At 33.2% G+C, this 109,276-nt stretch overlaps 2 protein-coding genes across 8 annotated transcripts; one reads left to right on the forward strand and one right to left on the reverse strand.

Annotated features, from left to right (window-relative positions):
* The first annotated feature begins 14,700 nt into the window (after positions 1-14,700).
* LOC143226313 (dynamin-1-like) lies at positions 14,701-63,140 on the forward strand. 4 transcript variants are annotated; one of them, XM_076457133.1, is made up of 22 exons: positions 14,701-14,915; positions 16,212-16,330; positions 23,372-23,583; positions 26,919-26,995; positions 27,795-27,944; positions 30,331-30,534; positions 35,891-35,989; positions 36,752-36,860; positions 40,177-40,374; positions 41,119-41,254; positions 43,110-43,168; positions 45,091-45,229; positions 46,868-46,948; positions 48,176-48,249; positions 49,504-49,576; positions 49,992-50,105; positions 51,584-51,711; positions 53,980-54,112; positions 54,954-55,043; positions 56,363-56,494; positions 60,111-60,167; positions 63,020-63,140. In XM_076457133.1, exons 3-22 carry the CDS (start codon positions 23,420-23,422, stop codon positions 63,122-63,124), a joined length of 2,322 nt encoding a protein of 773 aa, XP_076313248.1. In that variant the 5' UTR covers positions 14,701-14,915; positions 16,212-16,330; positions 23,372-23,419; the 3' UTR covers positions 63,125-63,140. The 4 variants fall into 4 exon arrangements, with proteins under 4 accessions (XP_076313248.1, XP_076313238.1, XP_076313229.1 ...); XM_076457123.1 differs by having other exon boundaries at positions 16,212-16,292; XM_076457114.1 differs by lacking the exon at positions 16,212-16,330.
* Positions 63,141-69,159: 6,019 nt separating this feature from the next.
* LOC143226330 (uncharacterized) lies at positions 69,160-101,364 on the reverse strand. Of its 4 annotated transcripts, none has more exons than XM_076457159.1 (12): positions 101,165-101,364; positions 89,308-89,384; positions 86,247-86,338; positions 85,747-85,800; positions 85,269-85,347; positions 82,654-82,738; positions 80,064-80,214; positions 79,369-79,432; positions 78,566-78,656; positions 78,226-78,349; positions 72,095-72,178; positions 69,160-70,873 (listed from the first exon to the last, which is right to left on the reverse strand). In XM_076457159.1, exons 1-12 carry the CDS (start codon positions 101,251-101,253, stop codon positions 70,748-70,750), a joined length of 1,116 nt encoding a protein of 371 aa, XP_076313274.1. In that variant the 5' UTR covers positions 101,254-101,364; the 3' UTR covers positions 69,160-70,747. The 4 variants fall into 4 exon arrangements, with proteins under 4 accessions (XP_076313274.1, XP_076313267.1, XP_076313285.1 ...); XM_076457152.1 differs by having other exon boundaries at positions 78,226-78,352; positions 101,165-101,361; XM_076457170.1 differs by lacking the exon at positions 101,165-101,364 and adding an exon at positions 92,575-92,813 and having other exon boundaries at positions 78,226-78,352.
* Between the last annotated feature and the right edge of the window lie 7,912 nt (positions 101,365-109,276).

Below are 109,276 nucleotides of genomic sequence, written 5' to 3' on the forward strand. Positions count from 1 at the left end.
TTTTGATTTCAATGGTGACGGCACAGAATATCATTTCGAGAGTTAAGTCAAGTGTTTGACACTAGCGATGGCTCATTCCAAACTGACAAGTAGTAAGAAAGCTTCAGCAGATTAAAAAGTTTAAAAATTTCCATTCATCAAACTGTGACGGACCGGTGAGACGGGGGCGGAACATTCATAAGAGAGATAGCAATCTTCAAAGGCTCTTGATGTAAAGTCGAAATATTTTTGAGATCTTTGATCTAAAAGCCCATCAGGTTAGGACAAAGTACTCACTCTTATTTTGGATTCAAGGTCCTTATTTTTAGTCAATTTGTGATTGTTTTCGCAATACAAAATGGCAGAAATATTGTTGACGCATTGAGTGTGAGGCCTGGTGTCACAAAGAACGTTGGTCATCATGAATTCAACGTTTTCATTTTTAACCAACAAACCAACAGATAACAGTTAATAAGCATCTAGATTAAGAGCACCCAGAGATTATTTGGTTGCTTGTGATACTACAATAACCTCATTATTAGACACCCACAAAATATTTGGTTAACTGTGATACTACAATAACCTCATTACTAAATACCGATAGAATATTTAGTTAACTATGACACTACAATAACCTCTTTACTAAACACCTAGAAAATATTTGGTTATTTGTGATACTATAATAGCCTCTTTACAAGACACTCAGAGAATATCTGGTTAACTAGGAGAGTACTATAGCGTCATTACTAAATTCGCTGTTAAAAATATACGATAATAATTATTCTACTACACGCTACGATTAATTAGTGTTAAAAAGATTTTGTTCAACCTTTTATTTCAGTGTACCGCTGATTTGTTTTCGTTATATTTTCAATAGCTATGCAAATCTAAGGTTTTACATAAAACAAAATTCTAGACCCGTATATCTGTTATTAATAGTTTGTGAATACATCGTGCACCTCTTTCCTTAGTGGCTCGGCATGGCCAAGCGCATTAAGGCGTGCGACTCGTAATCTGAGGGTCTCGGGTTCGCGCCCGAGTCGCGCCAAACATGCTCGCCCTCCCAGCCGTGGGGGCGTTAGAATGTGACAGTAAATCCCACTATTCGTTGGTAAAAGAGTATCCCAAGGGTTGGCAGTGGGTGGTGATGACTAGCTGCCTTCCCTCTAGTCTTACACTGCTAACTTAGGGACGGCTAGCGCAGATAGCCCTCGTGTAGCTTTGTGCGAAATTACAAAAAACAAACAAACAATTCTTTTTTTCTAGTATTCATGTTCACTTCTTAGACTTTTCACAATCGATCTCTGATTAAGAAGTCAGATGTTCATGATAAAAAAATATGGAATCCCCGTCCCTACAAACATGCTCGTCCTTTTATCCGTGGATACGTTATAATGTGACTGTCAATCCCACTATTCGTTGGTTAAAAAGTAGCTCAAGAGTTGGTGGGTGGTGATGACTAGCTGCCTTTCCTCTAGTCTTATGCTGCAAAATTAGGGACGGTTAGCGCAGATATCTCTGGTGTAGCTTTGTGCGAAATTCGAAAACAAACAAACAGGCAAAAACTTTGGGATGAACAATACATTAGCAACCTTTCCCAGGTTAATCCGATGTGTAGTGATTACGTTGACTCTGTACTAACCACATTTTTATAACTCACGGCTATATTTTACGTAGATGATTACTATCTGTCTTAAGTATTTATTGTACTCAACGTATAAATTCGAATGTTGACCAACGGAGGTTTTCGTTGTTTACTTTCACAGGTGTATTAATAATCTTAAGAAAAGCAGTACGATTAATTCATTATTAATATATTTCTCAGGTAAAATTACAGATTTACAAATTATTTGTCAAACAAATCAAACATATTTCTAATTGAGCATAACCCTTAAAGAAAGTCTTTTAACAGTGAATGTGAGGTGATAAGTGACAACATATTTGTTTATTGGAAAGATTTCGTAAAGTTTAATTTTTTTTTTTTAATTTCGCGCAAAGCTACACGAGGGCTATCTGCACTAGCCGTCCCGAATTTAGCAATGTAAGACTAGAGGGAAGGTAGCTAGTCATCACCACCCACCGCCAACTCTAGGGCTACTCTTTTATCAACGACTATTAAGATTGATCGTAACATTATAACGACCCCACTGTTCAAAAGCGCGAGCATGTTTGGTGTAACGGGGATTTGAACCCGCGACCCTCAGATTACGAGTCGAGACCCTTGACTACCTGGCCATGTTTATACGTAGCATAAAGCTTTCATTACAATTATGATTAAAAGAATACGTAGCATAAAGATTTCATTACAATTATGATTGAAAGAATACGTAATATAAAGCTTTCATTACAATTATGATTAAAAGAATACGTAGCATAAAGCTTTCATTACAATTATGTTTAAAAGAATACGTAGCATGAAGCTTTCATTACAATTATGATTAAAAGAATACGTAGCATAAAGCTTTCGTTACAATTATGATTAAAAGATATAAGTTTCAAAGACCCCTCTTCCAATTTAAAATATTAATAACCAAACACAATATAAAAGTTATTCACATAAAATAAAAATAACTAAACCCCATTCTATAATCAAACCCAACAGTTTTATACATGTTTAATTTCTAGTTAACTCGGCAGTTACGAGAGACTTTAATTAAGGTAGTATAGAATATCTTGGGTAGATGTCGCCAGTTTAATAGTTGCAGGTACCTTTGTTGTTGTTTTGAATTATGAATTAACCACAAAGCTGCACAATGGGCTATCTGTGCTCTGCCCACCATGGGTATCGAAACCCTGTTTTTAGCGTTGTAAGTCCGCAGACATACCGCTGAGCCACTTGGTGGCATTACCTTTGTATTTATAGTGAAAATTTCACATCGAGGGTGTGTGTGTTTTCTTACAGCAAAGCCACATCTGGCTATCTGCTGAGTCCACCGAGGGAATCGATCCCCTAAGTTTAGCGTTGTAAATTCGTAGACTTACCGCTGTACCATCGGGGGATCCACAATTAGTGTTGAGCCTTAGATTATAGCTTCTAAGTACGTAAATTTATCGGTTATTGCAAACAGTTATTACAGATTAAAAGTATAATTCAAGTAAAATAAATGCATGAGCTTGAAACTTCTGCTTCACTATTATTTTAAAAAGTCAATATATGTGGATACCATATCATCAAGGAGAGAATTCAAAAGTTGAAAAATTGTTTGATATTTTATAAGGTAAACAGTTTGAATTGGACTCTTTTTGAATAGCAGTCATTCTACGCCTTCTGGCTTGCTTTACTCTTGAGTTAGAAGCTTTTTAAAAAAACAACAACTTAGAATTAAGTTCTTTTGAAAAATGCACTAATAGTACAAAACAGAATGGCATGGCCAAGTGGTTGAGGCACTTGACTTGTAATCCGAAGGTCGCGGGTTTGAATCCCCGTCACTACAAACATACTCGTTCTTTCAGTCGTGGCGGCGTTATAAGTGAAAATCAACTCCATTTTTGTTGGTAAAAGAGTAGCCTAAGAGTTGGCGGTGGGTGGTGATGATTAGCTGCCTTACCCCTAGTCTTACGCTGCTAAATTAGGTATGGTGAACGCAGATAACTATCGAGTAGTTTTGTGTGAAATTAAACAAAAACATACACTACTTTTATATGTAACCCTTAATTTATTGATAGTTATCCTTATTACAATATTTATTAGTCAGATAGTCCATCTTTTTTCAGTCCAAACCGTTTCCGGTTTTTCAAATATGCTATTTGGGTTTTTCTTTCGTATTATACATATTTACCTCTTGAAAGTAATATGGCGTATATCATTTAAAACATAATATTTCTATTATTATCAGTATCACACTTTGAACATAAGAAACAATGTGTCATTATAATGATATACACAATTCATGGACTTTACTAGCACTTTTTGAATTGTTTAACAAACGTATACTTCAAAAATATAATCCCTAAATAGTAATATAGATTTCAATAACTAAATCTGGACCCTCACCCCCGCAGTGGCTCAACGGTATGTCTGCGGATTTACAACGCTAAAACCGGGTTTCGGTACTCCTGGTGGGCAGAGCCCAGATAGCCCATTGTGTAACTTTGTGCTTAATTTAAAACAACAGCGACTACATCTGGACTTTAAACATTATTTTTCCAAAGTTTCGAAACGTATTTAATATTTACCTTTCAGACTTGTAGATATTGTACAATTTAATATAGTTGGAAGACAGACCGTGGAAAAAGTGAGAAACATCTTAAGGAAATATTTAAGTGTTAACATGAAAAACATAGAAAGTTGTCGAAACATTGATGTCGAAAAGCTCAATAAATGGCGCTCACTTTAAGTTCACACTTTTCGATGTTGAGTAACGCTCATATAAGTTCTTTATGTCTCTCATAAATAAATTAATTAAAATTTTCAAACACAAGAAATAATAAGTGATATCGTTTAAACTAAACATAAATATTGTGACTTGTACAAAACAGGTTAAATAACTGAAAGTTGCTTCAGTTACACGAGGCTTTTCAGAATCATAAAATAATTTATGACACCGAGCGAAATAAGGAAATATGAAAATTCTCTTTTTATCGTTTCCTTAAAATGATAGCGAGAATCCAATATTATTATCTACTGATGTGAAAATAAACAAGGGAATATGAACTTCTATGTTGCATAGGTTTTGTGTTATCTGTGTATTTTCCTCTCTAATTAATGAATAAAGATCCCAACAATGGATTTCATCATGTCTCTCTCTTTACTAAGGCCCGGCATGGCCAGGTGGGTCAAAGCGTTCGACTCAGAATCTGAGGGTCGCGGATCTGAATCCCTGTCGCACCAAACATGATCGTTGTTTCAGCTATTGGGCGTTGTAATGTTATGGTCAATTCCACTTTTAGTTGGTAATAGAGTTGCCCAAGAATTGGTGGTGTGTGGTGATGAATAGCTACCTTCCTCTTGTTTTACACTGCAAAATAAGGGACGGCTAGATATATATAGCCCTCGTGCAGCTTTGCGTGATATTATAAAAAGCAAACAAACTCTCTTTAGCAATTCTCTCAGTGCAAGGTTCGGCATAGCCAGGTGGTTAAAGTACCTGACTTAAAGTTGCGATTTTGAATACCTGTTACCCCAGACATGCTTGCTTTTTCAGCCGTGGGGGCGTTATAATGTGACGTCGAATCCCCATATTCGTCAGTAAAAGAGTAGGCCACGAGTTGCCTTCCCTCTAGTCTTGTACTGTTAAAGTAGGGACGGCTAGCGCAGATAGCCCTCGTGTAGCTTTGCACGAAATTGAAAACAAACAAACCCCTCGATGGAAGCAACAACCTATTACATTAAATCAGATTTCTTTAAGTACTTTTATCATCTTAAAGTCTTTTTAAATGCCTTTTTATTAGTCAGTAAGTTTCTAAATGTTATTTATAAACTAAAATAAATTTCGTCAGTTATAATACAAAATGTATTATTGTTTGTTTGTTTTTGGACATAACCACAAGTTTCGAAAAAAATATGGAAACGTGTGTAAAAATAACAAAAACATATCACGTGGAATAGAAACATTATTCAATTTTGTATGGATCCACGCTGGTACAGCGGTAAGTCTACAAATTTACAACGCTAAAATCAGAGACTCGATTTCCCTCGGTGGACTCAGCAGATAGTCCGATGTAGCTTTGCTATAAGAAAAAACACACACACATAATTTTGTATAAATTAGATATAAATAAATATCTAATGATAACAATTAAGAAAGCAAACAATGCATAATGAACAATGTTAGAAAATGTTCGTTTTACTTTTGTTATTAAGTCCTTAGTATCCTCATTATATGCTAATTTCAGAGTGTGCTTTGTGTAAGATAATAATTGACTAATTCAACTGATATTAAGAACTTGTGTGTTTAAATTCAAGGTTAAAGTTTAAAAGAAAATGAAAATGTATCTCAGAATGGCTGGTATGGGTATTAACACTTTTATTGATAAGCAGAGAACAACGTTTCGACCTTCCTACGTCATCTTCAGGCTAACAAAGAGAGTTTGCAACTGATTGTTGCCGGACACATGTCTTCGGGACGAGAGTATGAACGGGTACGGGATTGCAGGAGGCGTTGCAGTTGGACGTTAGGTTATTAATTAGTGTAGGTATAAAGGTGTTCCTTTATTTCAAGTGAGTTTCTCGTCATCAAAAAATGAAAACGCGTCCTATTTCATCGGAATTATCCTTCTTCTTTATTGAAACAAAATAATCCAACAACATCGTCAGACAGTTTATAATTATCATAGAAAAATTTCCGGTAGTCGAACCACCGAACTCTTGGGTGATGCAAAGCAAAGGTTTATTAAAAAAGTGGGAACGTGCCCTATTTCAGAGTATTTTATCTCCCTTCGTGGGCAGAAATCCCGAAAGAAAACAATACTTGTATATCGTCTCATAGTTTCCACTTACTATACAAAACATAAATGTAATCGAGCCAGCCAGCTCTAAATGATGAATGTTAATACACAGATACACACATATCTATAGTAAGATTTAAGCCTTAAGATAATCCTTGAGCTTTATAATTGATGTTTATTAAACGTTAAACCCCAAAACTAATAAATGACAATGTGCCGAGTGCGACGACTGGTCAACATTCTCGACGATTGCGAATCTGAAGTTATGTTGCCAAAGGTGTGTTTGTTTCTTTTTAAATTTCGCGCAAAGCTACACGAGGGCTATCTGCGCTAGCCATCCCTAATTTTGCAGTATAAGACTAGAGGGAAGGTAGCTAGTCATCACCAATGTGTAGCCCTTTTGGGCTACTCTTTTACTAACGAATAGTGGGATTGATCGTCACATTATAACGCCTCCACAACTATTTGGTGCGACGGGAATTCGAACTCGCGACCTTCAGATTACGAGTCGGAAACCATAACCCACCTGGCCATGTTGCCGAAAGACATAATATTGCCCTTCACTTTGAGTGTGTGTGTGTGTTTTCTTATAGAAAAAACTAATTTCTAAAACTATAGAAAAATCTAATTCCAACAAAGTTATAAAAATTTGTGTTGGCCAAAGAGCACTCGTTGCAACTGTACAGATATTATCTGATAATATGTATTATTTAATCATTGAAAATAGAACAAGGTCCAAAAAAGTTAATATGATTCACTATACAAATGGTTTTTAAGTCCAGAAATATACACCTTAATAAAAGTTACTCTTCAGTAATGTAGACAATGATCACAGTTGAAGTTTTAAAGTCTAAGTACCTCATTTTCTAAAGTTTAACAGCAATTGACGAGTTATTTATTCAACATTTCTATTAAATCGCTATTTTACACTAATAATACGAATTTAGTTTTTATTTTTGAGACCATGCTCGACAAACTGTATTAACGCTTCACGTCTCAACAAAACAAAAAGTGAAATCTCCAATTATGTACAATGTTTACAAAAACAACAAGGCTGAAACATAAATAATTTAATTAAAACAAATTAAATTTTGCAAGGCCTAATCAATGGTTTTCTCTTGCCCTGAATAAAAACAAAACTTAAGGGGAACTAAAATTGAAAAACATAATTAATGTTTTGACCAATTGTCGCAAAATAAATGAAACGAGTGTTAAATAGATATGGATTCCTAGCCTATATTTAAACAGATACACTGAAAAGTGTGATTACAAAAATAATTTCAACTGTTTTTCCTTTAAATGACTGTGTCCTAATGGAATATTCAAAAACTCTTCCATACCTCAAAGAATATGCATTCAAGATTCACTGGAATGTAAAGACAGAAAGATATAAAGAACTCGTCAAATGTGATCCTAAAGTGTTTAGTAGGAGATATTTATATTATAATTCATCTTTGTTAGTTGAAGGTCTTAAAATTAAAATAAAAAATATCGATTTATAACAAAGTTTACGAGACTATACATCCTTAGATCAATATTTATCAAACGGAAGGAAATATTATTTTTGTCCAAAACATTTTCGGACATTGGTTTTTCTAAGCGTTATATTACTGACACTTGGAACAAACCAATTCCGATTTCACAATGTATTAGAAAATAAACAAGGTGAAGCATCGCAAAAGTAAAATATGTCTGTTGACGAATACAGAAACATTGTTTGGGGCAACAGAAATTTGTTTTAGCTCAACTAAAGTTATGTTTTCAAGCCTTCGAGCAATGCATTCCTTGTTCTATTTTATCTTTATTTTTTATTTTCTACTCTTCTCCAAAAAACCAGTAAAGAGTTTTTCTTTTACATTTTTTTATTTTATCACTCCACTAATTATTTTCTACCAAACAAAATATAAATTTCAAGTCCATATCATGTTAACAAACTCTGCATTAATGAATCTACTATGATGACCTTTTAATAGTTGGTTTTCATAGTTGCAGCCCGTCCAACTCATCCATCATCAACTGTAACATTTATGACATCTCATGAAAATGACTTTTCTGCCTTCAACAAGTGTACTCGTTATTGTCAACTGGCCCAGCACGGCCAGGTGTTTAGAACGCTCGATTCGTAATCTGGGGATCGTGGGTTCTAATTCCCCGTCACACCAAATATGCTCGCCCTTTCAGTTGTAGGGATATTATAACACCACGGTCAATCCCACTATTTGTTGGTAAAAGAGTATCCCAAGAGTTGGCAGTGAGTGGTGATCTCTCCTGCTAAATTAGGGGTGGCTAGCGCAGATATTATAGCTTGGCGTGAATTTCAAAGACTGATGTATAATGGAAAAGAACAATGCTATAACATACTATAGAACTGATGCACAATGGAAAATAAACAATGTAATGATTAAAACATGCTAAACATTTCTTTAAATATAACTTTCAGATATACATTTCTTTTAACTGCTTAACTATGTGTATAATAAGTGGTGCATGATTTATATCAGTGGTTTTCAGCCTTTTCAACTTGAGTACTACTTGAGTAAACCGAAACTTCCTACGTACCAATTTGTAACACAACTCAGGTCAGAGTACAGGCATCACTGTCTAGATGATAAATAGAAGATTGCTCGCGAGTACACTGTTTTTATAAAGAAAGTAATGAAAAACTGGACGCAAACGATGCATTAAATCATCGTTGTCTCGTGCGGGTATATAAACATTTTGTTGCTGCTGAAAACATTCTATGTACAAGCAATTGATTAAACACATGCCACTGGCTGAACATTATTGATATATTTAATAAATAGATAACTATGTTTTATAAAGAGAACCAGTTTAACAGATTTGTCAACGGTTTATAACAGTAAATACAGACATAACAACTTACAAGTTATGTATTTCGACAAAAGGCTTTATCCTTATTTTCATAAACACTTTTACGAATCCGATTTTTGTTTAAGCCTTGTAACAATAAATGATACTAGCATTATAGAATAATACCTTATGATATTTTTATATTGTGTGTTGTTATGGATAAACTCCAATTAATAATATCATTTTACGGCCCGGCATGGCCAGGTAGTTAAGGCACTCGACTTGTAATCTGAGAGTCGCGGGTTCGAATCCCCTTTACACAAAATAGGCTCGCCAATTCAGCTGTAAGAGCGTTATAATGTAAAGGTCAATCCTACTATTCGCTCATTAAAGAGTAGCCCAAGGGTTGGTGGTGGGTGGTGATGACTAGCTCCCTTCCCTCTAATTTTACACTGCTAAATTAGGGACGGTTAACGCTGATAACCCTCTTGCGCGAAATTAAAAAAACAAACAAACATTATTTATGAATCAGTTGACTGAGTTCTGTCTTCATTACACATCTCGACTTTTGACCTTCAATGAAGTAAATGTTTCTTTGAAAAATATGCTCACATTAAACTTTTGAGCTAAGAAAAACAAGCATTTTTATCAGAAACACTTATAGGTTATAGAAACTCTTTATAAGTGATTGAAGAGTGAATAATATTCTTTGTCACCACCGTGGATATAAAAACATTAGTTTGACGAAATAGAATAATCGTCACTAAATTATTAAAGCAAACTAAAGTTTAAATTAGTAACATTCGTGCAAAGAAAGTGAACAAATAAATGACTAGTGATGGACGGAACATAGCCGATAAGTAATTTTTCTATTAAGCAAAACTACATTTGACTTGTTACACTAGGTAATGTTCTACTCTCAAGTGGACAGATATAAAAGGAAGCATTCTGAGATAATTTATAAAAGAAAATTAACATTAAAATGAGTTGGTAATTGTTCAAAAAATTGTTTTTCATTACTTATAAAACCTATTAAAATGCTTTGATGTGACTTGTTAATTGATACCAGAAAAGGTGACTTTGATTGTGAAAGCAAAAGCAAATGCTAGGAACTCTAAGTGCCTAAAATAACATCTTGTTTTATCATGAGGACTTACGTACTACTAAAATTCATGAACACTGATAATTAGATTCGAATAATGAACAAAAGATTCCATTCTGCTGAATCCTTATCAATTATTATTTGAAAGAAAATGGAAGAATCGTGTTCTACTTTATTAATCACACAAAGAAGATAAAACTAACATAATCATAATAACAGGACGAAACCTGTGATATATAAATACATCAGTGATTATGGTAACAGTCTGTAAGCACAACGATATTGTTAGTCGACTGTTTTAAAGCAAACTTGGTTTTTCTAGAGCTAGATCCTTCAAATTTGTAAAGTTTCTATCAGTTTTTATATCATTCAATAAAAATCTAACAAACAGTCTGAGTAATTCTTATATGATATAAATATAATAATAACAAACAGTGTGAGTAATTCTTATATGATATAAATATAATAATAACAAACAGTGTGAGTAATTCTTATATTTTCCCCACTTAATAATCGTATTGGTAACCAAACAATGCCATCTTAGCAGAATACTAACCTCAACAGTCATGTAAGAAAATAGAAAAAGATTATACAGATGTTGACAACCCATATTCTAAGTCATTTTTAACTATAGTTCAGGGTTATACGTATCTGTTAAGCCTTAGTATCAAGGTCACGTATAATCACCAGCACTGATTCATTTTTAAATATTTACATCTAAGTAAAGAAAAACGTTGATGTTCAGTAGTAACCTTGATAGCAATGATTCGAACCGGATTTTTTTTACTCCCTTTCGATTCAGTTCTAAAACAGAAACACAATTTTTGGCTTCCGTTCATAAATTTCCGAACTTTTTATTTCGTGTTGTTTCAGTTCAAAGAAGTAAAAACAAACAACAAAACAAAACAAGAAACACCATAAACAACAAAAGCAAAAAAAAAACAAAACAAAAACCGGCCAATACAGGTTTGATTTTTTTTTCTAGTCAAACTATGTTGATGTTAATGTCTTTAGTTTTTGGAATAGCACAAATAGTATGAAATATGGTGAAGTCCAGATGATGTCATTACTGAATCCACTTAATTCCTGTTTATAGAAACAGCAACACGTATGTTGCTAGATCAGCCTGCTTCATTTCTGTTTTTCTTTTCTTAATTGAAATTTCTCTTTTGCCTCAGTTCTACTTTATTATTTAAACTAGAAGGCGTCGCTTCTCAACATTATTGCTGAAAATATATTGCAGGAAAAAATCATGTACAGATAATCAGTTACGTGTAAACAATCGTTGTTATCACTGTTAGTCATTCAACAAAAGTATCATGTTCATATTTGTAGCTTCCTACGCGTTAATATTGAATGTAGGACGAAAATAAAGCAGTGTTTACACATTTTTTTCATATCACAGTTTTAATTTTTTTTGCTTAACTTCTAAAACCTCTTTAATAAAAACTTTGTGCTTTGTACCTTATTCTTACTACGCCAACGAATTACAGCGAAAGTTGAAAAATATAAGAAAAAATCGAAGTTATGGTAAATAAAATATTAAATTATATAAATCACGTGGTGCGGCACGGCCAGGTGGGTTAAGACTTTCAACTCCTGATCTGACGGTTACGGATTCGAATCCATAGTTAGTCATCACCACCCACCGCCAACTCTTCGGCTACTACAATCCCAACGAATCGCGGGATTAACCGTAACATTATAACGCAGGTGAAAGAGTGAGCACGGTTGGTGTGATGGGGGTTTGAACCCACGACCTTTAGATTACGAGTCGAGCGCTCTAACCACCTGGCCATGCGCGTTTTACATTTTATGAAAATAAGAAAGACCCTGTGACTCAGCCCTAAAATCCTGAAGACTTATAATTCAAAAAAGTGGACTTAGATACTTGACATTGGTAGAGCCTAGACAGTCCATTGTATAATCATGTGTTTAATAACGAAAAACAAATTATTTTCATGAACAATTCACGTAGCTGTAAATGTGTTTTTAAAAAGTGAAAACAATTTAAACAGCAAAATATATGCATTTAAACGACTGTAATTTGTATGATTTTTAATTAAATAATAAAAAGGTTTAAGAATGTTTCATTCTTTCTAATCTTAATACAGCATATTTGGGAAATTGCGCATTTTACCCTAATAATTTATAATAAAGATGTCACAATCATATAGTTAACAAAATTGTTTATAAACAAGAATCATTGACAACTAAGTGTGGATAAGTAATTTCAAAAGCATGAGAAGTTTCTATAGTGGATGTGACAAATGTATTGATATCTTAGAAATAGGATCTTAAGTTCTAAAAATTTGTATTTCTAGTTTGTAAAAATACTGAAATCTATATAAAACATGAATAAAAATTTACAAAGGAGATTTCAGGACGGAGGTTCAGGTGCATCACGTGACACAGAGTATACACTCAGTATATACATATTAAGAAACTAAAATTTATATAATATTAAAATGTGAATTATAATGTTTACTTAAATTCTGTTCTTAGTAAATAGTTGCTTTTTGTCAAATTTCTGTACATTTGAAAACAATTGAAAAAAAGGGATAATAAGATGAAGGTGAACGAATAGAAGCCATGATTAATCGATAAACAAAATTGTGTCTACACTTTAGTTCAATAACGTAATAAAGTAACTTATTTTTTTATTGTTTTCTGTTCCTTGAATTTCCTTTATCGTTCCTCTTTTGGTTTGAATCTTTGCTTGATAAACATTCTCAAAGGGTTACGAAACACATTCACACTAAAATCTATTTATAAAGAAGAATTTATTGTAAGTTGCTATTATTATAAAATCGTAGTTATTACTGGTAACTCAGTAACAAAACATCATTAAAAGAAAGAAAATTTTAAGTGTTGCAGTCTTATTTTTTTTCTTAGGTAACTGTTGACTTTTGATGTCTTCCGCATTAATTAAGCATTAGTCTACTTATTTAATCAACAACTTCTTTAGGATAATTTAAAACGTAAGCACACACGGGAATACTAAAAGATTTTCCACTGACTCTGCAGTATGCACACAATCCTCTGCAGTAACTGCAATGTTGAATATCTCGCTTTGTGATAACTCAAGCCATGATGTGAATTATATTTCTTCATATGTATCCAGTTGCATTCTAGTTCTCATGAAATGGTGTATGTGTTTGGTAATTGGCGTGATTTTTGTTCATGGGGATTTGATAATGGATATCAACAAACATTCAGAGATACATACTAGTGTTACTCCTTTTACAGACAACTTCATTTGAGAGTTAAACTGGATTAGGTATATGTTAACTAAAATAACATTGAGAATGAGAAAGAAAGTATTTCATCTTTCAACAGCGAATAAAATTGTATAGAATGTTCTTAACTTCATAAAATACAATAGCCGTAGTTAAAAAAAGAGGCACTCAAAAAAAAAAAACTACAGACATGAAACTAAAATAACGATAAAGAGAGGAAAAGAGGTCAAAATGCACCTGATCCTCCTAGATCTACAGAGACTGAAATTCCGATGATGCTCCAAATGATAACACGTGATATGTTTCAGGAACATGAGCTTTATTCGTTTTCGTTGCGCCCTGTGTTCTGCGAAATAGGCTGGCAGACGATAATGTCAGCGACATCTAGCATGGTAAAACCATTCTAAAGTGTAAAGATAGCGATGAAGATTAATTATCTTTAGCCCTTTGTTTTGTATTTCAGGTAGGCTTAAGGAGGAAGGGTGAAATATATTAAACATTTCTTTTTCTTCTTTTTGAGAAAGAAAGAAAGCAGTTATTTGTTAAGCAGAGTAGCTTAAAGAACAACCCCCTACAATACCATATATCACAGTTCTATGATATTATCGTCACATATCACGCATATATTTTACCTGTCATAAGCTTTTGTAACTTTTACGATAACTTGTATCTCTTATCCAAAAGGGATTTGCTCGAAGCGTCGTGAAAAGAAAAAAAATGTCTAATGAGCACTTATTTTTTAAATTTATTGCTCTCCAATAGCAAAGCAGACATACACGTCTAGAAACTGAGTTTCGATACCCGTAGTGGGAAGAGCACGGATAGCTTTCTGAGTGACTACAAACAAACAAACTATCAGAAACCACAAAAGTATCTACTTTACCTTATTTGTATTATAGGCCTGCGGCAATGCTCGGTTTAACGTTTACCTGTGGAATTAGGAATACTTGTTTTAACCTGTAATCAATGTTGATCTATGTATCTAGAGGTCATTCCATTGTTTGTTTTTTTCGACGTTTTCATGCTGTTGTTTAACTTGTTTCAAATGTTTCTAGAAAAGACGTAATATCTGGGAAAATCCCTAATCTTATTATACGGTTCGTGATCGTTGAAGTTGAATAATTACGTGCACCTACAGAGCGTTTGGTGTTGTTTGTAATAAATATGACAGGAAACACGTTCACATCTCCCACCCAGGAAGCCTTTCGTTCATGGGTGTTTGTTGTTCTATAATAAACGACCAACCAGAAATAGGGATAAACAGTGTCACTGTAATTTTAACATTTCGACTGTTCTCATTCTTGTTGCACAACCAACAACAACACTATATAGCATTTCCCGCAATTGTGACAGAAAATATAGTTTAGTTAAACCCGTGACTATCACAAGACCAAATCGTAAGTTTGTTTTATGTGTATTATCTAATGAACTATTTCTCAAACAAGACATTCCCGTATAAATATACTTGCTTTATATGGTATATCTTATTTAGCAAAGTTTTTTTACAGTCATTTAATTTTTTTTTCAATCTCACATGGATATAATCGTATACCTTGTATATTAGTTGTTTTATTACAGGTTAGAAGTTTGTAAGGTATTATGTGACAATTACTGAAATGCTAAGTTACTCAAATGGAAATATTAGAATCTAACATTAGAAAAATGATGCTAATATTAATTTTAGCCTTCGGTTATCAACAACTGTGTGGTAATACCTGAAGTTTAATGTACCCGACTCGCAACCTGCGGGTCTTGGGATCGAAAACCTTCTGTAGAATTATAGACGGACTTTTTTCTATTAAAATAATTTTATTGCGAACGTTCGGCCATCTTACTGGAGTCTTCATCGGGCTAGCTCGTGCTTTCTGGGAAAGATATTCAGTATATTGTTGTAAATTTGTAAAACTTTAGAGCAAATTCGTTAAATTTGTTTGTTGTTGAGAAAAACAACAACACATTGAACTATCTGTGGTATGCCCACCATGGGTATCTAAACCTAAATTTAGCGTTAAAAGCCCCCAAACTTACCACCGATTCACAAGAGGGGTGTTTGTTTGTTAGTTCGTTTTAATTAAAAGCTACATAACGGGCTTATCTGCGTTCAAATTAATATCTTTATCGCTACAGTACATCTTCAAATACTGGATTTCTAGAATAATAATCTGTAACCTGTAATCCACTTTTCTTAGATTTAACATTAGTTGAGTCATTATTAAGTACGGCCTGTATTCGATAAAGAAATAATTTAACACTTAAACGTGTTTACGTTTTTTGCTTTAGTTTAGTTAGGGCTAAATTTTACCGTACTAATATTATCAGTGAATCAAACTTATACTGTTATTCTACGACCTAACGTTATGCCTATTTAAAAACGGGTAATTTTTAGCTTGTTATTGTATAAAATGTCTACTGAAATATACATATGTCTGCTTTGTCTTTACAACCACTGAAGTTGAGGCTTTGCATTTAGATTTAGCACACTGTGAATCACCCACGCAATATGGGCGTATCATATCTATGTCAGAATTATTTTAGTATTCCACTCTCCTTTTATTCTTGTAATATTCTTCCACTTTACCCAGAAAATGTCTTAGTGTTCTACATTTTTTAAATGATCGTTCTTCTTATTACGTTTTTATTCTCCTTTGAGGAACAGTTTAGATAAATCCTTAAGTCATACGTTCTCATTCCAGAAGCACTTCTTTGGATATTTAACAGCATCACCTCCATTGAAGCTTCTCTGACCGCTCTTATGACTGGAATTGTATAATATTGTATGTTTATAGTGTTACATTTTCCCGTGTTCTGATAAGTAAGTTAAAGTAGGGATCAAACATGTAATTCTACTTTTACTGTTTCAGAAGTAACATAATGTTCGGGAAGTACTCTCAGTTTAGGAATTTGATCTTTTTCTTCCTTTAGACAGTTAATTAACATTCATAGTGTTTTGTATGCTGTAACTGATCCATCAGAGAAAGACTCATTCAAAAAGCATGTTTGGTTGTAGAAAGCTACACAAAGTGTATTTGGATATATCAATCCCTGATTGTGAATCGATAGACTAGAGGGAAGAGTGTTTGTCAACACACACACTTCAACTTCTTTTACTAACTACCCTTGAGAGACTGAGCACTTGGATTTAACTTTCAATCTCCTAGCATAACCAGTGATTGAAAGCTGAAATGCGATTTTGCCGTAATGAGGCTAAAACCATGAAATTCGGTTTCACAGTAGGAGCACTCTGGCCACTGGACAACGTCCAGCTCCATTTTCAAAGGAGAATGCAATGAGTTACTGCGCTCGTATTGTCCAAAATTGTTTTAAAAAGCTCAACTGAGATGTTGTTCATCTTTCCTAGCAACCATAGTTACCAGATTTCAATCCAAATGAATGTCTTTAAGAATAATATGAACACCACCTTCACCACTTTCTCTAAGCTAATTCTAAGACATATCATTAGAAACATATTTTGCTATTGAATCGTTGTAAATAAAGTATTAAGTGAGAGGCGAAACGAGGTAGTAATTCAAATTGTGTGAAAGAGCGTGGAATAACCTTTTTGTTTTACATCTGAGAAGAACACAATTTTTTATAATGTATATCAATATAATTATGGCACTTCGTATTGATTCATGGCAATTCGACTTTTTGACAGCACAGTGTCCCTACGGATATATAATACAAGCAGAGACATATGTTACACGCTATTTTTTTACAAAACTGGTCACTCAAACAGCAAAATTTAAAAAAAATTATAAATTATCTGTCGCATACTTATGACATAATTAGATGCGTTCTAACGTAGGCTCGGCATGGCCAAGCGTGTTAAAGCGTTCGACTCGTAATCCGAGAGTCGCGGGTTCGAATACCGGTCGTACCAAACATGCGCGCCCTTTCAGCCGTGGGGGCGTTATAATGTGACGGTCAATCCCACTATTTGTTGGTAAAAGAGTAGCCCAAGAGTTGGTGATGGGTGGTGATGACTAGCTGCTTATCCTCTAGTCTTACATTGCAAAATTAGGGACGGCTAGCACAGATAGCCCTCGAGTAGCTGTATGCGAAATTCAAAACAAACAAACAAAAGCGTTTTAACGTACGCTAGAGAATCAATCAGTGACACTCTTTACTGACTACATTAAACATTTTGATATGTATATATACACACACACACACATCATTTATTTATAGCTATATCCATGACTAAACAACATCAACGAATGGTAAACATCTGTGATGATGAAACTATTTTAAATTACAGGTAGATATGTGTACTAAACGAAAAGTTAACAATTTGTGGCTCTACAAAAGACATAATTCATAAAATAGCTATGATAAATTAACTTGATGAAGTAAGACACAAAATATAATTCTTACGTATTTTAAAAATCACAAATTAAATACCTATCTTTGTTTAGCAGAGATCGCATGTGTTTTTTTTACTATTTTGTTCACTTTCTTCTTGACGAATTACCCTCGAAGGAATTATGAACATGTTATATCCAATTTCGATGAAATATTATCTTTGCAACCTGATTAACAATCTTAAAGATACGTTATTACAATGTTTCTTGGAGTTAGCTTAAATAAGAACTTATTTGCCGGTCGTTAAACTTATATATACCTGTTGCAAATTAAATTCTGCCCTGAAGGCTCTACAAAGAACAAGACAAAACATTGCCAGTCAACATGTTTCGTTCTACATGTTTACAGGTTGTCACACAAACATAAGAAGCCTTTGTCCTTTTCACTTTATTATGTTTTTATTGGTTTATGTTACGTATAATTGAGCAACAGACACGTATTAGAAAACGAAATAATAATACAAGTAGAGTTAACGGTACAATTTTCAGATCGGTTTATTAACATTGCGAAGTTGAATTTCGCTTGATGGTAAACCTATCTACATTTCATTTGTTTTCAAAGTTACATGAAATATGTAATTACCTCCCATCTCCACTATTGTCTGGTGGTTAGGGTGCTCTACACCAAACATCCTCACTCTTTTAGTTTTGAAAGCGTTTTAATGTGACGGTCAAATTCACTATTTGTTTAGATAAGAATTGCCAAAGAGCTGTGAGAAATGTTGCTGAATAGTTATCTCACCTTTAGTTTTCAGTTTTAAACTAGGAACATGTGTGTGGCAAATAACCTTATTATTACCAACTCAACTTAGAGGTACAGCTAAAGAAATTGTTGTTCATTTGGGGCATATTGGGAAGTGATGTAAAATGTAGCTTCATTTGTCTGTTTGTAATCATTCATAGTTATATTCATAAAAAAAACTATATATCGAAAAATGGGGATCATCCAATAAGTTCTTAAAGTGTGCAGTTGGCTCAATAGAGTTGTTTTACTGTTCTTAATTAGCTAGTAATGATTCGTAGAAACTGATTTTAAGCTCCAAATAACGGACTAGTAATTAAAAATACGTTAGGGTCAAGTCTTCTATCGTATGAAGATTGAAATGAAACGCTATATGGGTAAACAAGAGCGAAGAGTACAAGACAGCTGTACGATTACTTAGTGAAACTCAAAATTCGTGTACATTTGTTGTTCCCCTGCTACGTTAATAATATAAGGACAAGATAATAATTATGAATTAAAGGTATTTAAAGTTGCAGACAGCTCCAGTTAACCACACTTTCCTAAAATGTACACGTAAACCCGGATTCGATGAAATGTCTTTATCTGTTTCGTTTGTTATTTTTACCAGAACCAAAGATCCTGTGCACTCTTCTCAAAACTCATCATGTGAGAAGAGGAAATAATACTGCTTTGTTTATTTAATTTCACATTGTTTGTGTATTGAGGTAACTCATAGCAATAATTATTGATAAAAACTCTCCGAGAAAACACATGCTGTCAGTTTAAACACTAAATATATATATATATACCGTATTATTACTTTTGCACTCTGGTGGAAGCTAATGATAAGATATTAAATCGAGTATGTCATACTCGAGTAAATAGCACTTTTAAGTTCAGTGAGTGTGCTACAGTAGTACGAACCTCAACACTGGAGTTACAAAAAAAACCCAGAAAAAAATAGCAAATTTAAGGTGAGAACATAGTTAATTAATATAACATTTAACAAAAGGTTACCCAATAGATAAGTATTCGTCTTTTTGATAACTTAAAATTATGCACCTGAATCCATAAGAGTATCTTTGCATAGGTTTTGGTTTCTTCATTAAACTTCATTGTTTATAATAGAATTTTTACATGTATGTAAAGATATTGAGTAAGTTATATTTAAAACAAAAATGGATCCTAACAACGTCCTTACAGTTCATGTCGCCACGTCTGGTCATGTATTTCTGTTGATCGTGTATCTTGACAATAATCATACAGAATAGTTTCCATTATAAAAGACTCCATTGTAAGGCTGCCATGTCCAAAATACACCATCCTTCCTTGTTTTTCTCCATATTCCATCTCGTTTATGAGAACGATCCTTTCCTAGTTTCTGCTTCAACAGTTTGATCGCATAAAAGACCATAGGTTTGGCATATCTCAGTATGAAATAACATGAATATATCCGTTTCATTGCCCAGCAGTTTGAAATATTGGATGGTTGAAGGATATGTTATGGAAGTATCTTGTACATATGCAACGTGTGTTGCTTTTTCAGATCCTTTCTGAATATGTTGATTATTATTGTCTGGGAGACGTAGAGAACTTTTACCACTGTTTTTTGTCTTTGTAAGTCCTCACTTGTTACAATATTCTATAGTTTGCTTACTATGGTTCAGGTAAAACGTATTGTGTCGTGCTTTCTGGATGAGCCAGAGTTCTATACATGTTTCAAAAGCAGTAAATACTCGGTGGCATCACACTCTCCAAATATTAAAATAATCGCTATACAGTGTTAAAATGTAGTTCTGATACAGATTGTTCCACTTTATTTTTATAATACCAATGTTGTTATTAGTTGGAGATTTTAACTGAGCATTAACTGGCTATTTAGTCGTTTTATAACTTGTTTCACTGGACTATTAATTTTATAAATTCAGCCAGTATTAAATTTGTTTCTTACCATTTGTATTTTAAACATTAAGTTGAAAGGTAACTTTTAGAAATGAGTTATAAAGAGAAACGTGTCCAAAACCAGGAGTTAATATTAGTTGGTAAATAAGGAATTCAATTTTCAACTTAAACAATTTCGTACTTACTCTTCTCAGCGGCAGAAATAACACTACACAACACAACATAGTATGTGTTATTTCTTAACTGCTTATGTTGTAAGAGTACAGAAAATGGCCATTATTCCCTTCAAAGTTTGCTTTTGTGGCCTGGATCATGAAATTTAAAAATTAACCTATTTTCTATGTAAAAACGGGCATTTTTGCACACTTTCATTTACACAAGGTCTGAATAAAACAACATATGAATCAAGATTTATATGTATTTATAGTAAAGTTATACAGAAATGTTTAGAAGTGAATAGTTTTTCGAGATTTGCGACTGTAATGTAAATCACTTTCACGTATCAGTCCCTAAATATAGTCTCTAATCATGTTTTCGTTATACGCTCCTAAATCACAAAAGCAAAGTTTGAAGAGAAAAACATGTCTTTTCCATTTACTTTAGGTATAAGCAATTGGAAATTAACACTTTCTGCTCAGGAACAAGAAAAATTAAAAATTTTGTTACGTACTAAAATGCTTTAAAAATAAGTCTCTTTAGTTAGTTAATTAAACAGAAATTAAATTGAAAACTATTTTATTCTTTTGTGTACTATTTTATACGTTTCATATTGTTACATAGCTTAAGATAAACAAAACCCAGCTAGTGCCGAGAGGTTAAAATTTGCTACAAGATAGAAAAATGTAGTTACTACATTAATCTGTCCAATCTTTCGACACGTCTAAACTAAAATAAGAACAAAGTGTCACTATAAGAACAGCATTTCGTTCTTTTTTTAGTTTAGATATGTCGTATGGTTGGGTTTTGGTTTTATTTGTTTTGAATTTCCCAGAAAGTTGCTCGAGGGCTATCTGCGCTAGCCATCCCTAATTTAGCAGTTTAAGACTAGAGAGAAAGCAGCTAGTTGTCACCACCCACTGCCAACTCTTGAGCTACTCTTTTACCAACGAATAGTAGGATTAACCGTCACGTTATAACTCCCCCACGGCTAAAAGAGGCGAGCATGTTTGGTGTGACAGAGATTCGAACCCGCCACCCTTAGATTACGAGTCGCGAGCCTTAAGCACCTGGCCATGCGGGGCCGTATGATTGGGACTCTGAACTTTTCAGATTAACGTAATAATACATTTTCTTTACCTTATAGCAAAATCTCAAAATTATATTTTATTTTTTCAATCTCTATATTGATATAAACATTAAAAACAATCTAGCATAAGTTTATGTTTCGTTTTTAGTTTTTTTCAATATTAGTATACGTTTATTTGTAATTATTGTTTGATCAATTTATTATTACTCGTCCCACTTGTCTTACCTCATCAATAACATTGATTCATCACACACAAATAGGCAAGAAATTGAGGGAAGCTGATTACTTTATGAAAGGACTGATGTGATACATGTAGCACTAAGACAAAATACTTTATAAATTTGTTTGTTTTACTTTCATTGGTTCTAGTTTTGTGAATGGAACAGAAAGATGAAAATCCTATCCGTCTTTAAATAAAACAAATAGTAAATACAGTTGATAAGATATTGTAACACAATTTCGTCAGCTTTTCATGCTTTTCATAGTAAGTTTTACATTTTAAATTTAGTTTATAAAGATAATAAATAAAACTGGAAAATAACGCTCATTATTTCTCATTTAAGATATTTTATATCTTTTGTCTTACAACCAGCGGTAAGTCTTCGGATTTACAACATTAAAATCAGGTGTTTCATTCCCCTCGGTGGACTCAGCAGATAGCCCGATGTGGCTTTGCTATAAGAATACATACACATCCACCTGTGTGGTTTCCAGTTATTTAGCATACATTATTTTTGACGTGAGTTAACGTTAACTACATTCATTGGTGGCATCACGTTCATACACACAAAGTAAATCTGAAGACCTATAACGTTAAACACCGGGTTTCGATACCATCTGTGAGCATGGTACATTGTTTATGTAGTTTCGTTTTTAACTAAACAAATAACATTTGTGTCTCATTCACAACTTCTGTGATAAGTGTGTACATTTGAGATTTAGTACATGATATCACGGCATATTAATCTTACATTATAATATCCAATGCATTCTCAAAACGAGAAAATGCTTGGAAATCTGCCATTCTGGATAACCTTAATTCAGTATTTTAAAAGTATTTAGGTACATGTGCTATGATATACGGATACTGAATGAATGTCACTGAGACCCTGAAAACAATCTTACTTTTACAACTAAGTAGGGCCCGACATGGCCAGGTGGGTTAAGGCGTGCGTAATCTGAGGGATCGCGGGTTCGCCTCCCCATTGCGATATAATGTGACGGTCAATCCCACTATTCGTTGGTAAAAGAGTAGCCCAAGAGTTGGCGGTGGGTGGTGATGACTACCTGCCTTCCTTCTAGTCTTACACTGCTAAATTAGGGACGGCTAGCACAGATTGCTCTCGTGTAGCTTTGTGAGAAATTCAAAACAAACAACTGACTATTTTATTGTCATTTATTGGCAATTTAACAATAAATTGTATCAAAATTAGTATGTATGGTTTAGTTACTAAAGAGATAAAATTTACTCTTTATGATGTATAATATTATATATGACATAAACTGTGATCTGTATTTGTAACTATAAAGAAACAAAAGGATCGTATTACTTTATTTGGTGTTTTTGACTTCATTATATTCCAAAATAGCAAATAATAGACATTGTTATTATTTGAATAGGTGAACATTCAATCTTTGGTTTATTGATGATCTAAGTAATCCAACAACATGGCAAACGAAGGAATGCAACAGCTCATCCATATGATGAACAAGCTCCAAGATGCCGTTTCACAAGCTGGATCAACAGTTTTCAACATCGACCTACCTCAAATAGTTGTTGTGGGAGGACAAAGTGCCGGTAAAAGCAGTGTATTGGAAAATTTTGTTGGAAAGTGAGAAACGATTTGTTATTATCTTATTTTTTAGGTAAAAGCTATAATATTAATTCGACAAAAAATTTATTTTAATAAAGCAAAAAAAAAAAAAAAAGACAAGAGGGAATCCTCAGCATCCGCGGCACTTGAAATTCTTTAAGGAAGGATTAGAGTAAATTAATGTACGGTATCTTTTTTCTTTCTCTTTTTTTCATTAGCTATACCTGTGTGCGTCAGTGTCCCCCCCCCCGCTAAAATAATGGGTTCGATTCCTCTCGGTAAACACAGCAGATAGTTCGATGTGGCTTTGTTACAAGAGAAAAAACACACACAAAAACACTTGTAAGTCAGCATTAACAAGGGTAAGGCACGTATACTCAATTCAGTTTTATTATTCATTATGATCGCTACCACTCTAGCCTCAAATTGAAATTATTTTAGAACTGTTAGATTAAATTAATCTATGGGCGTGGACAAATAGATCAACCAAAGGGTTTGATCTCCTTAACACAAAATTGTCATGAGATCTCAAGAGATGACGAAGCTATGAGCTAAGAGGTTGTACATGGAAAAAACAAACAACCCAAAGCCATTGTATGAGCCTTTATGTCCTGGCTTAAAATACTCATGACAACTAACAATGAAAGACTTAATTTGTGTTCATTTCTTATGTGCTATAATTTTACATTTGCCTAAATAAAAGAAACACATATATATCATGTCTACACACATTTGTCGCACAAGAGTGTTTTATATTCAGTTTCGTCTCCCTTAATTTTAAAAGCATAGCTGATGAAATATTTATTAAAATCTATGATTTATCACGACAATACAATTAATTCACCTAGGCATTATGGAATCTAATAAATACTTATAACTTACATATAGGTGATTTTCTGTTCGCCAAGTTAAAGCAATGATGCTATTTTTACACGTTAATAGAATAAGTGCACAATGTCACACAACTACCAGATGGATAATAAGAGTAAATGTCATAAAACATATTGTTGTGGAGAATTCGTTTTATACAGTATCTATACATGAATAAAGACGAAATGTTTGTTTGAAGCCCAACTCTTTCGAGCCTATTTGGTCAATTTCAACCAACATTTGTTTGTAAACACTGTGACAATGGGAAATGTCCTAAGGGGGGTCAGAACTGAACTTAACGCTATTCATATTTTGTAAAGCTTGTTAATTAATTATCCCTAACCTATTGAGTCAATCCCAAATAATCTTGGTAGGTTGACGCTTTAGAGTTTAAACAATGTTAAATATTGTGAAAGGATTGTTTCTCAAACAACCACTCTTTTCTCACGGTTAGGGATATACAGGGTGTTCAAGGTTGGGATTGCTTCAGAATCTTTATTTGTTCATAGATGAAATGCAAACTGTTTATGAAGAAGCTATGTTATAATTTAAAGACCCTGAAAGTTTGTGTTCAAGTTGTTACTTTGAAATATATAGATACCGTCAAACTTACATTTGTTAATAGAATTTAAATACTCACCGCCAGTAGACGGGTATTTCAGTTTGTGTTTTATATGGTTGTGAATAGTAGCGAGATAATTTCATCCTTCAACCAAGAGATTTAGATAAAATAAATCGTTTACAATGTGTTTGACGAGAAGAGATGGCGTTAGCTATTTTGATAAGGTTTATAATAATAAGTACCCAATGGGACAAAAATATGCCTTTGCTGTAAGAAAACACACACATACTTATGACAGTAAAATATAATCAAAATAAATATATTTATTATCTTAAAATTTTCACTCTGGCGTTTATTTCTTTGTTTCTTTTAAATTTTGCGCAAAGCGAAACGAAGGCTATCTGCGCTAACCGTCCCTAATTTAGCAGTGTAAGACTAGATGGAAGGCAGCTAGTTATCACCACTCACCCCCAACTCTTGGGCTACTCTTTTACCAACGAATAGTGGAATTAACCGTCACATTATAACGCCCCCACAGCTGAAAGGGCAAGCACGTTTGGTATGACGGGGATTCGATCCCGCAACCATCGGGCCCAGTAAGACTAGAAAGAAGGCAACTAGTCACCACCACCCATTGCCAATTCTTAGGCTACTCTCTTACTAACGAGCAATGGGACTGACCGCACATTATAACGTTCCACGAATTTTTTTATTATTATTTTTCCGTTCTACAAAAAATTTCGTCATATTTTAGAGCTGTGTAGATGAAAAATAAATAACGAAGCTGACATGAATTCTGCTAACTTGTAATGACATCGGCTTCTCCTCGAGTTTCATTTTATTTATTATTTTTTCATCAGATATTTCACCAATGATCAAATGACCTGTGTAGTTATCATTTATTTGTGAAATTTTATATAGATGTTACTAAAGGCAAATCATTGATCTCATCTGTAATACAAATTCATGTAAATGACAGATGAATAATTAAATAACTGTTTGGTAGAAAAATCTGTTTGGCTGCTTCCACTTATAGCTAATCTTTGTACAGACAGGATTATTTCTTCATGATACTTCAAGTCTCACAATATTGTATCTGCGCCATAGCTTCAGCCACAAATGAGATAAATCATAATTCTTTACCAAACGGTATTCAGTTATAGTGGATAATTCTTCCTTGTTCTTGTAGTTTATTAAAGTATTAAACAGTTAGTATAAATTACAAAAACAAGTTCAGTTACAAAAAAACAACAACAAAATGCAATAAAGCTTCGCATGTTTCATTACTAGTTCAACGACTTATTTCATGTTTGTTAACGTTTTCACAGGCTTCGCATGTTTCATTACTAGTTCACCGACTTATTTCATGTTTGTTAACGTTTTCACAGGCGTCGCATGTTTCATTACTAGTTCAACGACTTATTTCATGTTTGTTAACGTTTTCACAGGCTTCGCATGTTTCATTACTAGTTCACCGACTTATCTCATGTTTGTTAATGTTTTCACAGGCTTCGCATGTTTCATTACTAGTTCAACGACTTATTTCATGTTTGTTAATGTTTTCACAGGCTTCGCATGTTTCATTACTAGTTCACCGACTTATCTCGTGTTTGTTAATGTTTTCACAGGCTTCGCATGTTTCATTACTAGTTCACCGACTTATTTCATGTTTGTTAATGTTTTCACAGGCTTCGCATGTTGCATTACTAGCTCAGCGACTAGTCTCGTGTTTGTTAATATTTTCGCAGGCTTCACATGTTTCATTACCTGTTCACAAGTTGTTTTCATGTATTTCAACATTTGCATCCCATTCATCTAGTTTCTTTGTTACTTTTGTAATCTAACAAACTATTTCGTAGTTTAACATGTGGTTGTCTCACACGTTTAAGGTGATTTTTAGCAAATATGTATTGAATTATAGAGAATTCCTGCCTCGAGGATCCGGTATTGTTACAAGACGACCATTGGTTGTCCAGCTGTTTCATCACCCATCTACGGGTAAGTGTAACTAGAGAGAATTCATTGAATTGAAAACATAATTATATGATAACGTAAGAATGTCGAAACATTTCTGTATGGAAGGCGTAACTAGGCCCTGGTTATTTTTAACTTGTCATGTAACTCTTCGAACACGAGGTAGGTACCACAAACACACTCACAGACATATTTTGTACTGTTCACTCACATACTGTATATTAAGTATTGGTAATAAAATAATTAGCACAAACAAAAGGTTGTATAGTCTTGTTCTATAACAAAAACGTCTTGTTCTATATGAAACAATGACCAGCAGCAAAAGTCAGAATCTATACGATTGTTCTATATGAAACAATGACCAATGACCAGCAGCAAGAGCCAGAACCTATACGATATGAAAATATTCTCCATTTACTTAAGGACTAAAACGTTTCATTAAACTAAAATGTTTATAAAAATCCTTAACTAATGTGCACAAAATCACTTTGAGTCAAATCCCAAATAAATATTTATTACGAACAAGACAATTCAACAAAAGTCATAGTAATATGTAAAATCTTATAATTTCCCACAGTAAAACGATAATCTATAGGACTCGATATGTCATTAAAAGTCAAATTAAAATATGTATTTTCTTGAAATAGATAAACATGGATTTATTTCAAATAAGTCATAAAATTTCATGTGTTTTTTTCTGTAATTTTTAACAGAGTATGCTGAATTTTTGATAAAATTTCATGTGTTTTTTTCTGTAATTTTTAACAGAGTATGCTGAATTTTTGATAAAATTTCATGTGTTTTTTTCTGTAATTTTTAACAGAGTATGCTGAATTTTTGCACAATTCTAACAAAATATATAAAGATTTCGAGAAAGTTCGAGATGAAATAGAAGCAGAAACAGATCGGGAGACAGGAACCAATAAGAACGTCTCATCCAAGCCAATCAACCTGCGGATTTACTCTCCTTATGGTATGAGCTAATAAATGTAACTCTTGCATTATCACGTGCTGATTTAAATGATTTTGTACTTGGACAAGTGGGTTGAAATAAGTGGTCTATTAGAAAACTACAAGTTTAAAAAACGCATGCTACACCGATATAAATCAATAATAGTTCGATAATTATGTTTAATGACAGTTTATGGTTATTTTCAAAGTTCTTACGCTGCTTTTTTTTTTCTTTCTTCTTTTACCAAGTGATATGTAGTTAAAAGTATCGTGCATAGTTGTGTAAGTAAAGATAGCTTGAGTGTTGAAATACAACATAATTACTGCTGCTTATTCTAACAAACTATCGAATGTAGGAGAATGATTAGTGTGTCCCGACTAAATCTGGGTATTCCTTGTTCTTTTTCGCAAATAAAAAAAATCTTCCACTTCAAGGCTGTAAGTGCTCTATAATAATGTTGCAGAAATCCTATTATTTATCAGGATAAGAACAGTCTAAGAATAGGTGGTGGAAGTCAAGGTCGGACTAGGAGGTTTATTGGTCCTAGGCTTTTAAACTTATAGACGCTCCCTCGAAGCAGAGCCTCTACGTGCAATACATACATAATCATACTTTGTGGTCCCCTAATTAGTGTGAAAACCTGGGCTTCAGTCTGGTAAGCCCATGCTTTAATCTAAGATTGGTGGTAGTGACGACTTGCTAATGTCCCTTTAGTCTACAATTTAAAATCATGAAGGTTGGAAACTTTGGATGAAATTTTGAAGTTGAGAAACAAACCAACATACCAAACTCAAATCTGAATTCGTAATTTATTACCTATGCTATGTTTATAACAAATGTAACTGTCTGGAAAACTTTTTCATTGTTAAGATTTGTGTTAGGACGAAATTATTTATAAACGAATTAACAACATAATAAAATAAAATTAGAAATTATACAAACACAGACAACTTCTAAACAAAATGTTTTCAGAAAGAAATATTACGTTGTTTCCAAATCTTAGGTTTGTAATATTTTTATTATATCTTAAATATACAGAAAGTAGTTTAAATATTTCGTATTCTTCACTGATGTAATATGTTTAAATGTTCTAGCTGAGTTGATCGGTGGTTTTGAAATGTTCAACCACGTATCTATTTCCTCGCTAACTGAATGGTGGCCACAGCGTGCAGATATAATATATATATGTATAATTTGAACTAAAAACAGTTTTTGTTATTCATCTTCTACTGTCTGTGAAGCCCAAATGTCAGAGGTCGAGAAAGGAGGACGTAATGTAACGCATTGCTAGTCAAAGTGTTGAAGCGTCAGTATTTTGATTGCTTTTACTTTTGGAAACAACTACCAGGAAATTTATTAAAACAGCACTATTTCAATAAAGTGGTTTGACTGACTAAGCGTGTTGTTGTTTTAAATTTCCAGAAGTAGAACAATGGACTTAAAGCTAAGGAACGTTATATACATATGTAACTCAACTTTGTAATCTGGAAGTTGATATCCTTGAAGTGATTCATAGTCTGGGAATTTTACGTTTTCATTTAATTTTGATTCATAGAATTTTGAACGTTTTCTTTGTCATCGCAACCTATTGTAATATCACTTTTCTTCTTTAAGAAAGAGATCACGCATGAGAAGTAATAGACAATTATGAAATGTGTGTTTATGATGTAAACGTATATATGTACATATACTTGTTGTTGGTGTCCCCAACATAGGGGAAATACAGTAACTCAGAAGGAAGAAAAGCCGTGAGAGTAAACTTGGAACAATATAAAAATTACAAACAAAGAAATAACGCGGAAAAAGGCAGAAAAAATTTTATAAAGTAAAGAACGCAAACCATGTATTTATTATTTATATATGTGTGTGTGTGTACCTATGTACAGTGATCTCTGTAATTATAAGTAAACTTACAAACCGACCTGCCTTTGCACTGAAATACAAAAAATTAGAATATTTATCAATGGTTTTAGTATATTGTATTATGTTAATATTATCTAATAAAGTCTTCTATTGACTTCAGTAGTCATAATCTAATTCTAAAAACTTTCTAAAATGGTTACTGTCAATGTGTATTATAAACATTTGTCTACAAAGTGGTTCAGATATTTTGATTTTCACGTTTAAAATGTGGTTTCGATACTTGTGGAGCAGAACACAGATAACCCATTTTATGGTTCTGTATTTTACAACAAATTCATAAACGTCTATATGTTAACATAATTTAATCTAATCATTTTAACAGAAGCTCACATTTAACTAGTTTGGACTAAATATTATTTTTCTTAATTTGATATTTGTGTTAGTTAACTGGCTTTACTTTTGTAAAACTGAAAGTTGAACGAGTCATGGTGAGCTACATATCAGAAATTTTTATGATATAGTAAATCTAATCATTTCATTTTAGTTCTCGATTTAACCCTTGTGGACTTACCGGGCCTGACCAAAGTCCCTGTTGGAGACCAACCACCAGATATTGATGTTCAAATAAGAGATATGGTGTGGGAGTTTATCAGTAAAGAAAATTCCCTTATTTTAGCGGTCAGTCCAGCTAATCAAGACATTGCTAACTCTGATGCCTTAAAAATAGCACGTGAAGCAGACCCTGAAGGTATGTTGTAAAAGATTAACCAGAATTCAGACTTGAATATTAACAAAATACTGCATTTGTTTTTATTTTTTTTTTGGGGGGGTATATTTTTCTTTTAATTAAAAACAGAGTTTGTGATTAAGTTTTGAATTTATTTTCACCATCACTTGCAAATAAATTTTAAAATTGTTTGAGGTCTCAACTTAACTAATAATAAAAAGTTCTTAAAACACATTTTCGTGTTTAAAAGTAATAATAGGGTATTTACTACATTTAAATAGCAACAAGCCATTTCTATTGAAACATGGAAGTAAAAGTAATTTTACCATATATGGTGAAAATTTATACTGAAAACTTTACTGGAGTATCAGTTAGAATGTAAGCCATTATTTAGTTAATAATAAATAATTATTATAATAAAAGTGCTCATCACGATGACACAAAAGTTTTCTGCAATTGATATATTTTTCTTAATATTATTCCATAACTATTTTTATGGTTTATTTATTTATTTGTTTTTACTTTAGTTATTGATATCATTATTTTGTATAACTGGTTATCTCAAAAGTATTGAAATAAATCGAAGGTTTGAGATTTTGGGGCGCGACTTCTGTGACATACATTCATGTAGAGTATTTTTTTTTATCCAAAGACAACTGAACCTACTCGCAATATTTGAAAATATAGAGTTAATGTGTGTTTTTGATTTTCGCGCAAAGTTACTCGAGGGCTATCTGCGCTAGCCATTCCTAATGTAGCAGTGTAAGACTAGAGGGAAGGCCACTTGTCACATTGACCGTCAAATTATAACGCTCCCACGCCTGAAAAGGCGAGCTTTTTTGGCGTGACGGGGATGCAAACCCGCGACCGTCAGACTACGAGTCGCACGCCTCAACCCACATGGCCATGCCAGGCCGTTAGAGTTAATGAAAATTAGAAGTACATTGTGAATGCGAGAAACGAAAATTACTTTTATATGAAATGATAACATTTACATAAAATAAGTACTATTTTAAGCGAAAAAGAACTTACTTTAAATAAAATTACATTTACAGTAAGATAGTGTAAGATGTATTTTTAAAAATCTAGGAAAAAAAGAATTAGCATATCGATATATATTTACTGGTAGAAGAAAAAAGTTAAGTGTTAGGATGTTAGAAAGACAGAGTTCATAAAGTGAAGAACATGTAATTCTAAGAAAATATTTTCTCATACCATATGACTAGAAAAAATACAAATAAGTACGTAGTTTGAGAAGTTAATGTAACCGTTGTTGGTAACTTTGTTTGTGAGTACAAGTGTTAAACTAGTTTTCTGTATGTAAAGTTTTGTAGGCAGATATAAATACCTCCTTAAAAAATGTAACAAATAAGGTTTATTCGAGGCCATTTTGAAGGCCAAGCTAGGTCAGAACGCGAATAAAACTTTTATCTAACTTAAATATTTTTAAACGTTAATAATTATGTTCAAAATATGAGAATTTAATATTTAAAATGCTGTTTACCGCACTTGGCTACTGGAAGACGTGTTGAAAACTCTTATCTCCTTGGAGGGGGTCAGGTACGATGGCTCAATGAGACAAAAGAGTTTATCTGTCAGTTATATATTGGTGCAGATATTGTGAAAGTTGTTGATGAAGCCAAAAATATTATGTTGCGAAGGCGGAAAAGTCTTTGGAATGCTAACCAAACCACAGTTGCTTTACAATCGTATTTAGTATGATCGAATTTTTTTCCAAAAGAAATCGGTGTACTAACTGCAGCTGAAGGATTTGAGAAAGGGCTCAATGGCTGGAAATTGTTTGAATTTATTTCTCATCTGTTACAAACGCGTGTGTAAAGCTGGTGTCTAATTCCTAATACAAATCATCTACAAATGCTATACACTTGGTAATGTTTGCACCTGATCATGTGTCTGCGATTCGGATAACTTTATAATCCAGCTTTTCTGACCTGACCAATAAGGAACTGTTCCACAAGCATAGAATAACTTTAAATCATATAGTAAAAACACATTTCATTAACAATATAATATAAATCTTGTAGTATACTCCATGACTGTTGTATAAATCTTGTAGTATACTCCATGACTGTTGTATAAATCTTGTAGTATACTCCATGACTGTTGTATAAATCTTGTAGTATACTCCATGACAGTTGTTTTTTTCTAAAGTATTCTTTTTAAAACTATATTTCAATTTTCTGGACCTACCCAAAGATGAACTGGTATGAAAAGCGTAAAAATGTTGTTTTTATTGTGAATGAGTACGTGCTGCACTCTATGATGTTACTCTTGGTTTGTTTCTTCCTTTCTTTTTGGAATTTTGCATAAAGATACACGAGGGTTATCTGCGCTAGCCAGCCCTAATTTAGCAGTGTAATACTAGAGGAAAGGCAGCTAATCATTTCTACCCACAACCAACTCTTGAGCTACTCTTTTATCAACGAATGATGGGATTGACTGTCACTTTAAGACGCCTCCGGTGAAAGGGCGAGCATGTTTGGTGGGACCGAAATTCGAACCCGCAAACCTCAGATTATGAGTCAAACGCCTTCACCATTTGGCCATGCCGGGCCTTTACCATTGTAGTAATAAGTGTAAGGATTCGTTTTGTTGAATTTTAATTTATCTGGACATGTTTTGTTTACATAAGAAACTATTTTTCTTTTAAAATAGACAAAAAGGAAGGAGAAATTTGTTGAAGTTCTGATACTGACTTTGGGTCAACCACTTTTCCAAAACTCATTGATAAAAGTAGCTTTTTTTATGTTTGCAGCCTCCTGTGTTTTTTTTTTTTTTTACATGGTAATAAAACCTGAACTAAACAACTTAACTCTGTCGTTAACTGGATATTTGTGATTTTTGAAAATGTTCGTTAAATGGGTGGAATTATCTTAAAAATAATATGTATTCATTTTAATCTCATTTGACCTTGTCCCTCGCTGGGACAGTGATAAGTATTCGAACTTACAACGCTTAAATCAGGGGCTCGATTCCCCTTTGGAGACACAGCAGATAACCTGATGTGGCTTTGTTATACGAAGACACACAGAAACACATATTTGACCTCAACCTGAACTAAACTGGTCAATTCCAGCGAAATATTCTTTTTCCCAGTATAAAGCCTTACTCTTCATATACCTTATTTACTAGAGGTACCCGTTTGTAATAAAAAAATGCCACCAAAACGTGTTTTAAAGGGATTTTGGCAACAATAGTTGGTATTCTATTAAACCTAGACGGAAAAAAATGACTCACCGGACAGTTACTTTTAATAACATAACACAGCTTCACGTGTGTTAAAACCTACCACAGCAACAACTCTTATAAAATAATAAATACAAAGAAGCAACAACCACAAACATGGAATTAAACCAAATGCAAGGCAACACACTAACACACTGATACAACACTTGAGTGGAAACTTATGAGGTGTTACGATACTGAACTATTAAAAATAACATTGCAAAACCGAATACCGAATTATAATGTGAAGATCAAACCTACAAATCATAGTAATAAGTTAATGCCTGTGACTATTAAGATTTTCATTTACAAAACAGTTACAGTTGATGAAATACTGTGTAAATTTACAAGTTAAATATCGTGTAAAAACACAACATAATGATACAAATAAATGTATGGAGAGGCTTTATAGATATCTTTCCAAATAAAGTAGTAAAAACATTATTAGTAACAGCAAACTTCTCAAAATAACTGAAATTAAACCTAGAAAGACTATTCAATACATCGCCAAGAAACTCGAGTATTTACTCTAGCTGTAACAAACAACATTGAACAATAAAGGAGAGATCATGCACACACACACTAACCTATTTCACACTTCTCAACTGCCAGCTCTTTATCACACAGAAAACATGGTTTGTTTGTTTTTGAATTTCGCGCAAAGCTACACGAAGACAATCTGCGATAGCTGTCCCTAATTTAGCAGTGTAAGACCAAAGAAAAGGCAGCTAGTCATTACCACCCACCACCAATTCTTGGACTACTCTTTTACTAACGAAAAGTGCAATTGACTATCATATTATAACGTCTCCACGGCTGAAAGGGCAAGCATGTTTGGTGCGACAGGGATCGAACCCGCGACCCTCAGGTTACGAGTCGAACACCTTAACCCACTTGGCCCTGCCGGGCCAGAAAACATGGTACTATTCTTAAAGTTCACAAATATCTGTGAAATAAAAAAATCAGCTCTTCGTCCGAAACGTCTTTTCCAGAATTAATCAGAAAACATCACCACACAAAACTATCTAACGTGGCAACAAAATGTTTCAAACCTTTCTTTAAAGAAATGCTGCACTGTGCTATGCTGGTGATCCATGTGTTACTTCCGTTAATTTAATCACCAGTTGTGTTTGAACTTTAGTAAAAGTTCTTTAAATTTGTTTACTTATCATACTGTCATCAGGTCTCAACTGTGATCACTGAATAAAAATGTAGTATACGTGCAATCATGTGATGTGTATATACACGACATAACATATTCACGTAATCATGTAGCAAACATTTGGTTCGTATAGAATGCAAAAAAAAAAGCAGGAAGAAACAGTCTTTCCGCTAATGCGCCATCTATAGATGTTAAATAATTCTAGTTGTATGATTAAATATAATAAACCGAATAATCTCTATCAACTTTGCTTTATTAAACAGAAATAAATAGGAGAGGTCAGTACTATTGACGAAATAATATATATTTATAGACATGTTTTTTGGCAAAATATATCTCGTTCTAAGTAATTCTTTGACTTCGGTGTAATGATTTCATTGTTTGTTGTTAAGCGAAAACATACAAAACAGATTGTCTGTACTCCCCCTCTCAGTGTCAGAGCGGTATGTCTGCGGAATCACTTTGCTAGAAACCGGGTTTCGATAGCCGTGGTGAAAAGAATACAGGTAACTCATTGTGTAAATGTGTGCTTCATTCCAAATAAACAAAATTTTATACTCTTTCCACCATGGGTATCGAAACCCAAATTTTAGCGTTATAAGTCCTTAGATTGCCAAGAGCCACGAAGGATGACCAGTGTGATTGCGAGACTTACTCTGGCCGAACTACGATGCTGAGAAACTCTGGGTTTATTCCGAAGTCTTTTGAGATTTGGAAGGCCTCTGAAAGTTATGTGACTTATAAGTTCATATATATAAGGCTATATCTTACGAACTCTGCTTTTGCACGACACTTCTGCATCATTGTAAGTCTAAAATATCCTTTCTCTCCATGTGAAGCTTCAGAGATTCACTTGAACCAGTGTTAAAATTTTCTAACGTTGCACTATAGTTATATTTTAAACATGAATCCTTATTGATTCAAGCTAAAGAACTGTATATCTTTAAACGAAATTATTCCTTGACTTAGGCAAAAGAACAATTGGTGTCCTAACAAAGTTGGACTTGATGGATCAGGGAACTGATGCTCGGGATATTTTAGAAAACAAAGTTTTTCTTCTTCAAAGAGGTATGTTGTTTTGTTTCCAAAAGTTTTTCAATCTGTTTGCCTGTTTTACTCTATCCATATGTATTTCCTTTGTTATTTGTCTACTCATCTTCATATATCTTGTAACGTCTACCTAACTGTTTTTGCAACATCACATGTAAAATGATAAATATATATTGTGTATATATTTATCATTGTGCATGTAATGTTGCAAGTTTCCTGTCTATTTATTATTGTGTATTTTATTGTTGTTTCTCCACCTGTTAATTAAATTTTCTTATTCTTTGATAATAGTACTGTGTATATATATATTTTCATCTAATTGACTATTTGAGTCACATTTTTAATTTTTGCAACTCGATTTGTTCGCTAGTTTGTCTTTGTCCAAATGTTATATTGTTATATATATTTTTGCCTTTTGTCTCTGATAGCGTCGGGTTCGATGACGTAGCTGCATTCAAACACATCTATGTCAACAAATAATATACATTTGTAAAGCAAATACCACCAAAAATAGTTATTTATTACTGTTCTCTTATCCTAATTCATTGCCATGTGTCTTTCGTATTTCAGTTTTTTTAAAACAAGTTTATTTTCAAGCCACAAATTTATGTCAATATAAATGATAGTATATTAAAGATGCATTTTATGAGATATTTCGTGAGGATATAAACTAGATAACTAAAAATTTGAGATTTTTTATTATTAGCGAGAGTCATTTTTAACGTTTCTAGTAACTAGATTCATGTTTTAATAAGAACTTAAAAAAATCGGTTTCTTTAGGTTATATTGGTATTATAAATCGAAGTCAGAAGGATATCGATGAAAAAAAAAGAATCGAAGAAGCTGTAAAGAGAGAACGAGACTTTTTTATGAACCATAGAAGTTATAAGTATGTTACTTTTTAATACTTTAATGTTTGATTGTGATGTTTCAAGCGATGTGTCTTTAATTTTTATAACTGTCTAACAGAGGTTAATGATGCAGCTTGATAAAAAAAATGCGATAAAACAAATAAAGTGAGCATATCCTCTGGTTTATGTTGTTAGTTGTGGATTAAAAATTTAAATATACCAGCGAAAAGTAACATAAGGTTTGAGTAACTAGACTGCTCAATATTAGGCGATTCTTAGTTTTGCCTCTAAAACCACGCTAATGTAATATTCTTCACTAAGTATATTAAAACCGGAGAAAAACAGTTTGAACTTAGAAAAAATAAAAATATGGAAGCATTGAAACTTGTAAGCCTAATTTGATATATTTTTATCAACGCACTTGTTAAAATAAGATAAACTCAATATACTGAGAGGAAAACGTCTAAGTAAAATTAAAACATATTCGGGAGATTTAAGACAAATGTTAGGAAAATAATTTTAAATTGTTATATTCTTTTATCAATTTCCAAAAACAAACAAGTTCCTGCTTAAGATGAAACATAAAAATAATTATTTGTCTACAATACCATCAAAGTTCTCAGGACTGCAAGAATTGAAAACTGCCTTTATCAGGTTTGGTAGAGGGAAGTGAAGTTTTATTTCCTAATTTGTTTGCTTTGTTTTCTTAGCTCAGAATTTATAAACCTAGACTTTTTCCTTCACAAAACTAGTTACTTATTTAGTTACTAAATCATTAATATTTAGTATACCTTCACAAAAGTACTATTGACAACGTAATGTGCAGGCATTGCTTGACAGAATGCGTATGAAGATGTCTTAGTTCCATTTGCATTTGTTAAAGTTGGCTTTGGATCCTCTGTCACTGGTAAGCTTCTTTTACCGCCAAAGAAACAAACACAATAATTTAGGTTTTATTCTGTCTCTATTCGTTCTTTATCCTAATTATATATATAAGCACACACAAGTATGAATAATTAAATCTAAAAATATCAGGATCTTTTGTATTACAGTAATCTGCACACAGACTCTTAAAATGTTATATTATATTTTATTTGTTTTTTTTTAAACTTCATAATATACATATTTATTTCCTTAAACTGTGATTATACGTAAAGAATTGAACGCTGTATCCACCGGTGGAAAGGGCAAAAGAAAATTCATTGAATATAATGATTTTAAATAATTATGCTTGTGAATATCATTTATTTCGAGATAAAATTAGGGTTAAAAACAGGAACTGGGATAAGAATATAAAACGCTATATCAGACTAAATTTGCTAAAGAAAGGAAAATAAGAAGAAATTGATTAAATAAATGTATGATATAATATTAATAGCATAAAGACAAATGACACTACGATATACAAATTATTCCGTAAGAGGTGAAACAACATAGATCTCAACTTTTCTGAGTCTGATGTAGATCTGTTTCTTTCCTTTCGGATCTAAAAATATCTGTTTAATTGAAAATTATCTTAACTTTCAATGTAATAGTCCATCTCAACGTTCAAAAATATTCTATTGTTCAATAAATTATCATATAAAATTTGTAAGTTGTTCAGCTGATATGTTTTGCTTTTCAGAGCAATCAACATGCTTACAAAAAATCCATAGAGGATTATATTTATTAAATAACTCATTTGTTTTGGGAAATTAAAGGTAATACAATGACATGAAATATTTTAGGAAATTACGTAAATTCATCATAACTTTCACTGAGCTGATACATTTGAAGATATTTTCTCTTATTTACCATGAAGATAGATACAAAAACAAAATTTACAAAGTTCAATTAAGAACTTTTGGTGTTTATATTTAGATCATTTGGGTACAATATTTCATTCACAACAGTAGTATGGACATTGCATCAGAAGCTGTTTTGATAACTTTATACATGTTCGATAATTAATTATGTATTTAAAAAAATAAAGTACAGGAACAAACTGGAGATGTCTGTGGGTTTGCCAGCTTTGTTTAATTAACTATTATATCTCTTGTAACTTAATAAGAAACAATTTCATTGTTTTCATATAATACATACAGATCATAAGTTCCGAAAATGCCTTGGGTTTGCTGTAGTATTTAATTAAAAGGTAACAAACTTAACTGGAATATTCTCTACATTTCATTACAAGCGATAGTTATACAGCTATGTCTTCAGGCGACCTCGACCCATTTAAGTCTATGCAAAGCATTTTTATCAGAAATTATAACCTCCAAAAACATTCAATAATCAAACTGTTTGCCATAGATTAAGAAAGACCAGATCGTAATCGTGATATATTAAAAATATAGACTCTCGTTAAGAATAGAAACAAAGACAAAGTCACTAACGCCTAAAATATATTAATACTTTATGTTAGAAAATTTATAAAGTGTAACGCTTTATTGGAATAATACTAAGTTTAACCTAAAACCACAATTCACTTGATTCGATAAAAGCAACAGCTCTGACAACGAAGAAAAATGTTTAAAATAATTCATCAGTACTAAATAAAATAATAATTATTATAATTTTGTTTCAACCTCTGATTTCAGAAATGTATATTTATATATTATATTATATTCAGTTGATTTTTAATAGAACTTGTAGTAAAATAGTATGGATTTCAAACAATTTATTATCTAATATAAGTACATGCGTTTTTAAATTTAAAATAACACTGAATATGAATCTGTTAAAACTTTCATGTATTGACTATAATGTAAGACAAGTTTATAAACACCAGGTAATAAAGATAACTAAAGTTCAATTATTCATAATTTGTTTGTTATTCTACGATTCGCAGAGAGAAATAACTTATTTTGAATTAGGTATACAACTCTAAATTCAGTATAGCATCTAGAAGAGCACAGTTATTACTAATTGTCGCCTAGTTAGACAGTGATAACTTTACGGACTTACAATGCCAAAATACGAGGTTCGATTCCCTTCGGTGTGACTATGTTCAAAAATAATATTTCTTCTTTATGACATTGGTATTTGACGTAGTAAATGTCCCAAAAGCCTTTGGTGTTACTTAAAGTTCACTGTATTGTATTTTCTTAATTCACAGCTATAGGGTGTTTTAAGTGACATTCGAATATTCAAAATAAATATAAAGTCCTACATATAGTTTTATATTCAATATGTTTCTTACTTGTTTTTCTCGTGTCTTACTTCAATATTTTGTCAATTACAGTTTTATGTGTAACGAGGATGCTTTTACGAACTCGATTCAATACATGTCATTTTAAATTTGATTACATACATACTTAATTACATATACCAGAATTTTACAGTTGCTTAGTGACTTAATTTATTTTGTTTTAGACATATGGCCGACAGAATGGGTACAAAATACCTTCAAATAACACTAAATAAACAGTTGAAGTTTCACATCCAGGAGAGACTTCCGGGACTTCGAGCAGCTCTTAAAAAACACCTAATGGACTTAAAGAAAGAATTGACTGAACTAAATGGTATTCTTGGAGAATCTGATAAGCGTGGTCAAGAAAAATACATGCTAAAGTAAGTTTTAGTTTTATAAAGACTAGTGACTAAAAACAACATTAAATTTGTGCATAAAATACAAAATTCAACTACGATTTCTCATGAATCGTAAGGCTTAATATATAAATAACACGACTTAAATTAAGTATATCTGATCTATTTTCTTACGCTGCTCCACAAATGTGTTAAGCGGTAGGCTATTCTGGTATAAGTACATCTAATATTAAAGTTTCTTTTTAGATATTGAGAATGAAGCAAATAGTTTATTTATGTATTAGTTTGTTATGAAGAAAAATATATAATAAACATAAAGATATTTAATGTTTAAGAAGTTGATTACTTACTGATTTGGGCCCGGCATGGCCTAGCGCGTTAAGGCGTGCGCTTCGTAATCTGAGGGTCGCGGGTTCGCGCCCGATTCGCGCTAAACATGCTCGCCCTCCCAGCCGTGGGGGCGTTATAATGTGACGGTCAATCCCACTATTCGTTTGTAAACAAGTAGCCCGAGAGTTAGCGGTGGGTGGTGATGACTGACTGCCTTCCCCCTTGTCTTACACTGCTAAATTAGGGACGGCTAGCACAGATAGCCCTCGAGTAGCTTTGTGCGAAATTCCAAAACAAACAAACAAACTTATTGATTCATCAACAAAAACCATGAGACAAGATTTGTATGAAGGTGTTTATTTAATATACTAACATTTATCCAGGAAAAGAGTAAGTGAGTTTAATTTCACCGACTAACTACGTAGTTTGCTCTTCCAGGTTGATCAACATGTTTATTGAAGACCTGCGTAAAAGGATCATAGGTCAAACCGACGAAATAGGTCTTCATGATGTGCAAGGAGGCGCCCGTATTAACTCCGCTTTCTACAATGAAATAGCAGACTTGCTTACAATGGTAAGCTAAAACTATTTGCATAATTACACTTTCTATCATGCTGTTCTTCACTGACTTATTATACGTAATTTTGAATGCGTTATCTCAAAATGATTTAAGAGCATCACCAACGTATTGTTATAGTTCATACTGCCAAGTTCAATCATGCACTATTTCATCATTCTTCTTCTTAAAAATAAATACGCACCATAGTTTCTATCTATAATGGCTGTCATAAAGCTACCGTGTCCAAAGAACGCCGCTCTCATAATGTGTTCTTCCATAAGCATAATGCAAAACAGTTTCAAGATGTACTTATGATACATATCGTTCCTCTGCAACTTTACATTGGTTATGTTTCCTTACGTGACTTCTGATTTACATAACCAAAATCTTTTGAACAAAAATTACTTTAGTCTTCTAAACTTTACACATTGAAACTGAAAAAAAGAACAATAAAATGTAAGTAAACATAAATAACAAACAATAAGATTGTTTACTGTAATATTACAATAAAATATAACCGTAGAAAACAGTTATTTTTACTGTTATGATATTTCTACGTTAACCAAAACGTTTTAACTTTGTGAAATATGTTAATTTTAAAATAAATTGTCAGTTATATATTAATTAACTGCAAGAACGAATATTGAAAGAAACAAATATTAAACCCCTTAATAACGCAAAATCTCGCAATGCCATTTAGTTTCAAACAAGTCCTCCTCTGAGACAGTGGCTAGTTTACGGACTTTTAATGCTGAAATCCAGGACTCGATTCCCTGCATTTAAGAGTACTCAGATAACTCAGGTGAAGCTCTGTGCCAACCACAGCAACAACAGTTTATAATAATTTATTTGCGATGCAAAAAATATATGTGTGTATATATATTTGGCAAAACGGATTCGTTTCACTGAGTTTTGTTTATGAGATGCAGACTTTAAATTTAAAAAAAAAAGTCTGTAATGACAAACATGCTTATGCTATGTATTTAAAAAAATATATATATATTTTAACTTTCATTTTGTAAGTGCTCAACGTAGAGGCCCTTCTTTAGGACAGCGATAAGTCTATTGATTTAGAAAACTTAAATTAAGGGCTCGATTCTCCTAGGTGGATACAGCAGACAGCCTGATGTGGATTTGCTGTGACACAAACATGTACATTCAAAGCAGAAACTTCTGAGCAAGTTATTTGCAAATCCAGGTCGCACCAACATGCTCGCCCTTTCAGCCGTGGGGGCATCATAATGTACGGTCAATCCCACTATTCATTGGTAAAAGAGTAGCCCAAGAGTTGGCGGTGGGTGTTGATGACTAGCTGTCTTTCCTCTAGTCTTACGCTGCTAAATTAGGGATGGCTAGCGCAGATTGCCCTCGAGTAGTTTTGTGCAAAATTCAAAAACAAACAAACAATTTCAAGTCAATATTTGTTTTCTTCTGCAATGAATTTATTGTAAGTAACTTAAATATATTTAATTCTCGTGCATTATGAAGATAATATATGAAAATGGGCGAATAAGGGTTAGTATCTCAAACGTATAGCCTCTGCTTTTATGTTGTTATTCCACACACACACTAAAATATTTTTGTAAATTCTCTACAGTCACAAATATGTTTTATTAACACAAATATAATTCTACAAATGTTTTCTAAAAGTAGTGAGCATTATTCCAAATATGTTAATAGAATATTTGTCGTATGTCTGTTGAAGACTGGCATTGTACCAAATAACATCTTCCTTTGTATCAAACAGTGTAAAATATCTTTAAATAATTAATTCAGAAAAATAATAGCCAGTAAATTGTTTATATAGTGACCAATCCCCATATGACACAGTATCGTGTACTGAAATATAACTATGATTTTTTCTCCTTAGGACTTAGTCCCATCTGATAATGAGCTAGCCCATGCTATAGTCAATATCCATGGATACAGGTATGTGACATTTGTTAGCTTGCGACATCATTTCATTTCACTTATTTCTTTGAGAACGATGTTTCTATAATTTTATTTATACAAAGTTTTCTAAAGATCTATAATGCACGTAAACTAAAATTTTAATGCCATAAAACGATAAATAGATTTATAAGTTATCATATTTTCCCTCTAAAATTATCTTCTTTAAAATCGTAACTAATGATCCTCAGTGGTTAGTATTCCGAATGCGGGGCTAATTTTTCGTTCCGTTAGGATTGCCGGCCCGGTATGGCCAGGTGGGTTAAGGCGTTCGACTCGTAATCTGAGGGTCGCGAGTTAGAATCCCCGTCGCACCAAACATGCTCCTCCTTTCAGCCGTGGGGGCGTTATAATGTGACGGTAAGTCCCACTATTCGTTAGTAAAAGAGCTGCCTTCACTCTAGTCTTACACTGCTAAATTAGGGACGGTTAGCGCAGATAGCTCTCGTGTAGCTTTGCGCGAAATTAAAAAACAAACAAAACAAACTTTGTAAAAACAGCATTATGGTAAATATCTGAATTGTTTTTGTCAAGTTTGAAAAAACATAAACTATAGCAAGTTGTTAATTGTTGTTTTGAATTAAGCACAAAGCTACAGAATGGGCTATCTGTGCTCTGCCCACCACAGGTATCGAGACCCGGTGTTTAGCGTTGTAAGTCCGCAGACATACCGCTAAGCCACTGGGGCCAAGTTGTTAATAATTCTCTTGTTATTTTAGTTGTGAATTTTTCTGATGACTATGTTGAAAACTTTGAAGTAGAAATTGTGAAGATATTCTAACAATATGCTTTTCTCTCTATTATAACTGGAACTAAATATTTAGCACCTAAAATTAATTAAAACTTGTATTGTATTTGATTATCACTAAAGTCAAACTGGAGTCTCAAATTTATTGTTGTTGTGCAATAGAGCTATTAATAAACAACTGAAGATTAAAATACAACGAAACTAATGATATAGAGAGGTCTCCAAAGTTTTCAAATGTCTTGGAACGTGATAAGTATATAAATTCTTTAAGAATTCAATTAAAAAAATATCTACAACATTCTGAATAGACTCTTCACGAATTCAACCCAAAATACAAATCTACGCAACATTTTGAATAAAATATTACTGAATTCTTCTCAACTCACAATTTCAGGCAATATTTCTAAAAGAATATTTCACTAAGGTAACTTAAAATAAAAATCCATGCAACATTTTCAATAGTTTCACAAGTGTTTGGTGTGACCTAATTATTAAGTAGATTGAAATCAGTCGTTAAACATGCTGCTAGAGCGTGATCAAGTGATAATCAATTTCTATGTTCAGCGGTCAAGGGTAGTAGAAACCTTTGTAGAAAGAGGTGCTGATTAAGTTGTCTTCTTTCCAGATAGCTATAAAATAGATTTTTTGGCAATAATTCAACAAAAACACAATGCACTGATGTTGGTAAGAATTGTTGTTGTTTTTTTAATTAAGCACCAAGCTACACAATGGGTTATCTGTCCTCTGCTCCCCCACAGGTATCGAAACCCAATATTTAGAGTTGTAAGTCCTCAGACATACCGCTGAGCCACTGGGGGGCGTTGGTAAGAATTATAATTCTTACAACCATAACATATGATTTTGATGCAAAGTTTTTGTTTCTATAACACAGACAAAATAACATAATTCCAACAGTTTATTTTAGAAAATGAAGAAAACTAAATGTATAAAAAAAGCAATCTAGAAACAGGGAAATTAACCAATCCTTCACGTCATATAAATTTATTAATATGATTTAAATTCATAATTATATATGATAGAGACTCAATTAATTTGGTGCTCAAGTTTAGATTTATTCTCTCGAAAATATTAAAAAAATTCTCGACTTAAGTTAAGAAATATTTGAATGAAGATTAGATTTTTGTTTCTATAGAACCGGTCTTTTTACGCCGGGTCTGGCATTTGATACAGTGTGCAACAAGCTTATCGAAAATTACAAAGGACCAATAGTCACAGCAGTGGAATTGATTACCTGCATCGTAACAGATGTGGTAGAGAAAAGCGCACAAATGGTAAGTACGAATACCATTTTCTTTAAACATTTATTCTATCGGTGATAACAAACTACCAACAACTTTAAGCAAATAATTTGTCCCTATATTGAGTTGTCAAATGTCCGCACAATGTGTGTTTGTGTTTTGTCTTTTTCGATCCTTTTAAGGTCGTTAACGTTCTATTATTATAACTGGATACATAAAGTATTTAAACGACAAAAACGTTTTATTTTGAATGTCAACTAAGACTTACTGTGTGATTTTGTGATTCTATTTGCACCAAATTGCTACTGTTGGAAATCAATAATATTAAGAGACTTAATTTTCGTTGTTACTTTCGTATGAAACGAATAAGAGTTGACAATAAAAGTTAGGAAAGATCAAGTCATTTTAGTGTACATGATTGCATATTTATTAAAATATGTAAATTACATTCACTATTTTGCTTATACAAGTGGTTTCTGATATGTTAATATCAACTTAGTCCACACAAAAGCAAGAATAAAACAATTAAAGCAATGTTGTTTTTAATGGAAACTTTTGTTTTTCTATACCTTCGTAGGAAGATATCGTTATTTGTATTTTGTTCCTGGAGGTACTTATCTCGATAATCAGTCTTATTTCTAGGCTAAGTTAAATAGTTAGTTGTACTTTATAGTTTTGCATTACAATTATCACTACTTAGCCATTTCAAGGTAATCAAAGTTGATTACACATATTTAACGAGTGTTATAATCAGTTTTTACAAAGGCGCTTGAGTCGTAATCTTAGGTTCGCGGGTCTGAATCCCCGCCACACCAAACAACTCTCCCCTTCAGCCTCTGGGGCGTTATGATGTTACGGTTAATCCCACTACTCGTGGGTAAAAGAGTAGTCCACGAATTGGCTGTGGATGGTGATGAATAACTGCTTTCCCTCTAGTTTTGACCCCACTAGTACACCGGTAAGTCTACGAATTTACAACGTTAAAATCAGGGGTGAGATTCTCCTCGGTGGACTCAGCAGATAACCCGATGTGGCTTTGCTATAAGAAAACACACACTTCCTCTAGTCTTGCACTGCTAAATTAGGGACGGCTAGCGCAGATAGCCCTCGTGTAACTTTGCGCAAAATTTAAAAAAAAACAAACATACGCAAGTAAACTATTTTCTGTATGTTACATTTGCAAAAGCTTTAAATTTTTGGAAATGAAATCAACCCTTAATCTCTCAGTGGTCTTTATTCTATGATACATTTTAAAGAATTATAAATTGTTATGATGGTATTAAAACTAATCATTAGAACAGACCACTCATAGCCATGCTTCACTTATAGAACAGCCACATATAACATTCTCCAAACTATAAAACAAATGGTTAAGTTTATAAATTGGTTCTATACACACTTCTGTAAATATTTTAAAATTATTTCTACGTATTTATTTATATTTATAAATAACAATCCCATTATCTGGAGAAGGAGGTGTAAATTAAAAGAGATGTACGAAAAATATGAGTCAAACTCAAGTATTAAAAATGAAAGCTAACTTTCACGCTATATATCACACAGATATACCTAACTTTTGTCTGTATACCAATAGCAACTGTATTCAAATAATTCTTTTTTTGTAGAATAATTGTTTTTATTATAAATTGTATTCTCCCATTTTTTTTCTAGCTACAACGCTATCCACGTCTGAGAAACGAGGTTGTGTTCCGGGTAAGCACACGTCTAAAGGAACAAGAACAAGAAACTAAGGTAATTATCTGAAAGTGAATGTTAGCACTGTATAAGTTTGGTTAGCCTCATTTGTACTCGTTGTTTATAAAATAATAAATACACACTTATCACCGAAGTATCACCATGTGAAATTTATCTGTTTACAGATATTTTATTTTATTGTGCATATAGCAAGTTTCTGGGTTTTAATATTATTACAACGTATATTATATTGGTTATCACGTTACTCTATATAACTTTTAATTTTACTTAAGTTTTCGACAAAACCGTAAAATCATTCCTACGCAGTTTTCGTTTTAAAGTCTACGAAAACGAACATTATTTGTTTAGTCATTTCCCATCTAAGAAATTCCTATTGTGAAGGGATGATATAATACACGCCTTCTTTATAAAACTGTTGCAGTGGAACACATATTAACAGTTTTAGAGGTGTAAAACTGTTGTGGAAAGAACCTCTAAAACTGCAAGTTCTTAACTCTGGACCTTGTAACTTTACCACAGTCTTGGTCTCCGAGTTCTTTCACGAACCACCTTGTCAACATCGAAGCTTTCACCGCCTTTCAACCCTCCTCTTCTCTGACTTCCTCGTCTCACATCTTTTCCCAAACATCACATGACAATAATATTAATTTCTCACCCTGTTAATAATCTCAAGTGATCCGTTAAGTATCATGCCTGCTCAGTGGTTTAAATATTCATCCCTAGTAGAACCCAAATGTAAGTTTTCAAATGGGGCTGAAGAGAAACAAGTTTAGAACGCCAAGGTAGTTAATTATTTACATATACCAACATAAACTTTTGGCTGAGTACTATATTAATGTATACCTGAATAAATAATTAGTTGCGTAACATGATTTGTGGAAGCACTAAAAGTACAGAAATGTAATTAAACATGGATTTTTTTTGCAGAACAACAGACTAAAACAAAGAGTTCTCCTAAACCTATTAATTTCTTTCATTATATGTTTACTCTCTCTTTACTGTATATTCGTCAGTACTTTTTTACAGACTGTCTTCTTACACTTTGTTTATTTCTAAGTTTTCGACGTTTAAGTTGTATAAGCTGTCTTATACTTACATGATCATGTATAATATATTACATAAGTTTTTATGATTTATTGTAACATTATAAGTCGGTAAACAAAATAAATTATCTGTTTGCTATTATCTATTTCAGTTTTTTTTTTTAGTTTAATGACATATGATTACATTTCATCAAATTAATCAACAATTTTTCTGCTTTAGAATCAGTGTATCAGGCATATAAATGCAGAAATGGCTTTTCATAACGTCAGACATCCAGATTTTGATAGAGACAGGTAATTATTGGTTTTATTATTCTAAATACTTAATTTAAAGTCTGGATGTATTAAGATACGTACTGAAAGTACATAAGAATTTAAGACGGCGCCTGTGCATAAATTAAATATACTGAGAACTCTTCAATGTTAAAAGTGCACATAAACTTATTTTTAAAAATGACACCATGCTCGTTAGAAACCACTACAAGTTTCAGGGCTCTCTTGATGACGGAGAGATAGTGCGTGCGTTTTCTTATAGCAAAGCCATATCGGGCTGTCTGCTGTGTCCACCGAGGAAAATCAAGCCCCTTATTTTAACATTGTAAATCCATATACTTACTGCTGTCTCAGCAGAGAACGAACGAGGTAGTACCGCTAAAATATGTGGAATTTCTTAACAATCCTGGCACCGTTAATACGTCTTTAGTTAACATATTCTACACGGATCTTCATTGATAGGTTCAGATATCATAGGGATGTTGGTTTCTCTAACAATTGCTTATTTATTGTATTTTAAAGCCAGTTTTTAACCTCAATGTTTATAGAATATGTAAGTATATAAAAGAGTTCCGTCACATTTGTTATTGTTGCTTTGTTTGTCAGTTACTGGATAAGTAAGTTAAGCCGGTCAAATGTCTATGTCTTTCTGACCTATGACTTCATGATGAAAAGCGCTGCCATATAAAGTTCCATCACGTTATGATGTTGCTGAGGTTAGTTAGTACCCTTAAAGGGTGAAATAAAGTAAGATCCTGATTTTTTATTATAAGACAAATATTTACGTTTATCAAGATAATATATATTTTGATAAAAATGTTTGGACCGCAAATGAGTCTTCTGACTGTTGTAGTAATGGATATATGTGTACAAGTAAAAATATGATTTTGAGTGCATTTGTTGTTGAATGAAGACATGAATTCCAAAAATGGTTTACTTAACTACTTATCCTCAACACAACAAATAGCCTAGTGTAACTTAATTGTTTCTCTACTCAGAGTTTTTGTCAGTTTTCCTAGTAGATTATGAAGCACAGACAAATCTTTCTTTTTTTTGAGTCATTTGACAGGTTGATAAGAGAGTAGAATGATTACCAAGTATATCCTTTCATTTTTAATTTTAAATCAAACAAAATGCTCTCCTTAAAACAGTATTCTTAGGATAAGGGTTTATAATTTTTATTATCTATTCTTATGACATAGAATAGATCAAGTGTGTTTTTGCGACAATTTCCTGGATTTTTCTACCCACAAACATATATATACAAACTTATAGGCCCAGAAGCAAGCTAAGGAGTAAAGAAACTACTCTGAATTCAGTTGAAGAAATACCTGAACCACAAATGAAGGTATGTATTAAGACTTAACAAAAAAAAAAAATCGTGATCATTTATATCTTATGAAAAGGATAAAAGAAAAGATTTTCAACTGTCTTTTATAGCAACTAGATCTACATACGTAAACACATAAAACAGCTGTAATCTATATTGTTTTAAAAATATTGTAGAGTCTGTCTTTAAAACCCAAATAATTGGTAGGAAAGTGGTAAACATTTTAAAATAACACGATATAAAATTTCTTTCCTGTTAGAAGACAGAGCTGATATTAAGTATACGGTTTGTTGTCATTAGTTTTCCTAACTGAGTGAATCCTATTAACATAAAAAAACATTACTATGGTGTTCCTACTTTGTTATATCGATCAATGTTCAGTATAGATATCCAGCATTTCGCCAATGAAAATTTTCTATCATGATGTTTCCAGGACATATGTGAAGGTAGCTTGCTGTTAACAGTGAAGGGTGGCCTGAGAAATTCTCACAAAGATTCCTGGTGTAAACTTTCTTCTAATTATTTCTCTTGGCAAAAAAAAGAAGACGTAAGTTGTTTTATTTTTTTGGAATTTCGCGCAAAGCTACTCGAGGGCTATCTGCGCTAGTCGTCCCTAAGTTAGCAGTGTAAGACTAGAGGGAAGGCAGCTAGTCATCACCACCAACTCTTGGGATACTCTTTTACCAACAAATAGTGGGATTGACCACCACATTATAACGCTCCCATGGCTGAAAGGGCGAGCATGTTTGGTTGAAGGGGATTCGAACCCGGAAAAGACGTAAATTAACAAAGATGAACTTGTTTAATGATTGTGCTGATGAATATAATGTTTTTTATGTTTTCCTACTTTTACGTAAAATTTATAATAAGTAAAAATAGAAGTGGAGTATTGAAACTCGTGTCTTCATAAAAACAAAATTTTATTTATAATTGTGGATTTCACAGCAGTTTAAGATGCAGGCGGGTTATAAGATTGGCAGTTAATCCCTTAGTGTGAATAGTGGTTGATAAAGTGCTGTTGATTAGTTGCGTTATCTCTGGTCAGTAGTTAAAAATTTGAATCGTTAGCATTTAGCCTTAGTAACTTTGCCATAAGTAAGAAATACAAATATAGATTCAGTTATAATTTAGATACCGTATATTCTAAAACCTATTAGATATTTCATTTGATACTTGAATTATTTTCGAAATTTTGAAAACAATCATAACTATTAAGAAATGTATATATGTTTCAATTTGAAGTATGCTTAAAATTCTATGGTGAAAAGAAGTAAAAACATGGAGAATAGCTGGGGAAAAACTACGATGATTTCTAAGCTATCAAGGTCAAAGAACTACACTGAAATTATGAAAGTATATGACCAGGTGTGTGTTAGGGATTAGCATGCTTTGACTGTGAGCTCAAAGGCTCACGAACCATGTCCTTTCCGTAAAAAAATTCGTTCTGCACTTTGAAGCTATCAGTGCCCTGCTAGAGGTAGGTCAAATTCCACTCTTTGGTCAGAAAAGAGTTGGAAGTAGATGCTTTTCGACTAGTTTCAGTTCCTCTAATCATTTACTTCAAAATCACTGAAAGCTATGCGCAGATATCACCTGTGTATCTTTGCCCGAAAATGAGCAGCAAAGTTTATGAAACTAATTTTATATTCTGTAGTGAAAGTGGTTAGACAGCATAACAACATATAATGACACTTTTTTAATAATTTCATGGAACGACATTATTATACGAATAACTAACTATTGTAAACCTAATTTTAAAGATTCAAAACAAACGTGTTGTCATTATATACGAGCGAGTAAATATCATTAAGAAACGGAATATAATCAATTAACCAGAGTTGAATACCTGCGTGTGTAATGTTTTTTAAGAGTACATTTAATTTATTAAGAATTTTGCTGATAAGAAAATATTTTTTGGAATATTCTTCTGAAATTTTCCATTTTTTTATTTTATTATCTTATTTTTTGAGTGACGTTAATAAGATATTAAAAAAAAGAGTTGTAAATCATGTTGATTACTTTCAGACTAACGACAAACGAAATATGATTCCACTTACTGAATTAAGGATGCAGCCGAAAAAAAGTAAAAGTGATTCAAAGAACAAGAACGATAACAAAGCACAAAAGTTTATATTGTTTCGTGCAGACGGGAGGTGAGATATTTCCTGCTAAGCCTTTTGAGATAATCAAAACGATCAAAGAATAAAGTATTAATATGTTTAAAATTATTTGAAATAAAAGTAATATCACTTATGTATATGGTGTAAATAGATAAAATGTTTAGTTATTGTTAATATTGGTGAGAGTACGACAGTACATTAGTTGGAATAAAAATGGAGTCTTTATAAAAACGACATACTGATACTGCTTATGTTGCTATTTGCTACTCATATTATTAGCCTAGTTTTTGGTTTTGTTGTCTGAATAGCTATATTCAAATGTCATAAAAATAAATGGACGCTCTTTGTAAGATTTTGTTTTGATAAAATTAGCATATCCAGATGATCCTCATAAACTTGGTCTTTGAGAACAGAAATGGTTATTTTTGTTGTTGATTGTTATGACGTACTAGTCAATTTCAAAGTAATTACCAATACTATTAATAACACCTTGAGTACTTATGTAGAAAACAATCTGAAATATTTATCTAAATGTTTAATTAGTTGACAGACTGTCCTTGATACAGTGAAAAGTTTTCATATTTATTTTCATTATAAAACTGGATTGTAGTTTTTTCTATCACCTGTTTTAGCCAATCGAATCACTATACATCAGAGTGTTGTCTCTCAATCAGTTAGTAGACACTAAATGAAGTCACATAGAAACGTTCAACTTTGCAATTTGTACTCTTATGACATCAGTAAAACGTGCGTATGCCACGAGTAACGAGAAGAATTATGCACTTTGTAAGCTATGGCATAGTAACATGACATATGAACATTAACAGCAACAAATAAAAATACTTGTTACTCTTAATTTCGGTTTCATTTACTCCTGATACATAACACTTTCGGAGGCCCTGCAGACGTATATATTGTATATATAACATAAAACCAAAACAGTACAAGTTTCTACCTGCAAATACAAATAACAAAATATTACAATCCCAAAACTTTATTATTTTCTTATATCAGGTTTGTGACTTCAAAGCTCACTTTTCAGGATGTAATTTTACAGATAATCTATAATTTCAAAAAGTTCACAACCCACTTTACAACTAAACTGTTAAAGCTATTACTTGGAATCCCAGAAACGATAGTAAAGTAAGTAAGATGTATGTTCTACATTACATCATTAAAGGTTATGGAAATAAATTGTTGTTCTATAATAACAAAATAAACTATAGTTAAAATAAAATGTTATTTTAAAGAAAAATCATAAAGAAATGAAAAAAATTATATCTTATCAGTTTGAATTAGTTTATTTTGAGCATCTGTTGATCCATTTAATTTATAGAAAAGTTGTGTTTTATGTTTGTATATTCTTAAAAACATTTAAGTTTAGTTGAAAATGGATGTTTGAGAGTTTCATAATATATTATCCTTAAAATTACATCAAGAAAAAATGACCCTTTTAGTCACATCTATAAAAAAAAATAAAGAAAAAATAAAAAAGTTTAAGGATTATTTGAAAAATTGTTAAACAAAGTACTTACTAAACAAAGTACTTACGAGTATTTATCGAGTTTAAGGATTTTATCTTATTGCTGTATATATATTTCTATAGTATATTTATAAATATTTTCGTTTAATGTATTGAACCGTACATATAAACAGTCTGGACAAAAGTATGGGATAACAAGTTTATTTAACTACTTTCAAAGTTTAAAGAATGTATTCTTTACAGTTACGTATATCTACTATATATCATATTAAAGTTATATTAAATAAAATTGTCACATCTATGCGAAAGTAAAGTTTTAAACGGTGGCAACGCTTCCTATTCATCATAGCTCTTCTGATTATAATAATAATAATAATAATAAAAGGAAAATTCATCGGAGTAATTCTATAGTAACAGAATGGTACATCACCCTAAAATTTCAGTAACGAAAGAGTCATATCAGTTATGAATGGTTAATAGATTTTATATCAGTTGTAAAAAGGAAGCAAACACTGCTGTTAAAAATCTCATGAATTAAAGTAGAACTTTGCAGGGAACGACGAATGAGTTGTAACAATTATTTGAAAATAACGGGAAAATTTGGCTTAACCTTCAACTGTTAAAATGTTAAACCATCAAGTGAAAGTCTTGGAATAAAATGTTGGTTTAGAACCTGATAAAAAAAACATTTCATAGAAAAGAAGATAACTTTATAATAGTAAACACTAACTGAATAAAGCATCAAGTAATAATATTCTTCCTCGTTTTACTTGGCTTTTGTATGTTTCTGTTATCGAAGTAATCGCCTTATTTTCCAGGTCGGTTTTCCGAGACTTAAAACAATTAGAATTCGTTTGCATGGATATGACTGATTTAGAAAAGTGGACAGATGCTTTTAAACAAGTTAATGTACCTGTTACATTATCAAAGAGCTGTTCTATGGAATCTTTGGTATGTTTGTTTTCTGCTTTAATTTTTTTTTGCGAAAGTTTATGAAAAACATCATATATGAAATTTTCTTTAACAAACATAACAATTGTGTACGTTAGCTTGTCACTATCACACATTGTTTAATTTCAAAGTTTTATTATTCAGAACTTTTAAAGTTTAGATAAATATTTTGTTGTATGATTATAATAATTTTTTTAGGTTTGGGTTACGGTACGTTTGTCTGGTTTTTTATTTTGTTTGGTTTACAGCATCATATTTCACATTTTCACTCTAAGTGCGCCTTGTTCCCAAACTGGATTCAATTTTTTAAGGGGTTTTACGGCATTTCTTTCATAATTTAAGGAGAAATTTCTTCATAGTTTAAGCTGTAAAGACAAAATCAAGGACACTTAATATATTGTTTCATTAGGTTTGAATTATAAGTAAGCTCCTTTTCACTTTATGCATAGACCTGCCATAGTCAGGTAGTTAGGGCGCTTTACTCTCAATCTGAGGACGGCAGGTTCGAATACCCATCCCACTAAACATGCTCGTCCTTTCAGCAGTGTGGGCATTATAATTTGACGGTCAGTTGCACTATTCGTTGGTAAAAGAGTAGCGTAAAGGTTGGCGTTTGGTGTTGATGAATAGCTTCCTTCTTTTCTAGTCTTTCACTGCTAAATTAGAGATGGCTCGGACTAGTAACCCACGAGTATGCTTGCACAAAATTCAAATATACCTTTCGACTCTGTCTATTTGTTGGTATCACCTGAAACTAAGAACTTCAAGGTTATTTTAACTGTCTTTATGTTATATTAAATGTAATATTAAATCTAATTCCATTTTTTATCTGTTTATTTAGTGTCAGGTGGATTCCAATTCAACCAAAAATGTTTACACTTCTCAAGCTACGCGAATGATCTTAGAGAAGGGAAGAGAAAAGGTAGAGCAGGTATGAAAACTTAAGCCATTCACTTCGTTTGTAAATTATTTTTAACTGATTTAGCTAATTAAGAAATACCTATACTTTAATACTTTACTTATGGTTTTCAAAATGAGAGAGTTCTTACAAGTAGAGAAAGGGGCTCATGTAGGTGTTATTATCAGTAACAAGAGGATTAAAAAATTTTCATATTCGAAGAAGAATCTTAATTAAGACAGAGCATATATCCAGTAGCTATATATTCTTAATGGCTAAACTTCTGTTACCAGCAATAGCTTTTGAACGGATTTTATCTTAATAAAGGTGCTTGTTTTTTGTAGTTTTTTTTGGATGTAAAACAGAACGTTATCCAGAACAACATTACTTGAAAAATAGGTATATTATTTGTAAAATTAAAGATTTAACGTTTTTCGTTTTCACAAATAAAATGGGACAGTCTTCTTACTTTAATTTTCACATTTGATTTGATTTTTCTTCAATAAGCCTGTCCAATATACTTTATGGTTAATGACCCCCAATGGCACAGCGACACGTCTGCGGACTTACAACGCTAAAAACCGGGTTTGATACCCCTCGTGGATAGGGCAGAGATAACACTTTGAATATCTTTGTACTTAATTACAAACAACAACAATCATGTTGTCAATTTTTTGCTTCGTCGCTCACACATTTCAAAATGGAAATCTTACATTTTATTACCTACATTTGTGAAAAGCCAATATCGTTTTAGGATGTAGTTTTCAATAGTCAGTAAATCTCGGAACGAAAGTAGCTAAATTCATTCAAACGATTTGGGAAAAGATCGCATTGATACCATGTCGTAAAATCTTATAACATTCGCCTTAGCTGTTACAAATCACACTACTAAACTACCTTGTTTATTCAAAGAGTAACAGCTACAGAACAGTCTATTCTGTTTTGTAATAACTATTGTTTCTAATATAAATGCTTCTTAAGCCCTTAATATATTGTTGTATTAAGTTTTGTTGAACAAATAGTTAACAAAGCGACAGATCAAGGCCAAGCCAATTTCAAGTAATTTCCGTGTGTAAATTCTGTGTTTTTACAGAAAAGACAACAATAACAACATCAAAATAAAATGCAAGGCCAAATTTCGATTATAATACTAATAAATTATATCAAAAACTGGTGTAATAGCTCATTTTCTTTGCCGTGGAATTATTATCTTGTTATATAATATTTAAAAAGCTATCCTTTTGGTTTTATTATAGTATTTGTTTCAAAAAGCTCCTGAAATAAAAGTGTTAAGAAACGTCTAATTATTAATCTCAGTAGCTTTGTATTCGAATTGATTGTTGGAATCCTAGATTTTCCAAGACCCTTATATGGAGAAACAAGTGGACGAACTGGCAGGAATGGTTGAGTCATACATGGAAATTGTAGAAAAGAACATACAAGATACAACCCCAAAGTACATCATGTTGCTTTTAGTACAGGAAGTAAGTGCTGGTGTCTGTTTCCTTACCTACACTATTATAGTTATATTAAAGTATGATACTTGTGTTCAAAAAGTCCCTATTTATATAGACACAATATTTGCGTGTCATATTTTTGTGCTTAGTTTTTTGTGATTTTGTATCACTTTTACTACCACAGTTGTAAAAAACAAAACTAACGATAAAATCGAAAATAGCAAAAGTTAGTTTGTCAGTAAAACAACTCATTATTTATTACAAAGTATGTCACTGTTGAAGGAGTAGGTAGCAGTTTCGATATTAAATTCATTATTCTATGGTATGAATTTAAGTTTAAAACTAGGGGTGTTCAGAGATCATTTGATTCCTCTTGGCCCCGTTCATGAATTATGGTTCATGGAATATATGCCTAAAAAAGTAATGATAATAAAAACTATATTCTAAAACAACTAAAACTCGCCTTATTTTGGTACAAAATTCAGTACTTATTTATAAATAAACTGAGCTGAAAATTATGATGAAATATAAACACAATTAACTCGATGATCATGCCCCGTCAGACCAACTAAGGAGGCTTTTGAACGTTTTTCCAAACACATTTTACGTAACATTAAAAGAATATATTTTAATATCGGTTAGAGTCCCATGTAATTCACTACCTTATTGTGAATATACACTGCTGGCCAAAATCGTAAGGCCGATGAACATAAAGAAAAAATATGTATTTTGCGTTGTTAGACTCAACCACTATGAAATTAGCATAAATACTAGCTGGTCAAAAGTTTAAGACCATACTGAAAAGAGGTCCTAAACAGGGTAGGAAATGCCAAACAAGAGGTCTCGGTAGTGAGTTGCACAGCCGTCATTGCGAATAACTTCAAACATTCGCTTTGGCATGGTCGATATAAGCGTTTGCAGAAGGCTGGCTGGAATGTTATTCCAAGAGGTGAAGTTGGCTTCTCGAAGATCGTGCACCGTTTGGAATTGACGTCCATTTTTATAGACTTCCCTTTCCATCCACCCCCAAACATTTTCAATAGGGTTCAGTTCGGGCGAACACGCTGGATGGTCCAAATGAATCACGTTATTCGCCACGAAAAAGTCCTTTGTCCTGTGAGCATTGTGGATTGCAGCATTTTCCTACTGAAAAATCCAGTCATTTCCACACAAGCGAGGGCCTTCAGTCAATAAGAATGCTCTCTCCAACATGCCAATGTAGCCAGCTGCTATTTGACGCCCCTGAAGCTTCATTGTTCCATGGAAGGAGAAAGCACCCCAGATCATAATGGAACCTCCTACACTGTGTCGTGTAGAAAATGTCTCTGGTGGGATATCCTTATCGCCAGTAACGTTGAAAGCCATCTGGACCATCCAGGTTAAATTTTTTCTCATCAGAGAACAAAAGCCTTTGTCCAGTTTCTATGTTTCATGTTTGGTGCTTCTCATCAAAGTTTAACCGAGCTGTTTCGTGGTGTGGAAGTAGGCGTAGCCTTTGAAGACGTTTACGGTTTTAAAATCCTTTCTCTCGTAGATGACGTCTTATTGTTCTTGAGCTGCATTCTGCGTCCGTAAGGGTCTTAATCTGGTTCGACGATCGGTTGATGTCTTGCCGGACAACCCATCGAATCCTCCTACTCAATGCCGGCAACATTTTCTTGGGCCAACCACTTGAAATTCTCGTTCCGTAGCTCTCAAGGTCTTTTAACAAATTTGCAACAGCAGTTTTACTAAGCATAATCTCACCAGCGATGTCACGTTGAGAGACACCTTGCTTTTGCTACTCGACAATTCTGCCACGTTTAAATTCTGTCAACGTTTTAGCCTTTGCCATGTTTTTTACCCAATGTAACACAGGAGATGTCAGTGGGAGATGTTGACAACGCTAATGCTTGAACACAAATGACTAAATTTCGTTACGTGTTTACCGATTAACGCTTCATTTCAATATGTTCTTAAACTTTTGACCAGCTAGTATTTAGGCTAATTTCATAGTGTTCACATTTTCCATATTAAATGCTATAAAAGTTTTTATTTTTATTTTCCCTTTTCTTATTTTCGTCTTCCGAAGCTCTACTCAAATAAGTGGTTGAGTTTAACAACGCAAAATGCATATTTTTTTTCATGTTCATTGGCCTTAAGATTTTTGCCAGCAGTGTATATATGTATTAAAAAAAAACAACTAACCCTATTATTCTGAACGTTGTGTTGTAATTTTCAAAGTGATCAAGTCACTAAAATTCCACATCCAAATATTGTCCTCCGCTAATCTACGAATTGACAACGCTAAAATCAGGGATTCGATTCCCTTTGGTGGACTCAGCAGATAGCCTAATGTGGCTTTGCTATAAGATACACACACATCCAATTATTCTCCAGCTATGTGGACTTGCGAAGGTCAAGTATAATTTTGTTCTCTTCCTTTCTCCTCCACAAATGTTCCGGTTGCATTGTTCGAATGTTGAACGTTACATAAAAGAGGTCATTTGTTTCACAAAAGTTTATGTTATGAATTATTTGTATCTTGTTCATCATTCATACAATTATACACTTTGTTATTTCACAATGGCTTTTCACTATGTAAATATCCTTATAATACACAATATATACATCACAGTAATTATAAATTACGTAGGGATAGCAATGGGTGACTGGTTATTAAACTTATAAAACTTCTTTATGGATGAGAATTACTTAGGCTCATATTCATCATGTTTGACAAAGCGATCTAATGTGCGTGATATTTTTTCTATGTAAGTTTATCTTGAAGTAAGTGAATGAGGTGTTAAAAACCTGTCGTAGAGTGGTTAAATGTTTCTGTATTTATGTAAAAAACATAACAAAACAGGCTATGCCAGGCCTGTGAATTGAAAGAGGACAAAACAAGTACCTAAAAGACAAGCCTCATTTTACTCTGCACCTAATAAAGATTTGTCTTTCACTTAACACTAAATGTTCAGTATCTTTATTTTTTATATAACACTCAACCATTTTGTTAATCTCAGATATTTCATTATATTTCTGGTCGATCTTCTGTTATAAATCCACCCTATATAATACTCGTGTGGAAATCAATTCCACTTGATAATACCACAAGACCAAACAGACATAGACCCGCATGGCCAGGTGATTAATCTGAGGGTCGCGAGTTCGAATTTCCGTCACACCAAACATGCTCGCCCTTTCAGCTGTGAGAACGTTATAACGTGACGGTCAATCCCACTGTTCGGTGGTAAAAGAGTAGCCCAAGAGTTGGCTGTGGGTGGTAATAACTAGCTGCCTTCCCTCTAGTCTTACACTGCTAAATTAGGGACGGATGGCGCAGATGGCCCTCGTGTAGCTTTGCCGGAATTTCAAAACAAACAAACCAAAAAGATGGGTATTTATGTTTGGCCTCATACTCAAATATTCATATATCCTAATTGAATTCAACATGTCACAAATAAATTTTAATTTTTAATAAGTCAGAGCATTTCATAAATATCACATGAAATAGGTCATAAAAGCGGGCATAAGCATGATAACGAAACAAGATAATTATTGTTCTAAAACAAGATATTTATTATACTAAAAGATATATCTAAAAACTCCACATCTGTAGCAGTCACTGACCTGTTCATTTTTATCTGTCATTGCTTTTCAGACGTTGAACTATGCTTTATGCGATTTAGCAGGAGACATAATAGGAATCACAAATACCGTAAGTTTTATTTTATTTCTAGTGATTTGAAGTAGTTTATAAAATACCTATAACTATGTACATTTTATTGTTTCATACGATTGTCAATTTTCAGAGGAGGGGCAGTATAAAAAATGCAATGTTCTAGTTTAGGATAAACTTAGCTGAAGTAATCGTTTGTAAGTGATATTAATTTCGTAGATGTTGCCCACTTCTTGACGTTGACGTTAACTTTAATGACTTTGTAAAGTGGTCAACAGATAAGCCTAAACTGAAATACTTTCCTTTATTAATGCAACACTATTATAGATTTAAACACTTCTTGAGATGAGGCTATACTGTCATTCTTGAAGTTAACTGAAGTTTTCTTAACGTTAACACTAACGTTATGAACTTCATTCAAGGCGTGAATGTTAAACTAATCATAATGTTATAATACATTATTTATATGAGCTTTGAATACAGATACTTCAAAAACACTTTTCTGATTCGTGATTTCTAGTTTATTATTTTTAAAAATAAGTATTTATGCATTATGGCACAGCGGCAGGTCTGCGGACTCACACCGCTAAAAACCGGGTTTCGATAACTGTGGTGGGCAGAGCACAAATAGTCCATTATGTAGCTTTGTGCTTAATTCTGAACAAACAAGCATTGTATGTAAAGGATATATATATATATGAGAGATATTACTGGCAAAATATTGTTGAAAGGAAAGACTAACATTGGATAATTCACGATTAAGGTGAACTTAACATTAGATCATCTATGACTTTCTCCTATCGATGAAACTAAGTTCATATATTGAAGTACAATATATAGGGGCTCAAAACGTTAACTGGGAATCTGAATACAGCTCACGTTTGTATAAGGGTATGACTAGAGTTCGGGTTTGCTTGCTTTTGTCGTTATTTTTATTTACGTTCTCAGAGGCAAGATTAAAGGTAAAGCTTTTTATATTTTACTTTTAAATTGAGGCTTAATTTCAAGTCGTTAGACATGACCAAATGTTGAAAATAAAATTCAATTTCTTAAACTTTATTCTGAGCTAGGAATAAATTTAGTTCTTTAGGTTTTGTATACGTGTAGAATAAAAGTTCAAGTACTTAAGACTGGCGACAGGGTTCATTTCTTTTAGACATAGTTTAAAGGCTAATTATTCAGCTCTCTAAATATTATATATTGATGGGGACTAATGTTCAACTCATTAGACATTATGTGTTGTGAGGCTAATGCTCAACGTTTTAAACATCACAAGATTATTAAAAATTGTTAGTTTAAAAAGGTGGATAGTGTTCTTCAGAAAATGATAGAAACAATACGAGAAGCTTAAAGTGAAATGAAGATAAACGAACAAGCTTAAGGTTTAAGAAATACGTTTGGTATTATTTCCACGAGCTATAAGTCTCTATTCTGATTCTCTTCAATATTACAGCTTTAAGTCATGGAAGTAAAATAAGTATTTGTAATTTATGAAATAACGTAAATACTACGTCTCAAACTTTAAGCTTGTTTGTCTACTTTTTTTGTAATTGCATGTTAACTTTAAGCCATGTAAGTTGTTTCTGTAATTTTTTAAGATCCCTCTTCACTCGTTTTCAATTTTATCAGTATTTAATATTGTCTTTTTTTAGTTTTTATATCCATCATGGATACAAGTCTGTATAATAGTAATACTGTCCTATTCGAGGCAGTTAAATATAATGAAATACATAGTTGGTGTATGATGGTCTGTTGGGAGACAATGACAACCTTTCAATTGGTTTCATCTCCAGATTGCACTATTCTTCACCCTCTCTTGTGGTCAGCTTCCAGATTGGCTACTCTATCTGCAATATCTATACAATTCACAAATCACATAGTGTTAGCTATAGTACGACACTTACCATCAGCCATCACCAAGATTGCCTATCTGATGCTCGAAACTGAGCTTGGTGCTATCTTTCAAACTATGGATAAAATAGTTCTATTGTGAGAGACAACCTAGATCTTTGCATAACATGGTCAAAATCGATTATGTACTAATAGAAACGAAAATTGTGATCATGTTAGCAGCAGCGAGTCCGAAAGGACAGGAACCATATACATAAACAAATGACACGTGACATCAATATAGTTGCAACAGTAAGTTAATAATCGTTATAGTACATGTGTTATGCCTGCAATATGAACATTAAATAACATTCACGGCCTGCACGTAGCAATATTTATTGATAAGGACTAATACTGAGCTCTGTAGACACTATCTATTGGTGAGGACTAAGTTTAAATTTATGTATTTTTTGTATGGATCAATATTCAACCCTGTAGACATTTTGAAAAACACTATCTGAACGTGCTCTTTAATTTTTTAAGATATAAGACTATTTACAGATAAGACTCAAGTTCAAGTCCTTAGCCTTAACTTAGAAGCGAAGCAAAAGCTCAAAGCTTTTATTTGTAGATGTAAATCAAATTCAGATTCATAGCGTTTATCCTTGAAAATTAATATTATGTCTAAACTTAGCGATTTAGTATGTTTGATATCGATATGGATAAAATGAAATAAGTTACTATTTCAATAAAACCATAAACAAAACATGAAGTTAAAATTGTCTTTTAACATTAATTCCAAAGACAGCAATTTAACATTATTAGTTTCTACCCCCAAAATTTATTTATTTTTAAGTATTAAATATTAATGCTGAAAATACTATTGGGTTTCAAGAGGTATTGATTCCTCATGGTGGATAGAAAGTAGATAGATTATTCTGTAACTTTAGATTTGAAATATGCTATTAGCTTTTAATCACGTTTTTCTCTGTGTGATACCTTTAAAACTAGCTGTCATTCAAAAATCCTTTAATAAGTAAAATATATTTGGTTATTTACAGGAAACTTTGATGGAAGTTTGTGCAGAAGAAGAAAAGAGAAGAAAAGAGTTACAATCAGCCTGTAACGCTATTGAAGAAGCTCTTAAAGTGATTGGAAGTGTATAAAAAATTTCCTATTCTGCATCTTTTTCCTTTGATTGGCAAACTGTCTACGATCCTCTTTTTACACCAAAAAAATAACTGATTAGTATTCATATAATTTAATTTTTTTATTCACGTCTAATTAAGCTAATTTTTAGCTTCTAAAAATAATTATTGGAATAACAAATTAATTTTCCCTTTCTTTTATTCTAAACATTTGCCACATTATGACGCCTCCCCTCGGTAGAAATGAGGAGGAAGTTTGGTGAGACATGGAATTGGACCCGCGACCCTCAGATTAACCACCTGACCATGTCTGGCCACTGGAGGCAAGGTGAGACGGGAAATTGGACCCGCGACCCTCAGATGAACCACCTGGTCATGCATGGCCATTACGAGTAAAACGTTCTTGCCTCCAGTGGTACAGTGGTATTTCTGCGGATTCACAAAATCGGTAACAGACAAACAAACTAACAAGCGCCCTAACCACTTGACTATGCCGGGTCTGAACGCTTACAATGAGATCGTCCAGTGACTACGACCAGCAGATTGTTAGTTTATCTCTCGCAAATATTACAACACATATATACTAACCTAGCGATAGTAGCACGAAGCAATGAGTTTCATCTGTTCTTTTATCCGAGATAACTACTTTGTTTCAGTTGAAAGTAAATATTTATTATTCAAAGTACGCCAAAACGATGATGAATGAAAAACAATATCGATTAACCTGTTGACTGCCAAATATTTCAGCTGTTATGACAGCTCCTATGCTTCTTCATTTTGTAACTTTTTTCGTGACGCCATTTTGGATAGCAAATGAAAAAAATTGTAAGTAGGTCAAATGCATGCATGGTGCTGACATCTAGCGTTGAAGTTAGATATTATTGAAAACGAATAAACTGTGTTACCGATCGGTTTGTCATCCTTAAAAGTAACTTACTTTCCAATTCCATGTAATCTACTTGACAATGTACTTAATATTTGCAATTTCCAATGTGAGTATTGCTTTCATGTACGGGATGCTTTTCTTTAAAAGTATAGTTAAACAATAATTATTAAAGGAAATGTCTTGGGCTTATGCAACACAAGAAACATGTGAAATACACTAAAATTCTTAAACACAAATATACTCTTCAAAACAAGAAACGCAAAAGGGATATTTTTTATTTTAAAGAGAAATATATGTAATGACGTTACAAGCTCAGAGTATGTGATGTTATACGTGTTAAGGCACTGATTGTCAGACCAAAATGACAATAAAAGTTGTGCACTTTGAAAACGGAGGAAAACATCGAATTTTTCGCCAAAACGCATTCGTGTCCAATAAATTTGTTTGAGAGATCTGCATGTTCTGCAAGTGCAACATGTGCAAAATCCCTATAAAAGTGACGGGTTCTCGGTTTCCATAGCTCAGTGTTAAGCCACCGACACGCAATACAGTTACGCCAAGACTGACTGAAGCACAACGCAACAACGCCATTGGTGGCTTGGAAGCAGGCAAATCTCGATCAGATGTTGCCAGAGCTGTGAATGTCCACCTAAGCACCATCACAAGGCTATGGAATCGTAACCAACACAATGGATCAACTCGTGAATGTTAACGAACTGGCAGACCTCGTGTGACCACGCACGCACAAGATCGCTACATCCGGTCACGTCACCTTCGGGATAGGATTACCACTGCGACGTCTACTGCCTCAACCATACCAGGGCTACGTAGGATTTCAGATCAGACCGTACGCAACCGTCTACGAGATGCAGGAATCCGACCTCGACGTACAGTCAGAGCGTCACTCACAGCAACATCGTCAAGCACGGCTGCAGTGGACTCGGGCACATCGGGTATGGCCTCATCGACGATGGAGGCATGTTTGGTTCAGCGATGAATCACGTTTTATGCTTCGTAGGCAGGATGGAAGGACCCGTGTTTACCGTCGCCGAGGTGGCAGCGTCATGATGTGGGCTGCCATCGCCTACAATGCCAGAACAGACCTTTTGCACATTCGAGGGAATATTACGGCTCAACGATACGTCGACGAGATTCTTAGGCCCCATGTGCAACCCATCATGGTGAACGTCAACGACGTTTTTCAACATGACAACGCCCGTCCTCACACAGCCCGACTCACCACTGTCTTCTTGAGACACCACAACATCAACGTTCTTCCTTGGCCCTCCAGATAACCAGATTTAAACCCCATCGAACATATTTGGGACGAGTTGGACTGACGTCTGCGATGGCGATAATCTCAACCGTAGACTCTACCTCAGCTTGCAGCAGCTTTGCAGACTGAGTGGACAGCCATTCCACAGGATTCGTCATCTCATCGCTTCCATGGGCAGGAGATGCCAAGCAGTTATTGATGCTCACGGAGGGCATACTCGTTATTGACGTTAAACTTCACCTAGTGAGCGTGGACTTCGCCTTTGCAGACTTTGGATGTTCAGCAGTGAATATGCAAAGTTTCACACATGTCATGCAGAACTACCCGGAATAAACTTGTTAACAATTTGTCTCATATTTTGCCTATTGCGTTTCTTTTTGAAGAGTATATATATAGAGAAAGAAACAATTCTGCTTAAACTCAAGAAATGGCTGATATCTCATAAACACAACAATTCATCTTGGTCCTTAAATGTTTAGGTGGCTATAATGTTATGTAGGAGAGGATCATGTAGGCTTACTCATTTAAATTTACAGATATGCTTGTGTAACAAAAATAAGTGCCCCCCTAGTCGCACAGCAGTATGTCTGCAGACTTACATTACTAGAAATGTAGCTTCGATATCCATTATGCTTAATTACAAACGAACAAAAATTATACCAAACGAGATGAAGTTGAATTAGAATGGTAAACTGTTTATACGGGTGATAATATTCAACTGATATAATACAAAGCATACAATTCAATTTTACATAAGAACTGAAGCATATACGCAAAAATATTTTACAGCATACAACAATGATTAAATTAAGTGAAAGAAACCATATTTACCCTTAAACAAAAGTAAATGAAAACAGACTAATAAGACATTCAATACACGCATTTACAAAACAATATTTGCACTAAAGAAAAACACATTACAAAAGAAAAAGAAGGTAATCAAATTACAGTGGCAGTGTCTCCATGAGGTAACGATTCTAATAGAGATTGCTTAGCACTTATATCGTAACAACTTTTCATCTTATCTCTAGCTAATTTGTCTTTCTCATGTATGAAAAAGTTTTACTCTGCCTCAATATATATTTTCTGCAAAATTATCTTGAGTAATGGTCCTCAAGATCCTCAGAAGATACAATGTTACTTCCAGCTCACCTTCAATAAACAGTTGCACTAGTGTTTTGCTTGCAGTTTTATATATCACTGCTCAATAACTCGTAACTGAAAGTAAAATATTTTGATTTTCATGATTTCTGGTGTTTAACCAGACAACTAGATAACCAGCTTAAAATAGAATAGTTTTGTTCTATCCACTGTTACATCAAAATATAGATTAAGTACTGTGGTTCTGACTTTGATATTAGTTGTTTCGCGCTGTTTGAGTAAACTACATAGTTAGGACAAATCTTATATTTCATAACGACCACAGCTTCACCATACCTAAACTTGTATTCTTGAATTTGACAGATTTTACTATAAAAAATCCCATATTCTTATTAATTGCAATCTTTATGATCAGACTATTGGTATAGATTCTAGACCAGATCCATCTTTGGTCAATCTTTCTCTGTGATATAATGAAAAACGACACTTAGAAGACTGCTAGAAATCATTCAACTGCTTCACTATTGCAAATATCGCATTCTTACCATTTTCAGGAATTCAGACAAAGCCTTAGTTTCTTTTTATCTTGAATAGTAACCTAATGTTGCGACATTCACTGTTGGACATTAACAAGACCATAAATTTCAATTCTGGTCAATAATACTCATTTGTAACGGCAAGCATACAATTAAAAACATTTACTGATCTGTAGTTTAATTTTAAAAGTTTCATATCAGTTTGAGATTTTGTTCTATCGCAGATATAAATCATCTGGTGTTTATGAACTTTTTTTAAAGAATTAAATAACGTCTAAACAGTGTAGGAAAAAAAAAACCTTTTATGTTATTGCTAGAATATGTCGTAGCAATTTAAATCCGTGTACGAAGCCTCGACTACGTTGTGTGTACTTTATTATGCCTCACGAGAATGTGACGTTGTTGTACGTTCAAATTATTTTCAGATCTTAATGAAGGCCACTGATGAACAAAGCCTTCGAATGATAATCTTGCTTGTTTGTTTTGAATTTCGCGCAAAGCTACTCAAGGGCCATCTGCGCTAGCCGTCTCTAAGTTAGTAGTGTAAGACTAGAGGGAAAGCAGCTAGTCATCACCAACCACCGCCAACCTTTAGGCTACTCATTTGCCAACGAATAGTGGGATTGACCACCACATTACAACGCCCCCACGGCTGAAAAGGCATGTTTGGTGCAACGGAGATGCGAACCCGCGACCCTCAAATTACGAATCGAACGTCTTAGCCTACCTGGCCATGCCAGATAATGTAATTTGATTATTCACAAAATAAGGCCAAGGAGACCCAAGTTCTTTTAGTGTTATGGAAGCCCAGTCACATAAAAATACAGATATTTATAATGAAAACATTGTATGCATATTACGAGATGTAAAACGTTTAAACAGAATAGAATAGCAATTAATTCGTTTGTTGGTTTCATTGTGTGTATTCTTATAGCAAAGCCTCATTGGGCTCTCTGCAGAGCCCACAGAGGGGAAACGAACCACTGATTTTAGCGTCGTAAATTCGTAGACTCACCACTGTACTAGCAGGGGCTGTTTCATTTTGAATTTCACGCAAAATTACTCGAGAACCATCTGTACCAGTCGTACGTAACACCTAGCTAATTATTCTACATAACTCGTCTCCTACTCTTGGGCTATTCTTTTACCAACGAATAACACAAAATGAGCAATTTAAAGGATATCGCGCTACATAAATTGCATAAGGCTTAATTACACTTCACACACACACAGTAAAGTGTCATATTGTACTAATAAAATAACTTAATACTCAAAGTTTGGTTCGTACAGGTGACTGAAACAATTATTTTCCAGAATGGTGGTTTGTTTCGTATTATTGTCTCATAATAATGCTTATTACATCTTCCTGTTCATGATATGCTCTGCCTGGATTATCTACTTATGTTTGGACTTCAAGCCATTAAAGGAATACGTAAGGAGAAGATTAAGACGTTACACATATGGAATAAATTTTATACATAAGAATAGACCAAACCTATACCATGAATTTGGATTTGTGTTGTTTTTTTTTAACGTACGATGTTTTGTAATTCATTTCGGCGATATAGAATGGTTCCATAGAAAACAATATAATTTATTCTGTACCTTTAATGCAATTATTCAATTTGAAATTTGTTTACCGGTGAATCAGTGGTACATTTAGGGACGAAAATCCCGCGAAACGCAAATGACCCTTTGACTGGCTTTACACTAAAAGTAACGTTAATGGGAATTTGGTGCAAAAGTATATGCTTGCTAATCAAAATAGTTATTTTAACTTATCTGATCTAGTCAACTTTAAATCTAACGTTTTGTCGTTTTATTACGAAAGAGAAAGCACGGTTCTCACTTCAACAAAACAAGCCAAACCAGTTTGTGACTATAGCGTTATAAACATTTCTTCCTTTGTAGCAAATAACACGAGATTTTAATTAGAAGTTATTACAAAATGCTTTTATGTCACACTTATTCAGTAGGAAACCTGACTCAGGCACGATTTGTACAAGTAGATTGTTGAAGTAAAAACTTTACGTACATTTTCACTCGTTTCCTATAAAGTACCTTCAAGCGACATGAGACAAGATAATATTTTCTTCTACATGCATAACTCTTCATTGTAAAAACGAGAAAGGTTTATAACTAAGGTCAAAGTTAAAAGATTAAACTGACCACTCATTCAAGCTGTATCTAACAAACTGGGTCACATGTTATAACTTAAAAAATATAAGTTGTAAAGTAGTAAAACGTTACGCCATTTTAGAAATATAGCAAGTTTGATTTATTGTTAAATAAAATCATATTAAACATTGATTATATAACAAATATGTGAAGAGAAACACTAACAGTCTGATAACAGTTTATATCATTACTTCCTGTAATATTTACGTGATAGGAATTCTGTTTAGTCACATTCAGAATATTTATATGGTAGCATTACAATCATTTACATCTGTAATTTTTGTAAAAGAAATTTATAAAAGCTTAAACTTATAAAAGGATGCTAGTTTTATTTTCAAAACAGACCACTTATAACCATTTGATATTTGTACATGCAGAAAACAAATCGTATATACTTTTCTCATAAAATAAACGTGTAACAATTTTAACAGGATAGCATCAAATAATACAAGTGTTAAGAAATAAACATGAATAAAAATCATTTTAGTTTCAGTACTGAGTGTTTTGTTATCACCCACTTCCAAAAATATACCTGTAAATAGTTTCTTTAATTATGTAAAATACGAGTAGATAATTTGGATTGGTTGTTGTTAAGCACAGCTACGTGCTGTGCTCTCCTTAATATGAGTACAGAAACTCAAATTTAGTGTCCCAAGCCTACAAACTTGCTGCTGAAATATATGAAACCTCTAGTCTCACTTCAAATCATGAGCAATTGAAGACTATTGTATTGTCTCAATTAGTTGAAGCACAGAAAGAGGTACGTAGGTAGGTATTTCAAAATAGCCACCATAGAGTACAATAGCCAACAATATTACATCAGTACTTCCCCTCTTACTTACTGATGTGGTGGTCAGCAAAAAATCAACTGTTCAAACTACAGTATATTGCTAAACGTGGTCACACATTTAAATAGTGTTATTATGACTGACAGCCCATCCTGCTATTCAGTTATGAATGACAAGTAATGCCAGTGGTTCCTCCCAACCTATGCCAGGTTAGTTGTTCTAATTTATATGATTGAATCTTAAGTTTCTGACTACCTCGTTTCACCTTTCTGTTGCTCACTGAGAATATGTTTGATAAAAATAAAACAAAATTTCAGGTAAAATGATAATGTATACTCAAGCTGGATGTTTCTATAACATAATACTGAAATAATTCTTATGAACTATCAAAACTAAGTCCCTTTTATAGTCTTGTCTCATTGAAAATGTACATACCTACATTCATAAAAAAAATTATCATATAAGCACACATTAAAACAAATTCAATACATACTTGTATCAATTAAGACAAATTAGTCTTTCTGGATAGGAAAAAACATTTAAAAAACAACAAAAAACTACTACTTAGCCTGTAACAGCCTTCTAGAAATTTTTTGTTATTTTAAAGTTTCTTTGTCGACTGTACAAATGGCTAATTTAGAAATATAATGCCAAGTTTTAAGATGTACAGCATATTTAAAATGTGCATCTTCATTCCTCTCTTGTCTTAAAGTTCGGTCTCACTTTATTTAATACAGTTTCAGAGTACAGAAGATAACTTGAACATTATTTTCCTTCCTTTTCAAGGACTTTCAAAACAAATCTTAGCTACTGAAGAGGTCTATTACTTTCTAGAAAGCATAAAAATACAAACAAGATAGTCTACAAATGGCTTCATTATCTGTTACAGAGTTCAACAGAGTAACTTCCAAAATTCCTAACTTTAGTAAGTTGAGATCTCTTAGCAAGGTCCATTAGGTAGGCTCTTCCTCGATTATAATCTTTTATGGCTTCTTGAGATAACTGTGGATAGAGAATAATGAAAAAATATAAATCATTTTACTAAATTTTCACACATTCTAAAAATGACCTAGACACTGAGTATTATATTCACAATCTCTACTTCAATAAAACTGATTATCCCATTAATCATTGAAAGCTTTGAAGCAAACTGATTTTCAATATTTGTATTCCACTTTCAATTCTTTTATACAAAACATTTAGCAAAGCCAATTCACACATGCACATCTAAAGTGTAAACATTGCTTCTCATCAATTCATTCTGTCAAAGTATCATTTCTTTCTCTTTCTAGTTTACTATCGTGCACATTTATTGTATTACATGTTTTCATTTCAAATATTTTTTCTGCTTTCACTGGATACAATTTGCTTTTCCTAATTATTAAAACTGATGATTTGGAAGAAAAATACATTACAGTTTCACAAATATTAAACAATTATTTAACAACTAACAACTTGAGACATAAAACTGCTAAGGAGAAGAAATCCATATTTGTTGTTAAATAACAAATACTTCTGGCATTGAAGTAAAGCCTTTAATTCTCCCAAAATTAATATTTCTTTGGTATTACTAATTGTTTAAATACCTTAGTCTTTACATGCAGTATTGTTTTTTTTATAAATACTTTTACAGGTCAAAATAACCATTTCAATGAAACTAATTTGGAACAAGGTTGTAAATTTAAGAAAAAAAGTATTATTTTTAGCATAATACAATTTTCCAGTTAGATCATACGTTCATAATCTAATGAAATAGTGTAATAAACTTTACTGTTCAATACCATATCCAAATTCAAGTAAAATATTACTATAGCTTTAAGATTACACTGTCAAATGTTAAACTCATTATAGAAAGTAAAAATGTATTAGTTTTTGTTGAGTTCAAAAAATCCTTTACTTGCAATTACATAATATCACATTTTTGCTTTAAAATTTCATGGTGCAATATAAAAACAATCAAACCAGTTTATGTACAAAAGCTCATTTCCCAAATTACTTAATGCTATTGCTGAAGAACAATTACAAATACCTACTGATAAATCTGAAGATGTTTTAAATGTGTGTTTAGAAAATTTGATACAAAATAGAAATGACAACAAACTAGGAAATACTTAGAATACTTCAGATAAAGAAAATGTAATAGATTAATCTCACATCATTATCTCTTCATACCTCTAACATTGTTTCAGATTCTGTATTAATATATAAAATGTAATAGATTACCTCTTCACCACCTATAACAACACCATGTTTCAGGTTCTGTACATGAAGAACAACACTCTGTCCTCGTCCAATTAAATAAGAAGCCTGTAGAAAAAAAAAAGGTAAACTAGAGTCAAATATACATAACTGGGAGAATCTAATAAAAATGTAATAATATAAATATTATTACTGCCAAATATAAATAATCTACTGTCATTCCATATATGAATAGTATATTAAAAGAAAGGTTTTGAAAAATATTAATACTAGAAATGTATTTAAACCAACTAAAGCATTAAAACAAATACTAGTTGGTTGGTTGGTTGGTTTGGCATTTTATGTTGCAAAGCTACTAGGATATCTGTGTGAAACATCTAATAAAAAGTTAAAAGTAAAATTATTAAATTCATAAAAGGAAATTAAGGTATAACAAAAAAAAGTTTAATTTTTGAATTGAAAACTGAACTAACATTAAATCCTATTTTTATATTTAGTTTACAGCAGTAAGAGAAAACTACAGTAATACAACTTTTAAAGGACTTTCTGTAGCATTATTTTAATTATGACAACTCGTCACAATTACTAACGGGTAAGTTCAAACATCAGCATTAGTCACTTGAAATTGACCTTTCCAGTCCTTGTTGAGTTATTTGACATTATGGTCATTTTCTAATTTCATATCATACCAGTTGAACTTTAATTAGTAAAAAGAAATCATTAACAAAATGTCTAATGTATGAATTAAAAACTTAAATAGCATTAAAAAGATCAATGGCTTTTAAAAACAAATCATTTGTAAGGTGGAAAGTATCACCATTGCCAATGGCACTGTTCAATGTTATGGATAAATCTTGGGACAAAGCACATTTAAAATGGTGCCGTCGTTATAACACTCAATGACAGCAAGACAGTAAACTGTGGCTTATTGTAACTTGAGTGTCACACAAGGTCACAAAGAAAACAATGAGTTAAAAAAACTGAGCAATGCATAGTCAAATTAGGACAACTTTCTCTTTCTGATCCTTACAAAAACAAGACAGCCAAAGTCCAATAGGTTTTATTTGGAAAAGCTTGTTTTCACATTGCTCACTCCAATCTGACTGCCAACTGGCACAGGCACAGCAGTGATAGTGCCAGAGCAGACAGATTTAGCTGCAGTGTCGGCAAATCCATTCCTGCAAATACCAACATGGCCTGGTGTCCAGAAAAACTGGATAGATGTTAAAGACAAATGGGCCAGTCAGTTTTGGATATCAGTGAGAACTAATGTTAAGCAATTCCAGGGCAAGTGGAGAACTAGGCGAGTCAGTATAAATAGTGCAATATGAGTACTGATTAGCTTCTATGTGATCACATTGAAAGGTCACATTTAGGGATTGTAATAAATCATGGTGGGATGGGCCGACCAGTGGATACAGCAGTGTTATCCAAAGATACACCCAATTTATCCAACTTCTCCTGGATATGAACGCCAAAATGGACAATGGCAGATGGTCTGTTCTGAAAATGCATAGCTTGCTGAGAAAAGAAAACAACCCTAGGTGGGATGCTATGGTACGGATCAAAGGTTTTAAGCATACAGTAAAAACAGTTGCAAATAGCAGAGGTGTATAGGAGGCTCATGAACCTCTGTATAATAGCTCTGGACTATGAAAGTACAGAAAGTTCCAGTGCAGAGTCAAAGTCCCTGATGGTGAATGGGGTCCAGTCTCTTCAAGGCCGAGGTCCTGGCAGAGCCAGACCAGTGACCCATAGTCTAGTTGCAATTGAATAAGAGTACAATATATCTTTAGCACAGAACATCAATCTGCTCCCCAAGTCATGGTAGAATGAATATAGGATGTTCAGTGCTCTTGTACATTTGAATTGTAGCTGCTTGATGTATGGTATAAAGGTCAGCTTCAGTGACTATGGGTAGAACAACTTCACCAACATGGAGTTCAGGATCAGGGTGAATACCTTGTTGGCAGTAAAAGTGCATGCAAACAGTTTTAAAGAGAGAGAGAGAAGTTAAAACTGCTTGCTGTGGTTCACTTCAATAAATAATTGAGAGTAGTCTGTAGCTGCCCCTCAATATACCTCATGTTTGGCGACTGACACAAGATGTGAAAGTCGTTGACATAGAGCCAATTTGCAACAGTAAGAAGGAGTTGTTCAATGACAGCATTAATCTTTATACAGAAGTGTGACACTCAAAACAGCCCTGAGGGTCTCCAAGTTTCTGTAGAAAAGAATGGGAAAGTGTTGAACACACAAACTTGGAATCACCTATCCATTAAAAAATTGATAAAAATGGGCAAATGACCACATAACCCATACAGGTGGAGATCTTGCAAAATGCCATACCTCCAGATAGTATCATAAGCCTTCTCAAGGTAAAAAAAAAAATTGAAACAAGTTGTCGTTTTAAAAAGGCTTCTAATTGATACTTCAAGTCGAGTCAGGTGGTCCCATGGTGGAGTACTGTTGTCAGAACCCACACTGAGCAGGTGAGAGGAAGTTGTTTGGTTTGAGGAACCAAACAACATGAGCATTAACCATCTTCTCTAAGGTCTTACTGAGACAACTTGTCAAAGAAACTGGACAGTATTTTGAAGGAATCTTGGGATCCTTCCCAGGCTAAGAGAAAAGTAGGACAATAACCTGGCACCAGGCATCAGGAAAAAAAATTCACTTGTGAGATTCGGTTAAAAACAATCAGAAGTTATGCAAGAGAAGCAGGAGATATATGTTGCAGCATCTCATTTTGTATGTCAAGTCCAACCAATGTACTGCCAGCCCAATGAAGGGCCCAGCTACTTCCTGGCCATCAGAGAGCAAGATTGAAAGGGAGGGACAGAATTATATTGCCCACTGACCTTTCAAATCTTGTCCTATAATCACTTTGGAACTGGTGGAAGAAGAAATGTTTGTCGTGAACTTAATCCAAGAGTTCTCCTAGCTTTGACATTATACTTGCCAAGCATGTTCAGGGGCCTGCTGGAAAGCTATGCAATTTGAGAGTATGGAATAACTATGAAAATTATCCTAGGCCCATTTTTAAACCTTCCGTGTCATGTGACAGGTAGGATTCCACCACAAGCAAGGATATCATGGAAAACGTGTCAAGGTTTTAGGAATATGTTGAGCAGCTGCCTGTATAATACAGTCAGTTACTGCTGCCACACAGTCGTCTATTGATGGCAGGAACAAGTTCTGGGAGAGCAGTGAAAGAGGATCAATTGGCTTCATCAAGCTTCCACCAGAGTATGCAGGTCAGGTGTCATTGACCACAGCCAGTCTCTTTCAAAATGATAGGAAAATAATCACTGCTTCACAGATTACTGTCAACCCTTCATGAAAAATGGGAAAATAGTGAAGAGAGGCAAATTGAGTAAATAGTCAAATGCAGTAAATGACAAGCTAGATGCATAAAAATGAGTATAAGAACCAGTATTATAAAGAAAGGTTGTGACCTGAAAGCATTCGCTCTACAGAGCAACTCCTCCCATCAATATCAGTATCTCCCCAGAGGGGATTATGTCCATTAAGTTCCCCCAGGATTAAAAAGGGAGATGGAAACTGTTAAATGAGAGAATCAAGGTCTCTTCAGGAGATAGGTAGAGAGAACAAACAGTGATGGTACAACCCAAGAAACACTGATAGCTATGGCTTCCAAGGTGGTGTCCAGTGGCAAAGACAGGGTAGACATATGCTGATCAACCAACAGTGCCACCCCTTCATGCACTTGCCATCACACAGCCTGTCATTTTTGTACAAAGAAACCTGCCAAAAGGTGACTGTATTGGCTGGTTGCAAAAGTATTTCCTGTAAGGAAAGACATACAGGATGGTAAGAAACAGTCAGTGCTTTGAGTTTTGTAGTACAGCAAATATACTCAAGGGGGTGCTCAGGATTGAACCAAGAACTTTTTGATACTTTGATGTCATCAAAATTAGAAAATAAACTTTGACATTTTCATTGTATCAAAGCGACAATTTTTATTTATGTGTAGACGAATTGGATTGAGAACACCTCTGTTTTCAACAACATCTTTTTTCTTTATTCAAGGGAGGTCTGTCAACCTCCATGGATCCTCCCTGGGTCAATTGGGTAGGTGTCTGTTGTTGGAAGAGGCTTCCAGTGACTGAGGACATGAATGATTGATCATTTTGCATCTTGGGGCAGGAGAAAAAAATGTACTAGAGGAAAGGCCTGTATCTGGAACTAAAGGAAATGGATTTTGGGGTTTGCTGAAATGAATGTTAGGGACAGAGATGGGTGTTGATGTTGATTTAATTTTTTTAAGCATGGAGGTCAAAAGACTTTTCATATGGTTTGAGAAGAATTCTTTTGGATGCACAGAGCTCTGTCTGCACTCCCACTGTATTGGGGAATGAAGTGCAGCAGCATACATCCAAAATAAAGTGGTGGACAGTAACTTTAGAGCCACAGGGTAAGTAAGGTTTTGAACTCTTCAAACACTGGGCCTATTCCTTTCAACCACTTTGAGCGAAAACAAAAGCAGAATTGGGTGAGAGTTATTATAATTAACATAATGAATGTCTGTTTCACACTCATAGGCATCGTGCTCCTTGCCACCACATTGAGTACACGTCAAAGAAGCACAACATGATGTTTTCGAGTGACCAAACTGCTCACGTTGAAAACATCCAAGAGGTTTGGAATCTATGGCTTTACTTTGCAATTAATATAACCTGCCTTGATGGTGGCAAGTGGATGTGGTGATGTAAATGCTAAAATGAGAACGTTGGTCATCATGATAATTCCATCTTTGCAAGTGGAGATACGCCTCTCTGCAGAAACTCCTTGGGTGGAGAAACCAGCAAGAATCTGACTTGAGTTTGTTCTTCAAATCCCTCTCAACAATAGCGCCTTGTGACATATTCAAAGTTGATAACAGCTAACACTGGTACTCGGTTGATCCTAGCCCAAGTGGACCAGCCAACTGACCCTAGGGAAGCCACTCCAACACTGCTCATCTGCAGGAATTTAAGGGTTGGACCCATCAACCACCAGGATCTGCTCCTCCCCTTCACAGGTCACCATGCACAGCAAACACATGGGTGGATGTTTAGACCTCAGAGGAGGTAAAGTGAAAAATAGAACTTTCAGTGGGAGGTCCTTTCACCACATACAGGAATTCACAAAGAGGGGAGCAAATACTCTTCCATCTTGAAATGCCCATTAATATTGTATCACAATCCCTTGTTGTTTTGAAACTCCCCAGTCAGATGGTCTGGTAATTTATATTGTCCAGAATACCAGATGCACAAGTTTCAGTTTCCAAATATAAAGAGACCACAAATAAGATTTTCACATCAGCAACTGTAGAACATACTAAGCAGCAAAATACATTATGAACTGGGAAGAATGTAAATAAAATACTGAATTTTCTTGAATCTCATCATACACGAAATTAAAACTCAATCAAGGTAATTTTACTTAAATTTATTACAAACCCAAAAACTAAATACTTAATTTTAAATGTATTAAAAACTTTCTTTCTACTATTATTCTACTATTATTACCAGGTTATTTACTGGTATTATTATTAAGAAAGAAATAATTTACCAGTGTTTATATCTAGTCTTTCTCCAATTATATTAAGATTTCTAATAATTAAGTTCCTAATAGTTGCCCACCTATGTCATAAATACATCATGCACCTTGATTCCAAAATTCACTAACATTTACCTTCTTATATAACTTATCACTTCCCTGAAAATGATCAATTCTTGATACATTGAGTATAATTACATATACCATCCTATCTGCATTTATCTAGAGTGAAAACAGTCTTACTGACTGTACAGATATTGGTCTATAGTTAAATAACTACTCTAATTGTATTCTAAATTATTTTCATGAACCTGGTTTGCTCAATACACAGAATAAGGTAAAGACATTTGTCCTTAAAATACTCAAATGTACAAATCTAATGTTGAGTTTCTGTACTATCTAACACTAATTATACTGTTAACATAATGTTTATATTAATCTCTTGCTAGGTATTAACAGGCAAATATATACTTTTTAACTTGTAGCAATTAATCACTTTCTATCATTTGCAAACTAAAGATGTACCCCTACTTAAAATATGTATCAAAGCATCTAATTCCAAACTCATTTGATATAAATTTATATTATACCAGAATCAGATGTGAAAGACCTCTGCAATTTTCTCCGATGATAAAGACTGGATGTTTACATTTTTCAATGGCTTCCACCTTTTGAACTAGCTTGTTACTTGGTTTGCTACAGGTTATGCCTTTTCTACTGTATGAAAGTAACAATAAAACAAGAAATGAAATAATAATAAAATAAAATTTTAACATGTGTTTCAAATTGGAGAATTATTACTAAAGAGTAAATGTGACATTAAATTGAGAATAATAATAAACAGAATGGTGGTACATCATTACCTTTGAGATGAGACTTTTTTGTAGCTTTTAATAAAATGAAAATTCATTATTTTAATAACATTCTTACCTTTCTATAGAAGTAGTTGTATAATTTTGTTCATTGCAAATTTTTCTCTCAAAGCACATATGGATAGAACTAGCAGAGGAACTATTCAAACCTACAATAAATATAAAACAATTTGCATTTTTGTAATGAAAAATTATTTTTAGAAATTGATAAAGTTTAATGTATATATTTAAAATGTTATTAATAAATGGACAAAACGTTCAATAAAGAAGAGTTATCAAAGAGCTCAAAGTTAGAAATGTATATGGTGCAGTGTGTTATATATTTATCTATTACTACAACTGAAACATTCAAAATACACCCCTACAAAAGATAAAAATACTCATAAATAGGGTTTTATTGTTGAAAAAGGACAACTTCAGGTTTAATGAGCAGCTCTTGTGCCATGAAACCAAAAAGGTATTTCAGACAATTAAAATTCAGATTAACAGATAAATAGAAAATATTGTTTAGATTTAAAGTGTGTATTATATTTGCTTATACTATAATTGTTTGAAGTGAACTTGTGTTATCTTTTATCTTACCAACTATCTATAACATATCTACTTTGAATTTGAATTTTACACTTAAATTCAAGTTTAAAACAAAACTTCCAATGCTGTCTAATTTAAATTTATGAAGTTGATATAACAAGCAAGGTCAAAACTAAGTTAAACTATTAACTTTCATTATTGAAGTCAAAGAATCAAATATCATAGATTCATTTAACATTCTCTGCAAAAAAACAACAAATTTATATATGTTCAATAACTAGAAGAATAATATTCCTAATAAAGTTATTGACACTTATAATCATTACTTACTTGAACACCACTTCTGTGTTTTATCTGCAAGTTGTGAGGTGATTTTTATATTTGGCTGATTACTCTGTAGCAAAGAAAAATAAAAATGTACTATAACAATTTCAATATAAAATCATAAAAAATGTTTTGTATAATTTGTATTCAGTAAATGATATTCAAGATATATAAAATCTTGTAACCCTCACCCTGTGTTTGTGTGTATAATTTTGTATGTCTTTATATTAACATTATATCTTCCTTGAACTTTAAAGTAACTAGTGTTATGAAAACCATATCAACCAACACAAAATCCCATTATACTATTACTTATTAATTATCACCATCTTAGTAGAAAACCTACTTATTCTAAATATACAGTTGCACTTAATTTTTCCTTAACCTCCTAAAATTTTTTTTATTATATTACTTTTTAGCAAATCATAGAAAGAAAATGAAAATCTTTGGATAAAATTTGGGCCATTTTTTATTCACAACACTTTAACCTGTTCTATTTCAAGATTCTGAGTAAGGATAATTGCCACGTGTTTTGAGTGTTAAGACTTAAGTTTACCATCTTATCTTTATTCTAAAAAGAAAGCTTAGTAAACTCAATATGATTACATAGATCTTTTTAAAGATCACTAGAGAATAAAAGATCACATAATACAAGAACATAAGTAGGTTGTATTAGCTGAAAAATAAAGTTGGCAACTTACCAAGCCTTTCCTTCTCAACGAGTGACAGCTTCTCTTAACAAAGTTTTTAATTTCTGGGACGGCTTTTTCAACAGTTGCAAATACTGGAATATTTTGTTTTTGGACTAAATATTTCAGTAGTTCATGAGCTTCTTTCAGTTCTAATCGTTCACTGTTTAAGAAACAAAGATCAGTTATACTGTATTGTTCTTATGAAAGAACAATGTTTGCAAAACAAAATGGTCTTAACAAGTGGCCTTTAATACCCATGTTTATGACTTTCACTACACATCATTTAAATTATAAACTAAAGCATGTAAAAACTGTTGTAATAATAAAAATGCACAAAACTACTAGTAGTTTTAATTGTGGTAACAAAATCTCTAAATTTAAATTGTACAAACTCAAATAAACTGAAGATTCTTGAATGTAATCATGCAATGAACAGATTATTGAATAAAAACCTTTTGTTATCTTCCTTACAATAAACTTCCATTTCTCTCTTTGTGTTAAAATGTTTTGTACTAACAAATTTGATAGAGTATTATAAATGTAAAGTTTTGGAGAAACAAGTTGCACATTGTCATATCTGATTTGTGATTCAGAAATACAAGATAAAGTTGTAGAATTACATTTATAGCAGTCTTAGTTTCGAGCTTTATTGAAGCCAAGGAAATGTAGAGAAAAGCAAGAAATTTTTTTGCTTAAGGATGGTTAAAGTCTGCCAACCTTCAACAGAAACTCTACAAAAAACATTTCAATTACTGTGAAAAATATCACATAAAAGATGTACATGTGCAATGTGATTACCGAAAGGTAGACAACATTACCTGAACTTTCATAATGAACCACATACTCCATTAAGAACAAAGGAATTTGACTACACAACTATACCATACTCAACCTACTAGTGTAGCATTAAACTAGGCCTTATATAATAGGCAAAATGATACTTCAGTGATCTCAAATAATGGTAACTTATATGCTTTAAAAAGAGAAATAGATTGCTAAAACATGTTGGTTTTCTTCAATGGCATTATTCCATCCTTGTTTATGAAAAAATACTATAAACACCACGTTTGGTAAATGCTTCCCAATTGTTTGTGCAGGTAAGCTCTACAAACGTATTACATGGCTGTTTTAATATGTGTAACAATACAAGATAAAGCAACAGATAAATATTTTAGAAATTTTGTATTTATTTACAATTAATATGTAACATTACAACTGTACTTTTGTGTGCAATATGCACTCCTTTAAAGAAAAATACATCTATAGTGCATTACCTTTGTAACTTTGATGCTTTGTGACAGCTGGCTGTAACCAAGTCATTTATAAATAAATGTTAACTTTTTAGTTGAGCCCTAGCTTACTGTTTAGTGATGAGCAGTACTTTTTTTGAAATAGTTATAATGGTAAGAATCAAAAGTATCTGTCACCAGTGATAGGAAAAGTTTAAGTTAACCTATCAATTTAAATTATTTAAAAGAGTTTAGAAAGGTTAATTTTGTTGTAATCCTGGTTTCACTCAGAGCTTTAAGCTATGTATAATTTACATTAAATTGTATAAATCTAATAATTTAGTATAGAATATCCTGATGGGAAATATAATTTAGCATCAACATTATTCATGCCTGTTCTTGTATCATTTCAAAAGTGAATGGCAAGCTTTGCCTGTGTGCAGCTTTTCAAACTCAGATTCTGAAGCAGCTGCCATAAACAAGAGACAGATGAAAGCTTAGACAGACACCACAGTTTGCAATAACATTGTAAAATACAATTCATTAGCAGTTTTAACTTGCAGAGTATGGTTAAAAATGTAAAATGTTAAAGGTACCATCAGTTCTAAATATGTTCATTATCTTCTGAGTAGTTTTTAACATTTTGAAACAATGTTTTTACCATATGATGCAAACCTGTAAAATTGTGCTGTATTTTTTTCAACAAAATTGATTATCCCCAAACAGAAACCAGTAACTATTTAAAGGAAGCTTCTAAAGACGTTACCCCCGAGCAAAATCATTCAGTGTATATTTTCCAACCTAAATGTTATCTCTAGTACAAACATCTATAACTAAACTTTAGAATAGTGATTTTATGAACTTGATTTTTTGACCAAAGTATTCTCTACAATGTGATAAATTTTGGAAATTTTCTAACAACTTCCACGTGAAGAACAAAATTAAAACTCGGGCTCAAACTACATTATGGGAAAGTTAAAGTGGATTTAACAAGAGCTATCTACAGAAAAGGACATACAGAAGTAAAAATACATTATAAAAGTTAACCTCCAACTGTAAACCCTGCAGGTCAAATAGAATTAAACTAAAAACTTACATTGAGTAGATGTAAACAGTCAGACATAAAACATCCCACATTTTAAACCATAATACATAATCTGTAGCTAACAAGTCACTACATGTACACTGGGGATTTTGAGCAAAATATATCCTCTGATATATATGGTGATAACCATACAATTAATGATTTCAAAAATACTTTCTGATCCGTGTATTGGTAAAACTATATACATAATGAATAGAATTTTGTCTAAGAGACTGTAGTCTAAATACCACTTGAAAGAATTTTTATTTCTGTTTGAGTTACTTACTCATTAGAGATTACTTCTTTGTGCAAGATGGACTGTGTATCATCTAGGTTCTGAATCACAAGAAACAAGTTCTTTGCACAAGTTCCTACAAAGATAAAGTTCGTTTTAATTAATCAAATATCAGAAAGAACTAGTTTTTTTTAAATTCACACAAGTCTTTATTAGTGGTACATGATATTTTATTCAATGTTTCACCTGGCAAAATCAAAATCTATAACAATAGTAATCTACAAGCAGATGATTGAGCAATTGTAAACAATAAAATACTTTATCAACAAACTGTCAAATTTAAGTATAATAAAGAAAAACTTTTAAGCCCAAGCCTAGGTAATAAAATAGTTTATGTACAAAAGAGAAGGTAATTAAAATAGATATAAATGAACACCTTTATATCTGTTAAAAATAGGTTTGTTTGTTTTTTTGTTTTTGTTTTTTTTAATAAATTAATGTTGTCAATCTCTGATGAGGATTTTTACCTGGAAATAATCAAAATAATTTTTGTAAACATGTATTCAAAATCATGAAACAGATTTTAAATCTTCCTATAAAACGTTGCATGTTACTCTCACCAACATAACAGCTTTTGCAAGTTCCTGGAGTATAATTATGCATATACTTTTTGAATAGCAGTTGACCCAGCTTCTTTTCAAATAAAAATCTAAATTGTATTTTGATGTTTTATTCTCAATTTTTTACCAGATTTTTTTATAACATGGGATACATTTAGGATAAATGGTAAAATACATGGGAAAGAACATCTTTAGAAGAGTCATTTTCTGTATCAATTTGTATCTTATTTTCAAAAGTAGCAATTTTATTGTTAATAAATAAATAAATAAAAAATAAAAAGGGAAATTGATTTGTAAACAAAACTGAAATTTGAAGTTTCCATTTTCTTTTTTGAAACAGTCGATGTTAGAACATGATTTTATTTGTATGGTAAGCTCCTTTTAATATACCTTACTTGCAGCACTGGTCTTGCAGGAATTCCAAGGAATGTAAAAGCCCAGTAAGAGTGTGCTTACAAAATACAGATGTTTAAAAGCCTGTGTCTTTTTAACAACATTTAGAAACTATAATTTGTGTTCAACTTTTTTTTCCCCAACAAGAACTTTATGCTTGGCTGTACCTAGTTTAGATGAGAATTTGTGTGAAAGTTTCAGTTTGTGAACTAGTTATTTGATGCATTTTACAAAATGGTAAAATATTTAATATTCAAAATGGTACACTTATGATCACATGCCATTACAAGAAATACTTCATGTTCATTCTTATTGAGGGGAAACAGTAAGATATTTTGATTTCAAAATTAATAGTATAAATGACATTGGTTATGAATAGGCTAACATCAACATGAAAGACAATCTGGTTTTTATGTGAGGTATTGCTTAAAAATCTAATACTAGTCATCACTAAAATATTTGATTGGACTCAGTGGCAGATACAAGGTTGTGTGGGCTCCACATCCCATGTAATTTTACAAAGAATAAAATTATCAATGAGCCCCCATTAAGACTATGGGCCTTGGGGCTGAGTCCCCTCTAGCCACTACCTAAATACACCACTGATCAGACTAGGAACCTTGTGAAACAGAAAAAAATGTTAAACTTCTGTATTTTCCTGAACATATTTAATTTTTTTTTAAGTATTTTACTAGAAGTTATCACAAAAATCATTACAGGTTTCAAAAAATGTTGAATATTCAATGCATGGATGGGATAGATTATGACATGCCATGGGAATCAGAAGAGGATGAAGCAAAGGTTTAAGAAAACAAATCTGATGAATGTGATGGTTGTGATAATTCTAATATCAAAGAAGATTTTAGTGAAAACAAAAAGTTAGCTTAATGTATTATCACATATAAACCTTTCATTGATATTTATAAAATTGACATGAAAGATTTCCAAAAATGTTTAATATGCTGGTAGTTGTTTACTGTATTTAGAAATTATTCAATACATTTTGTATAACTGTTGTGCAAAAAACAAATAAAATCTTTAGTTATAACCTGGCATATTTTGGTATGCATCATATCTGGGCAAAATGGTAAGATTAAATATATGCATGGGTAAGTGGATTTGCTTAGAATAAGATTATTTATGGGAATGTTGTGTTAGGGATTAGTAATCTATACAGGTTTATAAGGATCATAGTACAATTTATTCTGACAATATAGCAAAGATGAAACATTTATAGTTTGAAATATAAATAGAGAAGAAATAAGACACCAAGTGTGGACAACTGTACTAAGGTTTGAAATCAACAATAAATTATATTTCAAAGAGAAGAATGCACATCACTCTACATCAACTGCTGTTAAAATATAAAATTAGGAACCCAGAAATCTGCTACTTTGGTATCTATCTTTCTAAGTATGCATTCTCAGTTATGAACAATTTCTACTTGAAATTGAATATAAAAAGTTATAAGCAATTTAAAAATTAAAAAGAATAATATTAAAGAAGTATAAAAATAAAATTATGTTTAAATAAGCCATACAAATCACAAAGCTGCAAAATATAAGACCAAAACATTTACAGTTACTGGAATTTTTTCAGAGAACATATGACAGAGTTAATGCAAAATGAAACATTTATCGCTATTAATATTACCTGCTAGATATGCTGTTTCAATCATGGTAGCCACAGAACGAGTTTGATTGTCAACAACAAAAAGTAAAATCTTGGACATCTGACAATAAAGGAACAAATAAAAAGCATCTATAAACCAAACACTTAAATCATGAGATGTTTATATTGGGGCAAATGCAAATGTTTGGTTTTACCTGGTTTGAACTTTTAGTTTATTATTATCTCAAAATAATTTTTTTTAATATGTAAAGCAACCTTGAATATATGAATTATTTTGACCAACACAAAAATATCCTAAGACATAGTAATAAAGCATTAAATATTTCACAACACAAGATAAAAATTCAAGCAACTTTAAGTACATAATATATGTATAAACATTAAGGAAAAAGATGAATATTCAAATATTCTAATGATATACTGGTGAACTGAACTATCATTTTGATTTTGGTCACTTGGATATCTTGCAACTTTTGAAGTAAATATGAAAATAAATTACCTGTTTTGCTACATTTTCCTGTTGTAAGAGTTCTGGCCTCCAGTCTTTACGTTGCTGAAATTATAAACTGTTGTATTATTTACACAGCATTTAAAATAAATATTCAATTATTGTGTTTTTACTTTAGTTTTACAATTGACAGACTAATATTTTCATTAATTATTTAATATTTGATTTAGGATTACTGGGATAGCAGTTATAACTAATACTTAACAGGTAATTAACACAGGTTTTCATTAGCTCTCTGCAACATTTCTTCATCATGTAGCACATTTAATAAACATTTTATATGTCTATTGAAATACTGATTTAAAAAAAAACCAAACAAGTTTTTGAAAAATTTTCTTTACTATTTTGTTTGCATTGTTTTTGAAGAATTGATATTGTACAAATACTTCCTTTTTTGAAAAAGTTTTTCTTTACTTCTATAGTAGTTTAGTTTAACAAATAAGGATTGTTTACATAACTATGCCAAAAATAAAAATCGAGTTACTACTCACAGGGTTGTAATATGTAATTCCACAGTTTTCTAATAAAGGGATGGCAATGTTAGCTCTCCAGCGTGTGGGGTTACAAGACCCACCTAGGAAAACTGCAAAGAAGATGGGACAATTGAAGAAATTGTCTTAAATTTAATAACATTAACCCATGTACACAGATAAAGGTCAGAGTGAACATCCCATGATATTTTAGAGTACCATTCAATATGGGATGTCAGAGTTACACAATTCATCTTACCCTACATTGTTGATTTAGTAACACTTTATGGTAGAGAAAAGTACCAAATATAATATACAAATATATATTGAAAAAGACATTGTAGATTACATTTCTGAGGTTACAGAGATTAGGGAAATATAATATGTAAACTGTACTTTTGACAAAGATATTTTTATTCTTTACATAAATATTACTTTGCACTCTCAATTATCTGTCAGAATGATGTTGGAAACTCATATATCGTAACAACAAAAACTTTAGTGACGTACGATATTTTATATACAACAGATTATGTTTGACTGAAAGCTTGCCACTTAGTGAAGACAGGAAAAACAAATTACAGTTAACATTTCTTGGACCAACCCAATGCACATTCAATCACACAAGCAGGGATTCCATGAAATATCTTTGCATTTTATTTTGCACACCTTAATATTAAAAAAGAAAAGTTCTCTCAGGAAGATTTTTGGTGATAAAAACATGAAAACTTTTATATAACAACTGAATATTTAATTGATCATATACTAGTTTTCATTTTGGTTGTTGTTTGTAGAATTTTCCTACAAGATTAATTACTCAATAACTATGTATGCTCACCATCCTTAAGGTAAAATGGGGTAGGGCAGCACTTCCCCCAAGCCTGAAATTTAGAAGGTTTTTTTGCATTTGTTAAGTTTCACAACTTTCCATGTACCTCCCAATTAGATGAAAATGTGACATATGGTCATCTTAAAGCTGCAAAATATATATACAAATTAAATATTCAATTTATGTTTCACTTTTCTTTTAGGCTAGTAATTGTCTTATTTTGATTTCATGTGTAATCATTTTCAATTTCTATTATAGTCAGTGAACTCAAACCAGAAGTGTTCCAGCCCTCTCTGACCCTCAGTAGATCTGACTGTCACTAACTGAGGTGACATAATATAGGTGAAATAGTCAACATAATCCATCAACACATAATGAGCTAGTCTATTCAAATAGTGGGTCTCTGTTGTTGGAAAAGGATTCCAGTGACCAAGGACGTGAACAATCGATCTTTTTTTATCTTGGGGCAGGAGAAAAAGATGTACCCAAGAAAATGCTTGTACCTGGAAATAAAGGATGTGAATCTTGGGGTATGCTGGAATGAATGTTAGGGACAGATGTGTGTTGACATTAAATCATTAACTTTTTTAACCATGGAGGTCAAAAGACCTTTCATATGGTTTGAGAATGATTCTTTTGGAGGCACAGAGAGATCCATCTGCACTCTCACTGTAGTAGTGGAACAAAGTGCAGCAGCATACATCCTAGATGAAGTGGTGAATAGCAACTTTCAAGCTTCAGGGTAAGTAATGTTTTAAATCATTTTCAAACACTACACCTCTTTTTCTTCCAACCACCTAGGGCAAAAACAAAAGTAGGAAGGATGAGAACCATTGCAGTTAACGCAATGAGGATCCATTTCACACTCACAGGCATCGTAATCCTTGCCACTGCAACAAGCACACAAAGAACCACAACATGATGTCTTCAAATAACCAAACTGCTGACACTGGAAACATCCAAGAGGGTTTGGAATGTATGGCTGTTCTTTGCAATTAAGATAACCTGCCTTGATGGTGACAGGTGGACAAGGTGATGTAAATTTTAAAATGAGAACACTGGTCGGCATCATAACTCCATCTTTGCGTAGTGGAGATATGCCTCACTGCAAAAACTCCTTGGGTGGAGAAACCAGCAAGAATCTCTGACTCAGGGATGTTCTTCAACTCCCTTTCAGCAATAACTCCTTATGAAAAATTCAAAGTAGCATGGGGTGTAACCTCAATGGGTATATCTCAAATTGCCTCTGAATTTAAAAGGAATTCACTGTGTTTAGATGTAGATGTTTCCACCAGTATGTCATCAGAGAGAAGTTTTCTGACTAGCTCTGGAGAGCCAGCAAGTCCCTTCTGAATAGAAAAGGGAGTCATTTGCTCTAAAGGTTTGTCTAAAAGAGAATGTAATAAGAAAGCGAGATACAGATGTTATAGATGTTGAAGACTGCTGTTCAGAATCTACAAAATGATGTCATTTACCTGTGGATTCTTTTTCACTATTTTATTTATGTTTCTGTTTGGGGGATACATAAAAAAAAAGAATGTTTCAGCACCCATCGACCCTACCCCCCCTGTAGCCCTACGAAAGGATGCACTACAATGCCAAAGATATTGCAGCAACTCCAGGGTTTCGTGGACACTATACCCAAACACCAGCATCAGATACAATGTCTACAACACCTGTTCAGAACATCCAACACTGCTACTTGATAGATGCTAGCTCAAACAGACCAGCCGATTGACCCTCAGGGGCCATCCCAAGGCCGCCATCTACAGGAATTCAAGGCCAAAGTTGTAAGTTAAGGTTGGATCCCTCAACCACCAGAATCCTCTCCCCTTCCTTCATGGTTCACCACACACAGCAAACACGTGGGTTAATGTTTAGATCCTAGAAGATGTAAACTGAAAGAACAGAATCTTCCCTGGGATGTCCCCTTACCACATACAGGAATCCACACTGAGGGGTCAAGCAGTGAACTGTAGCAGAATTTTACTACACCTTCACATGTATGACACAGATCTTTTTAAACAGAATGTTCTCTTTCTGTAAAACCAAAAACATTCTGTAACTGTAATATCTCCCCCTGAAAAACAAAAACATTGAAGATATTTTCTAACCATTTTTGCATAATAATACCATTTAAAAACAGATTCTAAGAAATATAAATGCTGAAACACTGTTTCTGGAATTAATATTCAATGAATCTGTGAAAAGTTTTATCACATACACACTAATATATGAACAAGAATACAATACCATCATGAAAATGTTGCCATAGTTGTTTTATTGTTGATTTCTTCGACTTCTTCTTAAATCTTCGTTTGTTGAGTAACCTAAGAGAAATAAATTGACTTTTCTTTAACACATTCTGTAGGCAGTGTATTTATAATGAGTAAACTGGAGTAAAATACAAGTATGAAGGACAACATTAATCTTCCATTGTCAGTTACTGAAGACCAAAGATGAAAGATTTCAAAACGTCATCCTGTTATTGTAGGTTTTCACAACAGGCAGTTGCTATTAATTCCAGTTTTTACACATCATAATAAATTAGGAAATTGTAAACAATCTTTGTTGAAATACATTATATGGTATATTTACTTTTAAATTAAAAGCAAATAATCCCAAACAAAAAACAACTACAGGTTTTGGTATTTTTTCATCAATTTCTAGTTCCACAAACTTACAAAATCTAACATACAATTATTTTACGACAATTTCTAGAAATGTTTATTCACAATATTATTATTACTATCCTTTCCAGATTAAAATGAGTCACATTTAGAAAAAAAAAAAGGACATCTGGTCATTAGTGAAGTATTATTGAGCCATTTGAATTTAACGACTTTACGACTCAACTAACATATAATGTGTATCATTTGTGATGAATCTGCCAGAACAAAAATAGTTAACCTCACAAAATAGTTCTATCATGATAAAATTTCATAAGATTTCTTTTACAGTAGGATTTATCCCCAAGAAAAGAAATGGGCAATACTACAATATTATAGAAAAATAACAAATCAGGTTGCACAGTGCAAGTAGTAAAATCAATTGTGTGGCTAGATCTGTGGCACTCTCCTCTTTATTATATAGAAGAGGAAACAAAGGATAGTTTTTTAAAACATTTCTGCAACTTGAATGTGTAGAAAGGTAACTTATTTTATGTAATACAGTCTCTTTTAACATTTCATCAACAATATTTTGATGAATCTTCTACACCATATAAGAACTAGATTGATTGCATATTACACAAGAAACCATAGACTCACAAAACCTATTTCCATTCTGTATATAGGAGATGTAAAAACTTGATTTTCTAAAATGTTTCTTTAAGTTTAATGTGTGGTTGAGTATATAACTTAAATTTGCCTCATAGAATGTCTTTTATAAATCCTGTATCCATAAACAAACCTCTTCCCCCTAATGTTGAGCTTTACAAAATTTTCCTTCTTTCAAATTGTGTAGCTTGGTACTTTTAAATTTGAGATTTGTTGTTTAGATATATGTTTAATTTCTCAAATAACATTTGGCTTGATATGGATACCTTACAGGGATCTAAAGCATTCTTAAAATACCCATTCCTTTCTAACAGGAAATAAAGAACCATTTTAATATTTTCCAAAAGCTTTACTAAACAACGTATAGCTGGGTATTTATTCACAAACCGTTCACCTATACCATTTTTTGAAAACTTGAGCTGCGAACTGCTAATCTACTTTGTTTAGCATAACCAATACTTACGAGTCTGCATGTTCTTCACCCTATAGGTTTCTCTAAATGAGCAGTCTTTAATCACAAAAACAAAACTAAAAACGGTCCACCTTTACATTTAGTCTTAGGTGAAGATTAATAAAAATTTTAGACAGATATTCTTACGTGTCGTTTTGCATAGGTCTACCCATAAAGTTTAGTCAAATTCAGTGGTTTTGGCTAAAACAACTTTGCACATTTGATCTATGTTTAAACCAAATTCCACACCTAATTGTAAGCTGTCAAGATCTAAGAATGTACCAAACTAATAATAATAAATCCATAAAAGTATGTCTTTTCTATCAAATAAAGTTTTCATACTTTCAGTGCTAAGAAAAATAAAGTAGAAAAAAGTTCAATCGAAACTGGAAATTTTATATCTCGTGCGTTTCTTAATAGATTGCTTTGAAATTTAGTACATGAAGTGTGTGTTCTTACAGGAAAGTCACATTGGACTATCTGCCAAGTCCACTGAGGGGAATCGAACCCCTGATTTTAGCGTTGTAAATCCTTAGACTTACCGCTGTACCAGCGGGAAACTGCATGATGTCAAAGTCTAGCAGTGCACATCCACTAAAAATGTCGTAATTTGCATTACCACAGTTCGAACAACAGAAAATTGAAAATCGTTAAACTATCACTCCTGTTAATAATGCAGGTCGTTTCGATCACACGACACACTTGTGTCTTGATTTTTTTTTTTTTTTTTTTTTTTTTGTATATCACCCACTAGTTGATTTCACATGGAAGTCCAAGGCACTCAAAGTAACTACGACAAAATTTGCATATCGCGGTTACGCTCCGCTCGAGCTATACAGCAGTGTAACTTCAATATCTACCTTCGTTTTACAACGCTTGTTTGTTTGTTTGTTTTAGAATTTCGCACAAAGCTACTCGAGGGCTATCTGTGCTAGCCGTCCCTAATTTAGCAGTGTAAGACTGGAGGGAAGGCAGCTAGTCATCACCACCCACCGCCAACTCTTGGGCTACTCTTTTACCAACGAATAGCGGGATTGACCGTCACATTATACACCCCCATGGCTGGGAGGGCGAGCATGTTTAGCGCGACGCGGGCGCGAACCCGCGACCCTCGGATTACGAGTCGCACGCCTTACGCGCTTGGCCATTCCAGGCCATTTTACAACGCATACACAGCAAAAATTACACTAGTTGAAAGCAATTTGTTGTTTACCGATTATTATTAATGACAGATTGTTGTTAATAAAGTTGCAACGTTTTCTATAAATTTTACATTTATTTAAAGTGATTTGCAATTTTATTATTATTCCAAGCCAAGAAAATCACTAAGTTTAAATCGTAAAACTAACAGAACATTAACAGATTTACACATACATAAGCATTCCTACATTACAGCACTACAGAAACACCGAAATTACCTGTAGCCTACACAGCGTGAACTAAATTTTTTTTAAATGGACCTGCATAAAAAACAACAAACCTTATGACCTGACATTCATTTAAGAAAACTTGAAAATAAGCCAAAATATACGCTTCTCTACAGCAGATATTTCGCGTAACAACTACGATAAAAACATCTGCCAAAAAACCTAAAAAAAAAGGTTCAGTAGTAACAGTGCTTTCCTCTTTCTCAAGGACATTATTCAAAAAATATTTTATGGTGAATTTTTTACTTCGTAGTATTTACAATTACATACTGTTTAGACTTCTAAATTCACTCAAGCAGACTAAAGTTAAAATATTCTTTTGCTATTCAAATACAGCTAAATAATAAATATTTTCTCTACTTACTGCTTCACTGTATTTCTCGATGCCTGCCTCATCACAGTTTACCCTCCTGCTTATTCAGATATTAAAAGAATGACTGACTGACTACCTGAATGAGTAGAACTAATCTCAGCGTGTACAGAGTCAAATACTGCGCTCCCTATAAACTAGGTATAACTTATTTTTGCAATCAACAGCTGTAACCAATCCGACAAGAGCCCCTAGAAGTGCAGCTGGGCCACACGGCAGACTCACACTGCCCTAAATATCACGTGCTTCCGTTTCTACCTCTACCAAGTACCAACGTTGTTTTGTTATCGCTACGAGTTCTGGCAAATTACACTTCAGCCGTTAAAGTCAAAATGCTTTGTTTAAAAAGTTGATTAATTCCACATTCACTGCAATATTTTTCTTAACTGTTAGTAAACATAAAGTGGTGTTTTTTAGTTGTTTGTTTTGTTTAAAAAACGTAAATTTATTTATAATTATATTTGAAGAAGTTCATTTTATTTTTTCATAGATTTTAATCGGCGTATTATGTCAAGTGAAAATCATACGATGTAATTAAATAATTCATGACCAATCTATTCACTGTGTAAAATACTCTCTTTTAATTTTGTTTCTTAAATAAACTAGTGATGAAAAGGTTGAGTTCTGTTTTGTGTGTGTATGTGTGTTAAAGATTTGTTTGTTTGTTTTGGAATTTCGCACAAAGCTACTCGAGGGCTATCTGTGCTAGCCGTCCCTAATTTAGCAGTGTAAGACTAGAGGGAAGGCAGCTAGTCATCACCACCCACCGCCAACTCTTGGGCTACTCTTTTACCAACGAATAGTGGGATTGACCGTCACATTATAACGCCCCCACGGCTGGGAGGGCGAGCATGTTTGGCGCGACTCGGGCGCGAACCCGTGACCCTCAGATTACGAAGCGCACGCCTTAACGCGCTAGGCCATGCCAGGTCCCTTGTGTGTTAAAGAACATAGTACATATTATCGCCTACACATTTGCGATAAAAATATGTTGTATAGGGTTTTCTGATCTACAAAACCGCCTACAATAGAAGACAAAGCACAAACACAACTCAGAGAAAACTTTTAAAACAGTTGAAAACGTACTTAAGACAATAACATAATCTTATACTCACTATAAAAAACAAAGAAAGAGAGAGATAAAGAGAAATAAATAGGTAAAAGAAATATTCACTCTTCTGAACAGTTTGTGCTCATAATATCTGAACCCAGCATGGCCACGTGATTAAGGCGCTCGACTTGTAATCCGAGGATTACGGGTTCGAAACCCAGTCACACCAAACATGCTCGCCCTTTCGGCAGTAGGGGCGTTATAAATTTACGGTTAATCCCATTATTCGTTGGTAAAAGAGTAGCCCAAGAGTTGGCGGTGGGTGGTGATGATTAGCCGCTTTTCCTCTGGTCTAGTCTTGCTAAATTAAAGACGACTAGAGCAGATGGCTCTCGAGTAGCTTTGCGCGAAATTAAAAACAAACCAATCATAATATCTGAAATATCGGTTTGATAAATGTGGTTTAAAGTCTGCAAACAACATCCAGATGATAAACAAACACAAGTTTAGGATGTTGCTTATGTTGATGTGTGAATTACATTTTGATAACCTTGTTAGTTAACTTTTCTTGCTTGCTGTTTTAGATTTGGACTTTGAAGTTTCTTACAACCGTTCATCTCAGACTTGTGAGCAATGGACTTAAAGCTTACGCTGCTTACGCATTGATTGCAGGTCTATGGGTGAAATCTGCGTAAGCTGTTACGATGGCTTTTCATATCAGGAGTAGTCAGACAATCAAACTCATTTAGGTTATCTGTATATTCTTTACTGTAACACATTATATTTTTCAGAATATTTCAAAGGATATTAAGTATTTTTCTTTAGAAGCTATCAATATTTTATTTTCTACTTAATTGTCGTTGTGATTATAAATATAAAATACCTGGTTTATTTTTAATTAATTGAATGACAAGTATCAAAGTTTCTAAAGAAAAGGCTCAGCATGGCAAGGTGGGTTAAGACGTTCGTCTCGTATTCTGAGGGTCGCGGTTTCGAAACATGTTTGCCCTTTCAGCCGTGGGGGCGTATAAAGTGGCGATCAATCCCACTATTCGTTGGTAAAAGAGTAGCCCAAGAGTTGGCGGTGGGTGATGATGACTAGCTACCTTTCCTTTAGTCTTACACTGCTAAATTAAGAATGGCTAGCGCAGATAGCCTTCGTGTAGCTTTGCGCGAAATTGCAAAACAAACAAACAAATCCAAAGAAAAAAATAGTATAGTTTTTTTAAGTAAGACATTGTAGTAATATATTTTAAAACAGTCAAGTTGCCACTAAATAGTTTTTTTAAGGTCATTTGTACTTAAATACTGATTAGAGGTAACTGCATCTCTGGTTGAAATTAAGTTGTAATTATTTTTTTACTTTGGCAGCATAGTAAATTAATAAGATTATGTGGTAATCTTGAACAAGCCTTCCCCAATAGTGAATTGTTTAAATCCTGCTACAATGAATCGCAACAGAAATAAACATATGATAATTTAATCATACAGTATTACGTCAATAAATACGACTTGTATGATTTTGCATTTATAAGTACATATTCTATAATTATGAATTGAATTATACATACGACTTTCATTTGTTCGTTGTGTCGAATTGTTTTTCATTGTAGAAGTCATGAAATAAATTATTGTGTCAGCGATTGCTATTTCATTATTTCATTTAACAAAATTAAGAAACTTCCTAATTCATTTGACACACTCGAGTGACTATAGGACATCATCAAGTGATGAGACCTGTAACGTGAGATTTCTCATGAGTTCATCAATTAACAGTTTGAAGTAACTTCTTTCCATTCGTTTCAAAATGCATGAACGACATTGAACACGAGTAACTAGCGACCCCATGTTAGGAAGAATGTTCACAACCTTTTCTGCATATGTACGATACTAATTAATGAACCTATCTTTGCCATTCTTGTATACCACTCTTTTGATTTCCTATATTGATTAGTTAACCCTAATGCAATCATTGTTATTTGTGCATAGGCAATACAGTCTCGTATTCTAAATGGTTTTAAACACACGTATCAAGATCGTATCCCACGTGTTTTGGTGTTTCCTGAATGTGTTATTTTTTAAAATTTTATTTAAGTTTTGACGAAATAGCTATAGAGCTTATCAGGAAAGTAACACACACTTAAATTGTCAGAAGATTATCTAAGATGCGGATTTCTTAAACAACGATAGCCGAGATTAACTTTTCGAACTCTGATATATTTGTTGTGTTTTGTGTATCACGTTTGCAATTACAAAGCGTACATTGAGGAATGTGTGAACCTAGCTCTATCATTTAGTCATAACACTACTGTTTTCTCTCTGTTTCTTCGTACATTAATGAAAGAAAAATAATAATTTCATTTTCTTTATCATGAAATATACAATGTCCAAGTAAGATCAACTGATGAGTACATTGCTAATTCTCAACACATAATTTGTAAAGTTCACATGTAACACATTTGTTCTTACAATTACCCCGACTAGTAAAATGATAGTAACATTTTACTATTTTTTTTTAGATTCTCTAAGCTCAATTATTTTTACTCTGAGATTAGTTATAGCGAATCTACTTTGTCTACAGTTTGATAGTTTACTTAACTAGCCCCCCAGTAGCTGAGCGGTATATCTGCGGACTTACAACGCTAAAATCCGGGTTTCGATACCCGTAGTGGGCAGAGCACAGATAGCCCATTGTGTAGATTTGTGCTTAATTCAAAAACAACAACAACATTACTTAACTAAACTTATGTAGAAACCTTAACAGTTCTTCTGTTAGTAATTACATCTAATGTTAAACCAATCCTCTTTTCGTCAATCTTCAAAACTACTGAGTTCGTACAATTATAATAGAAAATCAACTGCAGCTAAAATATAACAAAAAAACACCAATGTTTGTTTTGTTATTTGAATTTCGCACAAAGCTATTCGAGGGCTATCTGCACTAGTCGTCTCTAATTTAGCAGTGAAGACTACAGGGAAGACAGCTAGTCATCACCACCCAACGCCAACTCTTGGGCTACTCTTTTATCAACGAATAGTGGGATTGACCGTCACATTATAATGCCCCCACGGCTGAAAGGGCAAGCATATTTGGTGCGACCGGGATTCGAACCCTCGACCCTGAGATTACGAGTCGAACGCCTTAACCACCTGGCCATGCCGGGCAACAAACACCAATGAACACATGCAAGAAAACACAGCGTGCACATTACGTTCGATAAGCTCTGATCAAGACATATGTTTGGTTTGCATTCTACCAAACCACTTTAGTATCTTGATGGGACAAAAATAAGTCTATAGACCTACAATGTTAAAATCCATGGTTCGATTCTCTGTTTTGGACATAGCAGATAACCCACTGCGGTTTTGCTTTGAAAACAAAACAAATGAATATGTGATTATTACTGACTACATAGTCTCAATATGAGTTTTGAACGAGGTAGTTATGATATACACATTTGATGTCAACTACAATTTGTTATAGCGTTAATAACACATAATGTTTATTGGGCAACTCTAACATAATTCTAGATTTAGCTCTGAAGTTTGTCCGGCATGGCTAGGTAGTTGAGGCACTCGACTCGTAATCCGAGGGTCGCGGGTTCAGATCCCTGTCACACCAAACATGCTGGCCCTTTCAGCTATGTGGACGTCATGATGTGACAGTCAATTCCATTATTCGTTGGTAAAAGAGTAGCCCAAGAGTTGGCGGTAAGTGGTGATGACTAGTTGCCTTCCGTCTAGTCTTACGTTGGTAAATTAGGGACGGCTGGCGCAGATAGCTTTCGCTTTGCCTTGCGCGAAATTCAAAAACAAAACAAACAAAGAAACAAAGCTGTGAAGTCTGGCATGATATCACTTACTTATTCAGATTAAATTTAGTTAATCTGTGTCAGAAAGCAGTTTGCAGTTATAAAAGAACAACAGTAGAAATATCTCATGTGAATGTTACACACCTGAACTCTCTGACTGGGTCCTACCGTTGAACGCACTTGGAATTTGAAAACCTAACTTATTCATAGTCACAGCGCTCGATTGAGGATCAGTGTGAAGCGCCCATCGCACACCTATAGAGTACATTCCAACGTCCCACACATCGGAAACACTCGTCATGATCAAACACGAGATGTTGATTCAGGGCTCAACCTAGCAGAAACTTCGACGATACGACAATTACATTATATATGTGTTAAAAATGTTTAGGTCTTTTGATACTGTGCTGTGCTGATGTGTCATCACTGTAATAACACTGTAGGTTAAACTCAAACCACACTGGTTAAGAGTAGCCATAGTTGGCGGTGGATGACGTTGACTGGTTGCATTTCCTTTGTCTTACTTCTGAGTTAAAGATGGTAGCGCAGATAGCTGTCAAGTAGCTTAGAGTGAAGCTTATAAACTATCTATACAAGAGGATATTAGAATTAAGATATAGATCAAAGCCACCTTTAGTTATTTAGCTCATGGAGCAATTAAAATGTTTTTTATGTATAACGTTTTTGCAATAATTAATTAAACTAACGAAACAGAACTAGAACACTTCTCGATGAATGTGATTGTTACGCAATAATGAACAAAGAGAATGTGCGTTTTTCGAATAGAGTATTTTCTCGAGTACCACACATGGAAATGGTCTTAAAGGGGGGGGACAGAGCAATGCAATAACATAGCATCTGAGCTTCATGTTAAAATGAAAAGACCATTTAGTTTTAAACTAATAAATACAAGTGTAGAAAGATGTTCAAGAGAACCTAACCCTCTCATGTTTACAATGATCTAACATCCAATTGTGGCATGTGTGTGTGTGTGTGTATTTGTATCGAATACCGAGAAGGATATTTGATGTACTAGTTCTAATACTACATTAAATGGACATTCAAAACAATAAATAATATTTTCGGTTTCATTCTGTTTTATAAACCTAAAAGTACCAAATATTTACTATGTGAAACTAATGCAGAAATTTTTAATATTGTAAATAATTAGCTTAGAAAAAAAAATCATACATTACGTTACTACGGTTTATATGGTGCTGTAAGTAATCAGGTGTATTCCGGATTTGGAAAAATATAACCAATTAACACTTTACAACGTTACTGACCGCTTTTCATACGTTTCTTTGTGTGTTTCTTTCAGTGCAGTCAATTACACATGAAAGATGATTTTGTAGTTGGATAAACCTTTCCTGCATTTTAGTATGACGTTTTGGTTCCGGGATTTGGAATATCCGTCCCGCCCATATCATTCAAGAAAAATATTCTAGCTTGTCCGGCCATAGATATCACATATTAGATAGACTGCGTTCGATACAATGGGGCTCTGAAAACGTGCCACAGGAATGTTTCTCTTAAACATTATTTCATTACGCATTCTTGAGCAGGTAATATGTTTCTCTCTCTAAAATTATTCTCACATTAACGCTTTTCTTGAGCAGGTAATATGTTTTTCTCTCTAAACATTATTCTTACATTAATGCTTTCCTTGAGCAGGTAATATGTTTCTCTCTCTAAACATTATTCTCACATTAACGCTTTTCTTGAGCAGGTAATATGTTTCTCTCTCTAAAAATTATTCTCACATTAACGCTTTTCTTGAGCAGGTAATATGTTTTTCTCTCTAAACATTATTCTCTAATGCTTTCCTTGACAGGTAATATGTTTCTCTCTCTAAACATTATTCTTACATTAATGCTTTCCTTGAGCAGGTAATATGTTTCTCTCTCTAAACATTATTCTCACATTAACGCTTTTCTTGAGCAGGTAATATGTTTCTCTCTCTAAACATTATTCTCACATTAACGCTTTTCTTGAGCAGGTAATATGTTTTTCTCTCTAAACATTATTCTCACATTAATGCTTTCCTTGAGCAGGTAATATGTTTCTCTCTCTAAACATTATTGTCACATTAATGCTTTCCTTGAGCAGGTAATATGTTTCTCTCTCTAAACATTATTCTCACATTAATGCTTTCCTTGAGCAGGTAATATGTTTCTCTCTCTAAACATTATTCTCACATTAACGCTTTCCTTGAACAGGTAATATGATCTTCTCTTCTATTTTGAGTAATTTTATTTCTGTTTTACTTATAATTTACTGCAAATTATATTATTGTTCCGCAAGATAAATATTTTGTTCACAAATGCAAATAAGGTGGTGTAAGCTTACAGATATACATTTAGTAATGAATTAATGTTTGCATAAATTCTTTAAAAACAATAACTAGAAGAAACCTTTACAACAAATGTCTTCTTACTTTAAAACATGTATTTATAATACACTCTATAACTGTACCTAATGCTGAATTTCTTAATAATGATATAAATATCATACCTGTTTTTGCTGCCTTGTATATTTTTCTTTTCTATCAGTCATTTTTATAACTGGTTCTTGTTAATTTCAAAGCTAGACAATGACCAATTTGTGCTTTTCTCATCACGGCATCGAAACCTGAATTTTTGCATGCTTGTAAACTCACGGCTGAGCCATTGGTGGGTGATATTGTTGTAAAATCACTATTTCCTGTTCTTCTCTTTATCATTATATGGTAAGCTCAATTATTATTTATTCACATTGCTTTAATAAAAAATATCGAAAAAAAGCCTTTCTATTGAACATTTTTCTACCTTTATCTTGTATCCTTTCATTACCCATTAATTAATTTCATTTTGTTCTAATGTTTGCTATCTGAAATAAGCAAATTTATTAAGGTGTCTCAGTGGTAAGTCTGAGTTTTGTAACACTAAAAGTTGTACTAGCGCGGATAGAGCACAGATAGTTCATTACGAAAGCTAAACGCTTCACACCAAAAAACTATAATACACATATATTAGAACATTGTATTTTGATAACCCTTCTTGGAAACGTTGAAGTCATCTTGAAAAGATAGACAAACCAACTTAAAATAATGATAACAATAATTTGAACAGTAACGATATGGTCCAAATTCTTAAAAGCATATACTCTAAACAACCTCTATTTTCTATTTACGTTCTTTTAAATTTAATTTATTAACAAACATGTATTTTCACTTAGATGTTTTTAAATGTATACACTAACTTGGGTATTTGTTTTATGTTCATACTGCTAAATACAATAAATAAGTTATTTTATATGAACATGTGGCTTATGTTTAGTAGTAGACAAAGCTTTTTTACAATATTGGCGATGGTAAAAGGTTACATACTGCAACCTTAGTTCCAAGGTACCAGATATTTAAGTCAGGGATTTCGATAGTTCTATATCTTAGCAAGTGAGAACTAGGAGACATTACTCAACAAAATAATTCTGACCTCATTCTAGTTAACCGGTCTGCAAAGACTGAAATCAGCAACTTGTTAAATAATTCCTCTCCAGTGTATGCAGGAATACTTTTCTTGTTCATAATATTTGTTAACGATATTTTAGTCATGGTCATAACTTTCACATACGTGTGTTAGTATTCTAGTGTCAAAACTAGTTGAAACATATGCATCGAAAATTAATACTCGCGTGAAACACGTAACACGTGGCGTATGGTAATAAAAACACAAACAATAACCTTCTATAAAAGATACGGCTCGGCATAACCAGGTGGTTATGGCATTCGACTCGTAATCTGAGGGTCGCGGGTTCGAATCCCCGTCGCATCTAACCTGCTCGCCTTTTCAGCTGTGGGAGCATTATAATGTGACGGTCAGTCCCACTATTCGTTGGTAAAAGAGTAGTCCAAGAGTTGGCGGTGGGTGGTGATGACTAGCTGTCTTCTCTCTAGTCTTACATCACTAAATTAAAAAACGTAATAAACAGAAAACATAAGAAACTACCTCAAATAACAGTAATACAAATAACTACAATGATACAACTAAATTTCTAGGAATAACATCTAACAAGCACTTCACATGAAATAAATACATTAAGTAAATTGTTGAACAGAATAATTAAAAGGATTAGTTAACTTCAGAGAATCGGAGATAACATCAGTGTGTGTGCCTCACATTCAGTGATGGTCGCTTTCAAAGTCTACTAGACCTATTAGACTACTTTAGTATGATAAAGTGTAACATGCCATTTCAGCTACGTAATAAACTTCAAAGTCAGACAACCCAAGTAGTCAGAACAACGTTTCGTGTACTACTCTATATTTTCGAACGATACACACACTCCTCAGACAAGGGTAAAAGAACACATTGTTGACCTACATATTTTATTTTATGTTGACATGCACAGAACCTGTAAGCTAATCAATGCAATTTCTCAGTGATTACGAGAAATTCCACTTGTAGAGAAAAATATATATGTAAAAACGACTGGTTTGGGTTGAGAAAATTTTTATGTAGAGGAGCGAACAACGTTTCGACCTTTCTTCGATCATCGTCAGGTTCACAGAGAAAGTCGAAACGTTGTTCGCTCCTCTACATAAAAATTTTCTCTACCCAAACGAGCCGTTTTTACATAATGCAATTTCTGTCTGTAGTTGCCAATCCTGAATCCTAGCAAGAATACATATTACGACATGTTAATTAGTAGCCTAAATTTGCTTCCAAATACCAACAACAATGAAACTCAATTCATAAAAGACTTTCTTATCATAACTCTTGAACATATAAACATGAAAACCAGTTTTATGCGCACCAAATATTATAATTCATAACTGAATCATCTAATCTATATCAATGCAAAGTTGCTATAAACTCAAGCGCTAAAGCTACTATTTGAAAAAGTTTCCAGTGTAGTCCATTTCGAGCACTGATGAGGTACAATATTCGCATATTCATCACTCGGTCACTGAAAATGGGAATTTACTAGGGGTATTCCCTTTTTTATCCCTCTGGCATCCACACACTCACATGAAATTTTAAGGTATATGACATTTTGATTCCTGCTGTTCAGTCCTTTTTCTTTTTCTTTTACCGAGTAGTCAGAGTTTACTTACACCAAAAAAGACTTTACCCACCTTCTATGTAGCGTCTTGTCGAAGTGGGCCCGAAATGGCCAGGTGGTTAGGGCGCTTGACTCGTAATCTGAGGGTCACTGGTTCGAATTTCCGTCACACCAAATATGCTCGCCCTTTCAGCCGTAGAGGCGTTATAGCATAACGGTCAATCCCAGTTTTCATTAGTTAAAGAGTAGCCCAAGAGTAAGCGGTGGGTGTTGATGACTAGCTGCCTTCCCTCTAGTCTTTCTCCACTAAATTAGGGACGGCTAGCGCAAATAACCCTTTCGTAGCTTTTCCAGAAATTAAAAAAGAAACAATACACTTACATTAACCTACATACGAAACCACAAATGATGATTAAGATATACGTAAAACATCCAAAATAAATAATAGTATGTGTGTATGTTTGCTTATAGAAAACCCATATCGGCTTATCTGCTGAGTCTATCGAGGGGAATCGAACCCCTGATTTGTAAATCCGAAGACTTACCTTTGTACTAGCGGGGGACAATAAGTTATAGAGACCAAAGAACCACACTATCGTTCGAACCCGTAATTGAAGCACAAACTCAGTAATACAGAAACCTATTCAGATAGCATTATAAACGCTATCTTAAAATCTAGAGAATCAGTCACACTAAAAACCGGACCAAGTTCAAATATAAGAATGAAATTTACTAAGAAAAATTTAGACAAAATCAAAGAATGAAGAAACTGAAATATGAAAATGTTAAAACTAGGTCCTTTTATGCAAAAAATCCTATACTATAAACCTGTTTAAAAGTGAAACTTCTTATAAGAAAAAAACAAAACAAAACGTGAATCAACAGCTACTGACATTAAGGACGCTATTTTCTATGTAAAAACGAAAATAGTAAAGTCTAAATTTAGCCAAAGAAGACACCCAACTCTTTGATATAACAAACTAGCAGTCACAACAAAACAAGGAGGCCCGGCATGACCAATTGGTTAAGGCACTCAACTCGTAATCTAAGGGCCGCGGGTTTGAATCCCGTCGCACCAAACACGCTGGCCCTTTCAACCGTAGAGGTGTTACAACGTGACGGTAAATCCCACTATTCGTCGGTAAAAGAGTAGCCCAAGAGTTGGCGGTGGGTGGTGATGATTAGCTGACTTCCCTCTATAGTCTTACACTGGTAAATTAGGGATAGCTAGCGCAGATAGCCCTCGTGTAGCTTTGCGCGAAATTCAAAAAAACTAAACAAGGAAAACAGCAGTTTTCTTGATGTCTACAAAATCAATTTTCACCACCAAACGGATCATGTTTGATAGCAACTTTAAACTAACAAAGAGGAAAAAAAAATCATGCAAGACAATTATTATAGCATATTTAACAAAACACTTTCCAGTTGACACACAGAGCACGCAAATATTTGCATATTAAATTAGAAAGAAACTCAATAGAGTTCATACCTCCGTCAAGCAATGTTGATCATATGCGGCTCTTAACAAATACGAAAACGTGTCTTTATGTCCGTAATTATCGACGGACATGGACGGTTTAAGGCAGGGCAATGAGGAATAACAATTTGTATAAATTCATCAAATTTATTCAAAATCCGACTCTGTTTGATTGAATTATAGAGCAAAACTAATGTAAAAAATTGTAATCCCCTACCATGTTAGGGTTTTCTTTTATTGTATCTTTGTGATCTTGGTTTAACTTTTATTTGTTCAATCCATCCAGCCGAGTGTACCGGCATGGCCAGGTGGATTAAGGCGTTCGACTCGTAATCTGAAGGTCACGGGCTCGATTTCCTGTAGCACCAAACATGCTCGCCCTCTCAGCCGTAAGAACGTTATGACAATCGATCCCATTATTCGTTGGTAAAAGAGTAGCCCAAGAGTTGGCTGTGGGTGGTGATGACTAGCTACTTTCCCTGTAGTCTTTCTCCACACCATTAGGGACGGCTAGCGCAGGTAGCCCTCGTGTAGCTTTGCCCGAAATTAAAAACAAACAATATACACGCATTAACCTCAACAGATAACCCACGTGTAGCTTTGCGCAAATTCAAAAAAACAAACAAACTATTCAGCCGGTTTCTAAAAACCTCGATGGCAAACAAACAACTCACACTCACATGAGTGAAGGAGGAAAGTAGATAGTGACATCTGATTTGAACATCTAGCGAACAACGTTACACTAATCTTACGCCCCGGACGTATTCTTACAGTAGGAAAAACACATCCAAACCTGATACATTCAAACCTTAATACACAGAAAACTACGTGCCAATGAGGTTTAATACTTACTACCACTTGTAAACTTATGGAAACAAAAATCACACAGCAACTACTAAACCTATTAAACCTAATCTCTGAAATACAAATTAGTTTTAGGAAAGGAAGACAAGTAGTAGACCATATCGTTCAAGTTATTGTAACAGTACATTAACACAAACTGCTTCATTGTAGCTGTTTTCGTTAATATCCGAAAAAAACGTTTACCTCATTTAATTAGTTAAAAGAAAAAGACACTCAAACGCTTATTTTTTCCTTCACCTAGTGTTTCGAAAGGCTCAGTTTTCAGCTCCTTACTATACGAACTTTTTGTAGATTTACCAAAATACTACATTCACCCACGCAAGCCTAACATTTGGCAAGTTACACTACTGTATGGTGGTTCATGATGACTAAGAATGTATATATAGCAGAGATGCATGATATGAGTATTATAAACTTTAATTTAAAACACAAAACAACTAATAATGTTTCGACTTACTTAGGTCATCCTCGGGTTAAGAATGATAGCCTAGGAAGGTCGAATTGTTGTTTTTTTTGTATTTTAAATAAAAGTTTTATCCATATCAGTCGTCTCTACCATAAATCTAACCTATCTAAAAGTCAGTGTGAGTCACGTAACGTCACACTTGATTTTCGATATCGGAGAAATCTTGTTGTTTGCTTATTTGTTCAGAATTAAGCACAATGCTACACAATTGGCTATATGTGCTCTGCCCATCACAGGTATCAAAGCCCGGTTTCTAGCGGTGTGAATTTGTAGACATGCTGCGGTACCACTTGGCCGCGAGGAGGAGTCATAAAAGTCAAAATGCATTTATCGAAAATTAAATTATTGGCTTCCCATTAAGATTTTAGTGATGGGGGTACAAAATGGCCGTGAGAAGAGGTGCATTGGAACCTTAAAAGTTTAGTGAATGTTGATATAAGCCTAAAGTGTGGAATCACCTAGCCTAGAGCCAAGCGCATAATATTTATCATGAGAGTAAAAATACCTATTCAATTTTACAGTTAAATTGTTTCTGAATTAAGCTATTTACTGTCATATCGCTAACGTTATTAATAAAAACAACCCTCTTTAACCAATGGAGAATCTAAATTAAGAAATCAGCAAATGTTTTTCTAGTTTTGTTGTCTGTACATTTTATTGTATACTTTCAGTACACAGACTAACAGTAATATTATGTTATACTTTTCTTGCTGAGCATAAAAGCTATTGTTCGAATGTAGTGCTATCAAAACGCACTGGCTGTAATATGTATTTCAAGTTGTTAATCTAAATTACTTTCATCAATATTTATTCTACGAATACGTCAAGAATTCATTTCACAAATTATCTTAATTTTGATTGGTTCACAAAAGAACTAACCGACGTTTAACTGCCTCGACTGCAGTTTTCTTCCTCTTTGTTGGTCAAGTTTGAATTTGTAAAATTAATAAAAATTCTTGAAACAACTAACCTTTTACAAAAACTACACTTTATATAAACCTGGTGCTCCCAGCTGACATTAATTTTACAAGAATAAGTAAAAATAGTTATTGCTAAATAAAAACAAAACTCTGTAGGGCTGGCTGGCTATTGAGCTAAAAAAAGAAACAAACAAGATAGAGATGGGAATGGATATATCGCTTCTTCAGCTTGTGATCGCTCACAAACAAAGCTGCCTCGACTTAATATGGAGAACCCCTACATTACTGGCTTCCCCAAATTGTCTATCAAAAGCTTGGTTTTTAAATAGAATTCCAGTTCTCATCATTGTACCTTTCTTTTATTTAACTTTAAAATATTAATTTAATGATATTTTACAATAGGGTAACATTTTACAATTGGAAATTCTGTTTTTCCAGTGAGCGATGATTAGAAATGTGTTTTTCCTAATGCTCGTTTTTTTTATTTATTTTATGGACCCGGCATGGCCAGGTGGATCAAGGCGTTCGACTCGTAATCTGAGGGTCGCAGGTTCGAATTCCCGTCGCACCAAACAAGCTCGCCCTCTCAGCCGTGGGAAAGTATAATGTGACGGTCAGTTCCACTATTCGTTAGTAAAAGAGTAGTCCAAGAGTTCACAGTGGGTGGTGATGACTAGCTGCTTTCCTTGTTGTCTTACACTGCTAAATTAGGGACTGTTAGCGCAGATAGCCCTTGAGTAGCTTTGCGCGAAATTCATGTTTTGTGTGAGGGTGATTCAAACTCGCCATCTTCTGATTACTAGTCGAGCGCCATGCCGGAACACAGTGTATCGAGTAGAAGAACAAAAGAAACCATTGTAGTTCAAGCCAAAATTTTAGGATAATTTTATCAAAGCTTCCAAAATAGGTAAATTTTTAGGTGTCATATTCTGCACTCGATTCACATAGACTAATCATGTTACTTTACTAAAAACATATATACTGAAAGTCTTAAATACACTACCAACCAAAACCAAAATATAAATCTACAAGTCTCTCGTATAACCTGTTTTTGGATACGAATGCATATCCCTTCTAAATATAGCAGCTACTTAAACTTCAAATCTAATCGTTCTGACTTATAGCAGAGCTACGTAAATTTATATGTATAAAAGAACTCTATAAGTTAGTTTCTTTATAATGTACAAATTTTTACGCCCATTTAAAAATTCTAGATATTTGTCATAATATATATTTCAGAAGTTTCGTAATACACTGTATATGAAGATCAATGTTGAAGTTTGTTCTGAGGTATACGTGGCGGGTATTTTGGATTTCAAATTAATATAAGGTGCGATTTTAAATTGTTGTGAACAATGTGGTATGTTGTAGTATCATCATCAGGCTCGTGATGAGTGAAGGCTATAATGTTCTCAGAATTTGCTATCGTTTACACTGAATATTGAAATATTTGGCTTAGACTGGGATGACATGTCGCAGCTCTTATCAGTGTCCTGGTTTGACCCCTAAATATTTATAATAATTTTGCTCATGACCTTTAGTTTTGGGGCTAAACCTACTGTATTAGAGCCAAAGAATATATTGATACCACTGACAATAATCTTAGTATAGCAAGAGATTCAGTAATTTAAAAACAATAATTTTGACCTTAATAGTCCAAAATTATGTTTCATTAAGGTTATTAGCTGATAAGTTTCATTTCACCTTTTTATTACTGCATAAGGCAGTCTGAATTTAAAATGAAAACGAGTTCTGTAGTAAAGATATAGTTTAGTCATGTAACCTTATTTTCACTCACAACCATCCATCTGTAGGTTATAGTACGTCATGAGTGAAATACTACAGCATACACAGCAATCAAATGACTTGTATACAAACTGGAATCGATGTAAAATAAAGTTTAGATTTATTATTACAGAACATCAAATTCCTATGGATACAATTTCCTGTACCTTTACGTGTCCTATTCAGTCTAACATTCGTTTGGGTGAGAAACAACTACATTGTTTACTTTATAACAAAAGTTTGAAGTTCCATAACACCATAACGTTCAGATGGATTGAAATTCAAAAACCTGTGATTGTTCGCACCTTGTGTATCACGGTTTGTTTTTTAATTTTGCGCAAAGTTACACGAGGGCTATTTGCGCTGTCCGTCCATAATTTAACAGTGTAAGACTGGAGAGAAGGCAACTAGTCATCATCACCCACCGCCATCTCTTGGACTACTCTTTTACCAAAGAATGGTGAGATTGACCGTCATATTATAACCCCTCTACAGCTGAAATGGCAGGCAGGTTTGGTGGGACGGAGATTCGAACCCGCGGCCATCTGATTATGTGTCGAATGCCCTAACCACCTGGCCATGCCTGGCCTGTATCACGGTTCTGATTGTTTTATTTGTTTTCAAGCACAAACTTTTAGTTCATAGCTCTGTCATTTCTTGACCAATTTGAGCTTTAATTAAAGTTTTAGACTCAAGAGGTCAAACCATTCGATTATTTAAATTTATACCAATTTTACCAACATAAACGTCTTCACAGGACTTGCATTGGACTATGTACACACTCATAACTATTCGAGAGTGAAATATTTTCAATGGTGTTAATTAGGTATGAATAACTTTGAATCGTATCTTTCAGACATTTCTCTAAAGCCACAATATTAGAACTGCACTTGACGTTATGTATTTTCTCTTATAAACGATGGACTTTTTTGATTACTCTTCCCGAAAAATGTCGTTCTTGATTTTTTGAGGGAATATTTGACAAAACCTATAGGATACTGTAGCCGGTTTTCTTTTGCATTCCTTCATCAACGGTCGTTTCAATGGACTTTGAATAATTTCCGTTATAAAATAAACTGTGTTTGTTTCTTTTACACGCAAACATTGGACTAAATATAACATAGGAAACTGTTAAAACCTGTCTTCATATGAATTCAATGATGTTCCACAATAGTGGACCAAGACTTTCTTTTAGGTCACTTTACATGATATTTTGTATTTTTGCTACTGTTATAATCGGTATATTATGTGTTAATATGCTAAAGAAAAGGGATTATT

This window comes from Tachypleus tridentatus, chromosome 1 (assembly GCF_004210375.1).
Source record: "Tachypleus tridentatus isolate NWPU-2018 chromosome 1, ASM421037v1, whole genome shotgun sequence".
Lineage (NCBI taxonomy): Eukaryota > Metazoa > Arthropoda > Merostomata > Xiphosura > Limulidae > Tachypleus > Tachypleus tridentatus.

What these genes read in the sequence shown, in the direction of transcription:
- LOC143226313 (XM_076457133.1), top strand. Translation starts at nt 23,420, where the DNA reads ATGGCAAACGAAGGAATGCAACAGCTCATCCATATGATGAACAAGCTC. An exon ending in GAAGAGAAAAGGTAGAGCAG is followed by an intron (nt 55,044 to 56,362) that starts GTATGAAAACTT and finishes TTGGAATCCTAG; the next exon opens with ATTTTCCAAGACCCTTATAT. An exon ending in TGTTGCTTTTAGTACAGGAA is followed by an intron (nt 56,495 to 60,110) that starts GTAAGTGCTGGT and finishes ATTGCTTTTCAG; the next exon opens with ACGTTGAACTATGCTTTATG.
- LOC143226330 (XM_076457152.1), bottom strand. Translation starts at nt 101,253, where the DNA reads ATGCGACGGGGATTCGAACCCGCGACCCTCAGATTACGAGTCGAATGC. An exon ending in AGGAAAATGTAGCAAAACAG is followed by an intron (nt 85,348 to 85,746) that starts GTAATTTATTTT and finishes CTTTATTGTCAG; the next exon opens with ATGTCCAAGATTTTACTTTT. An exon ending in AACACAGAAGTGGTGTTCAA is followed by an intron (nt 78,657 to 79,368) that starts GTAAGTAATGAT and finishes TATTTATTGTAG; the next exon opens with GTTTGAATAGTTCCTCTGCT.